This window comes from Achroia grisella, unplaced genomic scaffold (genome assembly GCF_030625045.1).
Source record: "Achroia grisella isolate CSIRO2021 unplaced genomic scaffold, CSIRO_AGI_Agris_v1 utg1234, whole genome shotgun sequence".
NCBI classification, from domain to species: Eukaryota; Metazoa; Arthropoda; class Insecta; order Lepidoptera; family Pyralidae; genus Achroia; species Achroia grisella.
The window spans coordinates 447,709-591,887 of NW_026712601.1; the positions used below are offsets into that span (position 1 = coordinate 447,709).

The 144,179-nt window shown below is 36.1% G+C and overlaps 1 non-coding gene and 1 pseudogene across 1 annotated transcript; one reads left to right on the top strand and one right to left on the bottom strand.

Moving 5' to 3' along the window:
• Window positions 1–49,390: 49,390 nt before the first annotated feature.
• On the bottom strand, window positions 49,391–49,496 carry LOC131854553 (U6 spliceosomal RNA). The gene has a single exon (XR_009358059.1). It is a non-coding gene; the product is annotated as a U6 spliceosomal RNA (small nuclear RNA).
• A 1,517-nt stretch (window positions 49,497–51,013) lies between these two features.
• LOC131854551 (ionotropic receptor 75a-like) lies at window positions 51,014–86,165 on the top strand (annotated as a pseudogene).
• The last annotated feature ends 58,014 nt before the right edge of the window (window positions 86,166–144,179 follow it).

Below are 144,179 nucleotides of genomic sequence, written 5' to 3' on the forward strand. Positions count from 1 at the left end.
CAATATATGTATAACATAACACATCACATCATTTTTAATCTATTTATATATTGTATAATGTTTTGTAATTGTATAATTGTTTAAGAGCTCGAAGTGTAATATATAAACATTCACGTATATATGTATGTATGTATGTATTTAATTATAGGAGCCAACAGAGTATCAGCGCTGCAGACTTATCAGTAGCTTCATGCTGAGTTGGTTGCCTCTTCAGCATTGCGACACATAAAGCCACCTCCATTTTTATTTTACTTTGTAATATTATATTTCTGTATTATTTAACTTGTAAACTTTATTTCTATTTATAAAATGTATCTCATGTATGCTATGTGTTTGTAATTGTTGAATAAAGAACTTATATATCTATCAAACACATATATCACGCTTTTTACTTCTACCTTCTTTCTATATTAAGTGCTATGTTATACATTAGTTTCGAATAAATGTCTCCGAGTCGACATGGCTCCCGACCGCCCTTTACTGTCATTTCCCCGGGCATAAAATAAACGAGACGTTTTATTATTTATCAAGTGGAAAGAGGAAAGTGCCGTAAATATGAATAGTGTCGCGACATGTCTAGGGTTGTCCCGGGGTGAGGGCGCGGCGGGGGGCCGATGTTACCGTTTAATTCGGCTAATGGAGCCGTGAGTCGGGATGTAACACGTGTTCATTTGTTGTACTGATATATGTATGTACATATAGGTAGCTAACTGGTGTTTGCTGGAGGAATATTGCTATGTTTAAATTGTTATAAAAATGAAATACAAAAGTGGTTGGAATTTAATTTGATACATATAACTACATATAACTGAATTTAATAGTGACGCCGCGGAATGTTCGAGAAGAAGTGAAACAAATGTATATAAAGTAAAACAAAACAACATCGATGTTCCATGCGTGACGTTCCAAATTTGAATTTTATAATTTTATTTTTAAATATATTATATGGTTACTTAAAAAATGGTTGGAATTTATTATACACTGAATTTAATAGGAACGCCGCGGAATGTTCAAGAAGAAGTGAAACAAATGTATATAAAGTAAAACAAAACAACATCGAAGTTCCATGCGAGACGTTCCAAATTTGAATTTTATTTTTAAATGTATTATATGGCTACTTGATAAATGGTTATAATTTATTGTACACTGAATTGCTTCTCAATACATTTATGAAAATATCATCTATGCCAGAAAGAATATAGACAGTTTCAAAAGAGTTAGTGATTGCACTAATAAAAGCTTACGTAACAATAACAAACTGATTTTACCTAAATGTCGTTTTAAAGTTAGTAATTCGTTTTATGGCAATTGCGTAAGGTTTTACAATAAAATACCAGAGTATGTTATAAATCTGCCAGAAAAAAGATTTAAATGTCAAATAAAACAGTTATTTAAAAAAAACTTACTATAAAATTGAAGAATTCGTTAACGATAATAATGTTTTTATAGAAAAACTTTAAATAAATGACAATATTATCTGATTACATTAATAATGAGTGCGTAGCGACTTCTATGTTGATTATCGCATGCCTCTTACTTGTTATACTGTAATTATTTATATAAAAAAAAAACATCTATTAAAAAGAGCAACACACAAGTTTCTTGCTCATTCTTCTTGTGATGAATCTGCATTCCGAATGAGTGGTAGAATCAAAATATGACTATTCAAAAGTGCTTGTATGAGTTTATTTGAAAAAAGATTATTTCTATTTCTATATTTCTATTTCTTAAATTTAATAGTGACGCCGCGGAATGTTCGAGAAGAAGTGAAACAAATGTGTACAAAGTAAAACAAAACAACATCGATGTTCCATTCGTGACGTTCCAAATATGAATTTTATTTTTAAATGTATTATATGGCTACTTGATAAATGGTTATAATTTATTGTACACTGAATTTAATAGTGACGCCGCGGAATGTTCGAGAAGAAGTGAAACAAATGTATATAAAGTAAAACAAAACAACACCGAAGTTCCATGCGTGACGTTCCAAATTTGAATTATATATATTTTATTTTTAAATGTATTTATGGCTACTTGCGATCGCAAACAGCTAGTCATATGTTACTGTTAGGGACATATATATACGTATATGTATATAAAATTAATAAAATGTAATTATCTGTTTATAATGCATATGAAACTATATACGGTACTTACATCTAAAACAAAAGGAATTTATAATTTGTCTACCTGCCAGTGTTGTTCTTGCTACTCTCTAAAACGGTTGGCCTTTTTTGATGGTACTTCTACTCGCGAATAGCTAATGTTATAAGGACTTTACTTAGGTTACTTTCGCACTCCAAACCCCACAACTAATGACGATTCCCTTCCCGAAATCTATTATATTGAAAAGGACTTAAAAAAATTCCTGTCAAGAAATAATGCATATATATAATAAATATATCTACAATAACAATCCCCTTTTCCTGACCAGTATTATACTTTTTTTATGGATGATAATGGAATGGTGCACCCGCCTTCGCCAACGATTTACGCTGGCGGGGCATCAGTGGAGGATGATAAGATGAACATGAGGTCAGGTCAGTTACCCCATCGGTACAAATTCACTAGGACTTTATCACGATGGTTTCCAGGGGAACGCGTGGAGGTCAACCTGACATGGTACATTGCTAATAACAATAACAATTAACAATCCCCTGCTTCCAGTAGTATATTGAGAAGGAATTAAAAAATTGCTGCGAATAAGTAACGTATATCTTTCCTTCGTGAGGTAAATGACAATTTCAAAAATGGGCTTAAAAGGGTCGCGGGAGATACAAGATGTGAAGCATTGTAGGCAAATGTGCATCTGTCGAGATGATCCGCGCGAGTGCACGCCTCTTATATAAGCGACATAGATACAGAATCACATGAACCGGCATAGGATAATGACATGGTACCTTTATTGTATTAACTGTAAATGGTACTACTTAGTAGTTCACTACTCGACTATCAAGACTTAAATGTCCTCTCAAATGTATTTGTTTATCTCATTGCTTTCTTAACTCAATTATTTTAGAAATATGAAAGCGTAGCGGGTTTTGTATTAATTGCCGCATGCATTCTTATGTGAAATGTGAATACTATAACTATCACATGGCAATTGTGAGTAGCTATGACGTGGTCTGGTGTTTTGAGTAGTCATGCTCACTAAAATGTCCAGACTTGTGGCGGCGTGGTGGGCCGGGTCATTGGGCTCCCTAAAATATGGTCGAACGCAGTGATGGCTGGCTCATCCGTCATACTCGTGAACGGGCGCTGCTTGTAGGGACTGGTCTGCTCTAATCACTATGACTGATTTCCTCTTATTAATTGTTTATTAATTGTTTAAAACCAGTTGGTTATGTATTCAATATTTTTTTTTTTTTGAGTATTTAATTGAATTAGTGCTAATCGGTGGTTTGTATTCACACACTTAAACTTAAATTGTAAGTAAGAATAAATTATTTAAAAGAGCAACACACAAGTTTCTTGCTTGTTCTTCTTGTGATGAGACAGCATTCCGAATGAGCGGTAGATTAAAAAAAAAAAAAATGTTATGACTATTCAAAAGTGCTTCAATGTAATTTTATTTGAATAAATGATTTTCTATTCTATTCTATTCTATTCTATTCTCTCTCCAGTAGTCGCTATTGCCCCACCACCAATGTGATATGGTGTTAATTTGTTTTTTGGTTAGGAAGAGTGTTTTTAAATGAAACTGTGACCTCTTCTCATGAAGCGTTTATTGCAACAACTTAACGTTTTTGAATTACATAGGGTTGGTATCCACCCTTTCTATTGGTGCTCATATGTGTCGCGTGATAAGCGGTGCTTCTCATTGGTCGATTGTGTGATGCCGTCATCAACGCAACGTTTGACGTCGACCAGTGGTGGTCGAGGACGGCGCCTGTGGGTTTGAGCATTATACTGTTCACAGCAGATTTGCTACTACTGTTTTAACAGATGACATGCCATAGACTAGCCACAGGCACAGGTATTCATTCTAGAAAGGTAGTCTGGAGAATATGGCGCTGCTATCTACACGGCATAACATAGTGGCGCCATCTATCAACTTTCTTACGATAGCGGCAACAACCATCATTTTATTCCATTACTAAGGCAGTATTTATAGCAAATGATGACAACTTCACGACGGTGATTCAAGATTTTTAAAAGATTTTATGAAAAGTTTTGATTGATTTTATTTAAAAAAAATTGTATGGGACTGGTGTCGTATTATGAACTCTTTAAAATCCAGTCAGTTTTCAGGCAGTTCAGTTTAAGCCGTAAACTGAATGGGAATAAGAATTCATAATACGCCCCCAGGTCTGCTCTAATCACTATGACTGATTTCCTCTTATTAATTGTTTAACCAATTGGTTGTGTATTCAATATTTTTTCTGTTTGATTATTTAATTGAATTAGTGCTAATTGGTAGTTTGTATTCACACAATTAAACTTAAAAATGTAAAGTAAGAATAAAATTATTTAAAAGAGCAACACGCATGTTTCTTCCTCGTTCTTCTTGTGATGAGACAGCCTTCCGAATGAGCGGTAGATTAAAAAAATGTGATGACTATTCAAAAGTGCTTCAATGTTTATTTGAGTAAATGATTTTCTATTCTATTCTATTCTTTCTTTCTACCAGAGAGTGGGTTTGAAATTTAAACGGACACAAGGACAAAGTTATTTGGTATCGACCAGGTTTGATCTTTGATGTTTGAAGGAGCTATTGCTAGCAATGTACCATGTCAGGCTGATGTTCGTTATTGAAACTATCGTGGAAATTCGTTGTGAATTTCATTTTACACAATGGACTAACTGACCTGACCTCATGCTCATCTTAGCATCCTCCACTGGTACGCCAGCGTAAACCGTTAGCAGCAGGCGGGTGCACCACTCCATTATCATTCCTACCACCACCATGCCAGCCCACCTTCATGAAAGAGGACTACTGGCCGAAAGGTGTGGTGTATCGGCGCTACTGTGGCAGATTGCCGCCTTCAGTGCCGTGATCACACAGACAATATCATTGTATTAGTTTTTAAATATTATATTATATTATATGTATGTTAGTCTATAAGGTATTTATAATATGGGCCTAGTTGCCTGAAATAAATGAATAAATAAAATTATAATTCATAAGACCTTTGATATAAAACTGATTGCGCTGAATCGAATTTTATGACTTATCCAGCACTATTGTGGATCACTGAGTGATGTATCAATGTCTGAAGCTGGTAGCTGTATGGAAACCATGGTATACATGTACCATGGTTTCCATAGCCTTTTATTCTTTTTATTATTATATTTATATAAAATATTCAAAAATCATTTATTTATGTAGGACATCGTCAACTTTTTATAGTATTAGTAGTTCTTTATATGTTCGCATATATTCATACATAATAATATCTCAGGACAATTCACACAGCGCCATCTAGTCCCAAACTAAGCAGAGCTTGTGTTATGGGCACTAGACAACTGATATAAATAAATGGATACCTTTTTTTTTCTAAATAAATACATATTATACATAGAAAACACCCAGACCGATACAAACAATCATACTCATGAATACAAATGTTTGTACCGTGCGAGGAATCGAACCCACGACCAAATACAGGGGTCTAGGGTCCGAATATGATTTTGTCCCATTCGGTGTCGAGACCCTTGGTCCGTGGGGTCCTAGCGCTATAAGACTTTTCAAGGAAATAACAAAAAGGTTAGTCGACATCACAGAAGACGAATCACGAAGAACTGGCAGGTACCTCGGACAAAGAATTAGTCTAGCAATTCAAAGAGGGAACGCTGCCAGTATCTTCGGAACCTTACCTAAAGGGGGGTCCTTTTAATAATATATTTATTTATTGCATTATATTTTTTAAGGTTTTTAATTTTCGGTTCTTAGTTGTACAATTAAGTTATGTAAATATATATATTTTTAAAACATATATTATGAAGAAGGAAATATATTATTTATACTCATAGTAAAGTCTTAACATATTTGAATGTATACGCATAGTACAAGTTTTTTTTTATTCTAAATTCGTTATTTTATTTAATTGTTAAATATTTTAAAATATTACTATGTATATTTAAACTTGTACCGAATAATATATAGCCCTCTTTAATAAATGGGCCATCGAACACTAAAATAATTTTTCCAATTCGAACCCGTAGTTTCTAGTATCAGCGCATTTAACCAACCAAACCAGCAAACAAGCTCTTCAACTTCATATATATGTACTCGTATTAGTGTAGAGCAGTGGTTCCCAAATAGTTTTTGCTTACCACTTCAAAAAAGATCTCAAACCTTGCGTACCCCTTATTGTAGCAATCACACTAATATTATAAATATTAAAATTTGTGAGTGTGTTTGTTTTACTGATAGCGCTCGTACCCCTTGATGTAATTTCACGTACCCCTGGGGGTACGCGTACCACTAATAACACAGGGAAACACCGGTGTAGAGCAAATTTCATTGATAAATGATGATGAAAAAAATATATATTTTAATTTAATTAATTATTATAGATTAATAAGAATGACAGAAGCATAAAAATTTGTAAAATAGACTGGATATTATATTTAATATTATATATACTTATAAGGACTGTATTCTGTAAATAAATGATTTGTTTTGATTTGAAGGATTTGGACATCACTCAGATGTGAACGGACAGTCAGGTTTTGACCACAAGATATATTAATTTCGGTAAATGTATTCAAAATTACTTAAAAGAGCAACACTCAAGTTTCTTGCTCATTCTTCTTGTAATGAGACAGCTTTCCGAATGAGCGGTAGATTAAAAAAAATGTTATGACTATTCAAAAGTGTTTAAATTAAGTTCATTTGAATAAAGGATTTTCTATTCTATTCTATATTAATTACTTGTTGATGTATATGACCATGTGACATGTATTTATTAGAGAACTATCACCCAGAGCCAATTAGACGTAACAATGTAACTTCTCATTTTTGTGGGCGCGTAACGCTAAGCTATACAATATGTTCATTACAACGCGTCGCAGTTGAGCTGCGTAGTTTGATAACATTCAAATATACACTGTACGGTGTTGTAATAGGGTATGATTTATACACAACTTATATATATAATAATATAGATATAGAAAAAAGACAAATATTGAACACCATAGAAAATAGACGAGGAAGAATGTTAGGGCACTTGATACGGCACGATGATTTCATGAAAATTATTATTGAGGGGAAAATAGAAGGAAAGAGGGGGAGGGGAAGACCAAGGAATAGCTACATCAAACAAATTGAGGACAAAATGGGAGTCGTGTCGTATCAAGAATTAAAGAGCATGATGGAAGATCGCAAAAAGTGGCAAGAGCTCCACCGACAAGAGCGTAGCTCTTAAATTATGAATGAATGAATATATATATATATATTTTATCATCATTATCGCAGCCCGGAAGACGTCCACTGCTGGACATAGGCCCCCAAAGATCTCCACGACGATCGTTGCAGGTTCGGTTCCTCGCACGGTATAAACATTTGTATTGAGTATATTTGTTTGTATCAGTCTGGGTGTTTTTTTATGTATATATCATTACATAGTATAAAACAAAGTCGCTGTCGCTGTCTGTCCGTCCCTATGTATGCTTAAATCTTTAAAACTACGCACGGTTTATTAATAGATAGAGTGATTCAAGAGGAATGTTTATATATATAATACATGTACACCCGTGCGAAGTCGGGCCGAGTAACTGGTTATATATATACAAATGTAACATTACATCAATTATTTAAAATAGCAACACGCAAGTTTCTTTTTCGTTCTTTCCAAAAGATATATTAAAATGACTTTAAATTTGACGATCTCGGTGGTCTAGCGGTCTAGCACACCGCTTTACGGCCGAAGGTCGCGGGTTCGATTCCTCGCATGGCACAAACATTTGTATTCATGTATATGATTGTTTATATCGGTCTGGGTATTTTCTCTGTATAATATGTATGTATTTACGAAAAAAAAAATCTATGTATTTGTATCAGTTGTCTAGGATCCATAACACAAGCTTTAACTAGCTTAACTTGGGTCTAGATGGCGCTGTGTGAATTGTCCTGAGATTATTATTATTATTAAATTTTATTTTATTTAAATTAAAAATATTCTATTCTATTCTACTCATATAAAGTGTGCAGAAAACTATTCTATGGTACAGCGCGTTGTAGGTGCTTTATAAAATGCGCAGCCGGAGGCCGGGCGGTGTAGCGGCGGCGTCGCTAATTTCCCGCGCGGCTCATAAATTACCCTGCATTCCGGCCTCCTCCGGCCTGCTCCGGGCCGGGACCGGGCCGGGACCGGGCCAGGCCCAGGCCGCGATGTGTGGACGCGGCTGACTGCTTACAAGACGGTGAGACGGTCGATACCACTTCTGAGTGTTTGTTCGAGTTGATTGTGTTCAAATTAAAAATATCTTTATTCATGTAGGTCTATTACAGACTCTTATGATATGTCAAATCTACCGTCAGTTCGGAATGATTTCGAGATGAGAAGAACTGACAAGAAACTCAGCTCGTATTCTTTTCAAATAAATGTTGTACCTACTACATTAGGGTTGGCAGAACTCTGACAAAAGGTAAGAGAAGGATCACATTGGGGTTTTTGCCCGGTAAGAGTCTGGTAGTACCCGTCTACCTCCCCCGGGCCGAGCGTTTTGTTTTATGTTTTATTATTATGGTTTTTAAATTTAGGGTCGGTAACCTTTTTTTCATTTTTACTATAAGAAAATACTCATGGAATTCCATGGAGCCTATACCTAGTACACTAGGGTTGCCAGAACTCTGGCAGTACCCGTCTACCTCCCCCGGGCCGTGGATTTTCCACGAGTAAAAAAGGAAAAAAATGTTACCAAACCTAAATTTAAAAACCTATCACGGTTTTACCAGAGTTCTGGCCACCCTAGTGTAGTAGGTACAGGCTCACACGTGCGATGGTATTTAATTAAATTCGGTTTTGTTTTATGTTTTATTATCATGGTTTTTAAATTTAGGGTTGGTAACCTTTTTTTCTTTTTTACTTGTAGAAAATTCTCATGGAATTTCCATGGAGCCTGTACCTATTACACTAGGGTTGCCACAGCTCTGTCAAAAGGTAAGAGAAGGATCACATTAGGGGTTTTGGCCGGTAAGAGTGTGAAGTGGAAAGAGTGGCAGTACCCGTCTACCTCCCCTGGGCCGAGGATTTTCCACAAGTAAAAAAGGAAAAAAAAGGTTACCAACCCTATCATGGTTTTACCAGAGTTTTGACAACCCTAGTGTAGTAGGTACAGGCTCACACGTGCGATGGTATTTAATTAAATTCGGTTTCGTTTTATGTTTTATTATCATGGTTTTTAAATTTAGGGTTGGTAACCTTTTTTTCTTTTTTACTTGTAGAAAATTCTCATGAAAAAAAAAGGTTATCAACCCTATCATGGTTTTACCAGAGTTCTGACAACCCTAGTGTAATATGCACAGGCTTCATGGAAATTCCATGTGGATTTTCCACAAGTAAAAAAGAAAAAAAGGTTACCAACCCTATCATGGTTTTACCAGAGTTCTGGCAACCCTAATGTAGTAGGTACAGGCTCACACGTGCGATGGTATTTAATTAAATTCGGTTTTGTTTTATGTTTTATTATCATGGTTTTTAAATTTAGGGTTGGTAACCTTTTTTTCTTTTTTACTTGTAGAAAATTCTCATGAAAAAAAAAGGTTATCAACCCTATCGTGGTTTTACCAGAGCTCTGACAACCCTAGTGTAATATGCACAGGCTTCATGGAAATTCCATGTGGATTTTCCACAAGTAAAAAAGAAAAAAAGGTTACCAACCCTATCATGGTTTTACCAGAGTTCTGACAACCCTAGTGTAGTAGGTACAGGCTCACACGTGCGATGGTATTTAATTAAATTCGGTTTTGTTTTATGTTTTATTATCATGGTTTTTAAATTTAGGGTTGGTAACCTTTTTTCTTTTTTACTTGTAGAAAATTCTCATGAAAAAAAAAGGTTATCAACCCTATCGTGGTTTTACCAGAGCTCTGACAACCCTAGTGTAATATGCACAGGCTTCATGGAAATTCCATGTGGATTTTCCACAAGTAAAAAAGAAAAAAAGGTTACCAACCCTATCATGGTTTTACCAGAGTTCTGACAACCCTAGTGTAATATGTACAGGCTTCATGGAAATTCCATGTGGATTTTCCACAAGTAAAAAAGAAAAAAGGTTACCAACCCTATCATGGTTTTACCAGAGTTCTGGCAACCCTAATGTAGTAGGTACAGGCTCACACGTGCGATGGTATTTAATTAAATTCGGTTTTGTTTTATGTTTTATTATCATCTACATGTGTTGGTTTTGCTGACCGAGCGTGTTTACATTTCATCAAGTCGGTTCTGATTACACAAAATGAATATATTACCCAATGAAAAATATTATACCGCTTGTACGTTACTCAACTCGTTTGTATTGTAGTTAGGTGCTTATTAATATAGTTAATCGGATTTTAACAAATTTTTATATATACATATAAATAAAATTATAGTGTCTGTTTGTAATATTGAAATAATCGTTTTTTACTACGTGCATATGAATATAAATACGGTACATACACCAAATTAACATTTTTTACATTTTTGTCTGTCTGTCCGTTTGTTCCAGGTAATCTCTGAAATGGCTGGACCTATTTTGACGAGACTTTTATTGGCAGGTAGCTACTTTTATTTTAGAAAAATAAAGTTAAATTCTACGCGGACGAATTCGCGGATACAGCTAATGGTAAATAAAGGTCGCGAAGTTTCGAAAAGCAGCAAGTGCCTCGGTGCCTCGGTGGTTTAGTGGTTTAGCATACTTATACATATATGTATACATAGCTTCGAAATCGAGAATCGAATCTAGGACTACGTCAGAGCAAACTCCTGCTGACTATAGGACATAAACAAGTACAGTATACTTATAGTCTCTTTAAACAACAATCGAGATACCTTTGAATTTAGAACCCTTCGTTTCACAAATTGAAATTGAGAATCGAATACAGGACCACATCAGAGCAATGCACATAAATGTAAGTGGACTATAAACAACAGTTGCAGACATTTTTGAATTTAGAACTCTTCGTTTCACAAATAGGAATCGAGAATCGAATTCGAATCGAGTCAGAGCAAACTCCAGCTGACCATACAACATAATCAAGTTCAATGTACACTGAATAAATATGTCTTTCTTTCTTTCTTTCTTTCTTTCTTTCTTTCTTTCAATATACTTACAGTACGCTTTAAACAATACCGCCAGATATTTTTGATTTTAGAAGATTTTATTTTCCAAATTGAAATCGAGAATCGAATCGAAGACCACATCAGAGCAATGCACATAAATGTAAGTGGAGTGTATACAACAGTTGCAGGTGCGCTTTAAACAATAGTTCCAGAAATTTTTGAATTTAGAACCTTTCGTTTCCGAAATTGAAATCGAGAATCGAATCCAGGACCACATCAGATCAATGCACATTAAAATAAGCGAACTATAAAGAACAGATGCAGATGCGCTTTGAACAGTAATTTTAGAAATTTTCGAATTCAGAACCCTTCATTTCCCAAATTGAAATCGAGAATCGAATCCAGGACTACATCAAAGCAATGCACTTTAAAATAAGTGGACAATAACAACAGATGCAGGTGCGCTTTGAACAGTAATTTTAGAAATTTTCGAATTCAGAACCCTTCATTTCCCAAATTGAAATCGAGAATCGAATCCAGGACTACATCAAAGCAATGCACTTTAAAATAAGTGGACTTTAAACAACAGTTGCAGGTGTGCTTTAAACAATAATTTTAGTAATTTTTGAATTTAGAACCCTTCGTTTCTCAAATTGAAATCGAGAATCGAATCCAGGACCAAATCAAAGAAATGCACATTAAAATAAGCGGACAATAACAACAGATGCAGATGAGCTTTGAAAAGTAATTTTAGAAATTTTCGAATTCAGAACCCTTCATTTCCCAAATTGAAATCGAGAATCGAATCCAGGAACATATCAGAGCAATGCACACGCGGAGTTACAACAACAATTACAGACACTTTTGAATTTAGAAGCTCGGGAGACAGAGATTGTAGACTGCTGAAGTAATTACTGCCATCCAAAAACATCGAGCTGCATTTCGAATTCCGCCATGAGATACGCGGCCTGTCCCGGGAAATGCAGCGCAATCCCGGACCGCCCGGGATTCCTGGGATGCCACGTCGTGCGCCGGTGCAGCATGGCGAAATGGTCGTGCATTTACGACAAACATTTTAGTGGTTTATTAAGGAACTGCACAAGACGCTAAGCTTTTAGCTCTGTCTTTTCGGTGTTTGTTTTACTTTTTGTCTTCAGCGGTCTAATGGTTTGAAATAATTTATAGCCTGTGTTTCATACTATATGTTATCTTCATTATCATTACATAGAATAAAATAAGGTGGCTGTCTGTCCGTCCCTATTTATGCTTAAATCTTTGACGACCTCGGTGGTCTAGCGGTCTAACACACCGCTTTACGTCCAATAGTCGCGGGTTCGATTCCTTGCACGGCACAAACATTTGTATTCATGAGTATGATTGTTTGTGTCGGTCTGGGTGTTTTCTATGTATATTAAGTATGTATTTACGAAAAAAAATATCTATGTATTTGTATCAGTTATCTAGTACCCATAACACATGCTTTAGCTAGCTTAACTTGGGTCTAGATGGTGCTGTGTGAATTGTCCTGAGATTATTATTATTATTATTATTATAAATCTTTAAAACTACGCAACGGATTTTGAAGCGGTTTTTTAAATAGATAGAGTGATTCAAGAGGAAGGTTTATATGTATAGAATAAGCAAGGAAATTCAAAGGAGTGTAAAGTATGCGTGTGAATCCGGGATTAGTCGCTAGTGCTTAATGAATAAATGTTTAATATTAAGTAAGTCTTCGCATTGCTTTGTGTGTAGCTACCTTTTACCATCGCACCGCTCACCATCGGCAGAAAATTCATTCCCATAGACTAGTACGATTTTATCACTCATAGTCAAGTACGTGTGCTGCAGACGAAGTTGTGCGGGTAAGCTAGTTTTATACATAACAAGGGATCCGTCCCGGCTTCGCACGGATGCATTATATTTTTTTTAATATCTTGACATATTCTATACTATAACACGCATGTATCATACAAATAAACCTTCTTGAATCACTCTATCTATTGCTAAAAACTAAATTCAATTAAAATCCGCTGTGAAATTTAAAAGCGTACAGATAGCGGCGATGACTTTGTTTTATGATGATATTTTTAGAAACGTTATATGTAATAATTTCATTACATAGTGTTAGCGGTATATTTATTTATATACCAGTTTTGGTTGTATATAAGTAGTTTATTCTAATAATAGTAATTTACAGCTATATATAGTAATGAAGAACAGTATACAAAAATTAGTGATCAGAAGTAGATAGCTTCCCGCGCAAATGCAACGCGCCACAGATTCAAAATATACGGACGCCGCGCAGCCGCAGTAGTCAATGAGCGCATTATGGCTGTATGCGCGATGTTAGTACTATGAGTATTAACACATAGTATAAAACAAAGACGCTGTCTGTCCGTCCTACTACTATGTTGTTGGTCGAGACGATGTATATTACAGATGATAATAAACTGACAATGTGTACATAGAAATAATGATCTTATATACTAAATAACAATAGGAAAATGTAAGGTGCGGTGACACAGTTTAGATACAGCAGTGCCTAGTAGACAATATTGAATTTGTCTTACTAGACATTATTAAATGCAATTATTATTTTGATGTATCTAGGTGACTGTGTCCCATAATATATACGAAATGCAAATAAACAAGCTGATATTATTAGTTTTTAGTTATATAATATATATATAACAGTGGTTAATTGTTTTTAATACAATAAACTTCATAACATAGTATAAAACAAAGTCGAGGTTACTGTCTGTCTGTCTCTGTGTATGCTTAAATCTTTAAAACTTCGCAACGGATTTTGAAGTGGTTTTTTAATAGATAGAGTGATTCAAGAGGAAGGTTTATATATATAATACATGTACACTCGGGCCAAAGCTAGTAGACTATAAAATATAGGTATATAACATCAATATAAACTAAAATGAATATATCAACAAAAAAAATGTAATTGAGAACAGAAACGTGACCGCTTTTGGTAAATATAGAGTGTAGGCTATCTTGGGTAGTATGAAACAATATGTTTACCATTTGTTCCAGTTAGGTGCGCGGCCCGACAGGTACGTGCGTTAGCAGCGAAGGTAAGATATTAGTTTTCAATATTTAATAGGTCCGTTGTGATGCGGGTCGGGACCGCCGGGTCCCGGGATCACGTGATCCGCGCTGACGTGTCGCTGTTCCCGCAATATCCCATTAGAAAAACGGTTTTATTTCGCCGGTGCGACGTGTGGCGCCATCTTGGGGACGCTGGTTATTCTTTAATGGATTCAGAGGCTGTGATCCAAGTTTGTTATATATTTTTATTGTTACCTACATCAAAAGGGAAAAATGAATGTCGTTGTAATTGCCTTTTCTTCTGTCTGTTCATTTATTTGACTGTCTCGAGGTTTTGGAATGGAATCTTTAATATTTAGCAGTTATTATTTGATAATATCAATATAAAAAATAATTTATTCATGTAGGACATTATTACCTCTTAAGAATGTTAATTTTTTTTAATTTAATATAATATAATATAATTTTCTTCCTTATGTTGTAAAAAAATCCTTACTTAATTCGCTGATACCAGAGCTTTTTATATATTGTAGATATCTAAAATATGAGTACTTTTTTTTTAGTAAAAATACTGATATATGCCAAAAAAAATCTTATATGTTTATCATATTAGTATATTTCAATTATTTTCAGCCGATAAAGCAAATAAATTATTTATCTATCTACATACCAATGTAGTATCTTAAAACAGAGCATCTTTATAAGAGACATCCTGTATAAAAAGAGAAAAATGCTGCAATGTTAATAGGAGGGAGCGTGTAAGTGGTGCGGTAGCAATGTTTCGTCTCACTTGATTGCCGCTCATATTTCTCGCAGCGTGTTTGCGGCCGCAGACACGTCGCGACAGGCCGTCTGCAAACGTAGCGGTCGTACCAGGACGGCAGTAGTTGTTCTCTTCTCGTATGTATGGATGCAGATTCATTTGTTCGAAATTATCATTTCAACAGAACTGTGGCATTTACTGGCAGCTTCCGCTACCAAGCAACAAAATGTTGGAACAACATCCCGCCACCATTTAGGCATCTGACTACCGTACACAGTTTTAAAAAACATCACAAACAATACTTGTTAGAAAAACAAATTTTAGGCATTCCACAGAAATTTCTTGGCTAGCGGTTGTAATCTCCGGTAAAGGTTCTTAGAAAAAAAATTTTTTTTATTTCTCTATGTTACTCTTTTTAAATTTTTTTTTTTTCTTTTTGTTGAACCTTACTCCTCCCTCCTCAGTTAAAATTATATCAAATTATACTCTGAACTATTTACATTATTTTTATTATAAACACACCACACAGACAATCACTAATAATATTGCTCCTTTTTATTTTATATTTATTTTAATTATTATTTTCACGTACCCTCAAATGGGTTGAAGCTGAAAATCAGTGTTTTGTTCCCTGAACAATGTTCCACGTTCAGCTTCGACCTTTTTGTATTGCTACAGATCACATATAATAACACAATTTTATAAATCTTATGTTGTATTATGTATTTTTATATTCTTATGAACATCTTATGTGTGTGACTAGTAACAAACAAATAAACGATATATCTATCTATCTATCTATCTATGTCTACGACTTATTGAGTAAGTATAATTGAAGACAGGCAGCATGTGTTCTTACTTACGAAATTATTTGAATTAGTTTTGCTATCCATTGGCGGAGAGTTATGCGAAATATTATCTTATATATAAAATTCTCGTGTCACAGTTTTCGTTCCCATCCTCCGAAACGGCTTGACCGATTCTCATGAAATTTTGTGAGCGTATTGAGTAGGTCTGAAAATCGGCCAACATCTATTTTTCATCCCCCTAAATATTAGGGGTAGTCCACCCTTTAATTTATTTTTTATTATTTAGACAAAATTTTTGGTTTCTATTTTTTTATGATACAACATACAAAAATACATACAATCCTAAATTTTCACCCTTCTTCTTCTTAATTTTTCGGTTATTGACCAGACCGTACAAAAACACGCTTGAAATTTACCAGTCTCGATATTCATTAGGCTACAGCGATCTAGTGTAATATAATTTAATTAAAAAAACTAGTCATGTAGTATCTACGGTATAAATCATAGGTAGATTAGAAATCTACCTTAAAACATTGAGCTCTCGTACAAAGAAGTTATAAACACTTTACATTGATTTTCTAATCTTGAAAACTATAGGTATGTATTTTGACAGAAATTGACCTTTAAATCTCGAAGACAATAATTATACTGTACAAAAATTCTAGTACTGTTGGCAACAATGAACCGCATATACACCTGTACAAAAATTCTAGTACAGTTGGCAACACTGAACCGCAGTGTGACCGCGCGGTGCATCCGCGTCTGTGTCACGTGAGCGTGTGTCACGCCCGCGACGTGTCTCTAAATTATGACATTTGTCGTTGCCACTCTGAATGAAGAGGCGCGGGATCAGTGTTGCCAGCATAGTGACTTTACCATTAAAAGTCGAAAATTAAACCCGTTATTATGTATCATCGACATCACGAAAATTACAAAATGAACTGATTACACTAATAATTAGTGCGTAGCGATTTCTATGTTGATTATCGCATACCTCTTACTTGTTATACTGTAATTATTATATAAAAAAATATCTATTCATAAGAGCAACACACAAGTTTCTTGCATATTCTTCTTGTGATGAATCTGCATTCCGAATGAGTGGTAGAATCAAAATATGACTATTCAAAAGTGCTTGTAATGAGTTTATTTGAATAAAGATTATTTCTATTTCTATTTCTATGAACATTTTTTTTATTTCTTTTTACCCACAGACATAGAGTCCGTGCTCCTATTATGTTAACCTTTTACATTGCAATTTGACTTAAATTATTTAAATAAATCAGTAAATCTAATCTAATCAGTCCCCATATAACAATATTTGTTAAGTCTGAATTGAATAACTAATTAAATTTAATAATAAAATAAGAAATTAATCATATAATAAATTAATAAAAATAAATACTAATTCATACTGTATTTCAGGTTTCAGTAAATATGGATATATCCATATTTACTGAAACCGACCGGCCGGGCGGCCCTCACTTCTGATCTCGCCACCGATTACGACACGCGCACTCAATATTCTACCATTCTTTGTATTTCATATTTAAATAATTAAATCTAATCTACACAAGTGTAATTTACTATTTCGTGATGTGAACAAAACTCAAAATGAACTTGGCTCGTATTCGTTATTATATATACCCGCAAATATCAGCGGGCTTGCTCAATCTTTGCTGGCAACACTGTAAGGGACACGGGATGTTGCTCCGCTCTTATTAACTCAACTACACGCCGCCTTATTAGACGTTTTCATTTCCACTGCTTTATTATGTAACGCACTTGCCAACAATTGTCAAGTTTGCAAGTTTCTTGATTATACAGGAAGAATCAAATTTGAAAGTTTCTTATGGAATAGATTGTTACAGGAAAAAGCGAGTGTTTTTGGTGTCACCCTTATTGGCCTTTCAAGGAGGTTAAACATAAGGTTTAAAAAAAATACATTGTTAAACAGTCCTTTTATATTATCATAATCAGTAATTGTGTGGGACTGTGTATAGGGCGCTGGGGTCGGTGCAGCCAACGATGGTGGTAATTAAAGATGCAATATGTAAAAGGATAGTATATTATAAAAGTATATGTCGTAACAAACTATATGAAAGCAAGAGCAATACAAGGAATAATAAAAAGGAATAACAAAACCATAGCAACCGATTTAAAATATAAATATTTAAAAATAAGGAATAGTCGTACCAGCCAGCGGTCCAAATGTAAGGAGTCCTGTACAGTAATAATAACAAAAACTAGAAATATATATACATAGAAAATTATTATCAATTCATATAATAAAATAAATATGAAAAACAAAAAAGAAAATAAACTTATTGCATAGTGTTAAGTGTTAAGTGTTACCACTATCAATTACAGGCTTGTTATTATCTGCTTCCACCATAACTAGGCAACAGTGTTGCCACACGACAATATGTATATTCGCCACAATGTGGAGTGTTTATTATGCTACGTTTACATTCACCCACTTCCCCTGCCACTCGCGCTACCGGAAATATTGCCGGGCGACAACTGAGCGAGAGGGCTGAATGTAAAAACACGCTGCCACTCGCGCTGCCAGTCCTTTGACTCGCGCACGAAAAACCGACAATCGAGGGAGCGCCGGGCAGCGCGAGTGGCAGCGCCAATAGCATGGGAAGTGTTTCCACTCGTGTTTACACTCTCGCGCTGCTCACTTCCCTGCCCACTCGGGCTGAGTGTAAATTGGGCATTACATAATCATATAGTTAAAGATTTTAATCTATATCAAATAGCAACTTGTATATGTTATTTGGCACCTGCTCCCCTTATGTAAGCAAAATGAACACTCATCGAGTGAGTTATGAGAAATGACAACACGCGAAAGACTATATTCGTGTTGTGTTGACTTACATCCCCCATTAACATTGTGTAGTAGGTTCTATTCCACATAATTGGATGCGTAAGTTTGAGTTTATTTAGCAATTAATGACGTAAGGTCAGGATAATTGGGGACGGATGCTGAGTTTGTTTTGAGGAATATGCAATTATATTTTCGCGAAGTAAGTTGTTATAAGCGCAGTGATGGCTGTCTCATCCGTCATACTCGTGAACAGGTGCTGCTTGTAGGGACTGGTCTGCTCTTATCACTACGACTGATTCAATCTTATTGTATATTTATATTTTTTAAATAAGGTCCAAGATGCTGACGTTATACAGAAGCCTTGCCTTACATAATAAATAAAATAAGATTATTTTTATCATTGTATAGTTTACAGTTTTAAAATATAAACGTGTTTTTTATCATTGTATTAAATAAATACAATAAATAAAATAAATAAATAAATAAAATAATTAAAATATATAGAATAAAATAAATAAATAAATTAAATAAGAAATAAATAGTAAATAAATAAAATAATTTTAAAATATATAAACGTGTCTTGGACCGCTTTGCGTCCGAATTCGCACGGCACAAACATTTGTATTCATGAGTTATATTGTATTAAATAAATAAATAAAATAAATACAATAAATAAAATGAATAAAATGAAATAAATAAATAAAATAATTAAAATAAATAAAATGAATAAAGTGAATAAAATAAATAAAATAAATGAAATAAATGAAATAAATAAAATAAATCAAATAAATAAATAAGACAATATCATTAGTGAAGCTGAAGTTACAGCAAGTTTACCTGCGGGTGTCTAGTCTAAATTCGGTGTAGTCAACGGTATATTGTGGATTCAAACGGTACGTCCCCCATTTATCTGCTGGTTAGAGCTTACTCGGCACCCCTGAATCGCAGGTCATCGCATCCCTCTTCAGGGGAGATTATTCATGTGCCCACCTCTTCGCCCCCCGGTCGGTGTTGCCAACGAAGGTATGGCAGGACCACTTGCTGCACTTTATAAAATCACATAATTTTTAATCGATTCTGTAAAATGAGGAGTTTATAAAATCGTTTATTTTTTATGTTATTTAGGTGCATTATAATTCCATTATTTGTGATTCCTATGAAATATATCATATATTTTTAGCAAGTAGTTTGGTTTTTAACTAAAAATGTATTTTACTTAATCTTTTTGTTGTTAGGTACTGAAGTCATGTTACATTTATGAACATATTGAAAATACTGGAATATTTATTAAAGATATTTTTTAATTTTATTCTAGCTAATTAAGCTGTACTCACAACTTCGTCTGCGTGGAATTTAACTTTATTTTTCTAAAATAAAAGTAGCCTAAGTTACTAGCCAAAATTTTCCGTCAAAATCGGTCTAGCCGATTCAGAGATTAGCCGGAACAAACAAACAGACAGACAAAAATTGTAAAAAATGTTATTTTGGTGTATGTACCATATTTATATTCATATGCATGTAGTAAAAAACGGTTATTTCAACAACAGACAGACACTCCAATTTTATTTATATGTATAGATGTATTTTTGTTTATGTATTCAAATATACACATATATAAATATATATAAACATTTTGTCTTTTTATGTATATGTATAGATGTATTTTTTATATTTTATGTATATTTTAAAATATACGTACATATATAAATATATATAAACATATAGTAATTTTTGTAGCTGTGACGTGGTCGTTTTTATGTATATTGTATAAAATATGGTAGTATGGCTGGCTCATTTGTATTGTAGGGACTGGTCTGCACTGATTTAATTTACTGCATGATTATATTTAGTTTTAATTATTTATGTCATCTTGTGAAATTCCGAACGAGTGGTAGATAAAAAACAAATTGTTATGACTATTCAAAAGTGCTTAAATTAAGTTTATTTGAATAAATTGATTCCTATTCTAATGTTTAGTTTTAATTATTTATGTCATATGAAATAATTATTTGTGTTAACTGTATTGTGGAAGAGATCTCTTTTAAAGATAAGTTCTCCTTTGTTAACATTATTTCTAATTATTATATATAAAAAACGTATTTAAGTGCAATAAAGAATATATAAAACTTTTGTCTTTTGGTTAAAATTGGCAAACGCGGGTAGAAATCACTGATTTCGGTGGTAAAACCTCTTATACATATAAATAAAATTGGAGTGTCTGTTTGTAATATTGAAATAACAGTTTTTTACTACATGCATATGAATATAAATACGGTACATACACCAAAATATTTTTTTTTACAATTTTTGTCTGTCTGTTTGTTCCGGCTAATCTCTGAAATGGCTCGACCGATTTTGACGGGACTTTTTTTGGCAGGCAGTTGATGTAATAAGGAGTAACTTAGGCTGCTATTATTTTAGAAAAATAAAGTTAAATTCCAAGCGGACGATGTCGCGGGAACAGCTAGTACTAAATATAAATAGCTAATATTAGTTTTTTAGAATAGCCGAACAAAATTTTTCAAAGGGAGGGTAAAATCTACTAGTTTTAGTGGTAAAACCTGTTGGGTGGCAACACTGTCGGTGCATCTAGCCCCTCGTGATAGCAGGAATGATCTCAATTCGGGAAGCTGATAGTCGGTACACAATGCCCTACGCTTATCAGTGCATATATTATATGCGAAGATAATTTCAGTTATATGAGTTGAGTGAACCTGATGGTACCGTGCCACACAATGTTTTTGTTGTAGAAAACTATATATATATATGTCGAATTTTATTTATATGTATAGAAATATACATATAAATAAAATTGACGTGTCTGTTTGTAATATTGAAATAACCGTTTTTAAATACATGCATATGAAAATAAATACGGTACACGCACCAAAATTACATTTTTTAAAGTTTTTGTCTGTCTGTCTGTTTGTTCCGGCTAATCTCTGAAATGGCTGGACCGATTTTGACGGGACTTTTTTTGGCAGATAGCTGATGTAATAAGGAGTAACGTAAGTTACTTTACTTTAGAAAAATAACGTTAAATTCCACGCGGACGAAGTCGCGGGCACAAATTCCTCCGAAACAAGCCGTTTCGGAGGAATTTGTTTTTCATGAAAATTTATGTGCCTATCCTTTAGAAATTAGTAGCAACAAAAGGAATCGCTTCTTTGACACATTATAGTAGACTAGCTGTTCCCGCGATTTCGTCCGTGTGGAATTTTATTTCATTTTTCTATATCTAAAACAAAAGTAGCCTAAGTTACTCCTTATTACATCAGCTACCTGCCAATAATAGTCCCGTCAAAATTGGTCCCGTCTTTTCAGAGATTAGCCGGAACAAACAGACAGACAGACAAAAATTGTAAAAAATGTTATTTTGGTGCATACACCGTATTTATATTCATATGCATGTAGTTAAAAACGGTTATTTCAATATTACAAACAGACACTCCAATTTTATTTATATGTATACATTTGATCACTGCCTATAGCAACATATATGTATAGATTTTTTTTTAATTTGAGTAAATTATAATAGCGGCGTAATAGGGATGTGAGCCCGCCCTTATGTGCTAGCATCAATCATTAACCGTTTTACACTTACCTCACTCTACATCGAATACAGCCAGTCTCTCTCTTTACGTCCTGCTCTTTACTATTTGTATGGAATGAAACAGGTAGTAACATAGTTATAAGGGCACATATACACTGCAATTATTTACATATTAATATTATCTATACATATAAATAAAATTGGAGTATCAGTTTGTAATATTGAAATAACCGTTTTATACAGCATTAGGTTCTTCAAAAAGGGTATATTAAGGTTTCTTAAGGGTCGGCAACGTGCATGTGACACCCCTGGTGTTTCAGGCGTTCATAGGCTACGGTAAACATTTACCATCAGATGGGCCGTATGCCTGTTTGCCAACATAGTAGTATAGAAAAAATATGTAAATACGGTACATACACCAAAATAACATTTTTTACAATTTTATCTGTCTGTCTGTTTGTTCCGGCTAATCTCTGAAATGGTTGGACCGATTTTGACGGGACTTTTATTGGTAGGTAGCTGATGTAATAATGAGTAACTTAGGCTACGTACTACTACGCGAATGGGCAGCGAATTTTATTATCTGTATAAAATTCTGTCGAACAAACACGATATTGTGTGAAACTCTCTTGACTCAGAGTTGTATTTTTATGAGAAGGGTATATAATTCAGATTCGCTTGCATTTAAAATTCATTCAGGTTGAATGCATTAATGTATATACACAGAATGATTTATAAATAAATAAAAAAAAATGGTCGAGCGCAGTGATGGCTGGCTCATCCGTCATACTCGAGATCGGGTGCTGCTTGTAGCGACTGGTCTGCTCAAATCACTATGACTGATTTCCTCTTATTAATTGTTTAACCAGTTGGTTATATATTCAATATTTTTCTATTTGAGTATTTAATTGAATTAGTGCTAATTAGTGGTTTGTATTCACAAACTTAAACTTAAAAATGTAAAGTAACAATAAAATTATTTAAAAGAGCAACACACAAGTTTCTAGCTCGTTCTTCTTGTGATGAGACAGCTTTCCAAATGAAGGGTAGATTGAAAAAAATGTGATGACTATTCAAAAGTGCTTCAATGTAAGTTTATTTGAATAAATGATTTTCTATTCTATTCTATTCTATAAATCTTACTGATCATCGTGATAATTATGCAAGTAATTAGTACTTACACATTAACACTATGTACTAAACAATTAAGTTGTTTGCTAACCGCCCTCAGGGTAGTGGAAGTTCACACTACCAAATACATGTTAAGTTAGGGACCTGTCGGTCTAACTGGTGCCGCGGGTGTACACGCCCAACGAGGGAGGTAAGTCGTGCAGTGAATTAAACGGTGCATTTCAGAGATAAATGTGTAGTAGGTACGGTACAGCGCTGCAGCGCTGTACTGAAGCGATGCGCGCTAATCCAGCTCATTAATCATTACGAATGAACGCAGTTTGGCACTCAACGTGACGAGTGAGCACTGAGCACCGTGCAGGTAGATGGTCACTTCGACACGTCATTAGCGAATACGATAAAATGCACAGATTTATATAAAACTATCTAACCCACGCGACCTCGTCTGCATCACACTTACATCTATATATATAAAAACGAATTGCTGTTCGTTAGTCTCGCTAAAACTCCGTAACGTCTGAACCGATTTGGATAATTTTAGTCGTGAAATATTCGTGGAAGTCCAGGGAAGGTTTCATCATCATCATCATCATCGCAGCCCGGAAGACGTCCACTGCTGGACCTAGGCCTCCCCCAAAGATCTCCACGACGATCGGTCCTGCGGTGCTCGCATCCAATGCCTTCCAGCGATCTTGACCAGATCGTCGGTCCACCTTGCTGGAGGGCTTCCCACACTGCGTCTTCCGGTCCGTGGTCGCCACTCGAGGACTTTACTGTCCCAACGGCCATCTGTCCTACGAGCTATGTGCCCTGCACATTGCCACTTCAAAGTCGCAATTCTTCGGGCTATGTCGGTCACTCAGGGAAGGTTTAAATGGTGATAAAATATGAAGAAATTTCATGGAGAATAGTAAAAACAACAGTTTCATATAAAAACTTTCAAACAGGGTGCGTTCAGAAATTTACTGCGTAACTAACCTTCAAAATTCCTTTAACTCTGAGGCGGAACGGAATTCGCGGGGTTAGTTACTTATATTTCTCACAAATTACCCAATATCTGAAGAAGAAATGCCCATTACCCGAAGAATTGCGACTTTGAAGTGGCAATGGGCAGGGCACATAGCTCGTAGGACAGATGGCCGTTGGGGCAGTAAAGTCCTTGAGTGGCGTTGGGAAGGCCTCCAGCAAGGTGGACCGACGATCTGGTCAAGGTCGCTGGAAGGCATTGGATGCGAGCAGCGCAGGACCGATCGTCGTGGAGATATTTGGATCTTTGGGGGAGGCCTATGTGTAGTACATAGGCTATTTTTTTAAAAGATATTGGGTCTACATCGCAGCCCGGAAGACGTCCACTCCAGCAGTGGACGTCTTCCGGGCTGCGATATGTACTATTCCTATCTATAAGCTATATTCCTGTAAAGTTTCATCAAAATCCGTTCAGTAGTTGTTGCGTGAAACAGTAACAAACATCCACCCATACTCACAAACTTTCGAGTTTATAATTAATAAATACCTTAATATCAGCCCCGAATGATATGTAATTGCTGAGAAAAGATATGGTATCTGAGGTCAATATTTGCGATGCGTCGCCTTAGGTCCCGGTTTCGCTCGGATGTATTTATTGACGGCCTATTATTTTTTTTTTATTGGGTTGTTTGGGCTATTGTCAGATGTGTAGCACCTGTAGCACTGCGACCTACATAGATCTATTGTGCTCTCTACCTAGACCCGTCAGGGACAAGAATTGAAGGATATTCTTATCGTTTTTATCTCCTCGGGAAAGAGTGTAAACTTTCCAAAGGAGATAATGGCTCACATAGGATGTGAAGCGGCGTTTCCTCTTCAGTTTGGCAGAATCTGCAGATACAGATATTGACGGCCTAGGTGCTCTAACTGTTTCAATCACTGAATGGCACAGAGATGTTTGTATGTTATATAATTACAAAAAATATATATCTATATATTCATATCAGTTGTCTAGTACCCATAACTTAAGCAGTACGTCGCCCGCGTAGAATTTAACTTTATTTTTATAAAATAAAAGTAGCCTAAGTTATTCCTTTTTACATAAGGCATCTACTAAAAAAAGTCCCGTCAAAATCCAGAGATTAGCCGGAACAAACAGACAGACAGATGAAAATTGTAAAAAAATGTAATTTTGGAGTATATACCGTATTTAGATTTATATGCATGTAGTAAAAGACGGTTATTTCAATATTACAAACAGACAGTCCAATTTTATTTATATGTATAGGTTGAGACATCTCCATACTAAATTTTAACATTGTAATTTTATTGCGTCAACACATATTAAATAAGCGGATCGATGTCGCAGATCACCAGATAAACAAAACGATATTAAAACGGTACAGATCTGTATATTATCCGCCCTCAAAAGTAACGAACAATTTACGTTCACCAAAGGATAAGCTACCTTACGAAGCTCCAGGTGTCTACAAAATTGACTGTAGTTGTGGTAGCTCTTATATTGGCCAAACAAAACGACCAATAGCCGAGAGAGTTAAAGAGCACATCGCAGCGGTTAAAAATCGACAACCACACAAATCAGCGATTGCCGATCATCTACTGAACGCAGGAACAAATCACTGGATTGAACTACATGCGCCTATGGTCCTCTACTCTCTGATCGCCACTATTACCCACGAATGGTCCGGGAGGTGATTGAATTTAAAAAACATCCCAATTTCAACAGAGAGAATGGCTTAAAATTATCATCTGCGTGGAATCCAGTCATAAATAAATTCAAGCAAAGTTCAGTAGCATCAATAGTCAATAAGTGTACGGATACCGTGAGTGCTGTATCGCGAACTTTCGTTAAACAATCTAGTGACGGTAGATGAAGAAACTGCTGTCACCTATCTACATTGACATCGCTGTTAATCCAGTCAGCTCGTGACCACGTTCGAAACGAGGTAAATACATTTATTTGCCATAAAATTATTCGTGTTAAGACCCGGTTAATAATTTAAATAAGGTACAGATCTAATCTACCAAACGTTTGGTGTACTTAAAAGAAATGAGAAACAAAAGGGAGAAAAATAATTGTAAATAATCGTTGTGTGAGGGGATTTACAAAATGAGCGTAAGGAAAGTGTAGTGCAAATCCGGGGTCCGTTATAAGCAGATGCAGATTTCACACCGGCTGGTGTTGGCGGGTGATCTATCACTAGTAGAGCGAACAAACTGCGTGGCCGCTAAACGAGCGGCTGCTTGTGAGCGAGTAGTACAAGCGAGCAGCGGAAGCGGGCAGCGGAGAGATGACTCATCCCTACACTCGTGAACGAGAGCTGCTTGTAGACACTGGTTTTCCTTAATCACTACGGTTGATTTAATCTTAATATAATAATAATAATAATCTCAGGATAAATCACACAGCGCCATCTAGATCCAAGTTAATCTAGCTAAAGCTTATGTTATGGATATTAGATAACTGATACAAATACATAGATCATTTTTTTTTCGTAAATACATATATATTATACATAGAAAACACCCGGACCGATACAAACAATCATACTCATGAATATCAATGTTTGTGCCGTGCGAGGAATTGAACCCGTGATCATCGGACATAAAGCGGCCTTACTTAGTTACTTAACTATTAATTATGTTTTTAATATTTTGGCTATAATGTATTAGTGCTTGTCAGTTATTATATATATTAAAAGAGCAACACACAAGTTTCTTATTAAACTTTGAAAAATGTAAAATTATAAAATAATATCATTCAAAAGTGCTTAAATTTAAGTTTACTTGGATAAATACTTTTCTATTCTATTATATTAGTTGTGTTTGTTATGTATGTTTGTGTTGTGATTAGTCAGAAACCATCATATGACAGGCTGTTTTCTGACTTATCATAACACAAACAACCCATTCATTTAGATTATCCGAATGAACGATAGATTATAAAAAAAATATCATTCAAAAGTGCTTAAATTTAAGTTTATTTGGATAAAGACTTTTCTATTCTATTATATTAGTTGTGCTTGTTGTGTATGTTTGTGTTTTGATTAGTCAGAAAATATCCCATGAAGGGCTGTTAACTGACTAATCACAACACAACCCATTCATATAAAGGTCAATTTAGATTAATAAATTACCTTTATTATCTATATTAACAATTAACAATATTGCAAGCACATATAAGAATAAAAATAAACATACAAAGTTGGCAATAGGAGCTGCTTCAGCTGTTTCTGATATAAGGTTAACCCCAGTGAAAATGTACTTTATAATGCATCACTCTTATAGCTAACATCTTATGTATATAATTTCCTTTAAACTATGTTTTTACTACCTTATCACAAATAGCCTAAAAGCAATACAGAAGAAAGAGGTAACCAGACGAATTGTTTATTTTGGTAAAATTGTATTGAGATTAGAATAGAATACTGCCAGAATCTGCACTAAATCTGACAGAGAGGCAATTCAAATCTTATATTAAACAATTTTTGTGTAAGAAAGCCGAATAGACAAATATAAACAGGATAGACGAATTCATAGACGACAACATATCAAGTAAATAATTAGTTTATTAGCATACAACGTTATAATTTGTTTATCTCATTGCTGTCTTGATTCAATTATTTTTTTAGCGGGTTTTGTATTAATTGCCGCATGCATTCTTATGTGAAATGTGAATACTATAAACATCAGATGGCAATTGTGAGTAGCTATGACGTGGTCTGGTGTTTTGAGTAGTCATGCTCACTAATATGTCCAGACTTGTGGCGGCGTGGTGGGCCGGGTCATTGGGCTCCCTAAAATATGGTCGAGCGCAATGATGGCTGGCTCATCCGTCATACTCGTGAACGGGTGCTGCTTGTAGGGACTGGTCTGCTCTAATCACTATGACTGATTTCCTCTTATTAATTGTTTAACCAGTTGGTTATGTATTCAATATTTTTTCTTTTTGAGTATTTAATTGAATTAGTGCTAATCGGTGGTTTGTATTCACACACTTAAACTTAAATTGTAAGTAAGAATAAATTATTTAAAAGAGCAACACATAAGTTTCTTGCTTGTTCTTCTTGTGATGAGACAGCATTCCGAATGAGCGGTAGATTAAAAAAAAAAAATGTTATGACTATTCAAAAGTGCTTCAATGTAAGTTTATTTGAATAAATGATTTTCTATTCTATTCTATTCTATTCTAACAGAATTTTATTAACTCGTTTTTACAGTAATAACATAAGAAATACAAGAATAATTTACACATTAAGAAAACGGAGTCAATGTAGACCGCAACTCAGCATAATGCTGGAAATAGTTTCCAGCGCTGATTTTCAGTTTGGCCCTCAGTACGAATTCAAAATAAATAACACGCTCGCCTCTTATTAATATAGTTAAACCGGTTTTAACATTAACAATTTAATAGCAAATAAAGTTATTACCTCTTTCGACACTAACAGTCACCTCTGGCTGATTTACTATGCAATGAATTCCGCTATATTTTAGAGCGCTAGAAACGCTAACTTCGTGGCCGCGTATTCATGGACTGCCTTAATAAATGCCCTGTCTTTGCCTATCTTTATAAATTCCTGGGAGTGAAAATAAGGTTAGACACCTTATTTTCACTCCCGGGAATTTATAAAAATATTGTAATGTTAACAGATATGGATAAGTATCCAACTTAACTATCTATTGTTGTCATAATATATATGTAAATTTCTCTTTCATTTAACTTTATTGGTGTATCATTATTATGTATTATAGTAGGTATATATTTATATTTATGTATGTATATTTGTAATTATTTTTAAGAAAACCTATTTACCTATGTTAGGTAAAATTATAGGTTAGTCCTTTCCCACCACTGCTCATCAACTGATGGTTAGCTGGTTCAAATTGTACAATTTTTAAAAGTGCAATAAAGAATAAATAAATTAATAAATAAATAACACGCTCGCCTCTTATTAATATAGTTAAACCGGTTTTAACATTAACAATTTAATAGCAAATAAAGTTATTACCTCTTTCGACACTAACAGTATTGGATTTACTATTGAATTCCGCTATATTTTAAAACTAGAAACATTATGTATTCATTTTATTTAATTTGACACTACATATTATAAAACAATAGTCGCTGTCGCTTATTTTCTGCCCGTCTTTATTTAATGTTAACAAATATGGATAAGTATCCAACTTAACTATCTATTGTTGTCATAATATATATGTAAATTTCTCTTTCATTTAACTTTATTGGTGTATCATTATTATGTATTATAGTAGGTATATATTTATATTTATGTATGTATATTTGTAATTATTTTTAAGAAAACCTATTTACCTATGTTAGGTAAAATTATCGAGTCCTTTCCCACCACTGCTCATCGTCCGTCATCATCACCATCGGTAGTCGCCAAATTGTACAATTTTTAAAAGTGCAATAAAGAATAAATAAATTAATAAATAAATAAGTCGTCACTGTCATCAGTATTGGATTATTAAAACAACATTATGTTTTTATTTTAATTCGACTGTATCACTACATATTATAAAACAAAGTCGCTGTCGCTGTCTGCCCGTCTCTATGTATGCTTAAATCTTTAAAACTACGCAACTGTGCTACCGTTCGAGGAATCGAACCTGCCATCGTCCGTCATCATCACCATCGGTAGTAAAGCGGAGTATTAACCCACTAGACCGACGTCAAAATAATAAATGCAATAATTTGTCTGCCTGTTTGTTAGCTTCTTCGTTAGTAAATGACTGAATATATTTGAGATCAAGATACACTGGATCACAATTATAGACACTTTTTTATCTCGAAAATGAATCGGGACGGCTATAATAAAGTTATAATAACTACTAGCTGTCCCAGCAAACGTTGTTTTGCCTTAAAATAAAATAAAAATAGGGGTGGACTACCCCTAACATTTAGGGGGATGAAAAATAGATGTTGGCCGATTCTCAGATCTACTCAATGCGCTCACAAAATTTCATGAGAATCGGTCAAGCCGTTTCGGAGGAGTATGGGAACGAAAACTGTGACACGAGAATTTTATATATAAGATATTAACAAATTATTACTATTTAATTTCAAAGTTAAGATTTACACAAATAGAATCCAGCGGTAGATAAACTACAAATAAACATAATCTTTTGTGATTCAGCACAGACTTTATGAGACTACCACCTGTAGAGACAAAATGGCGTTTCATTAATAAACTGCTTGTCCAGTGTCGTGCAGACAATATTATATTGTGATAGTGTATGCCTTCACTGAATATCATCATCATCATCATCATCATTGCAGCCCGGAAGACGTCCACTGCTGGACATACGCCTCCCCCAAAGATCTCCACGACGATCGATCCTGCGCTGCTCGCATCCAATGCCTTCCAGCGATTTTGATCAGATCGTCAGTCCACCTTGCTGGAGGCCTTCCCACGCTGCGTCTTCCGGTACGTGGTCGCCACTCGAAGACTTTACTGCCCCAATGGCCATCTGTCCTACGAGCTATGTGCCCTGCCCATTGCCACTTCAGTTTTGCAATTCTTCGGGCTATGTCGGTCACTCTGGTTCTTCTGCGGATCTCCTCATTTCTGATTCGATCCCGCAGAGAAACTCCGAGCATAGCCCTTTCCATCGCTCTCTGAGTGACTTTGAGTTTATTCATGAGGCCCATAGTTAGCTACCACATCTCTGGTAACACACATTGGTCGTGAACCTTCGTCTTGGGACATCAACTATACAATAGTTATTTTTAAATTTTCGTATTTAATATACATTACTAGCTGTCCCGGCAAACGTTGTTTTGCCTTAAAATAAAAATAAAAAATTAGGGGTGGACTACCCCTAACATTTAGGGGGATGAAAAATAGATGTTGGCCGATTCTCAGACCTACTCAATACGCTCACAAAATTTCATGAGAATCGGTCAAGTCGTTTCGGAGGAGTATGGGAACGAAAACTGTGACACGAGAATTTTATATATAAGACTAGCTGTCCCGGCAAACATTGTTTTGCCTTAAAATAAAAGAAGAATTAGGGGTGGACTCCCCCTAACATTTAGGGGGATGAAAAACAGATGTTGGCCGATTCTCAGACCTACTCAATACGCTCACAAAATTTCATGAGATGACCGATTCTCATGAAATTTTTGAGCCGTTTCGAAGGAGTATGGGAACGAAAACTGTGACACGAGAATTTTATATATAAGATTTACATTATTAACCGGGTCTATGGATACCGTGAGTGCTGTGTGTTGCGAACAATCTAGTGACGGTACATGAAGAAACTGCAGTCACCTATCTACATTGACATCGCTGTTACTCCAGTCAGCTCGTGACCACGGCTAGTGCAACCTAGTAGAAAAGATGAAAAAACTGCTGTCACCTATCTACATTGACATCGCTGTTACTCCAGTCAGCTCGTGACCACGGCTAGTGCAACCTAGTAGAAAAGATGAAAAAACTGCTGTCACCTATCTACATTGACATCGCTGTTACTCCAGTCAGCTCGTGACCACGGCTAGTGCAACCTAGTCGAAAAGATGAAAAAACTGCTGTCACCTATCTACATTGACATCGCTGTTACTCCAGTCAGCTCGTGACCACGGCTAGTGCAACCTAGTAGAAAAGATGAAAAAACTGCTGTCACCTATCTACATTGACATCGCTGTTACTCCAGTCAGCTCGTGACCACGGCTAGTGCAACCTAGTCGAAAAGATGAAAAAACTGCTGTTACCTATCTACATTGACATCGCTGTTACTCCAGTCAGCTCGTGACCACGGCTAGTGCAACCTAGTAGAAAAGATGAAAAAACTGCTGTCACCTATCTACATTGACATCGCTGTTACTCCAGTCAGCTCGTGACCACGGCTAGTGCAACCTAGTCGAAAAGATGAAAAAACTGCTGTCACCTATCTACATTGACATCGCTGTTACTCCAGTCAGCTCGTGACCACGGCTAGTGCAACCTAGTAGAAAAGATGAAAAAACTGCTGTCACCTATCTACATTGACATCGCTGTTACTCCAGTCAGCTCGTGACCACGGCTAGTGCAACCTAGTCGAAAAGATGAAAAAACTGCTGTCACCTATCTACATTGACATCGCTGTTACTCCAGTCAGCTCGTGACCACGGCTAGTGCAACCTAGTAGAAAAGATGAAAAAACTGCTGTCACCTATCTACATTGACATCGCTGTTACTCCAGTCAGCTCGTGACCACGGCTAGTGCAACCTAGTCGAAAAGATGAAAAAACTGCTGTCACCTATCTACATTGACATCGCTGTTACTCCAGTCAGCTCGTGACCACGGCTAGTGCAACCTAGTCGAAAAGATGAAAAAACTGCTGCCACCTATCTACATTGACATCGCTGTTACTCCAGTCAGCTCGTGACCACGGCTAGTGCAACCTAGTAGAAAAGATGAAAAAACTGCTGTCACCTATCTACATTGACATCGCTGTTACTCCAGTCAGCTCGTGACCACGGCTAGTGCAACCTAGTAGAAAAGATGAAAAAACTGCTGTCACCTATCTACATTGACATCGCTGTTACTCCAGTCATCGTGACCACGGCTAGTGCAACCTAGTAGAAAAGATGAAAAAACTGCTGTCACCTATCTACATTGACATCGCTGTTACTCCAGTCAGCTCGTGACCACGGCTAGTGCAACCTAGTAGAAAAGATGAAAAAACTGCTGTCACCTATCTACATTGACATCGCTGTTACTCCAGTCAGCTCGTGACCACGGCTAGTGCAACCTAGTCGAAAAGATGAAAAAACTGCTGTCACCTATCTACATTGACATCGCTGTTACTCCAGTCAGCTCGTGACCACGGCTAGTGCAACCTAGTCGAAAAGATGAAAAAACTGCTGTCACCTATCTACATTGACATCGCTGTTACTCCAGTCAGCTCGTGACCACGGCTAGTGCAACCTAGTCGAAAAGATGAAAAAACTGCTGCCACCTATCTACATTGACATCGCTGTTACTCCAGTCAGCTCGTGACCACGGCTAGTGCAACCTAGTCGAAAAGATGAAAAAACTGCTGTCACCTATCTACATTGACATCGCTGTTACTCCAGTCAGCTCGTGACCACGGCTAGTGCAACCTAGTAGAAAAGATGAAAAAACTGCTGTCACCTATCTACATTGACATCGCTGTTACTCCAGTCAGCTCGTGACCACGGCTAGTGCAACCTAGTAGAAAAGATGAAAAAACTGCTGTCACCTATCTACATTGACATCGCTGTTACTCCAGTCAGCTCGTGACCACGGCTAGTGCAACCTAGTCGAAAAGATGAAAAAACTGCTGTCACCTATCTACATTGACATCGCTGTTACTCCAGTCAGCTCGTGACCACGGCTAGTGCAACCTAGTCGAAAAGATGAAAAAACTGCTGTCACCTATCTACATTGACATCGCTGTTACTCCAGTCAGCTCGTGACCACGGCCAGTGCAACCTAGTCGAAAAGATGAAAAAACTGCTGTCACCTATCTACATTGACATCGCTGTTACTCCAGTCAGCTCGTGACCACGGCTAGTGCAACCTAGTCGAAAAGATGAAAAAACTGCTGTCACCTATCTACATTGACATCGCTGTTACTCCAGTCAGCTCGTGACCACGGCTAGTGCAACCTAGTCGAAACGTCGAGAGAGGTAAATACCTTTATTTGCCATAAAATTATTCGTGTTAAGACCCGGTTAATAATTTAAATAATATATCAACTATACAGTTATCTTACTTTATGAATCTGTCATTCACTTCTTTCCAGATAATCGTGTAATAAAAAATAATATCCGATTGTCTATTAAACAAATAATCTACATCAATTCTCATTTACAAACTCCGTACCAACTTTGTGGATATATAAATAAACTATACATATAAATAAAATTAAGAGTGTCTGTTTGTAATATTGAAATAACCATATTTTACTACATTCATATGAATATAAACACACAATATATACACCAAAATAACATATTTACAATTTCTGTATGTCTGTCTGTTTGTTCCGGCTAATCTCTGAAATGGCTAGATCTATTTTGACGGGACTTTTATTGGCAGGGATCTGATGTAATAAGGAGTAACTTTCCGAAGTGGCTGGACCGATTTTAACGGGACTTTTATTGGCAGATAGCTCATATAATAAGAAGTAACTTAGGCTACTTTTATTTTAGAAAAATAAAGTTAAATTCCACGCGGAGGAAGTCGCTGGAACAGCTAGTCCATACATATTTATAAAATTGAAACGTATGTTTGTAATATTGAATTAACCATTTTACTACATTCACATGAATATAAACACGGTTTATATACCAACATAACATATTTACAATTTCTGTCTGTCTATCTGTTTGTTCCGGGTAATCTCTGAAATGGCTAGACCTATTTTGATGGGACTTTTATTGGCAGATAGCTGATGTAATAAGGAGTAACTAGGCTACTATAATTTTAGAAAAAATCTTTTAATTTAGAAAAAAAAGTTAAATTCCACGCGGACGCAGCCGCGGCTACAGCTAGCTTGAGAGTAACATTAAATATGTACGAGCCATAATTTCCTCGGAAGAAGTCGGCGTCTACAAAAAGTGATGATAATATCTTAAGAGTATAATTTACAAATGAATGAACAGGCGTCTGGTCTGATGCCGGCAGACACGATGAATATCAGCGAAATTTCGCTCACAAACACTCGTAATACTGCGAGGAGGGAACACAGGCGAAATAAGCAGATATTTTCTTTTATAACAATTACAATGTTATGTTTATTTATAATAACTAGCTGTACCGGTGACTTCGTCCGCGTGGAAGATAACTTTATTTTTCTAAAATAAAAGTAGCCTAAGTTACTCCTTATTACATGAGCTATTTGCTACAAAAAAGTCCCGTGAAAATAGGTTCAGCCATTATAGAGATTAGCCGGAACGTCTGTTTGTTCCGGCTAATCTCAATAATGGCTGGACGTCGACAGATAGACAGAGAAAAATTATAAAAAATGTTATTTTGGTGTATGTACCGGATTTATATTTATATGCATGTAGTAAAAAACTGTTAATTCAATATTACAAACAGACACTCCAATTTTATTTATATGTATAGATAACTAGCTGGTCCCGCGTTTTCGTCCACGTGGAGTTTAACTTTATTTTTCAAAATAAAAGTAGCCTAAGTTACTCCTTATTACATCAGCTACCTGCCAAAAAAAGTCCCGTCAAAATAGCTCCAACCATTTCAGAGATTAGCCAGAACAAACAGACCGAGAGACAGACGGACAAAAATTGTAAAAGTGTGTTTTAGTATATGCACCGTATTTATATTCATATGCATGCAGTAAAAAATGGTATTTCAATATTACAAACAGACACTCCAATTTTATTTGTATGTATAGATATGTATACCAGCTGAGTTTCTTGTCAGTATTTTTAAGCAAACAGTTAAACCGGACCACGGTTAATAAAGTAATAAAATTAACAATTGACCAAAACATATAATAATAAATGTTTTTCATATGATTTCGTTTCAGAGGTAAAGGGATGCTGTGCTGAATCTTTTTATGTCATTCAGACTTCTTTTTGCCGCTTATGAATGTAAAGTTTTTTGTATTAAATTGTTTTTTTTTTAAAACTATTAATCACGATAATAAAAAAAACCTGGCAGAAATCCAATTGAGAAATCATTTATTCATATAGGACATTTTAGCCGCATATAAACGTAAAATTTTTTATAATAAATTTTTTCCTACCATCCAGTTCAGCATATACATCCAATTGAGAAGAACTAGCAAGAAACTCAATTAAATTAGTATATGTTTTTAAATTCAGTTTATTTACAACTAGCTACTCACCCCGGTTTCGCCCGGGTATACATGTATTATATACATAAAGTTTCCTCTTGAATCACTCTATCTATTAAAAAATACCGCTTCATTATCGGTTGCGTAGTTTTAAAGATTTAAACATGCATAGGGACGGACAGACAGCGACAGCGACTTTGTTTTATACTAATATAATGATGTATATGTATATAGGTCTATGTCTAACATTAAAAGAAAATCCCGTGCATGAACAACTATTGCCATGCACGCTCGTCATTCAAGTAATCGTTTAGCGAATTAGGCTTTGCTCAGTAAATATGATTTAAGAGTGGTTTTGAATTTATTTAAGGGTAATTCCAGTATATCATTTAGTAATATGATAGTTGAAAATGCGATGTTTCTAAAACCAAAGGCAAGTTCAGTATATCATTTGGTAATATATATCTGATAGTTATTAATTTATACGATATTTTAAAAGCCAAAGGCAAACGGCGTCCACAGACTTGGGCAGGTGGCAGCCCTGCTCCCTCTCAAGTGAGAGGAAAAGCTAATTTCCCTGGGCATTATAAATTCATGACTTCTTTGTGTTCCCAAAAATAAGTTGTTTGTTTCGACAACATCACGAGGTGGTGCCCGTACAAAGCGAACCTGTAATTGCTACCTTTTTTGATCCCCGTTCAAAGTGAGCCCTCTCTTATTGTTTGCTCGGATATATAAATGTTGCATCGCGTCTTTGTACGTCTCAAGTTAATTATGAATTGTTGATATTAGCGAGATTTCTTCCAACTTCTTGTTTGTTATAATCCGACGGTGAATGTTCCGAAGTTGTAGATTGAATTGCCTCGGAGAGTAAAGTTTTAAATTGGAGTTGACTTTGTATGAAATGATCATAATATGGAATTGCGTTCCATCTTAGTATGATTGTTTTTCGCGTTTCTAGAAGAGTTGTGTATCTATCTAATTTATTTATAGCATCGCACAGGTGTACATGTATTATACATATAAATCTTCCTCTTGAATCACTCTATCTATTAAAAAACCTGCTTCAAAATCCGTTGCGTAGTTTTAAAGATTTAAGCATACATAGGGACGGATAGACAGCGACATCGACTTTGTTTTATACTATGTTATGAAGTTTAATGTATTAAAAACAATTAACCACTGTTATATATATATATTATATAACTAAAAACTAACAATATTTGTTTGTTTATTTGCATTTCATATATATCATGGGACACAGTCACCTAGATACATCAAAATAATAATTGCATTTAATAATGTCTAGTAAGACAAATCCAATATTGTGTACTAAGCACTGCTGTGTCTAAACTGTGTCACCCCACCTTACATTTTCCTATTGTTATTTAGTATATAAGATCATTATTTCTATGTACATATTGTCAGTTTATTATCATCTGTAATATACATCCTCTCGACCAACAACACGATAAAACTACTAAAATAAGTAATGTTATAGTGTTTTGTCAAACGTTTTATAAACCTAATTTAGATCTATTAGTTTTGTCCTTTTCTAGGAACACTTTGTATTGAAACAAGCATTTATAAAGAAAGAGACAGATCTCAGTCAATGTATTCTCCCAAATTTGAATTTAAATGAATCTGTATTATTGTAAACATGTACAACATTTATTTGAAAAGAATACGAGCTGAGTTTCTTGTCAGTTCTTCTTATCTCGAAATCATACCGAACTTACGGTAGTTTTGACATATCATAACAGTCTGTAATAGACCTACATGAATAAGATTTTTTTTTTAATAAAGAGCAACACACAAGTTTCTTGCTCATTCTTCTTGTGATGATTCTGCGTTCCGCATGAGTGGTAGAATAAAAAATATGACTATTCAAAAGTATTATTTATATAAAAAAAACATCTATTCAAAAGAACAACACACAAGTTTCTTGCTCGTTCTTCTTGTGATGAATCTGCGTTCCGAAAGCGTGGTAGAATCAAAATATGACTATTCAAAAGTGCTTGTAATGAGTTTATTTGAATGAAGATTATTTCTATTTCTATTTGTTCATGTTATTCAACCAAACACTATCGATAGGTAATGCATCCACTAGCATGTATATGTACATGTATATAATACTAGCCTACCCGCGCAACTTCGTCTACGTTTCATTTCCCCACCTTAAGCTCTTATTGGTCATACCGTAATGTTATATAGCTTAAAGCTTTCCTCAACAAATGGATTAGGCAACACAAAAATAATTTTTCAATACGAACCAGTACTTCCTGAGATTAGCGCGTGTCCCCTCCGATTGATTCCCCGTCCAATTCAAACGGGGACCGATATTACGACGGCCTGAGCCGAGGTTCGAACCCCTAGTGGTGCCCTCAGACTAAAGTCGTATCCGTCAGGCGGGAGTTAGCCTTAAGCCGCTCCATAAGTCCTTCCGCGGGTTTGGAGTGCCATCTGTACTCGCCCCCTAACGTCCGGTGAAGAGTGTAAAGGCCAGCTGCGGCCAACAGCATTAGAGTAGTAGGAAAAAAAAATTGTGCGTTCAAACAAACAAACAAACAAACAAACTCTTCAGCTTTATAATATTACTATAGATGTGTGTATGTATGTTACACGTGGATGTGCAGTGTTCGGTATTTATAGTTCAACTATCTGCGGTTAGTTGCCGACAAGACAATGCTTTTAGCGTGTAGCTACTCGTTGCCGACGAGTCGTTCTGTCACTCAGTTGAGTTTACGTGGCGCATGTACATTCACAATGACCACTGGAGCGTAGTTGACATATTTCAGATTTAAATGACATATTTGTACTAATATTATAAATGTGAAAGTTTGGTGAGTATGGATTGATTGTTTGTTACTATTTCACGCAAAAACTACTGAACGGATATCGATGAAACTTTACAGTAATACAGTTAATATATCAGATTAACTAATAGGCTATAAGTTTCATGGGTGAGACCTTGGGTACAGCTAGTTAATCAATAATGGCGGGAAGTCTTTTGGGTTGCTTTCTACCTCTTATATTTATATACTGACTGGATACTAGCAGGTTTCCTTACTGCAGTATACGGTGTTTATAATGAATATGTCTTACTATGATGATGTACTGCGTAATATAAAATGTATTTTTGAACACAAGAACATATAAGAACATTTATCGCATGACATTAATAGTAATTGAAGAAGTGTCTGATGGACGTTGGTATTGCCACTTTCGGGTTCACAATCCGGCTTTTCACCCATTAAAGTGCTAACATGCGGAGGTATAAAATATGTGATATCTATCAGTTATCTAATACTCATAATAAGCCAAGCCAATTGTCATAGGATATTATTACCTAACTAATATTATAACCGCGAAAGTTCGTATAGTTATTATAGTTGCATGGATGTTAGTTACTCACGCAGAAACTACTGAACAGATTTTAATGAAACTTTACAATAATATAGTTTCTACATCAGAATAACACATACGTAGGCTATAAATATCACTCAGGTGTATCCGCGAGCGCAGTAAGTTATATATATAGCTAACGTTCATAATTTAACATTAAATATTGCACCAACAAGTTCGCAATTCCATTCAAAATAAAAAGAAAAGAGTGTCCTTCTTCCATCCACTTTGGAGTTACGTATATCCGTGACATAACCGATTTGTCGCTCGATAACTCTCGAGTGGGTCATCATTTGGCCTAGAAGCGGCTACAGTGTTTCATACTAGCTAAAGGATAAGCGAACTAACTGTGGCCCGCGGCTTGGCTATCTTTTACTTTACTACTATTGTTACTTGTAGCTGTCAGTTTATGTCAAAAGAAAAAAAACAGCGCTGTAGTTCAGCTAGAGTAATTTGCTGAGAGCTGTGCCCACGACTTCGTTCGCGTGGTTATCAAAAACACTATCCTCAATCATTTAAAGAGGAATATTTCTTTCATACATATTTTTTTGGTTACTTCAACCGTTTACGCAGCGGAAGCCCGCAAATATGAAAAATTTCCCCTCTTTTTGCAACATTTTTCACTGATGCTCCACTCCTATTGGTCGTAGCGTAATGTTATACAGCTCAAGGCCTTCCTAGACAAATGGAGTATCTAAGAGAAAAAAAAAAAATAGAACCACACTAACAACCAATTTGAACAACACAATAAGATTAAATTAGTCGTAGTGATAAGAGCAGACCAGTCCCTACAAGCAGCACTCGTTCACGAGTATGACGGATGAGCCAGCCATCACCGTGCTCGACTTTGTTGAAAAGGACAAAGCTGTCCTAGCTATATTTTTCAAAGATATCATATTCAAATTAGCCAAACAGTAAATTAATTCTATAAAACAGTGAAAATATAACATAAAAAAAGTCTGGAATTTATGAATTTTTAATTACAATATGTACAACATCCAATACTCGTAGCATGTTCATACTACGTAGTCTTACTACGTATCTGCTACGCTGCTACAACCGTAGCAAGGCTACGTCGTAGTACAATGGTCTACATCTCTAAATAATAATAATCTCAGGACAATTCACACAGCGCCATCTAGACCCAAGTTAAGGTAGCTAAAGCTTGTGTTATGGGTACTAGATAACTGATACATATACATAATTTTTTTTTGTAAATACATACATACATATTATATATAAAACTCTCAGACCGATACAAACAATACTCATGAATGAATCACAAATGTTTGTGCTGTACGAGGAATCGAACTCGCGACCATCGGTCGTAAAGCGGTGTGCTAGGCCGCTAGACCACCGAGGTCGTCAGTATGACATATCGTCTATATGACACATAAATCTGTAAATAAAATTGAAGTGGCTGTAAATTCAGATTACCAACTTTATAAGGAGATGAAAATAGTAGACTCCCCTAATTGTCAAACTTGTGGTGGTATTGATGATGTTCAACATCTGTTGATGGAATGCGTCAAGAACAAAACTCAAATCTTACTAAAAAATATAAATTTCAACAAAATTAATTTAGGAATATTTCAGAGTATTTTAACAGAACCTGCATCATAACAATCGGTATTAATTTATAAATTTGTAGATAAAAGTAGGTAAGATTTGTTTTTATAGTTATTATTGTTATGTTAATGATTAAGAAGACAATACGGAGCTAACATGCTCACTATTGTGCTAAGCTTCTAAATAAATAAAGAGAAAAAACAAACTTTATAAGTATGTATGTATACATAAATTATTTACAATGTAATTAAATATATTTCAACAATTCAAATATTGGTGCGTTCCGTTGATTGCAAGTTGTGTTAGAGGGAGCTGTTAGCAGGAACATAAAAAATAAAAATAGATCGTGAAAAAACAAGTGTGCGCAAATAGTCTGTCCGTCCTTATGTATGCTTAAATCTTTAAAACCACGCAACGGATTTTGAAGCGGTTATTTTAATAAATATGTAGAGTGATTCAAGAGGAAGGTTTATATATGTATAACTAGATTTTGCCCGCGACTTCGTTCTCGTTAACTTATCCCCTTAGGTGTGGAATTTATCAAAATCCTTTCTTAGGGGATGCCTACGTCATAGTAGGTTTTTTTTAGTGTATGATAATGGAATGGTGCACCCGCCTGTGCTAACGGGTTACGCTGGCGGGGCACCAGTGGAGGATGACAAGATGAGCATGAGGTCAGGTCAGTTAGCCCATCGTGACAAATTCACCAAGAATTTATCACGATGGTTTCCAGGGAGAACCACGTGGAGGTCGACCTAACATGGTACATTGTTAGCAATGGGAGTTACTAGTTCCTATTGCTAACAAAGAAACACTTACTATGACGAGGGGGAAGGGGACTTCCCCCTCGTCATAGTAGGTTTATGCATGCAAAGTCTGAGCCCGATCGGTTTAAAATTGACAAAGTTTCATACAAACTTTTAACCCCTATTTTATCCCCTCGGGGGTAGAATTAATCAAAATCCTTTCTTACCGGATACCTCCGTCATAACATCTACCTGCATGCCAAATTTCAACCCGATCCGTCCAGTGGTTTCGGCTGTGTGTTGATAGATCACTACGTCAGTCAGTCACATTTGAATTATACATATATATATTTAGATACACGTACATCCGGGCGAAGCCTAGGGGCGAGTGACTAATAATTAATAAAACAATACTCCCTGAAAACCACTGTGCGATTAAAAAATGTTGAATTTGTTACGACCATTTACACCCAAGCTATATCATTCATAAAAAAAAATATATAATTATGAATGAATACAAAAATATGTAGAAATAAAACGCAACAGTCAAAAGATCTGCTCGACTTTAATTAGCAGTTAATGGAGCTACATGAAACACATTATTATGGGGGAACCCATAAAAAAGCGGATCGGTTTTCCTCGAAAGCGTACAACCGGTGAAATTTCACGAAACCTACCTTGCTGCGTATGTTTTAAGGTTTATTGTTGTGCAACATTAGAAATCAGTGTCCCGAGGGGAACAATTTCTTTCAATAATTCGCCGGTAATGCCCTAAGTAAGCCAGTTAACAAGACACTCTTGGAGGCTTTCTTACAAAAAATATCAGGTATAACCTTACTCAATTATTTACGCTATGTCTTATTTATTATTTATGTCGTAACTGGCTAATCAGATATGTATTTTATGTTCTAAATTTGTATTTGAATTTATAGTTCTTTTATATTACATTCTTGTTTTTGATACTTCAATTCCTTTTTTCTGTTCCTAATTGTCAGTAGTCTATATTAATATATTTTCTCCGCTTTTACCTAGTCTTTTTACTTATTACTACAACAATTTATATTGAAATATGCTATGTTGTTTATTTTTAATTTCGGAAAAAAAATGATACTAATTTTTATTGTTTTGTTTGTATCAAACTTTGTCAATTTTAAACCGATCGGACTGAGACTTTGCATGCATAAAACTACTATGACGTAAGCATCCCCTAAGAAAGGATTTTGATATATTTCATCCCTAAGTATATAAAATAGGGGATGAAAATTTGTATAAATCTTCTTAGATTTTCGACTGATCGAACTGAAATTAAAGATTGGAGCTACTATGAAGACGTTCATAAATTCCACGCGGACGAAGTCGCGGGAACAGCTAGTAATAAATAAATGATGTAGACTGTACTTTTGTTATTAGAAACTTCGAAATATTAAGTAGCTTCTAATATAAGCGTTAACAATTATCGAACTTAGAATAAAAAATAGAATATTACAATAAAAAAATTATTGATACAGCAACCACTTTCAGACAACCTTTCAATAAAAAGAAAGGGTTACTTTTATATAAGTTTAATACAAAATTAAAATATAATTGTTAAAGTTTAAGTTACTTTTAGTTTTCAAAGATATTGTAATGTATAAAAATTTCTATTTTATAATAGAACCATTCTTTCAACTTTCAAATAAAATATTAAATAGCTAGTGTTCATATACATGATTAGCTGATTGCCGTAACTACAAATTGAGTATTTAATTGAATTAGTGCTAATTGGTGGTTTGTATTCACACACTTAAACTTAAAAATGTAGAGTAAGTAGAAAATTATTTAAAAGAGCAACACGCAAGTTTCTTGCTCGTTCTTCTTGTGATGAGACAGCTTTCCGAATGAGCGGTAGATTAAAAAAAATGTGAGGACTATTCAAAAGTGCTTCAATGTAAGTTTATTTGAATAAATGATTTTCTATTATATTCTTCGTCTGCGTTATAGATTCCCGTTTTTGCTATATTTTTCATTATAGCTCCACTCTTATTGATCGTAGCGTGATGTTATATAGCCTATAGTCTTTCTCGATAAATGGGCTATCCAACACTAAAATTATTTTCAAAAGCGGTTAAGTAAATCCAGAGATTATCCCTACAATCTTACAAACTAACAAACTATTTTATAATACTAGTATTTACTTATACAAAGCATCTGAAATGCTACTGTACGAATATTTATGCGGTTGTCATCAATAAATAGAATGATTTCTGAGGAAACTTTAAGTAAATAATTTGTTAAAGTTGTAATTTAAAATTATATATAAATATTAGTAGTTTAAAGTTTCTTTAAATTGTAATTTAATAAATTATGTCTATGTAGAGCTGGGGTGGGTAAGATGTTTTTAAAAAATTAATAAAGTGCTTTATAACATTACCATGAGAAAGTCTGAAAAAAATTAGATTGTCTTTAATTATTTCTAAAATTGATGAATTTTCGGAAAATATTCAAAATCAAAAACATTCTTACTCTTATGATATGTCAAATCTACCGTCAGTTCGGAGTGCTAAGAACTGACACGACTCGAAGAATGTAGAGAAAAACTTACATAACATCCGATTTGCGAACACCATCCTCTATGAAGTTGGTTCAAAACAATTTATTATATGCAACGTTAATTGCAAAACCACATTATCCTCTATGACAAATAACAACTGGATAATGGTCGCAAATGTCAATTGCATGCCATTTTCCCGTAATTAATTCAGTACGGGGTAAACAGAATTTGCACGTAAATATTAAATGCGGAGGTCACCGGGTGAGTGAAATGATTGGCAGATTCATGCTGATTATAAAAAGTTCACGATTGCGAATTGCTAACACCGATTATGCACCAAAGACTTACTGTGGCTGGAAGACCCGTTTGCAACACTGATAGATATATAGATATAGATGTGTATGTGTATGTGTGTGTGTATGTGTATGTGTATGTGTATGTGTATGTGTATGTGTATGTGTATGTGTATGTGTATGTGTATGTGTATGTGTATGTGTATGTGTGTGTGGATTTAGATGTGGATGCGGATGTGGATATGTCTGTGGTTGTGAAGAAATGGCAAAAAAATATTTTTTTAGTTATTTAAACTTTCATCAGTGTACAGTTTGATGCAGTCCTGACTCCCGAACTAGTGTGAGCAAGGATTACAGATTTAATTTACTTGTTTTAATAAACTTAATTAATGTTTTATACAATTTAGACAGTATGTATGTATGTATTATATTATGTAGTATATTACAAATATACATTATTACTAGCTTTTACCCGCGGCTTCGCTCGCCTTAATTTCTCAACTTAGGGGAGGAATTTATCAAAATTCTTTCTTAGAGGATGCCTACGTCATGGTAGCTTTATGCATGCAAAGTCTCAGCCCGATCGGTTTAAAATTGACAAAGTTTCATACAAACTTTCATCCCCTATGAAATGATTAGCGGATGACATCTACCTGGATGCCAAATTTCAGCCCGATCCGTTCAGTAGTTTGGGCTGTGTGTTGATAGATCACTATGTCAGTCACCTTTGAGTTATACATATTCATATATATTTAGATTAATTGTTAAAAAAAGAAAACATTATGTCACTTCTATGAGTGAGTATCTATGGTACATGTCTGGCACGTAATGCAAACTGCACAGTGGGAGCGAGGGACGTGCGTATTTGTGGATTGCCGGCTGTCAGCTACAAAAGCCACATGTGACCCACCACAATATACACCGCCATTGTGGATTTGCACGAAGTGACGTCTCACTGTGATTTTTGCGCAATCTGCACATACAGGAAAGTTTAGATTAAATTTCACACACACACACATACACACACATACACACACACATTGCAAGTAAATAATGCTAAGCTTGAGTTAATACCATATTTGATTGTCTTTTTATAAATTGTAATTCCAACCATTGTATGAGGAGGGAACTGGTACCTACAATCAAGATTCTACTTAGTTTAGGTACCAGGGAACAATTTAAATTGTAAATATTGGATGTAAAATAAAAATTATGGTGTTAAGTCCGCCAAATGTACTATACTATATATTATATTGTGTGCATTAAAGTTAAATAAATAAAAAAAAAATATATATAATAATAATAATAAATAACTATTCCTAAAACACTACATAAAGCAATAGACGATATGAAATTAAATAAACGAATCTACATTCCACTACAAAGGCTGTTATCTTAGATACATGTGCAATAGTCCGTCGCTTCCTAAATGCCACAGAGTGAACCAATCAGCGAAATAAAGTAACGAGGGACTGGGCATGTCCCGTCCTCGGTACTCACCAGCTTAAGCTGTGAAAAGGAGAATAATAATAATCTCAAATCTCAGTACAATTCACACAGCGCCATCTAGACCCAAGTTAAGCTAGCTAAAGCTTGTGTTATGGGTACTAGATAACTGACACATATATATGGATTTTTTTTCGTAAATACATACATATTACACATAGAAAACACCCAGACCGATACAAACAATCATACTCATGAATACAAATGTTTGTGCCGTGCGAGGAATCGAACCCGCGACCATCGGACGTAAAGCAGTGTGCTAAACCGCTAGACCACCGAGGTCGTCGATTATTAAAAATTATTATCATTAGTTTGTTTGGTTATAACATTGGAATTTGTATTACATCTGTATTAATATAGAATAGAATAGAATAGAAAATCATTTATTCAAATAAACTTAATTTAAGCACTTTTGAATACTCATAACATTTTTTTTTTTAATCTACCGCTCATTCTGAATGCTGTCTCATCACAAGAAGAACAAGCAAGAAACTTGTGTGTTGCTCTTTTAAATAATTTATTCTTACTTACAACTTAAGTTTAAGTGTGTGAATACAAACCACCGATTAGCACTAATTCAATGAAATAATAAAATAGAAAAAACATTCAATATACAACAACTGGTTAAACAATTAATAAGAGAAAATAAGTTATAGTGATTAGAGCAGACCAGTCCACACAAGCAGCACCCGTTCACGAGTATGACGGATGAATAAATATGCGCGATGATAAACATGCGCTAACGCCGATGCTGCAGTGGTAAGTGTTAGTTAATTGGTGCCGTTACCCCTCCGATCGATCTGCGAATTTGCCTTAACGAAAACTTAAATATATGCAAGTGAATAACCCTCAAAATAGATCTAGGCGTTTCAAAGAACAAACGGATAAAAAGGTAGTACAAACAGAATAATGGACATGTGTAGGTATAGTTAATTACTTCAAATGACTACATCGTGATGTAAGCAGTTTTGAAATGGAGAGTCATGGAAGAAGAAAAAGGAGGATCAGGAAGATAAGGAAATGTCAGGCAAAAATATACTTGGATCGACAACAATAAAAGAAAACTTTGGTTGACTTTGGTCATAGTCCCCTCCGATCGATCCCCCGTACAATTCAAACGGGGATCGATATTACGACGGCCTGAGCCGAGGTTCGAACCCCTAGCGTATCCGTCAGGAGGGAGTTGACCTTCAGCCGCTCAGATTTAAAAAATTAATTATTAAGTAACTACTAGATATACAATACAACTCAAAAATTTTGTTTCTTTACCAAAACTTATTCATTAGCGAAGTAAAAATAAAAAAAAAAATTATGCGGATGACATAAATAAAAAAAAAAAATTGCAAAAAATGGCATGGATCTTCAGTCTATGGAAATAAGGGCATAACTATATAATAAAAAAAATCTACATATACATATATCATACGTCACACTCGTGAACGGGTGTTGCTTGTAGGGACTGGTCTGCTCTAATCACTACGACTGATTTAATCCTATTGTATATCTGAAGATAATAAATTAGTGCTAGTTGGTGGTTTGTATTCGCACGTTTCGAATTGGAAATGTAAAATTACAATGATTATTTAAAAGAGCAACACGCAAGTATCTCTCTCGTTCTTCTTGTGATGAGACAGCTTTCCGAATGAGCGAAAGATTGAAAGAATGATAACTTTTTTTTTATACTACGATAGTGGCAATCAAGCATACGGCCCATCTGATGGTAAATGGTTACCGTAGCCTATGAACGCCTGAAACACCAGGGGTATCACTTGCGCGTTGCCGACCCTTAAGAAACCTTAATATACCCTTCTTGAAAAACCCCATGCTGTAGTCTCGTGGGAAAACCTCGGCAGGGAGTTCATTCCACAATCTAAGTGTACGCGGGAGGAAACTCCTCTGAAACAGCACTGTTCGGGACCACTTAGGTTCCAGTGTGTGGGGATGAATTCTCTATCGATGGCGAGCGGTGCGGTGGTAAAAGGTGGCTGTTGGCATCATGTCGAACAATTCCTCAGAACACAGTCCGTTGTATAATCGGTAGAACACACAAATTCAGGCGAAGTCTCGCCTCAAGCTAAGTGGCTCGATACCGCCAGAGAGATTGGGATCATCGACTATTCTCATAGCACGTCTCTGAACCGAGTCAAAAGAACCTATAACTATGACTATTCAAAAGTGCTTAAATTAAGTTTATTACAATAAATTCTATTCTATTCTACACTTTTATTATTTGTCTGAACATGTGGTCAAATTTATTATTATTTTAAATTACAACGTCTTAAGATTTTAGTTAATTAAATATCACAGCTAAGTTAGTCTAGACCACTAAACCACAGTGGCTGACGGAGATTAAACTTTAAAGTAAATTAAATTAAGTTTATTATTATTTTAACTAAATTAAATTTCTCAACACTTGCATACAGAAAAATATTTTTATATAATTAACCAAACGTAGAGTAAAACTGTTAATATTATACATCTATTTAGGTAGAAAATCTCTATATAGATATGGAGTATCTCATTACCTAAACGCTATGTGATATTCAAAAGATTATTTTTTGACGTACTCGATGGTCTAGTCGCGGGTTGAATTCCTCGCACGGCACAAACTTTTGTATTCATGAATATGATTGTTTGTATCGGTCTGGGTGTTTTCTATGTATAGTAAGTATGTATTTTAAAAAATATATCTATGTATTTGTATGAGTTATCTAGTACCCATAACACAAGCTTTATCTAGCTTAACTTGGGTCTAGATGGCGCTGTGTGAATTGTCCTGATATTTTTATTAATAAAAATTAAATTTACTAAAAAAAATAATAATATAAAGAAGTATCAGTTGAGTTTCTTTTCTGCTAAGCTCCTGAATAAATAAAGGGAAAAAAGTAAACCGAACTAGACTGTAAAAATAGAGGTAAAAAATACGACCTGAACAAGAGGTCGAAAGGTCCTATGTATATAAATACCTAAAGTTAAGTATGTTTGAGAGTAGATTTGGTATAATTCTCTTCATCACTACAATACACTGCACGCTAGGGATACCCAAGGGGAGTATCCGTTTTTTTTTTCGAGGGGTAAGGTTCCAGTACCGAAACGTCCGCCTTTATGAAGGGATGCGGTCGAATACTGTGGGACCCCACCCACCAAAACCCAGACATGATTAGTCGCCGACATCTCGGCTTCGTTTCCGCATTCGAGAAAAATGTGGAACGTTTCACGATTCCGTGTCATCCTTGGCGCAGGGGCCATGCTGATCTTCTCTGTATCGTTTCAATTTTAGTATATGTATTGCCGAAGCAAGTACAAGGGGGCTAGGTACGCTAGGGATACCCCCTTGTACTTGCAGTTCTTATTAAAATCCATCAAAAATGAGCGCTACGATATTTTTTTTTATAACACAGGGGACAAACGATCATGCGGCTCACCTGATGGTAAGTGATTACCACCGCCCATGAGCACCCGCAACACCAGGGGAATTGCGAGTACGTTGTCGGCCTTTTAAAAAGGAATAAGCTCTTTTCTTGAAGGTTTCAATATCGTATCGGTTCGGAAATACCATTGCTGGAAGGTGATTCCATAATGTGGTTGTGCGAGGCAAAAAGTTTCTAGAAAACCGCACTGTGGAAGACCGCCATTCATCCAGATGATCAGGATGGTATTTCAGTTTCTGGCGGGTGGTACGGTGGTGAAACTCAGCAGCTGGTATTAATCCGAACAATTCCTCAGAACACTCACAGAAGATTGTTTCAAAACTGAAACTAAATATTGAATGGTAGCAGTTAAATTATGAAACATAGCGTCTCGAGACTGAGGGGAGCAACTTAATTAAAACTATGTAAATACAGCGGAAAGGAAAAGACGGACAAAAATGGATCTCCCCAATGCTACCGGTACAAATTCACAAACAAAAATTTATAATGAAAATTACTACTCACTTTGTTGCAATAACAGAAAATTTATAGAAGAGTAAGACGTTGTATATAATCGTAGAATTTATGGCTGACAAACAACAATCAAACATACAAACATACAAATCATGTGATTAGAGCGGTAACACAATGTCAATTAATAAAAATCTTTAATAATAATAACATAACAATTATGTTATGTTATTACAATATACATATATAACATAATTGTTATATTATTACTATAACGACATTATAACAACACAACGACAATTAAAAAAATCTTTAATAATTGTAATAAATGTGTATATTTTCCAAAAGGGCTCACAGCGAAGAAGTCTAGTCAAAAAGGACATATCAAAAATAGATATCAAAAATACAATGTTTTTAAAAAGATGGCAGACAAGCAGCCAGCAACGAATCGTTTGCGTGGATTTCTGTTTCTTACCTATTTCTACAGCTTTTTTTATTTCTACGGACTCATTCTTATAGCGTAACGTTATGAAAGTTAGAATCCCCCGTCCAATTCAAACGAGGATCGATATTACGACGACCTGAGCCGAGGTTCGAATCCCTAGCGGTGCCTCAGACTAAAGTCGTATCCGTCAGGCGGGAGTTGGCCTTCAGCCGCTCCATAAGTCCTTCCTTTTGTTTGGAGTGCCGTCTGCACTCGCCCCTATCGTCCGGTGAAGCTGTAAAGGCCAGCTGCAGCCAATTTACCTTATCAATAAAGAGAGATGTGATGAGACAGATTTCCGAACGAGCAGTAGATTAAAATAAAATTGTTATGACTATTCAAAAGTGCTGAAATTAAGTTTATTTGAATCTAGTCTATTATTTATCAGATTAATAATCAATTTTATTATTTACTCATTTGTTTGATCGTATTACTTTATTTGTGCAGGCATTAAACATGAGGTATCTGTGGTTTTCAACCATTATCACTGCCGGTGTTATCAGCAACGTCATGGGTTTAGACCCTGCAGGAGTACAGATGGTGACTGATTATTTCCTGACCAAGCACGTCAAGTTCCTTTGTTATTTTACGTGTGAAAGTGAACATCGTAAGTATTATAATATAAATATTTTAATTAGAATCCGTTCGCACACTTGCACACAATAGGAGGTATCGGTCACTTCGGTTATTGGACTGTTTTAATCAATTGCTCGTTTCCCGTAATACTCATTCCCATAATTCCCATAATAATCCCGTAATACTCGTTCCTTATTACGTATGTGAGTATATTTGTTACTCTATCACGAAAAGAACTACTGAACGGTTTTTGATTAAACTTTACAGTAATATAGCTCAAGCATCAGAATGACATATAGGCTATATTTTTTATTGAATATTTATTGATAAAACCGCGGGTACAGCTAGTAACTAATAATAATAAAAATGCCTTCAAACTGATTAGGACGTTTATTGATATAACTGTATATAGGCTTAGCCAAGTACATAAGAAACATAATTTGCTTATGTACTTGGCTTAGGCCTATATATAGCAAGAACACCGGTGAAAGCCAAGTAAAATAATCCTTGGACAATTCACACATTGTCATTTAATCCCAAGCGAAGCAATGCTTGTGTTATGGGTACTAGATAAATGTGCGGACGAGATTAACGGAAATATAATAGTAACTAGCTTTTTCCCGCGGCTTTGTTCGCGCTGGAGGCAGAATAATTTTTTATTACAACATCTACCTACATGCCAAATTTCAGCCCGATCCGTCCAGTGGTTTGGGTTGTGCGTTGATAGATTACTACGTCAGTCAGTCACTTTTGAGTTATATATATTTAGACTTTTGGTTCCCATTTTTTCAAAATTCAAAAATCATTTATTCATGTAGGACATTTTAGTCGTTTATGAACGTAAAATTTTTTATATTATAATATTTTCCCTACCGTCCAGTTTAGTATATAGATCCAATTGCGAAAAACTGGCAAAAAATTAAATTGTATATTTTATTTATTTATTGTAAAAGCCAGTTTTCTTACAATGTATATTTATATAGGTGTCTATTAGAGCAAGAGCCCACGACTGCCAGACATACGTCATTTTAATAAACGTGAAAGTTCTTGTATGTGTGTCCCCAACACAGGTAAGAACGATCCCCAAATATGAAACCTGGATCGTGGTTCCTTTGGCAGGTACCAGGTAACAAAGGAGTAAAAAAAATCATACCAAATTCGTTATTTTAAGAAACTCCATATTTTCATACATTGTTCGTAGCACTATTATAACTTGCGCTGCTCAGTGCCAGACATATATAAACTATACTATTTTAGAAATAAACTTACGTCATTTTAATAAAGCTGAAATTTATATATATTATTGAGAGTTCTCTCAAACTGAGTTTCCTAAATTGCCAGACAGTTTTCTTGGTTCCTTATCATACCAGACTCATTGAAACCGTATATTGGGTAACAACGGTGTATACAATTTCATATCAAATTCGTTATTTTAAGATGCTCCATTTTTTCACATACTGCTCGTAACAGTATTATAACTTGCTCTGCTCATTGCCAGACCCTTAGTGTGGTTCCAACCCCCCGCCGGACCCCCCTAAACTATACTATTTTGTAAATAAACTTACGTCATTTTAATTGTGAAATTTATATATATTATTGAGAGTTCTCTCAAACTGAGTTTCCTAAATAAACTTGGTTCTTTGCGAATCATTGAAACGTATATTGGATTAACATGTCAAACATTATTTTAAGATGCTCCAGTATATTGTTCGTAGCATTATTATTTGCGCTGCTCATTGCCAGACACGTAGTTGTTCCAACCCTCCGCCGACCCCCCTAAACTATACTATTTTAGAAATAAACTTACGTCATTTTAATAAAGCTGAAATTTATATATATTATTGAGAGTTCTCTCAAACTGAGTTTCCTAAATTGCCAGACAGTTTTCTTGGTTCCTTATCATACCAGACTCATTGAAACCGTATATTGGGTAACAACGGTGTATACAATTTCATATCAAATTCGTTATTTTAAGATGCTCCATTTTTTCACATATTGCTCGTAACAGTATTTATGCTCATTGCAAAGTAAACTATCTATTTTGTAAATAAACTTACGATTGGAAATTTATATATATTATTGACAAAAGTTTCATACAAACTTTCAACCACTAAGGGGATAAACCCTTGGGGGCAGAATTAATCAAAATTCTTTCTTAGCGGATGCCTACGTCATAACATCTAACTGCATGCCAAATTTCAGCCATGAATTGTATACACCGTTGTTACCCAATATACGGTTTCAATGAGCTGGTAACAAGAAACTTGCTCTCCGTCCAGTAGTTTGGGTTGTGCGTTGATAGATTACTACGTCAGTCAGTCACTTTAGAGTTATATATATTTAGACTTTTGGTTCCCATTTTTTCAGTTTGAAAACTTAAAAAATCATTTATTCATGTAGGACATTTAGCCTATGAACATCAATCATTTTTATATTATAATATTTTCTCTACCGTCAATGGCAGTTTAGTACGGTTAATATAGATAAATTTCAGCTTTATTAAAATGACGTAAGTTTATTTCTAAAATAGTATAGCGAAAAACTGGCAAGTTATAATAAAAATATATGAAAATTGTTTCTTAAAATAACGAATTTTGATTTTTTTTATTTATTGTAAACCACGATCCAGGTTTCATATTTTCGTTCTTACCTGTGTTGGGGACACACAGACAAGAACTTTCACGTATATTAAAATATATAGGTGGGCTCTTCTATATGTGTAATATTAAATAAAAATCTCGTGCATGAACAACTATAGGATGCTCGTCATTCAAGTAATCGTTTAGTGAGTAATAGACTTTGCTCAGTGAATATGATTTAACAGTTGTTATGTATTTACTTAAGGGTAATTCCAGTATATCCTTCGGTATCTTATTGTAAATTTTTATACCTATTCCCATAAAAGACCTATTGACTTTTTTTTCGGACTACTCTAATGCTGTTGGCCGCGGCTGGCCTTTACAGCTTCACCGGACGATAGGGGCGAGTGCAGATGGCACTCCAAACCCGCGAAAGGACTTTTGGAGCGGCTGAAGGCCAACTCCCGCCTGACGGATACGACTTTAGTCTGAGGGCACCGCTAGGGGTTCGAACCTCGGCTCAGGCCGTCGTAACATCGGTCCCCGATTGAATTGGACGGGGGATCGATCGGAGGGGGCTTACTGACTTTTGCATTTGCATATTATATACTGTTAGGTTTCTGTTTATTTATATATAGCCTTTTTACTGATGGTAAGGTTAAAGTTTGTTGCCTAAATTCGTCAGTTTGTCTTAAGACAAACCTACTCCAAAAGACTCCATGTTCTTCTGTCGAACGCTTTCCTTCTCCATGTTGATTCAGCCACTGCCCTTATATTATCCTTCCACCTCTTTTTCTATCTCCCTCGTATACTTTTTTGATCCCTTGGATACCACAGCCTAGGTTCGTCAGCTTGTCCTAAAACATAAAGCTCTTCCAAAAGACTCCATGTTCTTCTGTCGAACGCTTTCCTTCTCCATGTTGGTTCAGCCACTGCCCTTATATTATCCTTCCACCTCTTTTTCTGTCTCCCTCGTGTACTTTTTTGATCCCTTGGATACCACAGCCCAGGTTCGTCAGTTTGTCCTAAAACATAAAGCTTCCAAAAGACTCCATGTTCTTCTGTCCAACGCTTTCCTTCTCCATGTTGGTTCAGCCACTGCCCTTATATTATCCTTCCACCTCTTTTTCTGTCTCCCTCGTGTACTTTTTTGATCCCTTGGATACCACAGCCTAGGTTCGTCAGCTTGTCCTAAAACATAAAGCTCGAACTTACAAGGATTATTTAAAAGAGCAACACACAAGTTTCTTGCTTATTCTTCTTGTGATGAGACAGCTTTCCGAATAAGCGGTAGGTTTAAAAAAATGTTGTCTATTCAAAAGTGCTTAAATTAAGTTTATTTGAATAAATTATTTTCTATTCTATTCTATTCTCCATGTTCGTCCAGCCACTCCCCCTATGCCATTCTCCCACCTCTTTTTCTGTCTCCCTCGTTTCCTTTGAATTCTTGGATACCAATCTAAGATAGGTACTTCTCCCTCTCTTACTTCTTATTACATGTCCTGCCTTGGTTCTGTATTTAGGTATCAGTAAGGCGCTATGTCAAACTGTTGACCTTATAGTAATGTAGAATTTTATTTTCAGGTAATATACAACTGGTAAAGCAATTGATTGATTATGACGTAAGAGTATCAGTAATGCATATTAGACAGGACATTGGTTGGTACACGGCGAAATTTTTGACCATCTGGAAAGTTCCTATTGGTGTTTTAGTTGATGGTAATTGTGAACATGCATCTTCTATTCTGAATGAGGTAAGTCAATAATTAATGATGATATTGACAGCCTTGGTCTAGCGGTTCAACATACCCCTTTACTTCTGATAGTCGCGGGTTCGAATCCACGCACGGCGCAAATTTTGTATTCATAAGTATGATTGTTTTTATCGGTCTGGGTATTTTCTATGTATATTATGTATGTATGTACAAACAAGGTACTCATAACACAAGCTCTGCTTACAGTGGGACTAGATGGCGTTAATTATACATGGTAAAATATACGTTTTTTTTTAAAAAGCTAATAGCGTGTACTTTAACAAATTGACTAATTAATTATTTATTTATTTATACTCTTTATTTTTCTATTAAAAAGAGCAACACACAAGTTTCTTGCTCATTCTTCTTGTGATGAATCTGCATTCCGAATGAGTGGTAGAATCAAAATATGACTATTCAAAAGTGCTTGTAATGAGTTTATTTGAATAAAGATTATTTCTATTTCTATTTCTATTGCATCATACATAAAATAATTAAAATATTAAGTTTACATAGACTAACACAAAAGATGATCTTATTCACTATCTTCCAGACTACCTATAGGTATAAAAAGTAATTTGTATTCACACACTTAAACTGAAAAATGTAAAGTAAGAATAAAATTATTTAAAAGAGCAACACACAAGTTTCTTACTCGTTCTTCTTGTGGTGAGACAGCTTTCTGAATGAGCGGTAGATTAAAAAAATGTGATGATTTTCTATTCTATTCTATTCTAATATAAATGTAAGAAAAAGGGTAATTATCTTTTTTTTTATCTTATTTTTTATTTTGTTTTATTAATTTTTATTTATCAGACCAAGGGATGGGAAGATATAGTTGCTAGGGATATGATAAAATGCGAGGTATCTGAGGACGATGTCCGGGACAGGATAAAGTGGCGGACAAACATAAAGAAAGCTGTTCACCATGTGGTATCTGAGGATGATGACCAGGACAGCATAAAGTGACGGATAAAAATAAGGAAAGCTGACCACCATGTGAGATATATAGCTAGAAAGAGAGAAAGAGTTTTATTAATTTATCACGCAAACATTTTAGGCATCCGAATCTAAGCAATTTGATGAAATGCACATATGGCTCGTTCTAAGGAATAAAAACGATGATTATATGGTGTTTTTATAGAAGAAAACTTTTCGAAACTCAATTTAAGTGTGAACACGGATGTAGTGGTGGCTGACAGTAACGGTAAATATTTATTTTAATTAAATCCGTCATACTCGTGAACGGGTGCTGCTTGTGGGGACTGGTCTGTTCAGGTTACGAACACTGATTAGACGATTTGCTTTTGCAATAACATATGCTGTTGGTCACCCTATTCTCCCAAAACTGAATTTATAATTAATCTGTATTATTATAAACATGTATAACATTTATTTGAAAAGAATACGAGCTGAGTTTCTTGTTAGTTCTTCTCATCTCGAAATCATTCCGAACTGTCGGTAGATTTGATATATCATAAAAGTCGTATAATAGACCTACATGAATAAAGATATTTTGAATTTGAATTTCAATTTAAAAATACATTAATTACTCTGAATATGAAATTAATAATGATGCTACATATATTGAAACCTTCAAGAAAAGAGATTATTCCTTCTTAAATTGCAATGTTGTTTGGTGGTAACCACTTACCATCAAATGAGCCGCAAGGTCGTTTGTGTCCTATGCTATATAAAAAAATGGCATTAGTTTCTGTGTACATAGTTTAATAATAAATTTATTGCAATCTTAAACTGTTTTACAGAGTTAAGTGGTACATGATTGTGTAAATATATAAATAAAAGTAGCCTAAGTTACTCTTTATTACATCGAACAGACAGCGCAAACGACTTTATTATGTATGTTAGATTATAATAGTTTCGATAATAAATATACAGAGTTCTATAGTAGATATATTTATAACTAGCTGTACACGCGACTTTGTCCGCCTGGAGTTTTACTTTATTTTTCTAAAATGAAAGAAATTTTCTAAAGTAAAAGTCGTCTAAGTTACTCCTTATTACATCAGCTACTTGCCAATAAAAGTCCCGTCAAAATCGGTCCATTCATTTCAGAGATTAGCCGGAACAAACGGACAGACAGATAGATAGACAAAAATTGTAAAAAATGTTATTTTGGTGTATGTACCGTATTTAAATTCATATGCATGTAGTAAGAAACGGTTATTTCAATATTACAAACAGACACTCCGATTTTATATATATGTATAGAAGATTTCTTTTTTAAAAATATGATATTAGGGTTTAAATTAGATATTACTTAATTTTAGGGAGCGGTTACGACTTTACGGATGTGTTTAACTTCGGAAGAATACAAGGAAACCAGTTAGAGAAGATCAACGCTGGTAGTTGGCAGGCCCGATCTGGTAAGTTCATTGTAATATATACTTTAAGATTACTGGATATAGAGTTTATATATATATTTATTTAGTCCAATTGCGAGGCACCACCCCACAACCAGGGCCTAATTACGAGAATGTAGGGTGTAGTGTCTACACTAGGCTCGTTGAGTGCCTGTATTGTAGAGACGTGTGGTTTTTTAGTGGGTACGAGTTATTACTCCGGCGGGGTGACGGTCTTGTTGAAGATTTTTCCACACGATTTAGGCCTGTATTGTAGAGACTGGAGTGACTTATTATAGTGTACCTTTTATATGTTTACCCTTTGTATTAATAGCTATTTGAAAAATGAAACTTGTGTGTAAAATGTATGGAATTTGCGTAAAATTTGTGGATGTATAATCGAAAAGGTGAGCATTGGTGTGAATGAGAGTGTGTATGTATGAGTATATACGTGTGTGTGTGTGTGTATGTTCATTTTGCAGAACTGTGTGTTAGCCGTAAGGTGGAAGTATTTGTTCTGTTTCGTCATAATTTAGTTTCATCAGCCAGCATTTTATAGTTTTATTTACTTGATTTAGTATACATTATTTTGATAAATATAATATATGGTCATATAAATATAACATATACATATATATTAATAATAATAATGACTCTGAACAATTCACACAGCGCCATCTATTGTAGTTCCTGAGAACTAAAAATTCACACATAATGACATAGGAAACATCGAGACCAATACAAACAGTCACGGAATCGAACCCGTGTCCTTCGGACATAAGGTAGTATGCTGAGCCGCTAGATCACTGACGCCATGATATTACGGCTACAACATATGCCTTCCCGTTGCAGTCTGCGTTATATTAGTTTGTGTCTGGTATAGAAGAAGTAAAAAGACAAATAGACAGGTGATAAGAAAAACTTTTTTATAAAGTTTGTGTTAAACAAGGATTATTAGGCTAGAAAAAAGAGAAGAAAGATTTCCTTCTCTTTTTTCTCCTTCTCTGATTCGAGTCGGGGATGAACGAACTAGTTCGCAAGAGATCTGCGCCTTATATTTACCGATACATAGAATAAATACCATAAATTAGTAACTTTATGGTATTTTTAGAATAAGGCAAGGTCTTGGTTGCAGTAGACATGGCTAGCTGACTAATAATGTAACCTAGATATTATATTCATATTATCTAAATATATATAACTCAAAGGTGACGACTGACATAGTGATCTATCAACGCACAGCCCAAACCACTGGACGGATCGGGCTGAAATTTGGCATGCAAGTAGATGTTATGACGTAGGCTAAGAAAGGATTTTGATTAATTCTAACCCCAAGGGGATAAAATATGGGATGAAAGTTTGTATGAAACTTTGTCAATTTTAAACCGATCGAGCTGAGACTTTGCATGCATAAAGCTACTATGCCGTAGGCATCCCCTAAGAAAGGATTTTGATAAATTCCACCCATAAGAGAATAAAATAGGGGATGAAAGTTTGCATGAATCTTTTTAAATTTTGGAGTGATTGAACTGAAATTAAAGATTAGAGCTACTATAATGAAGACATTCGCTTAATTAGGATTTTGATAAATTCAACCCCCATGGGGATAAAATAAGGGATGATGCAGGATGAAACTGTATAAGTTTGAACCTATCAGTACCTAATGGAATGAATAAATTAAGACAAACAAAATAATTTTTAGTTCTTTAGGCTACTTTTATTTTAGAAAAATAAAGTTAAATTCCACGCGGACGAAGTCGCGAGAACATCTAATTAATAATATATAACTTTTAACATAAAATTATTCGTTTTAGAAAGAAAGAAAAAATATTTATGTAGTGATTACTGTGGAAAAAAATCAAACATATAATGAAAATGAACGAAAACAAATGTTTTTTTATATACATGACACTGAACGGAAAATAGCTGTTCGCATAGAACATGTCAACAACTCAGCTTTATGACGTGTTCTATGCGAATATACCTGAACATGTTTCCATAACACCAGTACGAAAAAGAGTCTCGATTAACTATATTAATAAAACTCGTCTACATTATGATATCAATATGTTTTAATTTTGATTCGATTAAATTTGACAAATACAGTTCAATATAAATGAGATAAATTGAATCGAGTATAAAATTATCGATGAATATGAGCTCTCATCTTGCAGGCATGAACCTGATTCTGAAGGGATTTCAATATTACAATCGTTGGGATTTCCACAATTTGACGCTTCGTGCTGTAACTGTGGTGAGTACTAATTAAAATTATATTGGATCGCCGTAACACTGACCCTCTTAATACAATCCACTGGAATTTTAAAACCAATTGATTGTATTGCTTGTTTAAACATTTCCAATTGTTTCTCGTTTCAGCATTAAATTATATCGTATTAGATTTTACCTTCACTACCCTATTATATACGTCATACTCGAAGATCACCCGTTCACGAGTATGATTATATTCACGAGTAACTCGTCTGATCGGGTTACGAACACTGATTGGACTATTTGCTTTTGTAATAGCATATGCTGGCGATCACTCTATTCTTCTAAATTTGAATTTAAAAATGAATCTGTATTATTGTAAACATGTACAACATTTATTTGAAAAGAATACGAGCTGAGTTTCTTGTCAGTTCTTCTCATCTCGAAATCATTCCGAACTGACGGTAGATTTGACATATCATAAGAGTCTGTAATAGACCTACATGAATAAATATACATATTTTGAATTTGAATTATAATATTCAGTTATTAAAAAAATAGCTAATGTGATTGACATTCTAGTTATGTATAGATATATATCGGTAGATAAAAAAAATTGTTATAACTATTCAAAAGTGCTTAAATTAAGTTTATTTGAATAAATGATTTTCTATTCTATTCTATTATCTGTCAATGGTAAAATTTTATTAGAATCGGTTTAATAACGTATAGTAGTGAAACATTATATCTTACATAGTATATAATAGCTAAATGCGTTTTTCTAGCTATTACCAGAAATGAAAATGTATTTTATATTCGTAATCCTTTATTGGCACGTCTAAACAGAACTGTGGCTAAGACACGAATGAATAATTATCTCTAAATATTGTTTACAGATCAGTTTTGTACCCTCACTATTTTAATAAAAATTATGAAAATAACTCGGTCGATATCAATAGCATTACTTCTATTTGTAATTAAACAAATCATTATTTATCAGCACATATTTAAGATCATGTTTATTTTCCATTATATATGCATATAAACAAAATTGGAGTGTCTGTTTGTAATATTGAAATAACCGTTTTTTACTACATGCATATGAATATAAAGGCAATGCAATGATGATACCAACATTTATTTTTTTTACAAATTTTGTCTGTTTGTTCCGGCTAATCTCTGAAATGGCGGGACCGATTTTGACGGGACTTTTATTGGCAAGTAGCTGATGTAATAAGGAGTAACTTAGACTACTTTTATCTTAGAAAATTTCTTTCATTTTAGAAAAATAAAGTAAAACTCCAGGCGGACGAAGTCGCGTGTACAGCTAGTTATAAATATATTTTCTATACAACTCTGTATATTTATTATCGAAACTATTATAATTTAACATATATTTGTCCGTTCGCTTAGATCTTTTAAACTACGCAACAATAGCTTATATATCAGAATAACATATAGACTAAAATTTCACGCAGGTGAACTAGTACATAATGCATATAGAAATCACCCAGACCTATACAAACAATCATGCTCATGAATACAAATATTTGCACAGTACGAGGAATCGAATCCGGGACCATCGGAAATAAAGCTGTGTATTAAACCGCTAGACCACCGAGCCCGTCATTATTTGCAGCATATCTGAGTTTGTGTTTTAACTTGTAACTGTCTAAATTCTGTAAAGAAAAATTAAAATTATAATATAAAAAACTTGACGTTCATAAGCGGCTAAAATGTCCCACATGAATAAATGATTTTTAAAATTCGAATTTGAATTCTTTCATCGAAACCAAAAACTGTTTAACTTTAAAACTTTGTAGCTAGTGGATTAAATCCACTAGTAATTAAAACTTATAAAACTTATAGATACTGGATCGTCCCAAGGCGTTTTCCCCGGAGATGCTTACCGACATCCGTTATACAGTGGGAGTATCGGCCATGACCAAAATCACAGCACAGTTGCTCAACTTACTCATGGAGAAGCACAATTTCAGGTATTCATATAAATATGTCAGTTAGAAACAAACATAATACATATCAATAACATATTTAGGCTGAAGTAGATAATAATAATAATAATAATAATTTATTTGATAAAAAGTTGTCTGTATATCTGTTGTTGGTACCGCAGCCACAGTTCCAGTATAATAATAATAATAATAATAATCTCAGGACAATTCACACAGCGCCATCTAGACCCAAGTTAAGCTAGCTAAAGCTTGTGTTATGGGTCCTAGACAACTGATACAAATACATAGATAATTTTTTTTTTCGTAAATACATACATATTATACATAGAAAATACCCAGACCGATACAAACAATCATACTCATGAATACAAATGTTTGTGCCGTGCGAGGAATCGAACCCGCGACCATCGGACGTAAAGCGGTGTGCTAGACCGCTAGACCACCGAGGTCGTCATCGTATAACTCACTATAGCTCTAGACAGGCCAAAATCTCTTAGAAGATTGCAGAGAAATTTCGCTGGTATACCTCTAGCTTTCACATCGATCGCATATAAATTAACCACATAGTTATTTTAGCTAATTCGTTTATTGAATTAGACTAGCTATACCCGCGACTTCATCCGCATTAAATAGTGACATGAAAATATTTTGTAATTTTACCCGAAAAAATTTTCATCGTTCTTGCTTCAAAAGTGAAAATTTTTATACAGAATTCTATACAACTCAATCAACAACCTAAAAAATAAGTTGCTTCTAGCCTTAAAAATGAAGATTATTTCATACAACCTTTCATCCCTCTTACAACCCTTTACAATTCTTTTTCTTTATATTTATTCAACAGCCTTTATTTAAGATTCAGATTTCTAGCTTTAAAAATTATGATACTTCCATACAACCTTACATCTCCCCTTTCAACCCCTTACAACCCTTTTTATTTATTTATATTTTATCAAACATTACGTGTCATATATTTGTAGATTCAATTATACTAAATAATATTCAGATTTCTAGCTTTAAAAATGACAATACTCTACATCTCCCCTTTCAACCCCTTACAACCCTTTTTATTTATTTATATTTTATCAAATATTACGTGTTGTATATTTCTAGATTCAATTATACGATAGTTGGCCGATGGATCGGGGAGCCTGAAAGGAACTCTACAAAGGTAATCATTGTAAACTTTACTCGCTACTCGCCCCGGCTTCGAATGTGATACATGTATTATATATATAAACCTTCCTCTTGAATCACTCTATCTATTTAAAAAAAACCGCTATAAAGCCGTTGCGTAGTTTTATAGATTTAAGCATGCATAGGGACGGACAGACAGCGACAGCAGCTTTGTTTTATACTATATTATATATTTATCACAAATTTGTTACTTCAAGAAATGGAGACTGAAAATAACGACGGCGTGTGCTGAGGTTCGAATCCCTAGCGGTATCCTTAGAATTAAATCGCGTCCGCCAGTGAAGAGTTGGCCTTCAGCTAGGGTATCCTTAGAATTAAGTCGCGTCCGCCAGTGAAGAGTTGGCCTTCAGCTAGGGTATCCTTAGAATTAAGTCGCGTCCGCCAGTGAAGAGTTGGCCTTCAGCTAGGGTAGCCTTAGAATTAAATCGCATCCTCCAGTGAAGAGTTGGCCTTCAGCTAGGATATGCTAGGGTATCCTTCAGCTAGGGTATCCTTAGAATTAAATCGCGTCCGCCAGTGAAGAGTTGGCCTTCAGCTAGGGTATCCTTAGAATTAAATCGCATCCGCCAGTGACGAGTTGGCCTTCAGCTAGGGTATCCTTAGAATTAAGTCGCGTCCGCCAGTGAAGAGTTGGCCTTCAGCTAGGGTAGCCTTAGAATTAAATCGCATCCTCCAGTGAAGAGTTGGCCTTCAGCTAGGGTATCCTTAGAATTAAGTCGCGTCCGCCAGTGAAGAGTTGGCCTTCAGCTAGGGTATCCTTAGAATTAAGTCGCGTCCGCCAGTGAAGAGTTGGCCTTCAGCTAGGGTATCCTTAGAATTAAATCGCGTCCGCCAGTGAAGAGTTGGCCTTCAGCTAGGGTATCCTTAGAATTAAATCGCGTCCGCCAGTGAAGAGTTGGCCTTCAGCTAGGGTATCCTTAGAATGAAGTCGCATCCACCAGTGAAAAGTTGGCCTTCAGCTAGGGTATCCTTAGAATTAAGTCGCGTCTGCCAGTGAAGAGTTGGCCTTCAGCTAGGGTATCCTTAGAATTAAGTCGCGTCCGCCAGTGAAGAGTTGGCCTTCAGCTAGGGTATCCTTAGAATTAAGTCGCGTCCGCCAGTGAAGAGTTGGCCTTCAGCTAGGGTATCCTTAGAATTAAGTCGCGTCCGCCAGTGAAGAGTTGGCCTTCAGCCATTTCATAGGCCATTTAAGGATTTCGAGTGCTAACTGCACCCGCCCCTTTCCGTTCTGTGCAGCTATTCGCTTCGTGAGGCCTTTTGGGAAATATACACATTATTACACATTTCTTCCAATTAATAAAGATTTTGTATTGATTTGTGTATTCAACAGGCAGTTACCAACACATTGCTGTGGGGTGAACAGGACATCTCATGCACTTGCGCCAGGATATTTCCAAAGTGGCTGGACTGGGTCGACATTTTTTATCCTCCTACAACGAATCTTGAGTAAATTTATGAATTTTATTATAATAAAATAATATACTAGCTTTTGCTCGCGGCTTCGCTCGCGTTAATTTATTCCTTTAGGGGTGGAATTTATCAAAGTCCATTCTTAGGGGATGGCTACGTCATAGTAGCTTTATGCAAGGAAAATCTCAGCCCGATCGGTTTAAAATTGACGAAGTTTTATATAAACTTTCATCCCCTATTTTATCCCCTTGGGGGTAGAATTAATGAAAATCTTTCTTACCAGATGCTTACGTCATAACGTCTACGTGCATGCCAAATTTCAACCCGATCCATCTAGTGGTATGGGCTGTGCGTTGATAGATCACTATGTCATGTCATATATATTTAGATAGATTGTAATTACGTAACATTAACTTTATAGATGAGATGAGAACCTCGTGGCACAGTGGTTCACTACTCAGACTAAGTCAAAACGTTCAAGTCTGAACACAACAAAAAGATGGCGTTGTGTGAATTATCCTAATATAATAGTATAGATTCAAGTAAAATACTATAGATGTAGCTTACAAACAAATACATATAATTTAGTTATTTACAGTTTTTTTTTACTACGATGGTGGCAAATGGTAACTGTAGCCGCCTGAGATATCAGAGGTATCATGTGGGCGTTGCCAACCTTTCAGAAACCTTAATATAACCCTTCTTAAAAACCCCATGCTGTCTCGCGGGTAGTACATTCCACAATCTAAGTGTACGCGGGAGCTCCTCTGAAACCGCACTGTCCAAAACCACTTGGGTTCTACCATGTAGGGATGAATTCCCTGTTGATAGCGAGTGGTGCGATAGCCTAATACGAAATAAAAATTATGTGAACAGGTACCGATATTACGGCGGCCTGAGCCGAGGTTCGGACCCCTAGTGGTGCCCTCAGATTAAAGTCGTATCCGTCAGGCAGGAGTTGGCCTCCAGCTACATAAGTCCTACCGCGGATTTGGAGTGCCATCTGCACTCGCCCCTATCATCCGGTGAAGCTGTAATTATTCCCAATTTACACTCAGCCCAAGTGGGCAGGGAAGTGAAACGCGAGAGTGGAAACACTTCCCATGCCATTGACGTGTTTTTACATTCAGCCTTCTCGCTCAGTTGCCGCCCGGCAATATTTCCGGAAGCGCGAGTGGCAGGGGAAGCGGCTGAATGTAAACGTAGCAGAAAGGTCAGCTGCGGCCAACAGCAGTAGTCCGAAAAAAAAATCATTTTTTGTACCTGTATTTGAAACCGACCAATAAACCTTATATACATAAGTGTAGTGTTTTGTTTGTTTATTGTATTTGGTTAGTACCCTTAGGACCTTGTGGTTTTGACTCTAAATCTCGAAATCATTCTGAACTGAAGATAGATTTGATATATCATAATAGTCTGTAATAGACCTACATGAATAAAGATATTTTGAATTGAATTGATTTACTGTAAAGTTTAATTAAAATATGTCCAGTAGTTTTTGCGTGAAAGAATAACAAACATTCATCCATTTATATATATTTTTATATTTATATGATATATTATATATTACAGGACAAGATTTTACTACTTGATCCCGGACCCTGGTGTGGGTGACTATGAGAACCGTTTCTTGTCACCTCTGTCTGCGGGGGTGTGGTGGGGATCGTTCGCCACTGGGGTTGTGTGTACTTTGGTCTTAGCAGCTGCATCACTGATGGAAAGTAGACCAGAAGCAGGACTGTACGCATTGTTCAGTGTGCTGGCTGCCATTTGTCAGCAAGGTAAGTCTAATATTGTGGAATTCTAACCTAAAGATTAGAAGAGAAGAATTCGGTGGTCTAGCGGTTTAGCTTTACTTCTGTCTGTTCTGATGAATACAAATGTTTGTACCGTGCGAGGAATCAAATCCGCGACCATCGGTCGTAAAGCGGTATACTAGACCGCTAGACCACCGAGGTCGTCACAGGAATATTATTCTATTATTGTTATTAATATTTATAATAAATAGTTCATGCTTTATTTTTCAGCGTACGACGATTTCCAAGTGTTTGAAGAAAGGTTCTCTAGTCAAGGTATTAATAAATACTAACAACTAGCAATATATGGTTTTACTAAACATTAACTCTATAATTTCTAAAAGTAAAACACTATAAACAAAATCTACTAGGCAATTTTGACAATTACCATAGTATTGGGAAGTTTCAGAAATTATATGTCGATGCAGCAGTACTTTTATTTTATTCCTTTTTCAAATTACACTCCACATAAATTGCGTCGCTGTTTTTTTTTTATACCACTTAGGTGGCAAACAAGCATACGGCCCATCTGATGGTAAACGGTTACCGTAGCCTATGGACGCCTGAAACACCAGGGGTGTCACATACGCGTTGCCGACCCTTAAGAAACCTTAATATACCCTTCTTGAAAACCCCCATGCTGTAGTCTCTCGAGAAAACCTCGGCAGGTAGTTCATTCCACAATCTAAGTGTACGCGGGAGGAAGCTAAGCTAAGCTGTACATTCACGTTTGGTCTACTCTACTCTACTCTATTACTATTGGCGGCGGCATAATAGTGACGTCACCAACGTCACGTGACTCTCTATGGTTCCAAATTTGAAATGTAAGTAGTTAGTGAGTATGGATTATTGGGAAGTTTCAGAAATGATATGTCCATGCAGCAGTACTTTTATTTTATTCCTTTTTCAAATTACACTCCACATAAATTGCGTCGCTGTACATTCACGTTTGGTCTACTCTACTCTACTCTATTACTATTGGCGGCGGCATAATAGTGACGTCACCAACGTCACGTGACTCTATGGTTTCAAATTTGAAATGTAAGTAGTTAGTGAGTATGGATTATTGGGAAGTTTCAGAAATGATATGTCCATGCAGCAGTACTTTTATTTTATTTGTTTTTCAAATTACACTCCACATAAATTGCGTCGCTGTACATTCACGTGTGGTCTACTCTACTTATACTATTGGCGGCGGCATAATGTGACGTCACCAACATCACGTGACTCACTATGGTTCCAAATTTGAAATTTAAGTAGTTTGTGAGTATGGATTATTGGGAAGTTTCAGAAATGATATGTCGATGCAGCAGTACTTTTATTTTATTCCTTTTTCAAATTACACTCCACATAAATTGCGTCGCTGTACATTCACGTTTGGTCTACTCTACTCTATTACTATTGGCGACGGCATAATAGTGACGTCACCAACGTCACGTGCCTCTCTATGGTTCCAAATTTGAAATGTAAGTAGTTAGTGAGTATGGATTATTGGGAAGTTTCAGAAATGATACGTCGATGCAGCAGTACTTTTATTTTATTCGTTTTTCAAATTACACTCCACATAAATTGCGTCGCTGTACATTCACGTGTGGTCGTCTCGGTCGCCTCGAACAGAGAGAGAGCAACCCGCTCCCACCTTATTCCCGGACTCTTTATCTCTATTACTATTGGTGGCGGCATAATCGTGACGTCACCAACATCACGTGACTCACTATGGTTCCAAATTTGAAATTAAGTAACAAACTAGTCAACTGAGTGTTCTTTATGTATTGTTATATATTGTTTTAATTTTATGTTCTATTTCACAGATTTTATTTTCCAAAGATATTTTTTTCAGTTATTATAATTTAATTGATATTAATTATATTTTAATTCACCCGCACGAAATTTATAGCCTATGTTTATTCTAATGTATAAGCCTTGTGATACAAGAGCAAGGTTTATATATATAAAACATGTACAACCGCGCGAAGCCGGGGCAAGTAGCTAGTAATATTATAAACGCGAAAGTTTGTAAGTATGGATGTTTGTTACTCTCTCACGCAAAAACTACTGAACGGATTATGATGAAACTTTACAGTAATATAGCTTATACATCAGAATAACTCATAGTTTATAATTTTAAAGGATATTACGTAAATTGGGCGAAATAATAATAATTTTTATTTTGCATCCAATTTTTACAATTTAAAGTGTTCCCTGATACCTAAATTAAGTAGAAACTTGTATTTTAAGTACCAGTCCCTCCTCTTACAATTCACAATGGTTGGAATTACAATTTATAAAGAGACAATCAAATATGGTATTAACACAAGCTTATCATTATTTACTTGCAAAGTGTATGTGTATGTGTGTGTATGTGTTGTGTGGATAAATATAATGATAAATGTCATGTAAGTGAGATGTAGGTGAAGTTGCGCGGGAGAGCTAGTATTTGATAAATTGTCGTATTTTTAGGTCGCCGAATGACACTCCTGGTCATAGGTTTGACGAGCATGCTTCTGTATAACTACTACACCAGTAGTGTGGTCTCCTGGCTGCTGAACGCTGCAGCTCCCACTATTGCCACAATGGATGGTCTCATCAACAGCGACCTTCAACTCATATTTGAAGATATAGGCTACACAAGAGGCTGGCTGGATGTAAGACTTCATACATTTAATAAAAAACTTATTTATCTATAATATATAAATAAAATTGGAGTATCTGTTTGTAATAATGAAATAACCGTTTTTTACTACAAGCATATGAATATAAATATGATAATACGGTACATACACCAAAATAACATTTTTTACAATTTTTGTCTGTCTGTTTGTTCCGGCTAATCTCTGAAATTGCTGAACCGATTTTGATGGGACAGGCAGTGATTGGCAGGTAGCTAATATAGTAAGGAGTAACTTAGGCTACTTGTATTTTAGAAAAATAAAGTTAAATTCCACGCGGACAAAGTCGCGGGTACAGCTAGTAGTTTAATATAATTGTTTGGGATCCTACTTCTTGGAGGCGAATCAAGCTTGAGAGGAGGGTCCCCGGTCGTGCCTCTCAGTCTCTCGATGTCACTTCGCCCCCGCTAGGGATGTTCGCGCGAACTATGATTTTATAGATTAAAATACATATTTTTTTAATAAAATAAACTTTATATAAGCACTTTCTGGATAGTCATATATTGTTTTGATTCTACCGCTCATTTGGAACGCAGACTCATCATAAGAAGAATGAGCAAGAAACTTGGGTGTAACTCTTTTAAATAATATAGATTATTTTATTTTAATGTTCTGAGTATATTATATAGAGAATATATATTATATTATTATATATTTGCATGCCCGTAAATTGGGGCAATTAAACAGTTGCCAATAATATTATTACCTGGACATATTTGTGGGGTACACAATTAAAAGATCTTCGATTTTCAAAATATGTGGACTGTATTTCAATTTGTTTCTTATTCTATGGGTCGGCCGGCCGGAGTGGGGTTTTCTTGGTCGTTGCGCCGGCGGTGGTTCTTCGTCGGTGGTGTATGCGTAAGAGAGCGCGATCGAGAACCAACCCGCCTTTTACGGGCGCCCGAGCGCGTCCTTCCCCACCCCCGCCGAGCTGTGCGCGTCGGCCGTCCCACCCTCCCGACAATTCCTGCACATGTCGGTGACCGACGGGCCGGAACAGCGAATACGCACACATTTAAAATTAAATACAATAGTAACAATACAAAAAACTACAAAAAACCACGTGCGACTAAATGCCACATGTTCAGGCTACACTAAAGCTGTGATCCCTAAGAATTTACACAATGGGCGGGCATAGAATTCACAGTATCTATGCCGCTACAAAGGGTATATGGTACAAACAATAGTCTAACCTAAACAATAGTCAAAACACTGGAAAAATACAAATTTATACACAAAATTTATTTACATATTTTCGATGCCGACTCGTGGTCCGCAACAGCCTCCCCCGGCGCAGATCTTCGCAGCCCTTATCCCTAGGGAGGACCACTAGCCTTCGGGTCGGCCTTCGAAAAATTCCCCCTCGCGTCCTCACGTCCGCACTTCGCACCACGCCGTCGGGCCCCTCATAGGTGCGCTCCACTTGCCCGCGCGGCCACAGATTGCGAGGTAGCAGGCCGTCCACTATTAAAACCATGTCGCCCGGCTTGATGTTTGCCGTGCTCCGTCGTACGTCGTCTCTGGGCGTCAGCGTCGGTAGGTATTCTCGTAACCACCGCTGCCAGAATCTATCCGCGAGCGCCTGTGCTGCGCGCCACGTTCTGCGGTCGGCAACGTCGGTGGTACCTACGTACGGTAGGCCGACGGCTGAGCCCATCAGAAAATGGTTGGGGGTCAGCGCCTCTTCGTCCTCGGGTCGCACTGAGACGTGGGTTAAGGGGCGTGAATTGACGGTGTGTTCTGCTTCCGTCATTAGCGTTGCGAGCACCTCTTCTCTCGGCGCCCGCTCGTGCAGTACCACTGCTAGCGCTCTCTTCACGCTCCTTATCAGTCGCTCCCACGCTCCTCCTTGGTTCGGTGCGCCCGGGTCGCTGTACCGCCAGTTTATCCTCTTGTTGCTGACGTACTTTTCCAGTTCAGGGAGCCATTCCTTAAACGCAGTCGTAAGCTCCACGTCGGCTCCGCGAAAGTTCGTTCCGTTGTCCGACATAAAGGTTCGTGGCCAGCCGCGACGCGCTGCCATGCGTCGTATCGCCATTATAGCAGAGTCGGTCGATAACCCCGCTATGAGTTCTATATGCACGGCCCGGGTGACCATACACGTGAATAGGAGCCCCCATCGCTTCTCTCGCCTGCGACCTATCGTCACCCACATAGGCCCGAAACAATCCATACCGCATCTTGTAAACGGCCGGGCGTATGCGTCGAGTCGCTCCTTTGGCAAGTTCCCTTTCACTGGGACGTCGGGGTTCCTCCGGCGTACGGCGCATGTTGTGCATTTGCGTAATACGGTCTTGACGGTCGGCCTTAAACGCAGCATCCACACGTATTGGCGCAGGGTGTTCACCGTCTGTTCTCTGCCGGCATGATGATGTAGCTCGTGTTCTCTCTTAATCATCATCTGCGCCAACGGGTGCGCTCCGTCCAGTATGGGTGGATTCTTCATTTCTAGCGGCACCTGTGCTGCGTTTATACGTCCGTTCAAGCGTATTATGCCATCCTTGTAAACGGGATCCAGGCGGAACAGACGACTTGTCCTGTCTACGGTCTTTCCTTCGCGTAGACACCGCGTTTCCTTCGGGAAACTGTCCTGTTGCGCCTGCCGTATTATTAGTTGCTCCGCTTTGGCGAAATGCTCTGTGCCTAGCTTCTGTGCCCGTCGCCTGCATTTATCTGCGAACAGTAGCACTTGCGCCATGGTCCTCCTCACTCGGTCATATGAAGAGAACCGTGCAATGTCGATCACGGGTTCTGTCTCCTCCCGGACGTGTGCTACCATCTCTGCTGGGACGGGCTCGCTCTCATGAGGCCATTCTTGCTCCGGAGCGTACAGAAATGCCGGCCCGACAAACCATCTGTCGGCAGCGGTCATTTGTGTGTATCCCGCGCGGGTCGCGTCGTCGGCTACGTTGTGGGCAGTCGGTACCCAGCGCCACTGTGTCGGTTTCGTCAGTTCGGCGATTTCTGCCAAACGATGAGCCACGTATGGAGTATATCTGACGGTGTCGTTCCTTATCCAGTGTAGCACCGTTTTCGAGTCCGTCCATAGGAAGACTTCGGCCTCGCGACTATGTTCTTTCAATATGTCAGCGGCCAGTCGGGCTCCTATCAGGCTCGCCTGAAGCTCCATCCGGGGTATACTCTGCGCTTTCATGGGCGCTACCCTCGCTTTGGCTGCTACCAGGACGACGTTAACGCTACGATCCTCGCGTTCCGTCCTCCAATACGCGGCTGTGGCATATGCCTGTTCGCTTGCGTCCGTGAATACGTGCAGTTGCGACCGTTGGCTGTCGTTCGTGCCATACCATCGCGGCAATCTCAGTTCCTCTATATAGGCTAAGTCATCTCTCCATTCCTGGAACATCCGCGCTTCCTCGGCGGGCAGAGGAGTCATCCCATTCGACCTTCTGCACCCACAGCGCCTGCAAGATGATTTTTGCCGTGATGGTGTAAGGGCTCAGCAGCCCGAGCGGGTCGAACAATGACATCACCGCTCCTAAGGCTTCCCTTTTCGTCGGTATCCGCGTGCCGTGCTTCACTTCTCGTGGGACGCGTGGCATGCCGGTGTTGAACGCCAGCTGGTCTTCGGCTGACATCCACAATAACCCCAATGTCTTTCCGTATGGATGTGCGTTGGCTCCCAGTTCCTTCGGCGTCCTCGCTCGCTGGTCCTCACTCACATTCTCTAGCAGGCTCGGTCGGTTTGTATTCCAACCCGCCAGCGTGAATCCTATCCCGCCATGAACCTCTACTACCTCTCGTATGGCGCGGGCTGCTTCCTCTTCGGAGTCAAAGCTATCGACCCAGTCGTCCATGTAGTGGTTCCTTGTTATGGCGGTGTACGCTGACGGGTGCGACTCTCGGTGCTCTGCCGCGTTCCTGTCTCGAACGCTGTGTGCGATGAACGGTGAGCTCCTCGCCCCGAAAATCATTGAGGTCATTACGTATTTCTGCGGCGGGTTAATCCTGTCATCTCCTCGCCACAGAAACTGTTGTGCTGCTCTATCTTCTTCCCGTATCTTAATCTGCAGGAACATCTCTCGTATGTCCGCCGTGATAGCTACGGGCTTCTCGCGGAAACGGTATAACACACCGTTAAGCGACCGTAGCATATCTGGCCCATCCAGCAGTGCGTCGTTCAAGCACATTCCCTTCGAACGGGCCGCGGCGTCGAATACGAGTCGCAGCTTTCCGGGTTTATTCGGATTCGTCACTCCGAAATGGGGAAGGTACCACGCGCGGTCGTTGTTGAACCGGTCGTCGGTTACTTCCTCGGCGTAACCCTTGTCCAACAACTTGTTTATCTCCGCGGTATACGCCAGCCGGAATTCCGTAGAGCGATCCATCCGCCGCTCTATTCCCCTCAGTCGGCTCGCTGCCATGTCGTAGCTGGGAGGTAGAGCGACGTTATCTCTCTCCCACGGCAATCCTACGACGTATCGCCCATCCACTCTCGTCGCTGTGCGGTTGAATGTGGCGACGGCGCGCTCCTCCTTAGCAATGGGTAATCTCTTCGACGATATACCCAACGCGTCGATGTCGTAATGCGCTTTTATTATGCCCTCTATATGCCGCATGTCTGGCTCGGCGTTGCGCTGTGTCAACCGCACGTGGAGGACATGTTCCTCGTCTTCCACGACACTTCTGGGTACCGTTCCGTGGATGACCCATCCCAGTCGTGTCAGCGACGCTGCGGGTTGATTGTGCCTTCCTGTGAGCAGCTTCCGCGTAACAATCAGATGCCAGTTGTCTGACCCGATCAAGACCTTGGGTCTGGCATCTTCGTAGCACACTTGGTCGCAAGTGAGTTGTCGCAGGTGTCCGTACGCGAGTATTTCCGGGTTCACTCGCTGCGTTCCTAGGGTGAGATCCCGGATCGTACGCGCCCTCACCGAGTGTTCTTCGTCCGTATGGTGTCGCCCTCTGATGATGACATCAGCCACTCGGCTTGAGGCTTCGTGCCAGCTCGAGGCTGCTCCCTGAATTCTCAGAGATCGCGTCGGACCTTCGGCTCCGATCTGTTCTGCGATCTCCGCATCGATGAGTGTAACCGTCGAGCCTTCATCTAGCATCGCGTACGTCTCTACTTCGCGTCCCGTCTTGCCTTTCACGATGATGGGACACACCTTTAACAACACTTGGCTGTTCTCTGGCAAGCGTGCTGCGGCTGTAATCGCGGTGTCCTCTTGCCGCTTCGGCGGCTCTTCTGGGGGTGCAGCAGGGCGTGGTGTGGCTTACGACACTCTCTCACACCACATTTGCGTGCCTTACACTTGAACCTTCTGTGCGTGCTGTTCATGCATTGGAAGCACATCTTATTTGTTTTCGCCCACTCCCATCTGTCCGATAACGACATGTCGTTCAGCTTCTTACACTTCGGCGTTACGTGTGCGGCGCCGCAACAGAGACATTCGGTACTCTGTTCGCTCTTTTCTACGGCGGCGTATACGGCCGCGCCACGATCCGTCATCTGTCGCCGAGGTGCCGACATCGTTGCTTTCGGTATGGGTTGCCTAGTGGGTTGCTTCGGGGGCTGCTTCGTGGGTAGCGCGCTCGTTCGTCTCGTTGGTGATGCTATTCGCAGATGTCGGGTCATGAGATCGGCTTCGCTCATTAAAAACTCTGCCATCTTGATGATCGTAGGTCTAGTGTCCTCCTTGTTTTTTTCAGCGTAGTGACACCAGTGGACCTGTAAGTGAGGGGTCAGCTTCTCTGACACTTCACTCTCAAGCGCGGGATTATGTAGAAATCTCGCCCCCCTGTCGATATCCGCGACGATGGTGGTGATGTTCTGTAGTTTAATGGCGAAGTCAATCACCTCTGTTGTCGATGTTCCTATTACCGGCATCCTTCTCAGATCTTTGAGGGCGCGGTCGATGATGGCCTCTGTCCGGCCGTACCGCTGCTCCAACGTCCTCATGATCTGCGACGGTTCTGTAGCGGATACGAGTAACGCTGCGACTGTCTCTCTCGCTTTTCCACGTAAGCAGGCCCTCAGCCTGGCCAGGTTCTCCGCTGGTGTGATCCTGTACGTCTTTGTAGACTGGTCTACGGCCGCCTTAAACGCTAGCCATTCACTTGCTTCGCCGCTGAAGATCGGGAGATCTTGGGCTTGCCTCGGCGCTACCCTATCCGCTCGTTCGTCCACAGCTCGTTCAATAGCTTTGGCCAACCGGGTGAATCCTTCTTGCATCCCGGCTTCAGGAGCGGGGGACCTCCGTCTTTGCTTCGGCGTCCTCGGCGGTGAAGCTTGCCTTTCTGTTGGCTCTTTCTGCGTAGGCGGTGGGGAATTAATTCTCTGCTCCACCCGTACTTCGGTACGTTGAAACCAATCCGTTATACGTTGCAGGCCGGCACCTTCCTCGGAGCACACGCTATCTCTATCGGTCTCTTCATGTACCGCGGCGACATCGGCTGCCAACTTCTTTCTAATTAAATCAGCCTGTAATTTCGCCATCTGTAGCGCTGCCTCGTACTCCAGCCTCTTTAATTTAGCTATACCGCTAGCGGTAGAGCGGCGCGATCGCACCGACGCGGCCCGGGCCGGACGTACATCTGTCGTCGGCGGCTGCGACGGTGGCGCCGGTGCGGAGTCCGAGGTAAACGCGGCGCGGGCGGCTTGTGCCTGTGGCGCGCTCGACGGCGCGGCGGACGCGGACATCTGCGTGGTTTCTGAAGGGGACGCTTCTGTCTGTTCATTTTCCCGCGTGGTCTTTTTCTCTGCTCCCGGGGCTTGGCTTCTCGTAGTCGGCATCGTGTTCTGGCACTTGCAAGCCCCTAACCTACCGGTCCCTACCTACCTAACCGTCCCTAACAATCCCTCAGGATAACACCCGAGGGGATGGACTATGGGGATAGGAGGGTAGGAATTACCCCGCAGTGGTGCGTATGTACAGACGGGGCGCTCAGGGCCGGTTCGGACTTTCCGACCCCTTTGGCAGTGCCTACAGTCCGGCCCCCGCTATACGATACACACGTACAGGCGTAATAGTGCTATTCGGTTGCGCCACGGTAACAAGCAACAACCGGCAGTGACACACCACCCACTGCACCGCTCAATGGCGTTAACCCACACTCCGACCGTTTGACACCGTTAGGTGGTAAGAGATGTGAGCCGCGGACACACCGCTTAGACGTTATCTATCCTATATGGCGTAGACGTTATTTATCCTATCCTCGCTGCACCCTCAAGTTTTCACCTTACGACGGCAGCTAAATTCGGTAAGCTGCTAGCGTCGCACCGTTGGGTGATCTTCCTCGGCGAGGTACGTCGCACCGTTGGGTGATCTTCCTCGGCGAGGTACGTCGCACCGTTGGGTGATCTTCCGCGGCGATTCGTCGCACCGTTGGGTGATCTTCCACGGCGATTCGTCGCACCGTTGGGTGATCTTCAGTCTTGATATGCGGCTGCGATGGACCACAAAATTGTGGGGTACACAATTAAAAGATCTTCGATTTTCAAAATATGTGGACTGTATTTCAATTTGTTTCTTATTCTATGGGTCGGCCGGCCGGAGTGGGGTTTTCTTGGTCGTTGCGCCGGCGGTGGTTCTTCGTCGGTGGCGTATGCGTAAGAGAGCGCGATCGAGAACCAACCCGCCTTTTACGGGCGCCCGAGCGCGTCCTTCCCCACCCCCGCCGAGCTGTGCGCGTCGGCCGTCCCACCCTCCCGACAATTCCTGCACATGTCGGTGACCGACGGGCCGGAACAGCGAATACGCACACATTTAAAATTAAATACAATAGTAACAATACAAAAAACTACAAAAAACCACGTGCGACTAAATGCCACATGTTCAGGCTACACTAAAGCTGTGATCCCTAAGAATTTACACAATGGGCGGGCATAGAATTCACAGTATCTATGCCGCTACAAAGGGTATATGGTACAAACAATAGTCTAACCTAAACAATAGTCAAAACACTGGAAAAATACAAATTTATACACAAAATTTATTTACATATTTTCGATGCCGACTACGTGGCAAATAAATTTCATTTTATAAAAATTCTTCAGTGTTACAATTTTAAGATTTTGTGTGAATATAAACTGCCAGTAAATGATTGTACCACTTCCAAATCAATTTATGCGGTGTGATTTATTTATTTATATACTTATACATTACTTAAGGAATACAAAAGTCGAGAGTTGAGTACAAAAAGATATTCATCAAAATCACTCAACTGGTTTGTTAAGATGTTATTAAAAAAGTCGGTCCATACAAATATTACGTCCATACATATTTTACCGAATATTTTAATAGTTTATAGTGGTTTGTATGGGATGTTGTGAAACCACTAATATAGTCATATTCGTGGATATTCTATTCTTTTTTTTTCGGACTACTGTAATGCTGTTGGCCGCAGCTGGCCTTTACAGCTTCACCGGACGTGTATGCGCGAATGCGCGATATGGTGTGTTTGGGGTTGTCGTCTTCGCCGGCGAGGACGGTGTCGTGTGTGTGTGTAAAAGTGTGGTCGGGATGAAGCCGGCGCAACGCGATCGCCTTGCTTACAAACTCGGTGCGAGCAGGAGAGCACTCGTATTGCCTTCTCAACAAATAATATATGTATTTCGATTCCAAATGCTACGAATATAAGATTTGCTCAACATAAACTCTTTTTTGTGAATACAGAATCCGGGTTTCTTCTACTACAGTGGCTACAAAAATATTAAAGAAGATGAGTTGAGAGAGAAGAAGGTGACGCGTGCGAAACGAACTGTACCCTTAATACAGAGCGTTGAAGATGGGATTGAACTTGTGCGTGGGGGTGGTAAGTTTGAACATTTTGTGTCTCTGGGAGTGATAAATATAATGCATATTGCCCTTAAAGGAAAGCAAAGATCCAAACAAAACGGAAAACACGAGACAATAAAATGAAACGTGTCCAGATAATACTATTATCTGGACGACACCGGACGATAGAGGGCGAGTGCAGATGGCACTCCAAACCAATGGAAGTTCTTATGGTGCGGCTGAAGGCCAACTCCCGCCTAACGGATACGCCTTTAGTCTAAGGGCACCGCTAGGGGTTCGAACCTCGGCTCAGGCCGTCGTAATATCGATCCCCGTTTGAATTGGACGGGGGATCGATCGGAGGGGTTACGAGCTGTTATAGAAATGCATTTTTTGTATCGTTGTATGCACCGCGCTCGGTGCTATGTTCGCAGTTTATTTAGAAATAGAAATAGAAATAATTATTATTCCAATAAACTCATTACAAGCACTTTTGAATAGTCATATTTTGATTCTACCTTGTTTCTTGCTCATTCTTCTTGTGATGAATCTGCATTCCGAATACTCTTTCGGAATGCAGATTCATCACAAGAAGAATGAGCAAGAAACTTGTGTGTTGCTCTTTTGATTAGATGTTTTTTTATACAAATAATTACAATATTAAAAGTAAGAGGCATGCGATAATCAACGTAGAAATCGCTACGCACTCATTATTAGTGTAATCAGATAATATTGTCAGTGCTATGGATTTTAAGATTTTCTATAAAAACATTATTGTCGTTAACGAATTCTTCAATTTTATTTGCAAAGATATATTCGCTAGCTTTCCAGTAACATTAAAAAATCTGTTCCTAAAACACAATTCAATACAACTAAAACCTATATTATACGTACCTAGTTTTGTGTATATTTATTTATGAAAATTCAATAGGCTGTCATACGGTTTATTAGCAAATATTACGAATGAACGGTTTCTATGATGTTTGTATATTTGTTACCGCATTATCGGTTAACTGCTGAATATATTTGGATCTAATTTAGTGTACAAAAGTGGTAGAAATAATTACATATTTTATGGTGATATACTATATAAGATATTTTGGATGTTCCTATAATTAAAAAAAAAAATTAATTAGCACGTTAAACGCCATTGTAAAAATGACAAAATACATTTTTTTTTGTATGAAAAAAAAATCCTTTTATGACATCGGTAAAAATTAAAACGTATTTATTTTTTAATTTCGGATTGATATTTTTCGGGAAAACGAAGAAAATTCAGTTTCAGACCACCGTGGGGCTGTGGGACAAAAAACAGCCGTGAGCTCATCAGAGAATATTTTTGTTAGCGCCGATCCCAAGCACGGCACAAACATTTGTATTCATGAGTATGATTGTTTGTATCGGTCTGGATGTTTTCTATGTATAATATGTATGTATTTACGAATAAAAAATGACTATGTCTTTGCATCAGTTATCTAGTACCCATAACACAAGCTTCAGCTAGCTTAACTTGGGTCTAGATGGCGCTGTGTGAATTGTCCTGAGATTACTGATTTAATCTTATTGTGTTTTTATATTTGAGCCTAAATAAATTAGTGCTGGTTGGTAGTTTGTATTCACACGTTTCGACTTGTAATATGTGAACTTACAAGGATTGTTTAAAAGAGCAACACACAAGTTTCTTGCTTATACTTCTTGTGATGAGACAGCTTTCCGAATAAGCGGTAGATTTAAAAAGAAATGTTGATTGTTGCGGGTGAATAATACTATGTTGTTGGTCGAGACGATGTATATTACAGATGATGATAAACTGACAATATGTACATAGAAATAATGATCTTATATACTAAATAACAATAGGAAAATGTAAGGTGGGGTGACACAGTTTAGACACAGCTGTGCTTAGTAGACAATATTGAATTTGTCTTACTAGACATTATTAAATGCAATTATTATTTTGATGTATGTAGGTGACTGTGTCCCATATTGACTATTCAAAAGTGCTTAAATTAAGTTTCTTTAAATAAATGATTTTCTATTCTATTCTATTATTATTATTATTAATATAGATAAGTGTGATAATACCATTGCAGGGATCATGGGCTTAAAGATTTATGAGCACTCTGTTATTGCTAGTGTTGGAATAACGATTTAGAGATTAGTCAGTATAATCGTTTCGTATTAAGGCATGAATACATTTATGTATATTTAGGGTTGCCAACTTTTTTTGCCAAAAAAAAATCCATATAAACTGGCTTGGATATGAAAAAAATAAAGTATTAAGAAAAAAAAGTGTCTTTCAAATTTCATGTTTTTATTTCGCTTTAAAAACGTATTTTTCTGTGCTTATAACACTAGACACAAATGTTACAACTCACAATTGTCATCTAACATTTCGTTCAGTAATTATATACCGTTAAGTACCCATAATGAGTATTTTGTTTTACGCATCACACTAAAGGTTGAAAATAAAGTATAAAGTAAAAGTTTTGTAACTTTATTTGTATGTAAAAGTATAAAGTATGATTACCAAAAATAATGGATACGTTATTATGAAGTATGGTTGGCAACCCTATGTATATTACGCAGATGAATTAGGTTTTACATAATGAATATGATATTGCATATCTGCTTGAATTCAATGGAAATTGTTAGTAATGTGCGTATAATGAAATATAATATAATATCTTATATATAAAATTCTAGGGTCACAATGCTAGTTACCAAACGGCTAACTCGACGAATCGATTTTTATGAAATTTTATATGCATATTCAGTAGGTCTGAGAATAGGCTATCTATTTTTCATACCCCTAAGTGATGAGGGTTGTCCATCCCTAACATTATTTTTTTATTTTTTGGGCAAAATTTTTATTTACATACTTTTATTATGTGTCATTAAAAAATACATACAATCCTAAATACTTAATTAATACATACAACTAAATTTTCACCTACTTTTTTATAACGTTATCTAAATAACTCAGTCACTGACTGCCATTGTGATCTATCAACGCACAGCCCAAACCACTGGAGTGATCGGGCTGAAATTTGGCATCCAACTAGATGTTATGACGTAGGCATCCGCTAAGAATTTTGATTAATTCTACCCCCAAGGGGATAAAATAGGGGATTAAAGTTTGTATGAAACTTTGTCAATTTTAAACCGATCGGCCTGAGACTTTGCATGTATAAAGTTACTATGACGTAGACATCCCCTAAGAAAGGATTTTCATAAATTCCAACCCTAAGGGGATAAATTAACGCGAGCGAAGCCGCGGGCAAAAGCTAGTTATATTATAATAACGTAGTGTAAGTAGTGAGTGGGAATAATAAACAAAGTGGTGCGTTGCTAGTCCTATTTAATTAAAAATATAGCTATGACTTTTCTGTATAGTATAGGAGACAAATGAGCTTGGGGCTCGCCTGATGGTAATTGATTACGTTGCCCATGAGCACTCGCAACGCCAGGAGAATTGCAAGTGCGTTTCCGGCGTTATAAGAAGGAATAGGCTCTTTTCTTGAAGGGTTCAATATCATATTGGTTCAGAAATACTATACCAGAAGAGGCAGTAAAGTCCTCGAGTGACGACTATGGACTGGAAGACAGTGCGTGGGAAGGCTACCAGGAAGGTAGACCGACGATCTGATTAAGATCGCTGGAAGGCATTGGATGCAAACAGCGCAGGATCGATCGTCGTGGAGAATTTTGGGGGAGGTCTTTGTTCAGCATTGGACGTCTTCCGGACTGAAATGATGATGATTACGATGATCGGAATTGTTGGAAGGTGATTCCACAATGTAGTCGTGCGTGGCAAAAGGTTTCTATTCTATTTCTGTAATAAAAAAATGGAAAAAAAATAAGTGGAAATAGAAATAGCCTAAAAAAAGAAGCAGATATATATTTTCCCAAGAATTGAGAAGAATATATATTTCCTTTATGTACACAACTGCAAATGTACCAAAAGTGTTTACAGACTGTTGGAGGGAACTGGCTTTCGTGACACAGGTTCACCTAGTGGAAAAATCTTCAAAAGACCGTCACCCCGCCGGAGGGATGGTGAGGTGGTGTGTGGGACTTGTACCCACTAAAAAACCACACGGTATACCTCGAGGTGCCGTGGGCCGAAGTCCGGGGTTCGCACTTGGCACTCTACCCAGACTTCGGCGGCTTGGCCTGTCCTGTAGATGTTGTAGGACAGGCCCCCTCTCTCTGGTTAGGGTGCTATGACTTGCACCCTACCATCTCGTGGAGGCGCGTGGGTACACGCGCACGCCTCCTGGGGCCTGGTTGTGGGGTGATGCCTCCCTCAAGGCATGCACCCCGGCCCCCGTGGGGGGTAGACTCGGGGCAGGTTCACCTACCTAAGCTAACTTATTAGAAACTGTATCCTGCTACTAAATGAAGTAGGAAGCAGAAATAATATTATACTGAGATGGGTCCCCGGGCATTCAAATATTGAAGGCAATGAGAATGCCGACCATCTGGCAAAGTTAGGGGCAAAAACCGTCCAACTGGGCCCCGAACCCTTCTGTGGTGTGCCTCGTTGCCTAAAACTGGGACATCTCAAATTAATAACCAAACGAGAAGCACTGAATCACTGGCAAGAAATGCCAGGATTAACACATTCAAAAGACCTAATATCGGGCTTCTCGACCAAATACTCCAATAGACTACTGCTATTGAGTAAAATCAACATATGCAGTGTGATGACTAGGGCCCTCACAGGACACTGCAAATTAAACAAGCATATGGCTAAACTAGGCCTATGCACGACAAGTATCTGCAGATTCTGCCAAACTGAAGAGGAAACGCCGCTTCACATCCTATGTGGTTGTAGCCCACTCATGCATAAACGAAATATCTCCTTTGGAAAGTTTACACTCTTTCCCGAGGAGATAAAAACGATCGCTCCTAAGAATATCCTTCAATTCTTGTCCCTGACGGGTCTAGGTAGCGAACTCTGAAAAGGGCGAGCACAATAGATCTATGTAGGTCGCAGTGCTACAGGTGCTACACATCTGACAATAGCCCAAACAATCCATAAATAAAAAAAAAAACAGGTTCACCTATATCGAAAGCCAGGGCTAACTATATTTAACTGTACCGTACATTTATGAATAAAGTTTATTATTATTATTATTATATTATATATTTATTATATCTCCCTTTTTACGGGGATAATATATTCAAACACGCGGGCCTTAGCCAAGCATGGATGAGTTATGTGATGAAGATAGAAATTTTCTGACAAAAATTTATTATTATTATTTTTTTTTTTTCTTAGCTTTTGCTGGTTTTCTCCACACTTACGGGCCGAAACCAAGTAAATGCAGAGTGTGTGTATGTGTGTGCGCGTGTATGTATGTGTGAGTGTGTGTGTACTTATTGTGTGCCTGGTGTGACTGGTGTTATATCATTTTCATTTTATTATTATTATTATTATTTTTTATATATATATTATATATCTCCCATTGATGGGGTAATAGACTGATCATTGCGAGTAAAAATCACCAAACAATGACAGTATAAATGATGAATGATGAGGATGGATAATTTTCAAGTGGAAGACAAAAATTTGCGGACTATTCTACAAGTGTTTAATATTACAGCTTTTTGGAGAAGGATGAAAGTAAGTCGGTGAAGTTGTAATATCTTGAGGCTAGTGTGTAGGGATATTTAATATTATTATTTAGCAATATCCGTAGTAGGGGCATGTAGTATGTTCTGAATAGTACCCACATCCAATTTGTTAATTTTAAAATCTTTAATATTTCTTATTTTTCATTTCTCAAAACACCGACAGTTATATATTAATTATACTAGTTACACGCCCTTGCTTCCTTGCTTCGCTTGGAAGAATATACTTTTCCTTCTGTAAAATGGAGCATATTTTAATGGTAGCAATTACTACCCTCGGTGGTGTAGTGGTTTGATACAGTGCCTTACTTCCGATGGTCGCGTGTTCCAATCCTCGCATGTTTGTTTGTATCGGCCTCGGTGTTTTCTATGCAAATTATGTGTGTTGTAATGTATTTATAGTTATATCAGTTGTGTAGTACCCATAACATTAGCTTTATTTATTCGGTTCCACTGAAAATCAGCGTCGTGGCTTTTGTCATGGCATAATGCTGAGATGGGACCCTTACACACACATCAGTACAGTGACGCGGTGACGATGCTCCGCAGTGGTGGATAGGAAATGCATTTTACTTTTTTATTATTATTATTTATTTGTTTGTTACTATGTTGTTCTTTTATTTATTTATTTTATTGTATATGTCGTAGCAGATGCAGTCACGTAGGTTTTTAGATATAGTTATGTTAGGTACTCTGACGTCACTTGCGTTATTCTCGACCAACATGGTCAAGAATATCTCAATTGTTTAACTCGTAGGTATAATGAAACAAACTTAATGTAAGCGCGTTTGAGTAGTTACTGTATTTGTGATTCTACCACTCATTCGGAACGCAGATTCATCACAAGAAGAATGAGCAAGAAACTTGTGTGTTGCTCTTTTAATTAACTATTATTATTTCTAAGCAGACATGACTTACAAAGTCATGTGAGCCAGGTTTGTACCTGGCTCCACGGTAATTCAGTCACTCCGTAACTGTGTAACTCTGTAAGATGGTAACTCAGTAACTGACCACCTCAACCGTGTTCGAGTACAAGAAGACTTTATCCCCGCATAGAGGGCGCTGGTGTGCCGACCAATCAGAGCGAATGCTCATGTACTCGCTCACAGTTTAACAATACACACAGAATTAAGCACAAACTGAGGTTGTTATAATTCTCTAAAATACTATTAAGAATGATAGTTATTAAATTGCATGTTTTTGTTATTATAATTAGGGTTTATGTTAACGATGTTGTCAGTCAATTGACTGCCCTAATTTCTGTAATAAATTATGGCAGACAATTGAGTGCCTTATTATTCGATCTAAAATTATTAATTCAAATTAATCATAATGGTTTCTATAAATATTAATTCTACAATTACATTCACAGTAATAGCAAATATTATAATTGTAATTAAAACTCTTATTTTCAAAGATTTTGGAACAGTACAATTCCCGAATCATGCCAGAGCCGATATATATATAATGATTTCATCTCTAATTTAATGAATAGTTTTTTATTTACGTTTATCTTATATAATAATTTATATGCAGCAGTCGTCATCATCGTCACGGACCGGAAAACGCAGCGTGGGAAGGCCTCCAGCAAGGTGGACCGACGATCTGGTCAAGATCGCTGGAAGGCATTGGATGCGAGCACCGCAGGACCGATCGTCGTGGAGATCTTTGGGGGAGGCCTATGTCCAGCAGTGGACGTCTTCCGGGCTGCGATGATGATGATGATGATGAGTCGGCATCATTTTTATTGTGTTGAGATGTGTGATGTAATAAATGTTATTCTATTCTATTATTCTATTTACTTCAGGACACAATGCGAATGGACTAGAGATATTATCATTATTTCTATATGTTTTTTCCCAGGGTTCGCTTACCACACCGAGCCGTATACGGCGAATCAAGTGATATCGAAGACTTTCGAGGACCGAGAGCTGTGCGCGTTGGGGTCCCTGCAGATGATGGTGCCTGCCAGTGTATACATTATGGCACAGAAACACAGCCCTTATAGGGAGTTTTTTATATGGAGGTAAATTAAACAGAACAAACTACAAGAAAAAGATGCTCTTGGTGGTTTACGGTATAGAACACCGCCTCATTTCCGATGGTCGCGGGTATGATTCCTCGCACGGTACCGACATGAGTGTGTTTGTTTGTTTTACTTTGAGTGTTTCCTATATAGGTATATTATGTACTAGGTGTTCCCGTGACTTCGTCCGCGTTGATTTTAACTTTAGTTTACTGAAATAAAAGTTTTTTTCTAAAATAAAAGTAGCCTAAGTTACTTTTTATTACATAAGCTACCTATCAAGAAAAGTCCCATCAAAATCGGTCCAGCCATTTCAGAGATTTGCTAGAACAAACAGACAGACAGACAAAAATTGTAAAAAAAAATATTTTGGTGTATATATAAATACGGTACATTTATACTCATATACAACTCACAAACTATAAATTTTATAATATTAGTATGATAATGTAATGCATACCATCCAAGATATTAATATTGTGGTCAGTCTTATGAGGTTGTACGAGCGTGGGCACTACAAAACGTTTCGTGAGCGAGTTACCGCTGTAACGCCTGCATGTTCTGGTCGGACCCCGCGCGCGCTCGCTCTTGGTCAGGCTGCCCCGGCGTTCCTTCTGCTGCTTCTACTTCAGCTGCTGGCTACCTTCATATTCATCATAGAGATATCGTATCACAGGTGAGCCTACGGTTCCACTTGGTGGATCCATATTGTAAGAAGCACTAATTATGATGGACGACTGAGGCTTTGAAGCCGGCTACCGCAAGGGAAACCCCAAGTAGCGCCCGTGACTTGTGACACGGATGTAGGTTTAAAAGGCCCTTTTAGAATGCATTAACACTCACCTTCACTACTTGCAGGTTTCCCCCCAGGCCCAACTAAGACCGGGATAAACCCATTTCTAATACAATTCACTTTAGTATCCAAAACACAACCGGCACGCTCTGTGCTCGTCGACTGAATGCGCGGCTCACGCAACGAAAGAGGATTATTCAACTACCGACCTCCGTATTTATAGACCAAAGTCAGTGTAGTAGGTTGGTCTATAAATACTAGATGGCGCTATTTACAATATTCGTAATAATCTTTACATTGGGTACTTCATTAGTACTAAAAACAAACTACCTTCTTTTAACATATTTTTAAAATATCGGATTTTTTCTACAATTAAAATGGGAATTCTAACACTATTGTTATCTTTAAAAGATAGTAATGTAGGAGAATTAACAATTATGTAAGGCAAACAAACTTGGTACTAGCTACTCACTACTTAACTTTACCGTCTATTTATATATTGGAGATAGCTGTATTTGTTCATGAGCATTTATCATATTTTAATTTTAAATGTAATAATAGATTAAAAAACCAACTGGCCCTACCAGAACCTAAAATAGAAATGTTTAGGGCGAGTCCGTATTACCGATCCATTGTAATATATAATAAAATCCCGGAAACCATAAAACAAGAGGATAAAATTAATTTATTTAAAAAAAGGCTTAAAGAACTACTGACCGGCAAAGCTTACTATACAGTAAAAGAATTTTTAACAGACGTACTATAGGAGCTAACTGGACACTACAACAGATATAAATTTTAAATTTTATTATTGGAATGAGTCATCTACGAAATTACCATACTCTTTAAACAGAGTCCATGTGTATTGTTAATTTATCATATGTAAATTTATGTATACGCATGTGCAATTATAAATAAATAAATAAATGACAGACGTGGCAAAAGTTGTTCATGAAAGGGATTTTCATTTACTGTTAGACATAGACATCTATATAATATAAAATGTAGATCTACTGCTTTAAAAAAGGATCTGTTGAGTTTCTTGCCAGTTCTTCTCAATTGATTCAGTGTACAGAGATGGACGGTAGGGAAAATAATATGAATGCAAAAAACTTGACGCTGTAAAATGGAGAATTTCTTAATGGTAACAATTATTACAATGGTACATGGTCTCGGTGGTGTAGTGGTTTAATACGGTGCCTTACTTCCGATGGTCGTGTGTTCCAATCCTCGCACGGTATTCATGAGTATGTTTGTCTGTATCGGCCTCAGTAAAGTTTCTGGCCAGTTCTTCTGAATTCAATCTGTGTACAGAAGTAAACGGTAGAGAAAAAAATATTAATACAAAATACTTGAAGCGGCTAAAATATCCTAAATGAATAAATTATTTTTTGATTTAATTTGATTTGATTAGCCAGCCAGGATTCACTTTTGGACGACCCTAATTAGTATATTACATACATCTAGTTTTCATTAATAGGTGCTTTTGGACGACCCTAATTATATTACATACATGTAGTTTTTCTTAATAGATTTGTATTATTATATTTTGTTTAATCCCGCTAACATTAGCATGTGTGAGATCGCAAATATTCAGTGCGAAAACCTGACTACCGCCACCGTGACAAATTAATCTTTTCCTATTTGATGTACATGTCACTTGTATCCGTAGAGTAAACAGTACACCATGAAGTCTATATTAACAAAAACCCGAAAACAAAGCAATAACTTTAAAAAGCGTGGAAATAAAAGCTCATCCATTACATTGCAGGACAAAAAACAACGGCGATAAACCGATCACGGAACAAAAAGTCAACACACCGCGTTCCCGCTATAATCGCCGACATAACGCGCAGTCACACTGAGGACATCATTCAGGAGAGTGTAAAAAAACAATTGTAATAAATGTGAAGATGTTTCATACCTCCGCGCGTTACGCACCGATCGCGCTCGCTCGTCGCGTCCCGTTGCGTTCAGTGTTGCCAGCTTAGGCATTTTTTAGCTAAATGTAGCCCTTTTATGTATATATTCAGTTTGTTTTTATTAATTATACCTTGGTGGTCTAGCTGTTTATTATAAGCCTTCTGATGGTTGTGGGTTCGTTTTCTCGTATAGCACAGACTTTTGTATTCATGAGTATGATTGTTTGTATCGATATGGGTGTTTACTGTGTGTATTATGTATGTATTTACAAAGTAAATATATTATTTTGTAAATACATACATAATAAACATAAATAAATATATTTTTTTAATTTTCTCTTTTTTTATACTTTTATTTTCTCTCTTCTATAATTATTATTATGATTATAAGAAAAATGTATTTATATCAGATTTCTAGTAACAATAACATAAGCAGTGCTTAGCATGCGACTAGATGACGCTGTGGGAATTGTCCAGTTGTTATTATTATTATTATTAGACAGAAAAAATATTAAGTATATAATATAACACAGAATAACATTGACTGTAGGGGTTGTTCCTACACTTGTTGATAATGATATATGATAAATAAAAGATACGTCCTGTAGTGCGCGCTCGATTTTACACACTTATTTTTTTTTCATTTATATATTCTTTATTGCACTTTTAAAAATTGTACAATTTGGCGAGCTTAATGCCATATTTATTGTATAGTAAAATGATATATGCTACGTCAGTATTTATAAGTATATGATTATTATAGTACGGTGTTCCGCACACTGACTAGTGAGATTTTTAGATGATTTTAGTTTCTTATATTACATTATATATTACTTATTTCTGATATTCTATAAACGCAATGTTTTACCTTTGCTGCTTTATTTACATTTACAAATAAAATACATACATACAAGGACAGTCTTTAGATTTTAGTGTTTGTCCCACAACTTAGTAGATTGTTATAGTATATATATAATTAGTTGTTATATTATTACTTAGTAAGTATAAAATTATAATTTAGCACTATTTGTTTGTGTAAGCATACAATATGTCACCTCTTTTTTGAATAAAGAAAATCTTAAAATAAATGCTGTTTTAAATAAATACACATTCTACTGTGATGACAGGAGTGGTGGTGAGAGTAAACACACACAGTAGGGTGTAACTTGTATATTTAACTGTTACATCTTGAATTATCACACTAATTACATAAACTATATATATGAGGTACTGCGTGACCTACGTGTCGTTATACAAAACGTACACTCGCACAATATTTTACTTTGATTTGCATCACTATACCACACCTCCCCTGAAAAGTAGGGTGTCTATGGTGAGGGTGTCCCCTCCCTCTGAAAGTTTAACATTACAAGGACAATTTTATTATTTAAACATACAAAAAGACAAAAAAAACAGCACCAAGGATTAATTTAACTTAACAATTTCTCAAGGTATATCATACCTGAGTACAAAAAAAATACAAACTTTTATAAATACATTGTATTATTAATACATATTTGTCATCATCTAACAGATCTTGTTTTCTACTAAACAAGTAGTAACCAAAAATTAAAATTAGGCCTTTTACTCTATAACAATTTTAAGAAATTTTATGCTTTACATTATTGGCCAATGTGACAATGCTCACTTCATTATCTGTGCTTATTGACTTACTATACTTATCTATACATTTTACAGTATACCTACATAATCGTAAAAACTCATCATACTTCTGTATATACCGACAGAACTTATTAACTTGAGACTTATTGTACATATTTTTAATAATTATAACTTCCATAATATTATGATCCTTGCATATCTCTACAAGTTCTCTTAATGATTTATCTACGCCCACCTTTGTTAATAGAGATGTTTGATTTAAATATATTATAGATCCAGATAGAAATACATTGCACGCACTATCATGCATATTATGCATACCTAACACTTTTCCTAATGTCTCCTTATTACAAATATTTAATTTCACACGAAACTGTGATTTTGTAGTAATTTCTGCCATCTTTGATGGACTAGATTTTACTTTGACTGGAGAACATTTATTAACTTTTTTAATTGGACCTAGCGTAATAACGCTTCAACAGCATGAGTTTAACTATTTTAACTCATTGGACGTTACAATTAATTTCGATAATTGGTTCGTTGTTCCATTTTCCACAATATAATCAGTTTTCCTTTTATATAAAATTAACATATTTTATACCATTTTCTCTTTTTTGAAAAGGTATTCGGACCCTATCAAGTGATCCGTGGGGCTTTACACTTAAACAGCCCAATTCAAAATTTATAATACCTTTAAATTGTATTAAAAAATCTTCTCCTAATATACCATGGGAACTGCACTGTAATTCTTTAAATACATAAAACTTTTGTCTAAATTGCAGTTTCTGAAATTCAAGATTCAGGTAAACAAATCCCATTGCCTCTAGATTACCACAAACGCCTTTTATTGTAGCGTTATCTTTATGGATCTTAATTGAAGGCAAATTTTTTAACCAATCATACTTTAAAACTGACATTGATGCTCCTGAGTCTGCTATCAAAAATATATCATTATTAAAACAATTAAATTTAACTACATTATTTGTGTTAAAAGCTAAAATTTCGGTATTCTTATTTTCATGAACAAAATCTAACGATGTCTTTCTATCGCTATTCCTACTATCAGCTGACGCTTTGACGTAATTCATATGCTTACTATAACAAACTGCGCGACCTTCTTTACTATGCATTTTTGTATTTTGCTGACTACGCGCATTAGTTTTATTACACTTCACTTGACATTGATTTGTTCTGCGATCAAATTCTCGTGCGTCATAATTTATTTTATTTATTAAACACGTTTGGAATTTCTTAGGAATGAATTCCTCCTCTTCTATTGCTGTTTTGACAGCTTCTTGCATATTTGATATTTTTCTACATATTATATACATTGTCAACCTACTATCGTTTAGCCCGTATGCAAATTGCCTAATTGCAATATTCTCATTTATGGGCAATAGAATATCATACGCGGTGTTCAAACCCCCCGCTTGGGCAATTGTTAGTTCAACAAACAACCTTTCAATTTCATCCCCAAACTCTAAAATTGTTCTATTACCCTGCCTACATTTTTGTAGTTGCGTTAAAATGAATGTATACGATTTACTTGGTAATAGAATTTTTCTTATATCCTCCGTTAAATTATTAATATTATCGTAGTTTGATTTTAATTTTAATTTGGCACAACTAGAAAGTCTCGTCTTTAATATAAAATTAATTAATAAGGGGTGGTCATCAGGCCTGAGGATGGTTTTGTAAAATTCAATGCCGTCTAAAAGGCTTTTTATAATTTCCTCATCCCGATTCACTATAGGTAATAGCAATAAAGCTGTTTTTAAATCAAATGCGGCCATTTTTAAAATACAGACTAATATAAAATTCTTTCAAAAATTGTGTAAGTGGCCTGTCACAGTTTGCCTACTTCCTGTTCAAAATAAGTGACTTAAATTTAAATACACAATCAAATATTATATACCACTTAATATGTCTCTAAATTATATTTTCACTACACCAAACACGTATTAAAAAAAAATGTCTTCAGAAATGACACTAATCACGGCACAATAATCACTACAACATTTGTAGACCGCTAGCACCCTTTTTTTCTATCTTTATACTTCCATCTCCATAGATGGAACAGCATTCAAGCATCCATATGCTTCAATCAATTTTTTAGGCACAGGTATGCGGTCAACCTCAATTTGAGGATATTGGACACCGATGGCCTAGGAACTTTAATTTCCACCGTACAATATATTGAGGATAAATAATTTATACCTCTTTGCTGCCCGAAGATCTTCAGAGTATAGTCTGATCTTGATCCATTTATGCAGCTTCTTTGTCACGGTCGCCATGTGATGACAGGAGCGGTGGTGAGAGTAAACACACACAGTAGGGTGTAACTTGTATATTTAACTGTTACATCTTGAATTACTCTAGCTTACACTAATTACATAAACTTTGTAAAATAAATATAGTCGTGACCTACGTGTCGTTATACAAAACGTACACTCGCACAATCTTTTACTGAACGTGCTGATTTGCATCACTATACCACACTACTACTCATTACAAAATCACATGACCAGCAGTGGTACTAAAATGTAGCTGCAAAATTTTAATCAAATTAGCCATTTTCAAATACAATTTAGCCAAAAAATTATTACAAAGCACTTTTGAATAGTAATATTTCTTTTATTCTCCCACTCATTACAAAATCACATGACCAGCAGTGGTACTAAAATGTTGCTGCAAAATTTTAATCAAATTAGCCATTTTCAAATACAATTTAGCCAAAATATTATTACAAAGCATTTTTTAATAGTAATATTTCTTTTATTCTATATTATTTTGTAATGAGTGGGACTCATTACAAAATCACATGACCAGCAGTGGTACTAAAATGTTGCTGAAAATTTAACCAAATTAGCCCTTTTTAAACACAATTTAGCCCAATTTTAAATAAACCTGGCAACACCGCACTCGTGCCGTGTGCCTTGGCTGAGTGATGGCGGCGCGTCACACGGGCTATCTAAATCGCACAGTTGTAAATGACGCGATCAATTCCTGTTTACTCCCGGAGGGTCCCCATTCTATTCACTCACTTGATGCAGCAATAAGTAGACAGCGCCGTTTGTCTGTTGGGAGCATAAGTTTCCTGAAATTAACATATGGGATTGCTTTTAACTTGTTTATGTATGTACGTTTGGAATATATTCTTCAAAAGCAGTGTTTTCTTTTTCAAATAGTATGAAATGAAGTCACTTTATATATAATACATGTACATCCGCGCGAAGACGATAGGGACCTAGCAGGGATGTTAGGAAGCTCCGTATCCGTAACCGAAACTATCGGATATCCGTTCATTCATTCATTCATAATTTAAGAGCTACGCTCTTGTCGATGGAGCTCTTGCCATATATCCGTTATAAAAAAATATTCGTAACCGTAACCGAATCCGAAATAAAAATTTCGGATAATATCCGATAGGGACGGGGCATAATTGAGACAAGTTATGTATCTACTTTATTAGCTATTTGTATTTTACTTTTGAAATTCCTTAAAAAATTAATATCCGTAACCGAAATTATCCGAAACTAACGGATAATCTAAAATAATTTCATATCCGGATCCGTATCCGGTATAATAATCATTCCTATATCCGAAACCTATCCGTATCCGATATTTCATACCCATAACATCCCTGGAAGCTAGTACCTAATACATAATACTAGCTACTCTCTCCGGCTTCGCACGGGTGTACGTGTATTATACATATAAACCTTCCTCTTGAATCTATCCATTAAAAAACCGTTTCAAAATCCGTTGCGTAGTTTTCAAGATTTAAGCATACATAGACACGGACAGACAGCGACAGCGACTTTGTTTTATATTATGTAATGATAATGATTTTTGTTGTTAGGCGATGGAATCGTAAATTACTGAACCGATTTTGATGACATTTTATATGTATACTCAGTAGGTCTAGGAACAGGTTGCTATCTATTTTTTATACCTCTTAAGATAAGGGTGGTCCTTCCCAAAGAATTTTTTTTTTCATTTGGCATTAAAATACATAAGTGCAATTATTATCACCGCCTTGTAACATCAGGGGTATTGCTAACATTTAGGGGTGGAAAAGGCTATTTTCTTGAATGATACAGTAATAAAAACAATTTTTTTTTGGAATTCTAAGTGTGTATATATGTATATGCATATATATATATATACTAGCTGTCCCGGCAAACGTTGTTTTGCCTTAAAATAAAAAAAAAATTGGAGTGGACTACACCTAACATTTAGGGGATGAAAAATAGATGTTGGCCGATTCTCAGACCTACTCAATACGCTCACAAAATTTCATGAGAATCGGTCAAGCCATCGGAGGAGTATGGGAACGAAAACTGTAACACGAGAATTTTATATATAAGATATATATATATATATGTAAAATGTACCTTTGTCAAATGTGTAAATGTATTTTTTTTACATCAATAGTGGTTGTCAAAACATCTTATTCTTTTTCTTCTTCTAAAAAATAAAGAGCCGTCAACAATATCATTATTAAAAGCTATACAGACATTGTTTGAAGACGTTCTCATTCCGCAGTCGTCGCGTTCCCGTCTCGTGCCCGTCCCGTCGCCGGTGCATTTGCATACAGATGGAAACTGTCAGGGGAATATTATATTACTTAACAAACTAGATGGCACAAAAAATACCATATAACAATGTCGCCTTTATTGTCATGGAAAAACGTTAATAATTGTCGCAGAGTTGTCACATTTTGTTGTATTTTAAAAATTATACATTAACAAGAATATGACTATATATATATATATATATATATATATACAACATACGATTAACTCCAAATCGATAATCAAATATATCGATAGTGAAATAGATATAAATTAGAAATCTTTTTTATTGAAATAAACTTAATATAAGCACTTTTGAATAGTCAATAGTGGTAAAAGTTCAAAAGTGCTAAAAGTGCAAAAATCTTAAAATAAATGCTGTTTTAAATAAATACACATTCTACTACTTATCACAAGATCACTTGACCAGCAGTGGAACTAAAATGTAGCTGCAAAATTTTAACCAAATTAGCCATTTTCAAATACAATTTAGCCAAAAAATTATTACAAAGCACTTTTGAATAGTCATATTTCTTTTATTCTCCCACTCATTACAAAATCACATGACCAGCAGTGGTACTAAAATGTAGCTGCAAAATTTTAATCAAATTAGCCATTTTCAAATACAATTTAGCCAAAAAATTATTACAAAGCACTTTTGAATAGTCATATTTTATTCTACCAGCCATTTAGAACGCAGCGTCATCACATGAAGAATGAGCTAGAAACTTCTTGATTGAAAAAAAAATCTTGATTCACTGTGTTGTTTATTGTTTGTGAGTACTTGTGGTGAATACTTTTTATTAAATATCTTTTATAGGGCGGAAGATAAAAATAAAATAATACAATATATCCATACAAAACATTTATGATACTACTACACAAAACAAATAATACAAAAACTTGACGTTCATAAGCGGCTAAAACGTTCTACGTGAATGAATCATATTTGATTTGAATTGACATAATGCCGATGACAGAAATAGTCACAGATTTCCAAATATTACATTCATTCGTTTAATGAACATTTTGATTGAATATTTGTATACGTTAATAGAGTTTAATATATTTCAATTTTAACTTGTATTATTCTATAGAAACTGTTTCGATTCATTAATACATTGATAAGTTTACTTTCATACTAATTACGTCCCCTCTGATCGATCCCCCGTCCAATTCAAACGGGGATCGATATTACGACGGCCTGAGCCTTTCGAACCCCTAGCGGTGCCCTCAGACTCTATATCGGTCAGGCGGGAGTTGGCCTTGAGCCGCTCCATAAGTCCTTCCGCGGGTTTGGAGTGCCATCTGCACTCGCCCCCTATCGTCCGGTGAAGCTGTAAATGCCAGCTGCGGCCAACCGAATTAGAGTAGTACGAAAAAAAAAAACTAATTTCGCATCACGCATACCTTTGCAAGCTTAGAAAATTACAACTAAATTAAAAATACTTAAGGCTTAGATTAATAAAAAACATGTACTGAAAAAAATAGAATTCAAAATATCCTTATTCATGTAGATCTATTACAGACTTATGATATGTCAAATCTACCGTCAGTTCGGAATGATTTCAAGATGAGAAGAACTGACAAGAAACTCAGCTCGTATTTTTTTCAAATAAATGTTATACATGTTTATAATAATACAGATTCATTTTTAAATTCAAATTTAGGGGAATAGAACTAAAAGTAGAAATAATCTTTATTCAAATAAACTCATTACAAACACATTTGAATAGTCATATTTTGATTCTACCACTCATTCGGAACACAGACTCATCACAAGAAGAATGAGCGAGAAACTTGTGTGTTACACTTTTGAACAATAGAGTTATACCAACAGATCTTTCTTATATATTCTTTTATAGTTAAAACAAAAATTATTGTACATTTTTAACGCGTAAAATTATATAATACTATATATATACGTATATTTTCATAGAATAAAATAAGTCATCGCCGCTGTTTGTAAGCTTAATATCTTTTAAACTACGCAACGGATTTTAATGCAATTTTCAGCAATAATTAGAGGGACTTAAGAAGGTTTATATATATGTACACCTGTACGAAGCCGGGTGTGGGTAGCTAGTTAAACATAAATCAGGAATATATTATTAAGTGTAGGTATATATATAACCAGACGACTCAACTATCGCAAGGCTTCGCAATCAATTTCTAATTAAGCACGCGTGGCATATATCCGAAATTCTATTTCAATACACTGTACAAACAGACGGAATTGAATATTCCCGTCTCAGACACACCAATTACCTATCAAAACTTACTCTAATTACCAATTTCTAGAGAGGCGTTTTTCACCAGTTAATTAGGTATGATGTTTATTCACACAATCTTCGAACACTTCAAAATACTCAATTGAATCTCGAAAGGTGTCGCTATATATAAGACGGCTTGGTTTAGCGGTTGGCGCACTGCTTTACTACAAATGGTCGCGGGTTTATTTCTTTCCTTTTAGGCGGATCATTCATCATTGCCTTGCCTTTATCCCATTATTTGGTCGGCGCAGTATATCATTCTCTTCCACTGATCTCTATCAATCGTCATATCTAAACATACTCTTCTTTTATTCATATCATCTTTCACACAATTCCAGTCCCCTCACTTTGCATCCATCCACATTCATATTATACACTTTCCATAACACATGGTCCTCATTATGCATAACATGCCCAAAGCTCAATCTGTTACCTCGCAACTTTTCTATAACCGGCGCAACTTTCAAACTTCCTCGTATATACTCATTCCTTATTGTCATTCCTGGTAACCCCACACATCCATCTTAACATTCATTTCTGCCACATGCACACGCCTTTCATCCATCCCTTTTACGGCACCAACATTCAGATCCATACAAAATGACAGGTCTTTGATAATTTATAAATGACTTTGGTTTCAAGGGCATTCGGGGGTCGCATATCGTTCCCGAACCTGTATATTATGCAATCAAAAAACTGTGTCCGAATTTATTCGGGCCCCTGACGACCCTAGTTCAGACCAATATTTTTATTTAATTTATATTCAAACACAATTGTATTATAAATAAATGACTATGTGTTAAGTATATTTGTTGCGGGTGAATGATACGATGTTGTTGGTCGAGACGATGTATATTACAGATGATAATAAACTGACAATATGTACATAGAAATAATGATCTTATATACTAAATAACAATAGGAAAATGTAAGGTGCGGTGACACAGTTTAGATACAGCAGTGCCTTAGTAGACAATATTGAATTTGTCTTACTAGACATTATTAAATGCAATTATTATTTTGATGTATGTAGGTGACTGTGTCCCATAATATTCTTTACCAATGAATATACAATAAAGTTTGATTCACTAGATTTCATTACTTGAACACAGAAAATAAGGCAAGTACATATTAATTAACTTTACCGTCAGGCTGGAGTTGGCCTTCAGCCGCTCTATAAGTCCTTCCGCGGTTTGGAGTGTCATCTGCACCCCCTACCGTCCTGTGAAGCTGTAAATGCCAGCTGCGGCCAACAGCATTAGAGTAGTCCGAAACAAAATTAATCAACTACTTACAAGACAACATAATATCAGAGAGAGAGAGTAATCCTTTCAAAACCACAGATTATCAATTACCCTAGATAAAAGATATAGATTTGGCAGTTATCTGATAGCATTAGCAAAATATAACTCTATAACTATGACTTCGAGATATCCATTAAAATATTACACATATTTCACCTCATATTTCATCCGAATTTTAGTGTAAGGCATAATTTAAAATTTTTATTAAAGTCCGCAATGAACGGTGGACAATAAATCGTCGTATTTGAGCCGTCCCGTCCGCCGTCCGCCGTCCGCCGGACAGTCCGGACGCGAGTCAATATTGGCGATCGTTTTACGACGTCAATAAAACTTTATATGCCGACAGTATAAAATGCATGTCCTGTGAATAATGTATATTTAAACTTAATATTTGGTACGAGACTATATGTCATTGAAGTTGAAAGGTAATATGTCTATTGACAATATTGAAGCGAAAATGAACTCTCTGTTATTGGTCAGGATATCTTTATATACTAGTTGAAAGAAGCACTAATTATGGTGATGACTTAGGCTTTGAAGCCGGCTACCGCAAGGGAAACCCCAAGTAGCGCCCGTGACTTGTGACACGGGTGTAAGTTTAAGAGGCCCTTTTAGAATGCATTCACACTCACTTTCACTACTTGCAGCTTCCCCCCCAGGCCCAATTAAGACCGGGATAAACCCATTGCTAATACAATTTACTTTAGTATCCAAAACACAACCGGCACGCTCTGCGCCCGTCGACTGAATGCCGCGGCTCACGCAACGAAAGAGGATTATTCAACTACCGACATCGTATTTATAGACCGAAGTCCATGTAGTAGAAAGGAAAGCGGGGTTAGATAGATATAGATAGATAGATAATAGTTTTTATTTGTATTTTCGTACACACATGTTATAGGCTTAATTATAACATCAAATGACAAGTACCTATAATATAACAATTCAATAAGGGTAAACATAAAGGGGTAATGGACTAGTAGTTGAAATTCCAACATGATAAATATAAATTATCGCTGTGAAGATTGTCTAAAATAAAATAATTTTTCTAAAATAAAAGTATCCTAAGTTACTCCTTATTACATCAGCTAGATGCCAAAAAAAGTCCCATCAAAATCGGTCCAGCCATTTCAGAGATTAGCCGGAACAAACAGACAGACAGTCAAAAATTGAAAAAAATGTTATTTTGGTGTATGTACCATATTTATATTCGTATGCATGTAGTAAAAAACGGTTATTTCGATGTTACAAACAGACACTCCGATTTTATTTATATGTATAGATTATAGACAAGTACTTAATATTAAAGACGATAAACAAATATTAAAGATGTATTGTATTTTTATTAATAATTATAAAATAAACATAGCATATAGCATATTGCTTTCCTTCTCTTAAGTGTGCGAAATTTAATATTCTTCCGTACGAGCAATTTTCCTAGAAAGGGGTACAAAGTTTTTGTTATATACCTATACTAGCTACTCGCCCCGGCTTCGCACGAGTGTACATAATAATAATAATCTCAGGATAATTATTATTATTATTATTACCTACCCATACCATCTAGACCCAAGTTAAGCTAGGTAAAGCTTGTGTTATGGGTACTAGATAACTGATACATTTATTTTTCGTAAATACATATATTTTATACATAGAAAACACACAGACCGATACAAACAATCATACTCATGAATACAAATGTTTATGCCGTGCGAGGAATCGAACCCGCGAACGCGAAGGCTGGATTTCACCACCAATAGTGATTGGTGAAATCCAGACTAAATGAATTTAAATGACCAATCACTGACCAGTTTCTTGACTAGCCAATCGTAACAACAATCGGCTGATGACGTGCCAACTTCCGTGATCAGAAGTATTGTCTCTCGATTCGATGCGAACGGCGATTGCAATGTAGCCGAGTGTCATAAAATCCAAATTTAAGACAAAGAACCCTATGAACCATCATCATTCCACAAGTTCTGAACCGTGAAGTGGACAGCAGATCCGAAGTGGAAACTAGAAGAGCAAAACGCAACAATGGAGAATCGACCCCTGGCTCTTCCAGGGGAATATACGACTATATGGAAGTAGTGCTTGGTCTATATGTTTACACAAAGACTGGCGTGTGTGATCTTCTTACATTGGCTGGATATCCCAAATTGTTATCAATTGAACCAGTTATCTGTATCAATTCGGTAGAACTGATAACAATGATACCGAATTGATACAGATAACTAGTTCAAGATAATAACATTACCAGCTGTATCCTGCGACTTTGTCTGCAATTTTAAGATAATAATAGTATGGTTTAAGTCTAGGAACAAAGCTATATTTTAGACTATTATTTACTGAAAAAAGTGCTGAAAAGTTTAAAGTAGGTACTGTAAGATATACTGTAATTATTTCCGCTTGAGTTATTCAAGACTCTTATCTTATAATCTGAAAGGTTGTCGTAAAGTGAGACCATTGAACTGTAAACATGTAAAATTATACTACATAACATAGAGTAACTTTATAAACGTAAGTGCTTTTGAGAAACAGGTAGTCTTTACACGTGCCTTTGTCTGAATTATGCAGAGCTATAAGAATAGGTACTAAAGACATATCAATAGTCATAATAGATATATATTACACTAGTTTTGTCCGCGGCTTCGCTCGCGTTAATTTATCCCCTTAGGGGTGGAATTTATCAATATCCTTTCTTAGAGGATGCCTACGTCATAGTAGCTTTATGCATGCAAAGTCTCAGCCCGATCGGTTTAAAATTGACGAAGTTTCATAGAAACTTTCATCCCCTATTTTATCCCCTTTGGGGTGGAATTAATCAAAATCCTTTCTTAGAGGATGCCTACGTTATAACATCTACCTGCATGCTTTGCATACATAAAGCTACTCATAGTAGCATCCCCTAAAAAAGGATTTTGATAAATTCCACCCCTAAGGAGATAAAATAGGCGATGAAAGTTTCTATGAAAGTACTGTAAAACCGCAAAAACTGTACCTAATAATAATACTTCTTACCGCAAGCGAAGCTGCGGGCAAAAGCTATGCATAGACATATAAATAAAATTGGAATGTCTGTTTGTAATATTGAAATAACCGTTTTTACTACGTGCATATGAATATAAATACGGTACATACACCAAAATAACGTTTTTTACAATTTTTGTCTGTTTTTCTGTCTGTCTGTTTATTCCGGCTAATCTCTGAAATGGACGAACCGATTTTGACGGGACTTTTATTGGCAGGTAGCTGATGTAATAACTTTTTTGTCAAACTCCACGCGAACGAAGTCGCACACAGTACAGCTAGTTAATAATAAATACTTAACCAATTTAAAATTTTTTTTTTAATTGAACGGTTGATTCTTTTATAATAATATCCAAAATAATAATAATATTTTAAAAGTTCGATATATGTACTTTTGGACAGTATATGTTATTTTGAAAAATATATGAATCCTATAATAATTGCATCTGTATATATCTGAGGTAAGTAACTAGTTATAAATAAGGCGAGAGTCTATAGAATACAAGTTAATGAACCCAGGTGAATAAACTGAAAGCAAACGAACCCTTTTTAATTAAAAAATATAACTTAAAAATGTAATAATCAGCTGGGATATCGCGTAATATAATACAGACAAAAAATACAGTTAAAACGAAAACTTTAACCTTAATTTTCTTTTTAATTCGACTAATTGAACAAAGAAAATCGATTTATCCGAGGAAAAACATTGTAGCCGACGTGCCTCGAGACTGCAAACCGGCCAAAAAATATGTAAATAACCATAATGTACATATAAACTAATACTTACATTTTACTATATCTTATATATAAAATTCTCGTGTCACAATGTTAGTTACTCCACCGAAATGGATTGACCGACTTTTATGAAATTTTATATGCATATTCAGTAGGTCTGAGAATCGGCTACTATATATTTTTCATACCCCCAAGTGATAAGGGACCTCAAACATTATATTTTAATTTATGGACAAATTTTTTTTTTATATATACTGTGGCATTAAAAAATACATACAGATCTAAATTTTCCCTTCACCCTTCTATCACCAACCTATATCTTTTAACAGTGATTTTATTTATAGTTTATACAAAACAACCTTTGCGGGATCAGCTAGTATATGTATGAATTAATACTTTTACTGTTAAAATATATAATAATAATCTCAGGACAATTCACACAGCACCATCTAGTCCCAAGTTAAGCAAGCTAAAGCCTGTGTTATGGGTACATATTAATTGAATTATTGTTTATCCCTCTTTTGGGATAAGTTCGCCATTGTAGCATTGATTTTTTTTAAGACATATGTATCTGTTAATATTTAGTACAATAAAGAATTACAAACAAACATATTATACATAGAAAACACACGGACTGACACAAACACACTCATGAATACAAATATTTGTCCCGTCCGAGGAATCGAACCCGCGACTATCGGAAGTGAAGCCTTGTGCTCAGCCACTAAACCACCGGGGCAGTCAAGTTACAAAATTATTATTCTCACTCAAACATCAAATTACGCTCTTTTTCTATTTTCTTTCGAGTAACACAAGTGGATGTGTAATAAAATGAACGGCTACCGGTGAATACTTAATACTCGGCTGATTTATAATACCAGCTACTTCTCTCAAAGCAATATCTTGAAAGCTTTTAATATCTATATGCTTTTGCGATTCGTGTCATTTTTCATAGCTAACCATTATATATTTAGGTTTCTGTAACGTCTCAATAATGTAATACCTTGGATCTTACTCAGTATCAAAATGTTAACTCGTGTACTCAACTTTTTAGACTATTATCATAATAATTATTATTACATATAGTCCAGTCAAAATAGACATTTAATTTAGCTAAAATAGTGCTGAAAATTGGTATAGATTGTATGTATTGTATATTGTATGTATTGGTAGGGAATTGTATGATCTACAGTTTTTGTTTAACCTATTTTGATGATATTTGACGACCTTGGTGGTCTTGCGGTCTAGCACATCGCTTTACGACCGATGGTCGCGGGTTCGATTCCTGGCACGGTACAAACAATTGTATTCATGAGTATGATTATTTGTAGTGGTCTGGGTGTTCTCTATGTATAATATGTATGTATATGTATGTATTTACATAATAAAAATAAAATATGTATATGTATCAGTCGTCTAGTACCCATAACACAAGCTTTAGCTAGCTTAACTTGTGTCTAGATGGCGCTGTGTGAACTGCCTTGAAATTATTATTATATTATATATATTATCTGCACCCGTGACTTCGTCCGCGTGGAATTTTATTTTTTTTAAATAAATTGTAGCCTAAGTTATTCCTTATTACATCAGCTATCTGAAAATAAAAGTCAAAATCGGTCCAGCCATTTCAGAGATTAGCCGGAACAAACAGACAGACGGACAGACAGACAAAAATTATAAAAAATGTTAATTTGGCCTATGTATTTATATTCTTATGTATGTGGTAAAGAACGGTTATTTCAATATTACAAAAAGACACTCCAATTTTATTTATATGTATAGATTAAATAGTGTTTTCTAAAAGAATCAAATCTTTATGTAAATGTTTACTTTACTTTCAGAAGTGTTAATATATATAAATGGTTAAATTTATTATTATATTTGTACATATAAGCTGTGACGAGCTGGTGTCTGAAATATGTATAATCTGTATTACAGATTATCTCTATTTCAGGATCTTATTATAAATAATGCTGCATGTATTGTTGCCATCATGTTTGTGAAGAGAAATAAATTCAAATTCAAATTCAAAAATTATTTATACATGTAGGACATTTTAGCCGCTTATGAACGTCAATTTTTTTACATTATGATTACCTAAAATGTCCTACATTAATAAATTATTATTGCACTTGAATTTGAATTTATTTCTCCTAATTATAGAATTATTTAATAAATATACAAATAAATAAACTTTAAGATAGAAAATAAAAGAACAATATGAAACATGTAAGTATCTACGATTTCAATTATATTTCCTTATTAAAACAGATTTATATCGGCAGCTCTGCAAAAATGATTTTCAACTTGGATTACGTAACAGAAAGGCGAACCTGATCCTAGGAATTAGTATTCATGAAACTTTCATGATGAAACTTTTTGCTGTTCGTAACTTTATCTAAGGAGGGTTGCAGGCGAAAATTGTAAAAATGTCCCGGACAACTTTTGACAGGAGTGGTTCGAAAACAAAATCATATTCCTGATTCTTACAGTCTATTCATTTTAGACTTTTTAATATATTTTTTTATACTAAAACATTACTATATTTTTTATTAACTATGTCAAATTCAAATTCAAATTCAAAATATCATTCATGTAGGTCTATTACAGACTCTTATGATATATCAAATCTACCATCAGTTCGGAATGATTTCGAGATGAGAAGAACTGACAAGAAACTCGGCTCGTATTTTTTTTTAAATCTTGAACATATTTACATTAATACTATTTCATTTAAATTCAAATTTGGGAGAATAGAGTGACCACCAGCATATGCTATATAAAAAAAAATAAAAAATCGAATCAGTGTTCGCAACCTGAACAGACCAGTCCCCACAAGCAGCCGATCACGAGTATGACGGATGAGCCAGCCATCATTGCACTCAACCATATTAGAGGGAGCGCATCGACCCGGCCCACCACGCCGCCACAAGTTTGAACTTTATAGCGAGCATGACTGTTTCAAGTTACTCCACTACGTCATTTATATTGTTTACAGCATAAACTGTACCAATCACAGTTTTCAGCCATTACAATATTTTCACATTACATTTATGTCATATAGTATATTTGATATATATATTTTATTTCATATTTATTTATAGATTGATATATTATATATGTATTTGTGTTATATTGACCTGTTTTGTTCCAGCACTGCCTCAGTTAGGAAACTCATATGTAACCAATATTTTTAACGGTACATAGCCGTACTTTATTTGTGTGTTCTGTGGATACATCGCTACTTGTGGATATGTTGGTCTATTTACTTGTACTGTATAACTACAACTGAAACACTGTCACGTGATTACTTCAATATGTTAAAATTGGCTAATGAAAAATTTAATCTGGTTATACTATTGGCGAAGATTATTAATTGGCATCGGACAATTTGATATGACAAGTAACATGTAAAATTACACCGTTAATCTTCCTAAATAAATAAATGTTAGGGAAATTACTCTCTGCTACCAAAATGTTAGGGAAAGTACTATGTATATAAAAACGTCTGTCACGTACCTCATGGTTCTGCGGATTTCTTGGGCTTCAGGGTCTCGAAGATATCTTCGCTTGCTTTCCAGTTTCACAGTAGGTTTCACAGTTCTAATTTATTTTAATTCACAACACAATGCGCGCGCGTCATGGCTGCCGTACAGTCGGTTCAGTACTAGGTAAGGGAGGGGAGGCAAAGGCGCGGGAACAGAAAACTAACGGACTCTAATATAATAATCTGTGCTTACGATGTTACAGAGTAGATTTTGAACCATAAATAAGTATGTATATGCATGTGTTTACATTTTTTTTTATTATTTTTATTTATTTATTACTCTTTATTGCACCATAATAACAAAAACATATATACAAACGAAAACAATATTAGATTATGGGTACAAAAGGGATCGCTTATGAGATCTCTTCCAGACAACCTTTGGGTAGAGGAGAAAAGACAGAAGGTGGTGGATGGCGCATGATGGAGTAGAAACATTAATAATATTAATATATAAAATAATACATATTATAAACATATACATTCTACATAATATATAAATACATAACTTATAAAATAAATATACAAATAATATAGAAATATATACGAGTATAGGTACACAGCAACATATATGCAATTATGAAGGCGACAATTTAGTAATAAGAAAGAAAAGACAGCAGAAAGAATATTTACTGAGAAGAGATAGTGCGATTTCACAGCGTTCTTGAAAATGGTTAGTGATTGCGCACTCCATATGGAGAATGATAGTGAGTTCCACAGTCGCACGGCGCGCACAGAGAATGAGTTAGTGTAGAATGAAGAAGAATGGGAAGAAGTTTTAAGGCATACGTTTGTTGCACTGCATAAGCCATGATTTTGGGACTCACCGAGAACAACAATTAGTAGGGAGTGTTTGGGAAACTACTCTGCTACCAAAATGTTAGGGAATTTACTCTCTGTATATATATAGGGAAAAATAAGTGGAAGTGTCAGTCACGTACCTGTATGGTTCTGCGGATTTCTTGGGCTTCAGGGTCTCGAGGATACCTTCGTTAGCTTTCCAGTTTCACAGTAGGTTTCACAGTTCTAATTTATTTTAATTCACAACACAATGCGCGCGCGTCATGGCCGCCATACAGTCGGTTCAGTACTAGGTAAGGGAGGGGAACAAAAGGCGCGGGAACAGAAAACTAACGGACTCTAATATAATAATCTGTGCTTACGATGATACAGGGTATATTTTGAACAGGGAGTTACAGGGTTAAAAAGAATGGAGAATAATAAAGATGAATTACCTACATGTATTTAATTTTAGTAAATGTATAATTTTTTTTTTACCTATTGTTTTCTTATTGATTACATTTGCACCGCCTACTGTTTCTCTGCACAATCTGTGGTTGACTGGTAGAAAATGCCGTAAGGCGTTAAGTCCGCCATATGTACTTTTACCTTGGTATTTTGTGCATTGAAGATATATAAATAAATAAAACGGTGACAATACGGCATCTGATGGTAAATGGTTACCGCAGAATATGGACGCCCGAAACACAGGGGTATTACCTTAAGAAACCTTAGGGGTAGACTACAGCATGGGGTTTTTCAAGAAGATACCCTTCTTATTAGTCTCGTGAGAAAACCTCGGCAGATAGTTCATTCCACAATCTAAGTGTACGCGGGAGAAAGGTCTTACAGAGAGGCGCTTACATAATATAAAACAAAGTCGATGAACGAAACGAATGAAAAATAAAATGAAATTGAATGAATGAAATGAAAATGAACGAATTTAATGAAACTGTACTATAATATAGCTTATGTATCAGAATAACTGTTAAACTTAATTTTTATTAATATTTTTTTTTTAGGATTTTGATGAAATATACTGTAATATAGCTCATACATCAGAATAATAAATTGGCTATATTTTTATTGAAATTTAACGCGAGTGAAATCGCTGGCACATTTAGTAGAATATATTTGGAGAACAGAGTACAGGCTGTTTCACTTGAAGTACTCTATACTGTATAGATTATGTCAGCTTTTGTGTATGTATGTATATAAAACAAAATACACTTAAGCGAGAGACGCGGTTTATGTATAAAACGGTTGGTGGGAATATAAACCTCACAACATTAAAAGTTGAGCGCGTAGCAGCAGCCGCCGAGCGCGCATCAGCTTTTCACTTTGTTCGGCTTTTATTTGAATCTCAACTCTATCTGATATCTGTCACGGGGGATGTAAGGTATGACATGAGAGCGGTATTGGATATACTTATGACCTCGGTGGTTTAGCGGTTTAGCACATCGCTCAACCCTCCCTCCCTACGCTCTACAATCCCTTCCGCTCTCCCTTACTGCTCCCTACGCTCTACAGCCTCTTCCAATCGATCTTCTGTTTAATTTCAACGGAGATCGAAATTACGACGGTTTGAGCCGAGGTTCGAACTAGCATACCCCTAGCATTACCCCTAGCAAACCCCTACCCTAGCATTGCCTTCAGTCGTAATCATCAGGCGGAAGTTGACATGAAAGCGGTATCAGATATTTTGATGGCTTCGGCGATTTAGCACATCGCTCTACTTTCCTACCCTACGCTCTACAATCCCTTCCGCTCTCTCTTACTGCTCCCTACGCTCTACAGTCCCTTCCGATCGATCTCCTATCCAACTTAAACGGAGAGCGAAATTACAACGGTCTGAGATGAGGTTGGAACCCCTAGCATTGCTTTCAGTCGTATCCGTCAGGCGGAAGTTGACATGAAAGCGATATCAGATATTTTGACGGCCTCGGGGATTTAGTGGTTTAGCACATCGCTCTACTCTCCCTAAAAGGGGAGGGAAGATATTGTAGAGCGTAGTAGACGCTCTACAATCCTTTCCGCTCTCCCTTACTACTCCCTACGCTCTACAATCCCTTCTGACGATCTCCTGTCCAGTTTAAACGGAGATCGAAATTACGACGCCCTGAGCCGAGGTTCGAACATTAGAGTAGTCCAAAAAAAAAAGCGTTCAATTCTCGCACGGTACATACATTTGTAGTTTTGAATTTGATTTTTGTATAGGTCTGTGTGTTTTCTATCTATATTATGTATTTATTTACAAAACAAATATATATATTTGTATTTGTATCAGTTGTCTTGTACCCACAACACACGGTATGCTTAGTTTGAAACTAGATGGCGCTGTGTGAATAATCCTGAAATATCTTACTAATATCATAAACACCAAAATTTGTGAGTATGGATGCATGTTTGTTACTCTTTCACGCAAAAACTGAACGAATTTTGATAAAAATCTACAGTAATACAGCTTATACATCAGAATAACACATAGGCTATACATTTTATACAAGTGAAACCGCGGGACAGCTAGTTATTTTATATAAAATTATATTATACAAAATGACTAGAAACAGTGTACATTGGGTTCAATTTGTTTGTTGCATAGCAGTAGTAGTAGTAGCAGTTTATGTAGGATTATAACTTGGAGTTCTTCCCATTTTTAATTTGAATCAATTTATAACTTGAATAAGTGGCTAAAATGTCGCACGTGAATAAACGATTTTTAATTTGAATCAATTTATAACTTGAATAAATGGCTAAAATGTCGACGTGAATAAACGAGTTTTAATTTGAATCAATTTATAACTTGAATAAATGGCTAAAATGTCGCACGTGAATAAACGAGTTTTAATTTGAATCAATTTATAACTTGAATAAATGGCTAAAATGTCGCACGTGAATAAATGATTTTTAATTTGAATCAATTTATAACTTGAATAAATGGCTAAAATGTCGCACGTGAATAAACGATTTTTAATTTGAATCAGTTTGTGACTTGAGCCGTGGGCTCTCACGCACGCATTGATCTCTTCCTGAAAGGGTTCACTTCTAAACCCTCTGTAGGACTTCCCGAAAGGGCTTTGTCAGATAAGACTTGTTTGGGCCAATCTCTCTTACAAAAACGCTATGTTATCAATTCAATCATCGTATAGCTTTTATAAAATACGTTCCGTCAACATACGGAACAATCTAAATACATATATATAACTCAAAGGTGACTGACTGATATAGTGATCTATCAAAGCACAGCCCAAACCTTAGGGGTCTCGGGCTGAAATTTGGCATGCAGGTAGATGTTATAACGTAGGCATCCGCTTAGAAAAGATTTTGATTAATTATACCCCCAAGGGGATAAAATATGGGATGAAAGTTTGTATGAAGCTTTGTCCTGAAAACTGATCGGGCTGAGATTTTGCATGCATAAAGCTACTATGACGTAGGCATCCCCTAAGAAAGGATTTTGATAAATTCCATCCCTAAGGGGATAAAATAAGGGACAAAAGTTTATATACATCAAAATAATTTTTAGTTCTTTAAGCTACTTTTATTTTAGAAAAATAAAGTTAAATTCCACGCGGACGAAGTCGCGGGAACAGCTAGTTTAGGAATATTTTGAATGGACCATACTATTATTTTGATGAATAGAAATCTATATAAAAAAATATGTATAAAATGCATAATTTATTTCATATGTTTTTTATAATAATCTATTATTAAATACATATGAAAGCGTATACAGTATTTAGATCAAAAAATTACATCTGTCTGTCAATTTATTCTTGCTTGTTTCTCTGTAACGGGGATTTAAAAACTTTCACAAAGTGACAGATGATGTAACAGGGTAGAGATGTAAATGTGTATATAGTTATGTAATATTATAATCATAGTTAATTATATTACAAACGTTTAATTTTTTCACTAAAAGAAATCGTTAAATTCGACACGGACTAAGTTGCTGGTAACAGCTAAACATATACACTAAACTAAAAAGAAAGATAACATCAGAACTGTTAATCAGATGCTATCGATGTTATGGTGTACGAGACGCTCAGTATTCTACGCTCCTTATTTACACCCATATAAACTACTAGCTGACTCGCGCGACGTTGTCTGCATCACACTTATCGTTACATATATAATATCGCCCAATGTATATAATATCGTTTTAAATTATAGCATATATAATATTTTACCCCCTTAAGGGTAAAGTTTTTAAAAACTTTGAATGTCACATTATTTATATTTAATCAACAGCCTAAAAATAAGCTTCAAGCTTTTTGTTTCAAAAATGACGATTCTTCCATACAATCTTTCATCCCCACTTTCAACCCCTTACAACCCTTTTTCACATTCAAAAGTAGCCTATGTCCTTTCTCAGGGTCAAGACTATCTGTGTACCAAATTTCATTTAAATCGGTTCAGTAGTTTTGACGTAAAAGCGAGACAGACAGACAGACTGACAGATAGACAGACAGAGTTTTACTTTCGGTTAGACGGATTAGAGTACGGTATGCGTTGGAATGAAGATAATATTTTAAGAAAGGTGTTACATATAAATGTGGATGGTTATAAGGGTAGAGGTAGACCGAAAAAGAGATGGATGGACTGTGTGAAAGATAGTATGGTAAGAAAGGAAGTAAATAACGAGATGACTGCGAACAGGGATGAATGGAAGAGAAAAACATATTACGACGACCACAAATAAATGGGATAAGGAAGAAGAAGATGATGACGCCATGGTAACTAGGGGTACAACGTTTTCTTCATGAATATAGGTGTATAGGTTATGAAAATAATATATTTAGCTCCACTTTGAAGTAACTGAAACTAGCGTTGGTAAGTTTTGGAGTCGGCGAAGTGAATGGATTGTTTATCAAACTTATCTCTTAGCGGAGAATTATTCCTGGTGAATTGATTTTTGCCAAGTTCTGGTATAAAAATAATTCAATAAAAATAGATACGTATATCCGCGTATGGAATAGTGTTAAACTTATAAATTTTATAAGCAGGTAACATTTAACTTTTTGCGATTTTTATTGGATTAGCTATTGGATTAGTTCAATAAATATTTAACCACTTGTAAAAATATTAACACATATAATAATAAATCTCAATAATAATAATAGAATTGGCATTAAAATCGACAGATTATACAATTATTAATTGTAATAAATGAATAAAAAATAAATCTTAGAACAATTCACACAGCGCCATCTAGTTCTAGAGGAAAAAGCTAAGCAAAGCTTGTGTTATGGATACTAGACAACTGATTTTTTTAATTATACATACACAATATAGATAGAAAACACCCAGACGGGTACAAATAATCATACTCATGAATACAAATATTTGTACCGTGCGAGGAATTGAATACGAGAACTTTAGAAGTGAAGCGGTGTGCTAAACCGCTAGGCCACCGAGGCCGTTGACAGTCTCGACGATGTGTGGTCCCAAAAGTTTAATTCAAGTTTAATTATTATTTTTAATTCTGTTTAATTAAATTAATTAATCTTTAGCTTCAATTCAATTAAAGGTGCCAAAAGATCAAACATAGAAAGTTACATTATCAGGAACTAACATATAGATAGATAGATTAAAATATTTATTTACAATATTTATTTAATCTTTGAATTCTAATCTTAATCTTTGAAATTCAAAAAACCTCGGCGGTGGATGGTGGTATAATGTAACATTATCAGGGACTATGTGTATATGTTATATCTATAGGTTATAGATAAAAATAAAGTTAGTAATTCATTTTATGGTAATTGCGTAAGATTCTATAATAAACTGCCAGAATCTACGCTAAATCTGAAAGAGAGGCAATTCCAACTTTACATTAAACAAATGTTATGTAAAAAAGCCTATTATAGGATAGATGAATTTATAGATGATAGCAATATATAGCAAGTATAAGTTTATTTGCGGACAACGTTATAATTTATTTTTCATACTGCTTTCTTGATATATGATAGCGCTACAAAAAGCATACAAAAGCCGCTAGCTTTTGTATGGATTGCCGCATGCATTCTCATGTAAAGTGCGAATACTGTAACTACCATATAGTAATTTTTGTAGCTGTGACGTGGTCGAGTGGAATGAGTAGTCATGCTCACTAAAATGTCCAGACATGTGGCGGCGTGGTGGGCCGGGTCATTGGGCTCCCTAAAATATGGTCGAGTGCAGTGATGGCTGGCTCATCCGTCATACTCGTGAACGAGTGCTGCTTGTAGGGAATGGTCTGCTGATATCACTACGACTGATTTAATCTTATTGTGTTTTTATATTTGAGCCTAAATAAATTAGTGCTGGTTGGTAGTCTGTTATCACACGTTTCGACTTGTAAAATGTGAACTTACAAGGATTGTTTGATTGGAAAGAGCAACACACAAGTTTCTTGCTTATTCTTCTTGTGATAAGACAGATTTCCGAATAAGCGGTAGATTTAAAGAAATGTTGACTATTCAAAAGTGCTTAAATTAAGTTTATTTGAATAAATGATTTTCTATTCTATTCTATTCTAAAAAAAAACTTTATTTTCCCAATCTACAATATTTGTAATGCAAAACACCTGTCGGGGTTTCCTCAGGCGAGGCACGTAGTTCTCTCTTATTTATAGATACATATATGTATGTATGTTACTTAGAATGCATTTTAATACACACACATACAAAACACGATATTCCTCTTTTACAATATTTATATATCACTTACTACTAAGTTTAGAAAGTTTCTATATACGTTGAGTTTCCAGATTATTATATGTTATATACAAGAATAGAATAGAAAATCATTTATTCAAATAATCTTAATTTAAGCACTTTTGAATTAATAACAATTTTTATTATCTACAGCTCGTTCGGAAAGCTGACGCAAGACTATTACTAATAATCAAACAAACGAACAAAATATCAAATATATCCACTTTACTATATTAATATAGAGAAACTTGCCGCTAAATGAAACTTGACGGGAGACAATGCGTTGGGAAATGATGTATGATGCATGACCACATGGTTACCACATGTCGTTGTCATGTGCGTATGACGAACGACTCCACGCGGGGCGCACTCGCAATTTCGCGGTTTCTTATGGACCCCCTTGGGTCCTGAATTTAATTATACGCACAATTATAGACAACCAATAGAATCCTTACACTAAGGTAGTATAGAAATTGTAGGAAATGCTTGTTATGTACTGCGCCATTTGCGCTCTGAGTTTTTTACGTTATATTATTATTTTCATATATATTACTAGCTACTCGCCCCGGCTTCGCGCGGGTGTACATGTATTATAGATATAAACCTTCCTCTTGAACCGTTGCGTAGTTTTAAAGATTTAAGCATACATAGGGACAGACAGCGACAACGACTTTGTTTTATACTATGTAATAATGATTATTGTTATAACTTTCGGTAAAATTAATTATCATGCAATGTTTATAACATTGCATTATTTTATTTGTTATTTTCATATACTATAATTATTCTAATTGATTATAAATAATATTAATTAAATTTGTATAGTTGTTGTGATTATATTGTACTATTAAGTGTAAATAAATATAATTCTTTCAATGCATAGCAACCAGGACAATTCGATATGTATAGCAATAGATGTATTTGTATTTATACAAGAAGGAAGATAGTCGTATCCAGCGTGCATAAAAAGATGAAATGATTTTAAACTTGATGCGACTACTGTTATTAGTATATATTCTTAATTCAATCAATTGATTGGTCGAGAGGGGAATTAAGGTATCACGCATTCTTGCACTGTGATTTCACTGCTATTCCTCATGTAGTAACCGAAAAACAGCTATAAAACCAATATAGGTACTCATGTTGATGCGTACATCAAGTCTACTTACTATATTCCAAATTTAATGCAAATAGGTTGAGCATCAGGATTTTCGTAAAGATTTATAAACACACTTTTTAATAATGAAGAAAAAACACTCATATATTACTTATTTAAATATTCTCATGAAACATCGCGCACAAGTAAAATATTTTACGGCCCAGAACTTGAGAAAAATAACGCGCATAACTCAAAGATGGCGTTATAAAATCCAAACGAGAGATCGCGGCGGTGAGTTGTGGTAATAGCGTATGGGCCAAAGACCTCACGGCTGAGGAGCCGTGGTAATTCGCGCCGCGACTGACTGACATTTGCATCCACAAATTTAATTTGGCCACCTGAGCCTGCCTGATGCATAAAACATGGCCTCACTTTTTACCACGCTCATTTGGACGGTCGCCTTTTGTATTTTAATGAGGTGTGGTAATCATTTTTAAGGGCCCGATTGTCACGTTTATATTGCGCGACAAAGACCTTTTTTTAATTAAACAATGTAATTTATACGGAATCTGAATGAAAATATAAAATCTTTATTACTTTATGCGTATCGTATCTACATTTTAATAGATTTCTGTCCGCCCCTATGGGAAGTGAGTGATTGGGTGTCTTATATACTGTTTTTAATTTGATGCAGTCATTATTTATCGGTACATAAAATTAGGAAAGTAACGGGAAGTTACCACGTTTTTTTATCGAGTTCCCGATATTTCGCCAGTGTTTCAACCGTCATGATCATGGGTAAATTGAAGAGCAGCATGTAGTTAATAATAATAATAATCTCAGGACAATTCACACAGCGCCATCTAGACCCAAGTTAAGCTAGCTAAAGCTTGTGTTATGGGTACTAGATAACTGATACATATACATGATATATACATATTTTTTGTAAATCCATACATATTATACATAGAAAACACCCAGACCGATACAAACAATTATACTCATGAATACAAATGTTTGCCGTGCGAGGAATCGAACCCGCGACCATCGGACGTAAAGGGGTGTGCTAGACCGCTAGACCACCGAGGTTGTCAAACTTCGAATTGCGAAAGACGTTGTGCAAGCATAGCCTAGCGTTCGTACTGCCGTCGCTTGTAATCGGCCTCAACAACAGCCCTTTACGGATGAAGATGAAACTCGAGATTTGGATTGTGCTGAACGTAGGAATGAAGATCATATCTTAAGGACGGTGGTACATATGAATGTGGATGGTTATAAAGGTAGAGGAAGACCGAAAAATAGATGGATGGACTGTGTGAAAGATGATATGGTGAGAAAGGGAGTAAATAACGAGATGACTGCGAACAGAGATGAATGGAAGAGAAAAACATATTACGACGACCACAAATAAATGGGTAAGGAAGAAGGAGATGATCCAGTAGTTTCGGAGCCTATTCAATACAAACAAACTTTTCCTCTTTATAACATTATTATAGATATATATAGTCTAGATATATTTTAAAACGTATTTATAAGCAAACGAGATTAACATGTCACGCCGGTTGCGGAGTCAGGCGCTAATTCCGAGCAGCGTAATCCGTTCCATTTTAAATACCAGTCAACCGACTCTACTATATCACACTGAATAAAATATTCTGTTAGGAAATTTACTCTCTGCTACCAAAATGTTAGGGAAAGTACTATGTATATATATAGGGAAGCGTCTGTCACGTACCTGTATGGTTCTGCGGATTTATTGGGCTTCAGGGTCTCGAAGATATCTTCGCTAGCTTTCCAGTTTCACAGTAGGTTTAACACAGTTCTAATTTATTTTAATTCACAACACAATGCGCGCGCGCGTCAAGGCCGCTGTACGGTCAGTTCAGTACTAGGTAAGGGAGGGGAAGGGAAGCCGCGGGAACACAAAACTAACGGACTCTAATATAATAATCTGTGCTTACGATGTTATAGGGTAGATTTTGAACATATTCGTTACTTACATGAATATCGGATTATTTAATACGTTTAATGACCATATCTATACATATAAATAAAATTGGAGTGTCTGTTTGTAATATTGAAATTACCGTTTTTTACTGCACGCATATGAATATATAAATACGGTACATACACCAAAATAACATTTTTTACATTATTTAAATTATTAACCGGGTCTTAACACGAATAATTTTATGGTCAAATGTTTTACCTCTCTCGACGTTTCAAGGTTGCACTAGCCGTGGTCACGAGCTGACTGGATAACAGCGATGTCTTTGGTGACGATTTTTTCTTCATCTACCGTTAGATTGTTTAACGAAGTTCGCGACACACAGTTATCCGGCGCTTATTGACTATTGATTCACTGAACTTTGCTTGAATTTATTTAACGCGCAGATGATACACATCCTCTCTGTTGAAATTGGTTTTGGTTGTTTGGTTTTTTAATTTCAATCGCCTCCCGGACCATTCGAATATTTTTTACGATTTTTGCCTGTCTGTCTGTTTGTTCCGGCTAATCTCTGAAATGGCTGGACCGATTTTGATGGGACTTTTATTGGCAGGTAGCTGATGTACTAAGGCGTAACTTAGGCTACCTTGATTTTAGAAAATTCTTTTATTTTAGAAAAATAAAGTTAAATTACAAATTCGCGTGTACAGCTAGTATTGAATAAAATATTCTCGTTACTTACATGAATATCGGATTATTTAATACCTTAATGACCGTATCTAAAATAATTATAATACCAGTAACTGTAAATTATGATGCAGAATAATTTCGAGAATATAAAATGAATAAAGTTTATTAATATTTTTTGTTAGTAAATGATAGTGGAATGATGTAACTCGCCTGTGCTAACGGTTTACGCTGGCGGGGAACCAGTGGAGGAGGATTTTGAAGCGGTTTTTTAAAATAGATACAGTAATTCAAGAGGAAGGTTTATATAATTATGTACTAGCTGTCCCGACAAACGTTGTTTTACCTTAAAATAAAAAAAAAAATTAGGGGTGGACTACCCCTAACATTTAGGGGGATGAAAAATAGATGTTGGCCGATTCTCAGACCTACTCAATACGCTCATAAAATTTCATGAGCATGCGGCTTACCTGATGGTAAGTGATTACCGCCGCCCATGAGCACCCGCAACACAAGGGGAATAGCAAGTACGTTGTCGGCCTTTTAAAAAGGAATAAGCTCTTTTCTTAAAGGTTTCAATATCGTATCGGTTCGGAAATACCATTGCTGGAAGGTGATTCCACAATGTGGTTGTGCGAGGCAAAAAGTTTCTAGAAAACCGTACTGTGGAAGACCGCCATTCATCCAGATGATCAGGATGGTATTTCAGTTTCTGGCGGATGGTACGGTGTTGAAACTCAGCAGCTGGTATTAATCCGAACAATTCCTCAGAACACTCCCCGTGATATATGCGGTAGAAAATGCACAGAGATGCAATATCTCGCCGCAAAGCCAATGGGTCGAGTCTGTCACATAGACGTTGATTACCAATGATTCTGGCTGCTCGGTTCTGAATGCGGTCAAATGGAAGTAGCTGGTATTGTGGTGCTCCCGCCCAGAGATGAGAACAGTATTCCATATCGATCTGCGCCTTGTCGAGCAGAGCGATGGGACCGTGAAATACCAATTTTTGTAATAGATCTATTGTATCAATTCGGTAGAATCGATGACACGATTGCTGTAAGACGATACGTCTTTGTGGATATAGACCAAGCACTACTTACATATCGGATCGTCGTATAGGAGGACTGGTCGATTCTCCCTTGTTGCGTTTTGCTCTTCTGGTTTCCACTTCGGATCTGCTGTCCACTTCAGGTTTCACAACTTCATGAATGATGATGGTTCTTTGGCTTAAATTTGGATTTTATAACACTTATCTACGTTGCAACCGCCGTTCGCATCGCATCCAGAGACTAGACTTCTGATCACGAAAGTTGTCACGTGATCAGCCGATTGCTGTTACGATTGGTTATTGTACGATCAGTCAAGGAACTGGTCAGTGATTGGTCATTTCAATTCACTTATAATTATTTTTTTTTTCCAAAAATTCTCATCTCCCCTCTTAAGGAGAGGAGATGGCAACATACCCCCGGCAGAAGCACAGTCGGCCGGGTTCAGGGCCCCAGGGAGAGAAACCGGCGTACAATGCGGGCAGAATCTAAGAGCACCGCTTTCTGCATCTTTCCCGGGAGTGAGCCGCCTCGGAATCCCAACCGTCCGAGATGTTGTTCCAGACTGGTATTATTATTATTATTTTGCTAAATTTTCTCAGCTTTTGTATTATTATTATATGTTATTACTGATGTCGAGCAGTATCTAAACCAGTATATTGATATATAATATCTCTATTAAGCTGTATCGCTCGAGTCTATATATTAATCTCATTATAGGCGATATCAAATTACGGCTTGTACTGTATATATATATATATTATATTTATATATAATGAGATGCATAGTCGCTAACTATAGGCCTCATAAACAAGCTCAGAGTCATTCAGAGGGCAATGGAGAGGGCTCAGCTTGGAGTTTCTCTGCGTGATCGAATCAAAAATGAGGAGATCCGCAGAAGAACCGGAGTGACCGATACAGCCCGAAGAATTGCGACACTGAAGTGGCAATGGGTAGGGTACATAGCTCGTAGGACAGATGGCCGTTGGGGCAGTAAAGCCGAGTGGCGACCACGGACCGGAAGACGCAGCGTGAGAAGGCCTCCAGCAAGGTGGACTGACGATCTTGTCAAGACCGCTGGAAAGCATTGGATGCGAGCAGCGCAGGACCTTCGTGGAGATCTTTGGGGCAGGCCTATGTCCAGCAGTGGACGTCTTCCAGGCTGCAATGATGATGATGATGATGAGATGTATCATTGCATATTACTTTAATTTCGATGGTCCAGGGTTGGATTCCTGGCATGGTACATACATATGCTTACATTGAAAACGCTGTCTAAACCCCACGAGTTAAATCAAAATAACTACAGTATTGTACAACTTAAAAATGTCAACAAAAAAGTCAGCGATGGTATATGTCTATCTCTTAATGATAACTCACAATAACCATTTTTTATCCTTTACATTTTACAGGAAAAATGGCTTATTTACGAAGTGATTTTAACCAATATAGCATTAATTTTTATCCAATTAAGTACCTTAAATACATTGTCCATTTAATACAGATATATATGACCCTTTACAGCATGTAATATAAATTATCTACCTGCATGCCAAATTTCAGCACGTTCCGTCCAGTGGTTTGGGCTGTGCGTTGATAGATCACTACGTCAGTCACCTTTGAGTTATATATATTTAAATAAGAGTCGAAAGGTAAGTAATCATTTATATATTTGTATAGTTATTTTTATGTGTTTATTTTTATTAATATTTTAACGTTTTATTCTAAGGTAAGATAAGGTCCGGTTTTCAGTCGCGTGGGATACAAGATATCAAGTAGGTATTTAAATCATAATAATATGTGAAAATGATTAAAAAGCTGTTTTTTTTATTTGGTTTTACCTTGAAATATGTTACCATACCGAGCATGAAAAATTAAAAGGGTTTCTAATGTTAATTAAATACAAAAACAATTCGACTGAGCTAACAATTGTACTGAGAGTTGTAAAGAAAACACGCTTAATTCTATTTCATTGTTAGTGGGACGTACGTACAGTCGACGTCGTAAATATGATTAGACAATAAGATACCAAAGGATATACTGGAACCAGCTGTTCACGCGAATTCGGGCATGGAATTTAAGTTTATTTTTCTAAAATACAAGTAGCCTAAAGAAATAAAAATTATTTTGTTCAATAGGTAGGTTCATATACGTTCAAACTAATATGTACATTTACATCCTGCATCATCCCTTACTTTATCCCCATGGGGGTTAAATTTATCAAAATCCTATTTTGATAAATTTAACCCCCTAATCCTAAACGAACGTCTTCGTCATAGTAGCTCCAATCTTTAATTTCAGTTAAATCAGTCGAAAATTTATACAAACTTTCATCCCCTATTTAATCACCTAAGGGGTGGAATTTATCAATATCCTTTCTTAGAGGATGTCTACGTCATAGTAGATTTATGCATGCAAACTCACAGCTCGATCGGTTTAAAATTGACAAAGTTTCATACTTTCAAACTTTTATCCCTTATTTCATCCCCTTGGGGCTAGAATTAATCAAAATCTTTTTTAGCGGATGCCTCTTATGGACGTCACACACTTAAACTTAAAAATGTAATGTAAGAATAAAATTATTTAAAAGACCAACAAGCAACTTTCTTGCTCATTCTTCTTGTGATGCGACAGCTTTCCGAATGAGCAGTAGATTAAAAAAAATGTGATAACTATTCAAAAGTGCTTCAATGTAAGTTTATCTGAATAAATTATTTTCTATTCTATTCTTTCTATATTCCTGGTATATGCAGTCGAGTGTACCCGCTGCCGCCCGCGCCTCCGCTCCCGCTGCCGCTCCGCTCGTGGCGGCCTCTAGCGACTAATTTGCTTTCGGCAGCCATTAACAAGCCTGCTTATGAATTTCCTTTTTAATTTTCACTTACAATAGACGTGTTTTGTTGCTCGTATAACGCTCGTGCTTAATTGTGAACGTTCGAGTCGACCGGGTTCCTGTTAGTTATTGTAATATAAAATTCATTTTATAATAATAATAATAATAACGTACAATAATATTGAATTTTTTTATAACACAGGGGACAAACGAGCATGCGGCTCACCTGATGGTAAGTGATTACCGCCGTCCATGAGCACCCGCAACACCAGGGGAACAGGTTGAAGCTCCACTCACGCGGTGCCCCCTGGAGAACATCGTGTAATTCTTAATGAATTTGTAACGATGGGCAAACTGACCTGACCTCATTATCATCCTCCACTGGTGCCCCGCCAGCGTAAACTGTTATCGCAGCGGGTGCACCATTCCATTATCATCCATGGAATATATGGAGGGGAAATTGGATTGTTAGTAATGTGAACTAATTTTTTTTTATAACACAGGGGACAAACGAGCATGCGGATCACTTGATGGTAAGTGATTACCGCCGCCCATGAGCACCCGCAACACCAGGGGAATTGCAAGTACGTTGTCGGCCTTTTAAAAAGGAATAAGCTCTTTTCTTGAAGGTTTCAATATCGTATCGGTTCGGAAATACCATTGCTGGAAGGTGATTCCACAATGTGGTTGTGCGAGGCAAAAAGTTTCTAGAAAACCGTACTGTGGAAGACCGCCATTCATCCAGATGATCAGGATGGTATTTCAGTTTCTGGCGGGTGGTACGGTGGTGAAACTCAGCAGCTGGTATTAATCCGAACAATTCCTCAGAACACTCCCCGTGATATATGCGGTAGAAAATGAACAGAAATGCAATATCTCGCCGCAAAGCCAATGGGTCGAGTCTGTCACATAGACGTTGATTACCAATGATTCTGGCTGCTCGGTTCTGAATGTGGTCAAATGGAAGTAGCTGGTATTGTGGTGCTCCGGCCCAGAGATGAGAACAGTATTCCATATGCGACCGGATCTGCGCCTTGTATAATTGCAAGCGATGGGCCGCCGTGAAATACCGTCTCACTCTACTGAGCACACCAAGCTTTTTTGAGGCTATTTTAGCCTTGTCCTCCAAATGACCGCAAAACTGAATGTCACTGGATATATCAACGCCAAGGACCTCGAGATTTGGCTTCACATCAAGGAGAGTGTCTTGAAACTGAGGAGATACGATAAATGGATTCTTTTTAGCGGTAATATAAATATAAACAGCGCCATGTCTTGTAGTCTCAAGCAAAGAGGAGTTTGTTTTTTTTTATGTATGATAATGTAATAGTTGACCCCCCTGTGCTAATGCTGGCGGGGCACCAGTATAGAATTTTGCCTATCGTGACAAATTCACCAGGAATTCATCCCGTTTTCAGGGGGTACCGCGTGGAGGTCAGCTTGACATGGTACATTGCTAGCTCTGAGGTCATTCACTTTACTAACTATGTCCTTCCAGGGGGAACTGTGTTAATAATGTGGACTAATGATCCCATAGCAGTGTACCCTGTCAGGTCGACCTCCACGCGGTTCCCCCTGGAAACCATCGTGATAAATTCTTAATGAATTTGTCTAAGGCTCACTGGTCACATGGTCCATAAATACTAGATGGCGCTGTTTACAATATTTCTAATAATCCTTCCATTGAGTACTTCTTTAGTACTAAACACAAACTACCTTCTTTTAATATCATTTTAAAATATCAGATTTCTCTATAATATTGATATGAACTCTAACATTATTTATTGAATTCAATATCCGATGATGTTTAAATTCATGAATAATGTTTCAGCTTGATATAATTTTTAATGCCAGAAAGAATATAGACAGTTTCAAAAGAGTTAGTGATTGCACTAATAAAAGCTTACGTAACAATAACAAACTGATTTGACCTAAATGTCGTTTGGCTAAAGTTAGTAATTCGTTTTATGGCAATTGCGTAAGGTTTTACAATAAAATACCAGAGTCTGTTATAAATCTGCCAGAAAAAAGATTTAAATGTCAAATAAAACAGTTCCTTTGCAAAAAAGCTTACTATACATAAAATTGAAGAATTCGTTAACGATAATAATGTTTTTATAGAAAAACTTTAAATCCATAGCACTGACAATATTATCTGATTACATTAATAATGAGTGCGTAGTGACTTATATGTTGATTATCGCATGCCTCTTACTTGTTATACTGTAATTATTTATATAAAAAAAAACATCTATTAAAAAGAGCAACACACAAGTTTCTTGCTCATTCTTCTTGTGATGAATTTGCATTCCGAATGAGTGGTAGAATCAAAATATGACTATTCAAAAGTGCTTGTAATGAGTTTATTTGAATAAAGATTATTTCTATTTCTATTTCTATAATAAACCGGTCTACATTAGCCAGTTTTAGATTTTCGCATTTATTTTAATCGTCCAAGCTAGGTCAGGCATTTTTTACGCTCGCAGTTTATGTCCTGTACGTCGCTAGGTATAATAAAAATTGATATTCGTAATTTAATATTAAATTCCATATTTTATACTTAAAATGAACTTGGAATTATTTGAGTATGGAGGTATGACCTGAGGTAGACTTTATGGCAACTCGTGACTAATATAAAATAGTTTACGCTGGCGGGGCACCAGTGGAGGATGACAAGATGAGCATGAGGTCAGGTCAGTTTGCCCATTGTTACAAATTCATTAAGAATTACACGATGTTCTCCAGGGGGTACCGCGTGAGTGGAGCGTCAACCTGACATGGTACATTGCTAGCAATAGTATCATCAATCCACTTTCTTTTCTCTCCTCACCGTTGCTTCTCAATACATTTATGAAAATATCATGTATGCCAGGAAGAATATAGACAATTTCAAAAGAGTTAGTGATTACACTAATGAAAGCTTACGTAACAATAACAAACTGATTTTACCTAAATGTCTTTTAACTACAGTTAGTAATTCGTTTTATGGCAATTGCGTAAGGTTTTACAATAAAATACCAGAGTCTGCATTTATAATATACTAGGTGTGCACGCGACTTCGTCTGCGTGGAATTTAACTTTAATTTTCTGAAGTAAAATACTTTTTCTAAAATAAAAGTAGCCTATGTTATTCCTTATTAAATCTGCTACCTGCCAAAAAAAAGTCCCGTTAAAATCGGTCCTGGCATTTCAGAGATTAGCTGGCTGTTCCAAACATAAAAATTGTAAAAAATGTTATTTTGGTGTACGTACCGTATTTATATATATGCATGTAGTAAAAAACGGTTATTTCAATATTACAAACAGACACTCCAATTTTATTTATATGTATATATATTTCCACTGCAAAACCACAGTGAATCATTAAACGATTAAATTCATACATTTTCCAATATAAATGAAATTATTCTATTAACAATGATTAATTAACAATTTGATGACTAACACAATAAAGCTCTGGGTTCGATTCTCCATTAGGCCAATTTATTTTTTAATTAGTTTAGATACCTATCATCTTTACATCATTGCATAGTATAAAATAAAGTCGCTGTCGCTGTCTGTCCCTATGTATGCTTAAATCTTCAAAACTATGCAACGGATTTTGAAGCGTTTTTTTTAAATAGATAGAGTGATTCAAGAGGAAAGTTTAAAAATATATACTTATGAATGTTACATTTTTTATAATTGTTTCCCTACCGCCCAGTTCGGTATATAGATCCAATTGAGAAGAACTGGCAAGAAACTCAATTGAATTACTTTTTTTTAAAAGCCAATTTAATTACAATGTATATTTATATAGGTGTCTATGTCTAACATTAAATGAAAATCCCGTACATGAAAACTATTGCCATGCACGCTCGTCATTCAAGTAATCGTTTAGTGAGTAATATTAAAACCAATAATAATACTCCAAAATAATAAAGAAATTATAATATAATAATATAAAAATAAAAAAACATAGAAAACACCCAGATTGATACAAACAATCATACTCATGAATACAAATGTTTGCGCCGTGCGAAGAATCGAACCCGCGACCATCGGTCGTAAAACAGTATGCTAGACCGCTAGACCACCGAGGTCGTCAATAGAAATTAGAAATAGAAATAATCTTTATTCAAATAAACTCATTACAAGCACTTTTGAATAGTCATATTTTGATTCTACCACTCATTCGGAATGCAGATTCGTCACAAGAATTCGCATGACATCTTCGTCCTCCGATTTGGTAGGTTTTTTTTTTTTATAGATGATAATGGGATGGTGTTCCCGCCTGCGCTAATGGTTTACGCTGGCGGGGCACCAGTGGAGAATGATAAGATGAGCATGTGGTCAGGTCAGTTAGCCCATCGTGACAAATTCACCAGGAATTTATTACGATGGTTTCCAGGGGGAACCGCGTGGAGGTCAACCTGACATGGTACATTGATAGTAATGGGTCCATGAGTCCACATTACTAACAATCCCCTTCCCCCCCGATTTGGTAGGTGTCGATGATTCATTTTAAATTTATCTCACGAAATAGAAACTTTATCTGGATGATAGTAGTCGTGGAGTAGTCGCCCGCGGGCTAGAGTGGCTCAGCTTCCCGTCGTGTCGTCTTGAATCTCGCCGCTAAATGGAACACTCGGTTGCTCTTATTTAAAATTTGCAGTGCCTTGTATATTGCATTTGCTTCCATTTTTAAAAGCATTCAAAGTTAAGTCAAATGCATTTTTATTCTTATAGATAATTTTAAATTTATGTACAACTAGCTGACCCAGCAATTAATGTTGTTTTGCCATATAAATGCTCATTCGGAATGCAGGCTCAACACAAAAGAATAGAATAGAATAGAATAGAAAATCATTTATTCAAATAAACTTAATTTAAGCACTTTTGAATAGTCAACATTTTTTTAAATCTACCGCTTATTCGGAAAGCTGTCTCATCACAAGAAGAATAAGCAGGAAACTTGTGTGTTGCTCTTTTAAACAATCCTTGCAAGTTCACATTTTACAAGTCGAAACGTGTGAATACAAACTACCAACCAGCACTAATTTATTTAGGCTCAAATATAAAAACACAATAAGATTAAATCAGTCGTAGTATCAGTCGTAGAATGAAGCAAAACTTGGATACAGATTAAGAAGGATCAGGCATGCGATAATTAACATAGAATATACTCCGACTTGTATCCTGGCGGATGTCCCTTTTCCTACTTTTTTTTTCTCATAACCGTTTACATACAGTCTATATATCTATATATATATAACTCATAGGTGACTGACATAGTGATCTATCAACGCACAGCCCAAACTACTGGACGGATCGGGCTGAAATTTGGCATGCACGTAGATGTTATGACGTAGGCATCCGCTAAGAAAGGATTTTGATTAATTCAATCCCCAAGGGGATAAAATAGGCGATGAAAGTTTGTATGAAACTTCGTCAATTTTAAACCGATCGGGCTGAGACATGCATAAATTTTATGCATAGAATTATCATGGTATGATATATGGTATCTCGTAGGAACGAGGATAATATTTTAAGAAAGGTGTTACATATGAATGTGGATGATTATAAGGGCAGAGGAAGGCCGAAAAAGAGATGGATGGACTGTGTGAAAGATGATATGGTAAGAAAGGAGGTAAATAACGCGAACAGGGATGAATGGAAGCGAAAAACATTAACAAATAAATGGGATAAGGAAGAAGCAGATGATGATGAGGCGAAGAAAATTAACGCGAGCGAAGCCGCGGGAAAAAGCTAGTTTATATATATGTATTAAACTTGAAATAAATAAAAACAACGAGTCGTGTAGTACGGTCTGAGATAGAAACTGTTTTAGCAGTAGCAGCCATTGTCTAGACAATCGGACACGGCCGGACAGCTGCAGCCGGACGGCCGGACAACTAATTGCGACATTTCCATTAACTATTGTTTGGAGCTTGACAATGTTCGACGGACGTTTAAATATAGATGGTACCACTTTGTTGCACTTCCCGGACGTGTCAAATTAAACTTAAGTTTCAGTAGAGCAGTTATAGTCTTTTTTTAAATTATTAACCGGGTCTTAACACGAATAATTTTATGGCAAATAAAGGTATTTACCTCTCTCGACGTTTCGACTAGGTTGCACTAGCCGTGGTCACGAGCTGACTGGAGTAACAGCGATGTCAATGTAGATAGGTGACAGCAGTTTTTTCTTCATCTGTTAAGACCCGGTTAATAATTTAAATAATGTATATTAAACACGAAAGTTTAAAATTAACAGTTATAGTCTGTTTTTTAATTCCGGAGATTTAATTGACAGGTATAAATCAAACAGTGGTGTACTTGAGATACCGATTTTTTTTTATCGGAACCTTTCATTTTAACATATTAGTTTTAAAGGAAGTTTGTCTTTAAGGGGATAAATTAACGCGAGCGAAGCCGCAGGCAAAAGCTAGTGGATTAATAAGAAAATTGGACTACTAAATTGGAATCTATTTAATTAAAATATACTATACATAAGGTAAAGTTTAAATTCTACAAATTAATCAACCCCACAGCCATTGCGAAGGATTACTCCGTTTTAGTATAAAGACATTTAATTATATAAGGGTTGTTTCAGTTTAGTGAAAAGAATATCTATTAAGGGTTGCAAACGCTTGTAGGAAATAAACTGTTACTGCCAGTACGTACCTAATACGCTTACTTGCTATTATTGAAGTAAAGAGGGCTGAATTTGATTGTAATTGATGTATAATATGTACATAAGTTAATTTGTATATATTACAGGCATTTTAAAAGAGCAACACACAAGTTCCTTGCTCATTCTTCTTGTGATGATTCTGCGAGAATGAGTGGTGGAATAAAAATATGTTTTTTTTTTAGACTACTCTAATGCTTTATTTATATTATTAACCGGGTCTTAACACGAATAATTTTATGGCAAATAAAGGTATTTTCCTCTCTCGAAATTCAAGCAAAGTTCAGTAGCATCAATAGTCGATAAGTGTACGGATACGGTGAGTGCTGTGTGTCGCGAACTTTCGTTGAACAATCTAGTGACGGTAGATGAAGAAACTGCTGTCACCTATCTACATTGACATCGCTGTTACTCCAGTCAGCTCGTGACCACGGCTAGTGCAACCTAGTCGAAACGTCGAGAGAGGTAAATACCTTTATTTGCCATAAAATTATTCGTGTTAAGACCCGGTTAATAATTTAAATAATGTATACTCTAATGCTGTTGGCCGCAGCTGGCCTTTACAACTTCACCGGACGATAGGGGGCGAGTGCAGATGGCACTACACACGCGGAAGGACTTATGGAGCGGCTGAAGGCTCCTGCCCGGATACGACTTTAGTCTAGCACCGCTAGGGGTTCGAACCTCGGCTCAGGCCGTCGTAATATCGATCCCCGTTTGAATTTGACGGGGGATCGATCGGAGGGGCCTTATTCGCAAAGTACCACTGTCTGTATCGTAACGTAGTATAAAACAAAGTCGATGTCGCTGTCTGTCCCTATTTATGCTTAAATCTTTAAAACTACGCAACGGATTTTGAAGCTGTTTCTTTTAGTAGATAGAATGACTCAAGAGGAAGGGTTATATGTATAATACATGTACATCCGGGCGAAGCCGGGGAGAGTAGCTAGTATACATTAAGCACACCGCTTTACGATGGTCGCTGGTTCGATTCCTCGCACGGCACAAACATTTGTATTCATGAGTATGATTGTTTGTATCGGTCTGGGTGTTTCCTATGTATAATATGAATGTATTTAAAAAAAAAATTCACACAGTGCCATCTAGACCCAAGTTAAGCTATCTAAAGCTTGTGTTATGGGTATTACATAACTGATACATATACATAGATAATCGAACCCGCGACCATCGGACGTAAAGCGGTGTGCTAGACCGCTAGACCACCGAGGTCGTCGCTTATATTAAGTTTATTAGAATAAAGATTATTTCTATATCTATTATTTTATTCTATGAAATATAAAACTGATTATATAGTTCTTTTATATATATAAATGAAGTAATACAATTAGGTTTAATGCAGACATTCGATAAATGTATATGGCTATGTGCGACCATTTTGTTTTACGCGAGGCGTAAAATGAAATTGAAAACACGATGTATGATTATTACATATAATAATGTACCATTGGTAATATATATTATATTTATATGTAACCACTAAAATTGTCAATTTAATTTAACAATACCAGCAGTTCATGTAAACAATGATATCTAATTTCTAACATATCGAATTTATATTACTAACTAAGTTTTACGAATTTATCTTTATTTTTCTAAAAGAAAAGTTTAGGCTACTTTTCTTTTAGAAAAATAAAGTTAAATATTGCAATAACCCTTTGTTACTACATGTATATAAATATAAATATGGTACATACACCAAAATAACATTTTTTACAATTTCGTCTGTCTATCTGTGTGTTGGTTCCGACTAATCTCTGAAATGGCTGGACTGATTTTGACGGGACTTATTTTTGGCAGGTAGCCGATGTAATAAGGAGTGACTTAGGCTACTATTATTTTAGAAAATGAAAGTTTAAGAAATTTCTACGCGGACGAATTCGCGGGAACAGCTAGTTTATTTATAATATTTATAAAACAATGATAAATTATAATTAACAAAGGTTAGTCGACGTCACAGAAGACCGAAGAGCTGGCAGCTACCTTGGACAAAGAATTAGTCTAGCAATTCAAAGAAGGAACGCTGCCAGTATCTTCGGAACGTTGCCTAAAGGGACCCCTTTTAATAATATATTTAAGTTATTGTATTATATTTTTTAAGCTATTTAATTTTAGGTTGTAATATATAAATTAAGTTATGTAAATGATATAATTAGTTAATAACTCAAGTAATTTTATTAACAAATAATGTGACAAATTGACTCCTGCTATATTGTAAGTTATTTGCGTTATAATTTTGACATCTGATGATCTTGTGATGAGATGTCTTTGACAGGTTAGCTATCCTATATCCTGTCAAAGACATCAAAATCAAAATGTCTTTATTCGTGTAGGTCTATTATATATTCTTATGAAAAGTCAAATCTACCACCAGTTCGTAAAAAAATACTTCTTATAAAGAATTCATTTCGAGGCTGGCTGAAATGTAATTCTGCTAAATTAGATAAATAAATGAAATAAAATGAGATGGTATTTATAATGTAGACATAGACTAAATACACGACACATACAATTATAATCAATTAATACAAAATTAACATAAAAAATAAAACATCCACAAAACAAAAAAAAACCATAAAACATTACTAAGAATTAAAAAAAACTACTACTTTTATCATATTGTTCGTAGTGCATGAAAAATGTGAGTGTCTTTGTGTGTATGTGTGTCAAAGCATATACGGAATAGGTTCGTACTCAAATCAAATCAAATCAAAATATCTTTATTCTTGTAATTTCATTACAGACTCTTATAATATGTCAAATCTACCGTCAGTTCAGTTCGGAGTGATTTCAAGATGACAGAAACTGTCAAAAAACTCATCTCGTATTCTTTTCAAATATGGTTGTACATATTTACAATATTACTAAATGACAATATCACCGTATAAATGACATATTTTGAAAGAAAATTCTCTTATTTCAGAAATGAAACAACGATTATTTAGTTAAATGATTTAATAATTAAAATATAACAAACGTCACTTCCCTTCAACAGCTCGTAGTCATTCACGACAGATATACTGACGGCGTGATTGACTGAAGACTGACAGTGTCTATTGTCATAGAATGACACTATCAACGTAACGTAAGATATGATCGAAGGCTGTAAGCTTATAATTTGTTCACAAAAATTTCAATCCAAAACGGTCAGTGGACGAGCAAAATTGGACCAAAAAAGCCACGAGAGAACCGCTAATATGCATATTGTAACTCAATCCGCAGTATTTACATAGCGCCCGTCGATAATTGAAACTCAAATAGCTGGAGCCGCGGCCGTCTTCATAGGCACGTTTCAATTGAAAAGTGATCCCATGCCAAACATTTGTACGTCTCAATCGTGGTGCTTGTACCACGACGTCTATCGACGGAAAGGTCTAACGGCTATGTCGCTAGTACAGTGTCCATTGCTCGGTTTGGATGGCAATTTACCGACCGACATCCTATCAATCGATCGATAAATTGCCATCTATATATGTCTACTTATTTTTATCCCCAAGACGTCAAGATATATGTACATATATAAAGACATGCAACTAACGGTACTTAAAGTCGTATGCAATAAAAAATAGAAACAGACTTCAAAATGCAAACATGCGAATACGATATTTCACTCCTTATCATATATCTTATCTATTTCTGAGGCCAAGTAGCTTGATTTGTAATTTTTTTCCAAACTAACTGTCAACCTTTTAAACCAAAACAAGGCTTACGAAGCTATTTTGTTTCGAACTATTCCAATACTGTTGGCCGCAGCTGGCTTTTACAGCTTCACCGGACGATAGGGGGGCGATTGCAGATGGCATTCCAAATCCGCGGAAGAACTTATGGAGCGGCTGAAGACAGATTCCTGACGGATACGACTTTAGTTTGAGGGCTCCACTAGGGGTACAAACCTTGCCTAAGCTGTCGTAATTTCGATCCACGTTTAAATTGGATGATCAATCAGAGTACTTAGGTTACATAACAATTTAGAATATTGCCTGAATCACTGGTATTAGCATAATTTTTTTTATTGGCTGTAAGGATCATTGCAGGCCTACGCTTGCGATGTCGACCACGACCCTCAAGTACAAAATGAGAACTCAATTTATTTTTAATCTTTAACATACTCTCTTTACCTATGTAAATAAAAATATATTAGTAATAACTTTAAGCCAGCAATGTATTATGAACAACTGCAGTGTTCACTGATTAAATTTTCAAGGTTGCCTGGTATTCGGGGGTGGTTATGAAAGGAAACAAGGGGACCGTTCTATATCATTACAGGGATGTAAATATTTGTCCTGATGCTGATAAATGTAAATTAAAATTGTGTTATGTTCCGCTGCTCTCTTTCTCTTCGATTACTTTTATCAATTTCTATATTATTCTCGTTTCGCGTTACCGGTCTGTTCAGTTGTGACCTATAAAAATATTTATACTTGCCTATCTGATTAACTTTATGTCTGAATGAATTTCTGATGTATATTTTTATAGTTTTTTTTTATAGGCCTTTTATAGATACAATAGATTTATACTTGTTATTTTTATGACTCGTTATCTAATATTAGGTTTAATCGTAAAGGGTATATGGAATCAAAAACCAAGTAGAACGAAAGTGAAGTTGCACTATGTAAAAGTGGAAATCTAAATATATGTAACTCTAAGGTAACTGACTGACATAGTGATCTATCAACGCACAGCCCAAACCACTGGACGGATCGGGCTGAAATTTGGGATGCAGGTAGATGTTATGACGTAGGCATTCGCTAAGAAAGGATATTGATTAATTCTAACCCCAAGGGGATAAAATAGGGGATAAAAGTTTGTATGAAACTTTGTCAATTTTAAACCGATCAGGCTGAGACTTTGTATGCATAGAGCTACTATGACGTAGGCATCCCCTAGAAAAGGTTTTTGGTAAATTCTACCCCTAAGGAGATAAAATAGTGGATGGAAGTTTGTATAAATCTTCTTAGATTTTCGACTAAGGGATGATGCCGGATGTAAATGTATTAGTTTGAATCTATCAGAAATTAAACCTAATGGGACGAATAAATTAAGGCGAACAAAATAATTTTTAGTTCTTTAGGCTACTTTTAGAACAATAAAGTTAAATTCCAAATTTTACAACTTAGACATAATCACCTATACAAATTTACAATGTAAATAAAATAACATAAAAAAAAAGAAATTCATTTGCATTTCTTGCCAGTTCTTCTCAATTTTACCTATATACTGAACTGGACGGTAGAGAATTTGTATAAAAACCTTGACGTTCATAAGTGGCTAAAATGGCCTACATTAATAATTGAATTTTGATTTGATTTGGTTTGATTATATACTGAACTGGACGGTAGTGAATTTGTACAAAAACCTTGACGTCCATAAGTGGCTAAAATGTCCTACTTTAATAATTGAATTTTGATTTGATTTGGTTTGATTATATACTGAACTGGACGGTAGAGAATTTGTACAAAAACCTTGACGTCCATAAGTGGCTAAAATGTCCTACTTTAATAATTGTATTTTGATTTGATTTGGTTTGATTATATACTGAACTGGACGGTAGAGAATTTGTACAAGAACCTTGACGTCCATAAGTGGCTAAAATGTCCTACTTTAATAATTGAATTTTGATTTGATTTGATTTGATTTGATGTATTCTAATAGATATCAGCAGGGGAGAGGCAATACTTGTAAATATCTAAAGGGTAATCCAACAGGACGTTTGTGAAGCATTAAGAGCGGACCTCACGCTTAATAGAGCGATGGACGTCAAATTGAGAGCTACTTCAGGCGGCGTTACGAGACATTTCGAGTAAACGGTACTAGAGTGGCGCAAGGCAAGAGCGCGAGCGATTTACAATTTTTTTTTTTTACTACTATGGTGGCAATCAAGCATACGGCCCATCTGATGGTAAATGGTTACCGTAGCCTATGAACGCCTGAAACACCAGGTGTATCACTTGCTCGTTGCCATCCCTTAAGAAACCTTAAAAAACCCCATGCTGTAGTCTAGTGGGAAAACCTCGGCAGGAAGTTCATTCCACAAACTAAGTGTACGCGGGAGGAAACTCCTCTAAAACCGTACTGTTCGGGACCACTTAGGTTCCAGTGTGTGGGGATGAATTCTCTATCGATGGCGAGCGGTGCGGTGGTAAAAGGTGGCTGTTGGCATCATGTCGAACAATTCCTCAGAACACAGTCCGTTGTATAATCGGTAGAACACACAAAGCGAGGCGAAGTCTCGCCTCAAGCTGAGCTGAGCAGAGCAATCCAGCAATATTAAAGCATTAATAGAAATTCTAATAGTCGATGTAAATTGTTATGATGATATTATTGATATAATAGGATTTTATACACTACTAGCTGACCCCACAAACAGTTTTGCCATAGAAATTAAAATCGCTATTAAAAAATAGGAGTTGGTGATAGAAGGGTAAAAATTTAGGGTTGTAAGTATTTTTAATGTCACAATATAAAAAAATAATTTAAAACAATGTTCAGGGACAAGCCTTTTCACTTAGGGGTATGAAAAGTAGATAGTAGCCGATTCTAAGATCTACTGAATCTTATATATAAAATTCTCGTGTCACAGTTTTCGTTCCCATACTCCTCCGAAACGCCTTGACCGATTCTCAAGAAATTTTGTGAGCGTATTGAGTAGGTCTGAGAATCGGCCAACATCTATTTTTCATTCCCCTAAATGTCCGCCACAATTTTTTTTTATTTTATTTTAAGGCAAAACAACGTTTGCCGGGACAGCTAGTATTAATATAAATTTTCATAAAAATCGGTCAAGCCGTTTTGGAAGAGTATAGTAACTGACATAGTGACACGAGAATTAATAACTAGTGACCAGCATTGGCTACTCATTTTTTCTATTGCAAAAAGGCATTTTTTTATATTATTCAGTAATTATAGAGATATCTATAACCCAGTTAATATTTCTTTCATTATTCATACTCGTTCTTCTTATGATGAAACAGTTTTCCGGATAAGTGGTAGATTAACTTTGAATAGATATAGTAGTAATCCTTAAATTTGTATTTATTTGAATAACAAATTATCTATTCTATTCTGTTCAGTTCTGTTTTGTTCTGTTCTGTTCTTTTCTAATCTTGGTTTACATGTTAGGTACATATTATTTATTAAAAAAAAAAGTATTGAACTTGATCGTCAACTATGCTAATTGCCTTTTAATTTCTATATTGCCACTATAAATGTCATTTTCAATTCAAAACTTCTTATACTAAAATCTTGGGTATATATCAAATCGCTGATTGCTTATAACTTGCACTATTAGGTAAATACATATAAAAACAATATAAAAGCCTAATGGGTGCTGATCAGAAGTGACGCGCCGCGTAGCTGTTTCTACGTGATGTTCCTCTACATTGCATGGTTTTGTAGCATCTGTTACTACTTCCTGCTATAACATAATTTATACTAGCCATAAATCGCAGCTTTGTCTGCGTTAATTGGGACGCATACACACACATTGTTATAAAAATCAGAATATTTTTTTTTGTTTAATTAAATTTAATATAAGAACTTTTGAATAGTCACATTTTTTAAAATCTACCACTTATTCGGAATGTAGACTCATTATAAGAACGAGCGAGAAACTTGTGTGTTCCTCTTTTAAATGTTTTTCTAAGTTTTCAAACATTAACAAGGATTAGGCACCTTTGTGCAATCAGATAATTTTGTTTAAACTTTATAATCTAAATATATATAACTCAAAGGTGACTGACATAGTGATCTATCAACGCACAGCCCAAACCACTGGACGGATCGGGCTGAAATTTGGCATGCAGGTAGATGTTATGATGTAGGCATCCGCTAAGAATTTTGATTAATTCTACCCCCAAGGGGATAAAATAGGGGATGAAAATTTGAATGAAACTTTGTCAATTTTAAACCGATCGTGCTGAGACTTTGCATGCATAAAGCTACTATGACGTAGGCAACCCCTAAGCCGCGGAGGAATGTATAGAGAAGCCGCGGGCCAAAATTTGGAGACCTAATGAAATAATTTTAGCCCAGTTAAATTGAGTGGAATTTAAACTATACAGGTAATTTGTTGTAAAGACGACAAAAAAAATATGTAGTAGTTCATACTCAAAATTTGCGGAGATACATAGAGAGGCTGGATACCGACATTTAGAGGCCTGATGAAATAATTTTAGACTGAGAGAACCGCTAGGGTTTTTATAGCTTTACAGAAGTTTCACATCAAAAATATTCATAAATGTATAACTTAATTACTTGAAAACATTGTGCCGAGTTAAAGTGAGTGGAATTTAAACTACACAGGTAATTAGAGGCCGCTGTAGGTGATGAACGAGCGGTCCATCTCTATTCCCAAGTCGGGACACGTGCGCGCCCGCCGACCTCACAACACCACTGCACGACTTTCAATCTTATCACCCCCACAATAAGAAACTATAATCGTAGTTGTATTATACCCGTCACAGTTAATCAATTTTGAACTTTAAATTAAGGGACGAAAGTAGCAGACCGTGTTGTTGGGAATACAAAACTTACTGCTGTAATGTATGCTAACTTTGCTTACAGAGAAAACGGTATCGTGGGTCACAATTACTCTTAATGACTTGTTAACTTAACAATGCAAAGTCAACTCGGGAAAGCTTGTAATGAAAGGACGAGAAGTTTTCACGGCTTGAATTGGACAATTTGATGTTTAGTTAGCGATGTTTTATCAAGATATATTAGATGGATCGAGCAATCATTTCATAGGCTACGGTAACCATTTACCATCAGGTGGGCCGTATGCTTGATTGCCACCGTCGTAGTATAAAAAAAAAAGAAACATAAACGATTTATTGGCATCTTTAGAATACAGACATTTAACAGCTGTATGAGTCTGCTGTGACCCACACAATCTCGATGCTATAATGTATAAATGATAGCCCGTCATCAATATGTATAACACTAATTTGGTTGACTTGGATCCGTTTTGTTGCACCTTAGTTACATACAGAAACAAACTAGAAACTATACGATATACTAAAGTAACCCTTTTTAATTTTCTTAAAACTTGTTTTTTTTTATTTTAGTCCACTAGGCTTTATATAAATATGTATAAATTTTCGGCACTCATTGTCTAATATGTAAGAAGTACTAATAAATGATGACGACTCAGGCTTTGAAGCCGGCTACCGCAAGGGAAACCCCAAGTAGCGCCCGTGACTTGTGACACGGTGTAGGTTTAAAAGGCCCTTTTAGAATGCATTAACACTTACCTTCACTACTTGCAGCTTCCCCCAGGCCCAACTAAGATCGGGATAAACCCATTTCTAATACAATTCACTCTAGTATCCGAAACACAACCGGTAAGCTCTGCGCTCGGCGACTGAATGCCGCGGCTCACCCAACGAAAGAGGATTATTCGACTACCGACCTCCGTATTTATAGACCGAAGTCAGTGTAGTAGGATGAGAAGCAGGGGTAATGGACATCTTATGACAAATAACTTAGTTCGGTCTATAAATACTAGATGGCGTTATTCACAATATTTGTAATAATATTGTCAATAATAGTCCTAAGTCATATTTACTGAGCAAAGCCTATTACTCGCTAAACGATTACTTGAATGACGAGCGTGCATGGCAATAGTTGTCCATGCACGGGATTTTCATTTAATGTTAGACATACATTGTAAATAAACTGGCATTTAAAAAGAAAAATAACAATAATTCTATTGCGTTTCTTGCCAGTTCTTCTAAATTGGATCTATATACTGAAATGGATGGTAGGGAAAAAATTGTCCAACCCTAACATTTATTTATTTATAATGTGACATTGAACTATTTTTTGACTGAGCTATCTGAGTAATAAGTGTCAATCGTTAACATTCTCATTTTTTTTTTAATTTTGGTCAGTTTTTTTTTATATTGTGACTAAAAAAAAGGGTTATAATTGGTTTTCATACGTGATAAGGGTTGTCCACGCCTAAGCTCTGTATACGTTCCGTTATAATTGGTTTTCATACGTGATAAGGGTTGTCCACCCCTAACATTTATTTATTTATAATCTGACATTGTACTATTTTTCATACCCCTGAGTAATAAGCGTTAATCCTTAACATTTTTTTTTAATTTTGGTCAGTTTTTTTTTATATTGTGACTAAAAAAAAGGGTTATAATTGGTTTTCATACGTGATAAGGGTTGTCCACACCTAACATTTATTTATTTATAATGTGACATTGAACTATTTTTCATACCCCTGAGTAATAAGTGTCAATCCTTAACATTTTTTTTTAATTTTGGTCAGTTTTTTTTATATTGTGACTAAAAAAAAAGGGTTATTATTGGTTTTCATACGTGATAAGGGTTGTCCACCCCTAAAATTTATTTATTTATAATGTGACATTGAACTATTTTTCATACCCCTGAGTAATAAGTGTCAATCCTTAACATTTTTTTTTAATTTTCGTCAATTTTTTTTATATTGTGACTAAAAAAAAGGGTTATAATTGGTTTTCATACGTGATAAGGGTTGTCCACCCCTAACATTTATTTATTTATAATCTGACATTGAACTATTTTTCATACCCCTGAGTAATAAGTGTCAATCCTTAAGATTTTTTTTTTTTAATTTTGGTCAGATTTTTTTTATATTGTGACTAAAAAAAAAGGGTTATTATTGGTTTTCATACGTGATAAGGGTTGTCCACCCCTAACATTTATTTATTTATAATGTGACATTGAACTATTTTTCATACCCCTGAGTAATAAGTGTCAATCCTTAACATTTTTTTTAATTTTGGTCAGTTTTTTTTTATATTGTGACTAAAAAAAAACGGTTATTATTGGTTTTCATACGCCTCAGTAATAAGTGTTGTCCAACCCTAACATTTATTTATTTATAATGTGACATTGAACTATTTTTCATACCCCTAAGTAATAAGTGTCAAACATTAACATTTTTTTTTTAATTTTCGTCAATTTTTTTTATATTGTGACTAAAAAAATACATACAACCCTCAATTTTTACTCTTCTATCATCGACCCCTATTTTTTAATTGTATGTAGGATCAGCTAGTTATCTATATAAATTACTGGAGGTTGTTTCAGGAATATAATAGTATAGAATTGGGTCAGGAGATATTAACATAAAATACAAGTAAGTGATCGCTCGCCGGGGGACCCGGCCCGCTGTCTAGGGTTGCCACTTGTCCGGTAAATCCGGGATTGTCCCGGAATTTCGCGTCTTGTCCCGTGTCCAGTAGAGTAGACCTTATTGACGTAAACGTAACGTAGTAGTAGACCTTATTGTCCCGAATCTGAATCTATTTTTTTATTTCAAACTAGCTGTACTCGCGACTTCGTCCGCGTGGAATTTAACTTTATTTTTCTAAAATACTTTTATTTTAGCTGATGTGGTAAGGAGTAACTTGGGTTACTCCTTACCACATCAGCTACCTGCCAATAAAAGTCCCGTGTAAATCGGTCCAGCCGTTTCAAAGATTAGCCGGAATAAGCAGACAGACAGACTGACAAAAATTGTAAAAAATGTTATTTTGGTGTATGTATCGTAATTATATTCATATGCATGTAGTAAACAACGGTTATTTAAATAATACAAACAGACACTCCAATTATAGATCCGTACGCGAATTAAGTTTGAGTATTTATACATTTACTAGCTACTGGCCCCGGCTTCGCACTGGTGTACATGTATATATATATATAAACCTTCCTCTAGAATCACTCTATCTTCTATTAATAAAATCCGTTGCGTAGTTTTAAAGATTTAAGCATACTTAAGGATAGATAGTGACAGCGACTTTATTTTATACTATGTAATGATGATTATCGCAATATTAGTGCATTTTTATATATTCCAACTCATTTCAAATTCAATTCTAATAAAAGTATGTATTTGAGAATATATGGCATTTTCCTTTTCAAATATAAAAATAAATACTTTAAAAAAAACAAGATACTTTTTACTATGGGCAGGACTCGACACCGTTGTCCTAGAATTGTCCCGGATTTGATAAGTTTCTATCTGGCAACCCTATCGTTATCGTACCGCCATCATTCTACACCAGTGATTCCCAAAGTGGTCTATATCAAAAATTCAAAATTCAAAATATCTTTATTCATGTAGGTCTATTACAGACTCTTATGATATGTCAGTTCGGAATGATTTCGGATCTGACAAGAAACTAAGCTCGTATTTTTTTTAATGTTGTACATATTTACAATATGACCCCCAGGGGTCTATGACAAACTGCAAGAGGTCTACGAACAGCGGTCATCTTACTGTTTTCACTTTATGTTTTTAACACTAAACTTTACTGCAGTTAGAAATTTACAACAAATCAATACCATGAAAGAATAGAGGTCTAGGTCAGGTCAGGTCTACCCGAAACCGAAAAATATGGCAAGGTGTCTACGACACATAAAAGTTTGGGAACCTCTGTTCTCCACTATGTACGTATGTATGTATATATGTATCCCAGTTTAAATGTAACACTTCCCTACCACCTTTATGGGTGTTTTAGGAAAGATCTGGAAGTTTTATGTTAATAGTCCTGTACGGTTGGTTTGATTTTTTTAAGTAAAAAACACATGTATATATACACAAATAAATATAATTGAAGTAGAAATAGAAATTATATTTATTCAAATAAACTTAATCCGATCGATTCCCCGTCCAATTCAAACGGGGATCGATGTTACGACGGCCTGAGCCGAGGTTCGAACCCCTAGCGGTGCTCTCAGACTAAAGTCGTATCCGTCAGGCGGGAATTGGCCTTCAGCCGCTGCGTAAGTCCTTCCTTTGGTTTGGAGTGCCATCTGCACTCGCCCCCTATCGTCCGGCGAAGCTGTAAAGGCCAGCTGCGGCCAACAGCACTAGAGTAGAGCGAAAAAAAACATATTTTTTTATTCTACCACTCATTCGGATCGCACATTCATCACAAGAAGAATGAGCAAGAAACTTGTGTGTTTCTCTTTTAAAGTGTCTGTAATTTGTATTTTTAAAATTTTAAATACAATATATATTATGTTAATATACACTATACAGCGCGATCTTGACCCAGTTAAGCAAGAACTTGAGTTATATTGTAGACTAGCTGTTCCCGCGAGTTCGTCCGCGTGGAATTTATTTTTATACTTTTTTTGTAAAATAAGATAAAATCCAAAATAAAAGTAGCCTAAGTTACTCCTTATTACATCAGCTACTTACCAAAAAAAGTTCCGTCAAAATCGGTCCAGCGATTACAGTGATTAGCCGGAACAAACAGACCGACAGACAGACAGACAAAAATTATAAAAAATGTTATTTTGGTATATGTACCGTATTCATATGGATATACATAGACAGTACATAGACAATACATAGATACATTTTTCATGCATGTTTTTTTTTAAATTGCGTTTTTGTGTTATTGTCAGTTGTCTAGTATCTATACATATAAATAAAATTGGTGTGTCTGTTTGTAATATTGAAATAACCGTTTTTTACTACATGCATATGAACATAAAAACGGTACATATACCAAAATAAAATTTTTTACAGCTTTTGTCTGTTGGTCTATTTGTTCCGGCTAATCTCTGATGTGGTTGGACCGATTTTGACGGGACTTTTTTTGGCAGGTAGCTAATGTAAGGAGGAGGAGGAGAATGTAGGAGTAACTTGGTCTACTTTTATTTTAGAAAAATAAAGTTAAATTCCACGCGGACGAAGTCGCGGGAACAGCTAGTTTTTAATAAAAACGGTTTATTTGATAGAAAAAACATCTTTTTTGTGGTACTTGAGGATGTTGAAGCCTGTTGTTTGTAATATTGAAGTAATCGTTTTTGACTTACTATATAAATACGGTAGGTACATACACTAAAATATCATTTTTAACAATTTTTGTCTGTCTGTCTGTCTGTTTGTTCCGGCCAAACTACGAAATGGCTGGGCCGATTTTGACGGGACTTTTTTTGGCAGGTAGCTAATGTAATAAGGTGTAACTTAGGTTACATTTATTTTAGAAAATTAAAGTTGAATTCCACGCGGACGAAGTCGCGGGAATAGCGAGTAGTTCATATATAGAAATAGTGCAGAATACTAATACTTTTTTTTAAAAATCCATAAAATTTCGTTAAATAAAAAAAAGATAAAGAAATAAAATAAAAAAGTCTTTTATTTCCTAAAATGACAAGATTATTACATGCACTTACTAATTATTTATAAACATATCATGTTATTGATCTTTTTACATATTCCATTTGTTATTTATTATATTATATTATTATTTTCATTATATTATTTTATCTACATTCAATATATTATAATTAGCATGCAATAACAATAAACATTTCATTGGGCTCCCTAAAATATGGTCGAGCGCAGTGATGGCTGGCTCATCCGTTATACTCGTGAACGGGTGCTGCTTGTAGGGACTGGTCTGCTCTAATCACTATGACTGATTTCCTCTTATTAATTGTTTAACCAGTTGGTTATATATTCAATATTTTTTCTATTTGAGTATTTAATTGAATCAGTGCTAATTGGTGGTTTGTATTCACACACTTAAACTTAAAAATTGTAAAGTAATAATAAAATTATTTAAAAGAGCAACACGCAAGTTTCTTGCTCGTTCTTCTTGTGATGAGACAGCTTTCAGAACGAGCGGTAGATTAAAAAATGTAATGACTATTCAAAAGTGCTTCAATGTAAGTTTATTTGAATAAATGATTTTCTATTCTATTCTATTCTATTTCTTTTATATTATATTTTTTTATTTAGGTATCCATTTAAGGATATAGGCCTCTTCCAACCTTTTCCACTTGTATTACATATTTAAAATTTAATGTCACTACACAAAAACAAAACGTTTTCAGAGCTCCCCAGACGTATGTATTTGTGAAAACATTTGCCCGATCATTTCTCCGTGTGCCGGACCGTCCGGGGACCGGGGCACGGCTGTTGATTGCCCCTGATTGCCCCTGATTGCCCCCGATTGCCCCCGATTGCCCCTGTTTCGCGAGTGAACAACTCCCTGTTGGTTAACTCTCATTTTATTGTGTTTTAGCGAATTGAGAGGCATTCTATTTATAATGGCGGATAGTTTTAATTGATTCTGTACTGTAACTACCATATAGTAATTTTTGTAGCTGTGACGTGGTCGAGTGGAATGAGTAGTCATGCTCACTAAAATGTCCAGACATGTGGCGGCGTGGTGGGCCGGGTCAATGGGCTCCCTAAAATATGGTCGAGCGCAGTGATGGCTGGCTCATCCATCACACTACTGAGGGCTGCTTGTAGGGACTGGTCTGCTCTTATCACTACGACTGATTTAATCTTATTGTGTTTTTATATTTGAGCCTAAATAAATTAGTGCTGGTTGGTAGTTTGTATTCACACGTTTCGACTTGTAAAATGTGAACTTACAAGGATTGTTTAAAAGAGCAACACACAAGTTTCTTGCTTATTCTTCTTGTGATGAGACAGCTTTCCGAATAAGCGGTAGATTTAAAAAAATGTTGACTATTCAAAAGTGCATAAATTAAGTTTATTTGAATAAATGATTTTCTATTCTATTCTATTCCTACTTTATTTTCGGATTACTGTACTTTATATAGAATAAGGATTAGTGCGTAGCGATTTCTATGTTGATTGTCGCAAGCCTGCTTCTTGTTAATAGCTGTATATCTATACATATGACGACCTCGGTGGTCTAGCGGTCTAGCACACTGCTTTACGTCCGATGGTCGCGGGTTCGATTCCTCGCACGGCACAAACATTTGTATTCATGAGTATGATTGTTTGTATCGGTCTGGGTGTTTTCTATGTATATTGTATGTATGTATTTACGAAAAAAAAAAATATCTATGTACTTGTATCAATTATCTAGTACCCGTAACACAAGCTTTAGCTATCTTAACTCGGGTCTAGATGGCGCTGTGTGAATTGTCCTGAGATTATTATTATTATTATTATTACATTAAATAAAATTGGAGTGTCTGTTTGTAATATTGAAATAACCGTTTTTTACTACATATATATGAATATAAATACGGTACATACACCAAAATAACACTTTTTACAATTTTTGTCTGTCTGTATGTTTGTTCCGGCTAATGGCTGCAGCGATTTTAACGGTCTTTTTTGGCAGGTAGCGGATGTAATAAGGAGTAACTTAGGCTACTTTTATTTTTGAAAACTAAAGTTAAATTCCACACAGACGAAGTCGTGGGAACAGAAAAGCACAATTAGGAGCGCTTAAAATTTTTTGGTTAAATATATATATACAGATTTTATCTTAAAAATATCTATCGTTAAAGATATATAACTATATACATTATAAATAACTTGATAACTATGTTTTCACTCCACACGCGGAATGTAGTATATAACATATATATATAAAGTTTAACAATTGAATGGATTAATGAAATATAACGATGTCACCCGACACTGCTTGCTTTTCTAAAGATTATAAATAGGTTATATCCATTCTAGTGATAAAATCTATCTTAACTCCATTAAAATCTGTTCAGTCGTCATATCCCTAAAGCAACAAACAGCTAAACAGATAAACTTTCTTAGATGAATAAACACAAAAAAAACTACGAAGCACGGTCACCCAGACACTCAATAAATAACACACACGGTCATAAAGCACGACGAGCGCGGAACTGCGAACTATTCAGCTGTTTTTTGGGTAATTTAACATTGTTCTTGTTAATTTGTCCCAGCCGAACAGATAAACTTTTTTAAAAAATCTACGAAGCTCGGTCGCCCAGACACTCAATAAATAACACACACGGTCATAAAGCACGACGAGCGCGGAACTGCGAACTATTCAGCTGTTTTTTGGGTAATTTAACATTGTTCTTGTTAATTTGTCCGCGTTACAGGTACACAGGTTAGCGGGCGGGAATTTTACGTTGTACCCTTCCGCCGGTAAATTAATACCAGGTGCCGGCCGCGTGCAAACTTTGCGTATAACACATACCTAGTGGGCGACCACTCATACTCGGAACTTCAGCGATTTACATAAATCGTAGTCCCCGACGAACTGACAAAACCGTAATAGGAAAATGTGAATTTTACAGGAGCAAATAAAATCTGAATATTTTGAAAACT